Below are 144,179 nucleotides of genomic sequence, written 5' to 3' on the forward strand. Positions count from 1 at the left end.
GAGGGAGTGATTTTATGCGCGCGCTTCACAATCGCTACAAAGTATCTCTGATACGGTTAGTGTGAAATATTTCGTCATTACGCACAATTTACAGCCAGCATAAAACCTATCTTAGACGGGTATTTCGATAAATAAATAAATAAAAAAAATAAATAAATAAATTGATGAATATGTAGATAACAGTTAAATGAAGGGTCTCAAAACCAACTCCTCGTAACCACCCCTTTATTTCTAGGAATGCTTATGTACAGCCGTTGCCCCTTATGTTGGAAACCCTTTGGCAATACCGACGTTGTATCGCGGAGATCGACTTCGAGACCACCTTTGTCGCCATTCTGCAGCCCTGCAAAGAATGTGTAAAGGCTTTCAGTTAGAACAAAACGTGCAGTGAACAAGTGGACAATCGTTACAACATGGCGTGAATTCCTGAGCACTTCTTGCTGCGCACCAACGACTTCTTACGTCCGTGTTAGCATGATTGGCATCGTAGAATGAAAACTACTCCGGTGTTGTGCGGAGACAAAGATAGTGGGATACCCATACGCACTACCAGGCATGCTGTAGTGCGCAAAGACTTATGGCTATACTGTAGAGCAGCAAATTAAGCGTGCAGCGAACCATATTCTTGCGTTCGTCATCGTGACTGGCCACAGCATCAATATGTCAATTTGTAAGAAAAATTCAAAGAGGTCCTCCACCTTGTTGGTGTTTTCTAAAGGGCAGTATTGAATGAGGCTACAAGCACGCAGAGCAGCCTGTTATTTTCTGCGACCCTTGCTGACTCCCGCGGGCAGTGCGCTTTACTGTCGAGTACGCTGAATTTAAGTAATGTGAAGAGCAGCATGTGTCTGTGTAAGCGTGCACAAGTAATAAGTGACCAGAGAAGCAAACTAGTCGTACGTGAGCAGTAAATAAACCAGGAACAGCAACGTGCACGGCCAGACCACGTAAAGGCAGAGTGAAAATAAGTGTGGCTTCAAATTGCAAAAAAAAAAGTTTATAAAGATTCACTCGGGTAGAGAAAAAATGCCATTATTTTTCCTATTTTTTCACTCATGATACGCATCACAGAGGCGAGAATCGACCTAGTGACGTCAATCTCAAGACTGAGCATGCTCCAGCTGCTAGAGAAAGAGAAAGGAATTTTAATGAGAGGAAAAGGAGAGGTTGGGAAAGGGAGGGGGGGGGGGGGGAACTTGGCGCTGGCCTGCTACTCCACACTGGGGAAAGGGAAGAGAAGGAAAGGGCCAGTGCGAAACGGGCTGATTGGTGGTGCCTGAAGAAGGCCGTGCTCAAGTTTTTGTGTGAAAGAGGCCTGGATACTGGCCTGTGACCGCCTGTGCACTGCCTACACGGTTTACACAGTTTACACGGTTTACTCGGTTTACGGTCTGAAATGTGGGAGAGTGCACATTTGTGTTTTCATGGAGCCCCAATTCCAGTATGTGTTATTGACATGCGTCGGTGTGGGCGTTCAAGGCAAGGATTTCACGTGCGTCCAATCACCGCGATGCGAGTGCCAGCAAGAGTGCGTGTGTGGACATCACCCATGAAACTCCAGCTGCTAAAATTCTGCAGAACGCGCTTTGCACGCCTGCTCTGCACGTAGCTGCATTGGCAGTCAAACTAGTGATTGAGATATTGTTCTTTAACGGAACTCTGTGCGTTTCATCCCTAGTCGAATACATCATTTGAGAGCGCTCAAAATTATATCAAACACATATGAAGTCTTTAGTTATGCTATTTCACGTTGAAGGGATTTGTGTGTATGTGTGTGTGTGGGAGGGGTATCAAAAACAATGTCTTCGCAAGGTGTATACAGTAGAGCTACCAATATTTTTGCGGGAAAGTGAAGGTATAGAGGTATAGTGGCAGTGACGTGGGAAATCAGTGTTACAATTGGCCAGAATTATGTAACTTATTTCAACAAAGAAGCAATTCTTCGATGGCGCTTGTACTAAAATTTTGTGCACGATACCGTGTTTGTAGAGGCACGCCCCAAAAGCGACCCGTGTCGCAAATGATGTCCCGACGAAATACGTATTAGGAAAGCGCAGTGATGGAGCATACGGGAATCCTCCAGCGAAGGCGTGAGGACATCGGGAGAATACCACGGTAAGAAATTGCTAGAAATACTGGGGCGGGATCATTTCACGAGGAAATGGAAGGGGTCTCGAAATGCGGGCTCAAAATAAGATGTCTGGCGAAGCGAAGCGCTGCGTATACGTTTTAAACCACTCATGCCTTGTGTCCACGTATTGGCTTTCAGTGATACCTCTCTCGCGTGCATTAATTTCTGCACTTAGTGACCCAGCAGCCTAATATACAGGAAACTGTTCCCTAATATGCTTTCTGGTTTATCATATGCGAGAAACGGCAATATCAACAAGAGGGGACACATTTTATTTTAAGCAATGTACAGTCAGGTCGGAATGAAACGCGAACACGCATATGTCATACATTTCTGCCTTGCAGCGAGATATTTCTTTACAACCTATTTTCGATTATGCAGTTCAGTAGGCCCTTTACCCAGACACATGAATCAGGCTAGTTGTACACTTCAGCTGAAAGTAGGCAGGTAAAATATTTTGTTTTATTGACATGCTCTGTTCGCGTTTCATTCCGGCCTGACTGTACATGCCCGAAGCGACTTTATTTGCTTCTGGCTTCAGCAGGGCTATACGAGATGCTTTAATCGAACTTGGGCGAAGAAAGAGTATGCGCGGAAGCTCGTCACCAGCGCTTTAAGGACACGGTCATGACTGGATGACTGCTATTGCTAAGACATACTTAGAGGTCCTCGTTGGGCGAGTTCCTGTTCTGCACCCTGCAAGGAAGAAAGAAGTATTTAAAAAGTGAAACTTTGTAAACAGAGTTGAACTGAGGGCACATTTAGGTACAGCTCAGCGATATCTTGGGAACATTCTTGAACCGCATTCCTAGCGAAGCTGCTTTTTTTTGTTACACACATCAAAGGTGCGGTTCAAAATGTCACACTGCAACAAAAAATCGTGTTTGCAAATGGGGTCCCGAAATTGCACATTTCGTCCCACATGACGTACCACATGTGGCCCTAATTCTGTCGTAGTGAATTAAAAATGTCATCTTCCTGATTTTCATAAAGTTTGGCAGTAATAAAAGCTTTGGTTATGCGGTCGACTGAACAAAATTCTGCTTTTCTTTTCCGAAAAATAACAGATCTAAAGCGCCCCTTTTCAATTCGAGAAGAGGTTGAAATGGCTTAACAAGTGTTCCTTGAGCGATACAAATAAATGACGTGCCATAAATGGCGCTGCTTCTGTTGAAGAACTCCTAGCGCAATACATCTTCTACCAGAATTAAATTTTTCAACTGTTTGACCCTTGTTTGATGTCTGGTAAACTTCAATTTACACTTTGGTTTCGATTTCTACGAAATTATATCGCGTGACAGGAGCACTTTCTAACTGTTACTTTTCCGCTCGAATTCTCGCCAGTCTTTCCAGTGGTCTATCAGGAGTCTTCAAGCAATGAACGTCTTTGAATATCACTTAAAAATAGTAAAGTTGCGTCTCTTGATCAAGTGAATCTGCATTGAAATTATCTGAAAATTTTATTTTGGGAAGCGATTCTTAAGCGTAGTGTTTTATGCACAGAATGAGCGCCATACGTATACACGCATATATACAAGATGGCTTTTCGTTCTATTCGCTAGAAGAAAAAAAAAGACACAATGGAGCTAACGTCGCGTAAAAGCCCGAGGTAACGATTCTTACTTGCGTATGATCACGGCCGCTGTTCCAAGGCAGAGCATTATCAGCACGCCGAAAACGACACCAACCACTGTCAGCTTTCGTTGTGTATCTGCGATGATGAGGGAAAAAATAAGGTCGCTAAGCGTTAATGATGGTAATGAAAACATTTTAATTTGAACTAAAATTTGTGGTCGGTTCCTCTATTCCGGCAGTCCATTGCATCTTGCAGTAGCCCTTTCGCTGACTTCCTGCTGAACTTTCGGGTCTGAGCCTGACAGCACTTCCCTCCCACTGCTGAATCGTCGGTTCTTTAATCCTTCCTCGTTCTGTGTTGTTCTGATCGTCCTATACCTTGTGGTAAAGATACGTCTCTATGCTACAGTGTGCGCATCGTGGCTCATAGTCGTTTGGGTAAATTGCTTGAAGTCTTGACTTGATTACGTATTTGTATTCTGCTGGGTTTTATTTCTTGTTTCTTGCTAGTTCTTCATCCGGTGGCATGTATTCCCTTTTGTCTAGCCTATAGTACTCTAGGATTTCTGAGTATGTGGTCAGGGTGTTTGAGTAGTTTTGCTCGCCCGTGTGTTGGGGTGCCTGGGGTAGCAGTTCTCGGGCTGCGGCGTGTGCGCCTTCGTTCCTCTTTGTGGAGTGATGCGTTAGTGTCCTGCTTAATTTTCGGATTCCTTTATGTCCTTCAGGATGCTAACGGCTGCCTGTCCTAACCTGCCCCTGATGTAGCTCCTGCACGCGTTTCTCAAATCTTTTATAATATTCGCTTTTTCTTTGTGTGTGGTTATTGCGATCGCAATGGCTGCCTCATCCACTTAGATTGGGTCTCTGCACTAGACTGATTGGCATTTCTGGGGTTGCCATTAGTGTTCGTGACTGCTATCATCATGACGCCTCCAACCGGCGTTAATATGGTAGCACATGATGAAAAAAGTTGAGGTAGATCAAAAATGTAGTAAAGCAGGATGCGAAAGGCAAAAAGCAGCTGTAAGCACAATAAGCTTCCTTAAACAGAAAAAGCTATTTTCAGTCGCATTTGCAGTTTGAATGATCAATCGCTTCCAAAAAAATGGACCGGACGGTCCGACAGTCTGATGCCAGCGTGTGTAAGCACTTTTGATTTTGTCTGAATGCATCGTTCTCATTGGCGCTGCCGACCGACACGTTTTTATTCCGCTAGCCGAGCTCGCTTTGCTGCGTAATCTGGTGAAGGTCCTTCGATCTGTTTTGCGCTTTACGCTGTCAAGGCGAAGCACCCTAGAAACTCGAAGAGGGCGTCACTGCAATGAGAAGTTGGCCTAATCAAGAGGCAGGGGTTTTAAGAAGACTGACCAACTTTTGAACCTGTTGGATGCACTTACCTGAGTACTCTTCAAATTGCATCTCGCATGTTGGTCCAGTGAAGTATGGAGGACAGCTGTAAGAGACAGCCATATGATGGAAGTGACAATGAACTAAGTAACATGAACATGAAGTAATGGAGGAAGTAAGATTGGTGCGCTGAAAGAACTTTTAAATACGCATGCTTGTTGTCGTACTACGTTAGTTTCGACCCTCAACATCAAAATACTCTGCTTTAGCACTTTTACAGAACTTCACCGCTTATCGGCGTAACTTGTAGCTTTCTGAAGTGCATAACTTTCTGTCTTGATAAGGCAGCGAAACATTTATTTATACCTAAAAAGCTTTGTAATTGATAGTTATACGGTAATTTGTGTAAATATTAACTAGGACCTTGCTGCGGTGGACGTTAACCTTGATAAAACGCGCAGCGCATAATTCCTGTCATAGAATACTTGCCCTATTCATCCAAAAATGAAACCCGAGCTCAGGAGCCATTTATGTGAAGTGAAGAGTCCGGATAAGAAATAAAGGTCAAGCCTATAGGAAATTAAGCATGGGCACAATCACAAGAAAAAAGCGCAAAAGGACAGGCTTAGCATGCATCATGGCAGCAGGGCAGCCCACTCCCACGAAAATTGCATGCATGAACAGCAATGGCGTTTGTGTGTGCAGTCTTCAAGTTCTCGTCAGTTTCTACCGCGGCATTCTTCGCTTAGCGTGTCCCACCATTTCGCCCCAAACCTTTGTGCATCTTGATGAACAGGAAAGGCTGCAGTCGTTTTCTTTTCAGGTGGAGCCGTCATCTTTTAAACGATGTCTTTAGAACTCTTTACGCCTAGTATTATAAGGCGAACGTTGAGACAAGATGGCTGATACAAAAAATGTTAACCACAAAAAATAAAAGCTTACCTGCAGTAAAAGGATGTCTTCACTCCTGACTCGCAGGTTCCACCGTTCTTGCACGGCTTCCTGGAACATTGCGCTGAAGACAAATGTATTTCCGCTTAATTTTTGCTACAAAGCTTTCGTGTGGTTCTCAAGAGCTGCAACGCTCGATTGGTGACGAAAATATCAAGCAGAGCAATTTTCCTGCATTGATGACGTTCACCGTTTAACGCGTTTAAAAGGCAGGGAGCTCGACGCGAGATACCATAACGAGTGGTCGTGCATGAAGCTTTTTGAGGGATGTTGTTGAGCCGAATGTTTGTGAATAAAATCAGCTAGGCAAACGATTAGTCTCTCATTATCACACTTTCGGGTTCTATTTGGCTGCTGTAAAAATTATTTTCGAATACAAAAAAATACGAGTCAGGCAGGATGCCAAATTGATAGACTTCCATTCTCTGTTACTTGCAAGAAGTTCGTTCTGCCTTTTGCTTCGGGCTAATCTTAAGCAGAAACACGTGCGTTAAGCTCGCATTAAAAGTGTTTAGTTGCGATAACAGAAATATTATTTGCTCATTACATATATTTATATTTTTTTCAAAATTTTCCTAGATTATTGCGAATTTTGTGCACTTTTGATTTGTGCATGAAAGATTATCTGTCTAAATAAATTTAAAAAATGATTATAAATTCATAGATTTAAAGCCAAATTTAGACCAGTTTCACTATACACTTTACCCGCTATCATTATAATCATCATAAAGGAGACAAAGTTCACCGTAAGCTTTCTGCTTTGAGGCGTCGTTCCACCTTGGCTTCGGCTTTGGTTACGAAAAGCAATAATAGTGCAGCGTTTTGAGATTCACAAGTGTCTAATACAGATGTATATACATGAATTATTATCTGCTACGTGTTCGGGTGAATGGTTTTTGCAAATTTCTACTTTTGCGCACCTGGCCTAGAGTTGAAAAATATACCCTTCTGCTTTTTTCAATGACAAACTATCCTTCCGATTTTTTCAGGCGACTAAATAAAGAAAACACGCTTGGACGGATAATTAGTTTATGCCGTCTGTTGGTGCAACTGCAACCAAACTTTTTTGCCGAAACGTAGGAAAGTCTTCCATATTTCCTCACGTGATTGACTGCAGAAAGAAGAAAGTTACTTACGAACGCACATTCCCTCGGAGTTCGCGAAGTAGTTGTGATGACATACACATTTGCCCTCGGTGCACACACGCTCTGGTCCCGTGCAGTACACTTCACATTTTTCCTCTGAAAAGTGTGAAAGCATGTAATATTAGCCATTTTTGTTTTGCTTCTGTGAAAAGCATATGATAGCCTAGACCTCTCTTGCATGAAAACAAATTATGCTAGCTGTTCCTGTCAGCGGTCGCGTTTTTGTCGCACGAAAGCTTTCATGCTAGTGGCTGGGAATATGGCAGTTTTAGAAAGGCATTGGTTGCGTAGTAAACAAGGAAATCATGAAGAAAACGTACTGGAAAGAATACGGTTCAGCTCTGCGAAGCCATCACGATATCTTTATTTCATACCTATTTCTTTCCTTGTAGTCAAACCTGGAGAAATGGGGGACTTTTTGTGATGGAGCTAAAAGCATTGTCGACAAAGCATTGTCAGCTCATTGAACAATGTAGGAATGTTTTTTTTTCAGTTGTGGCGGTTTAAGAAATTGACAACATCGATTGCACCTCTTGTAAATCTGACACAAACACAGGAGCAGTAGATTGCCCACAGAAAACTGCTGATTATTAATGTCGCCACACAAATTTCTGTGTGAGGAGCATCGGCACCAAACGTATATGAACGCTTTCGTTCTAGCTATGCATGCTGTGTGCGCAGGCAGTACGCGAGAAACTTCGCTGCGTTGGAACTGGCATGCGACATTTATTGCCCCACTGTAATTCTTTAAAGGCTTTTCAAGGAAAAAGCGCCAGCATTTCTACAATGTTTGTACTTGGTAATATTGCGCCACATAAAGAAATTTTCAAAATAACCAGTTAGAAAATGCTGATTTTATACTCCATACTTTCAAAAACACTACCAGCGTATGCGGCGCGCTGGTTAATGAAAGAATGTCCCTGGAGTAACTACAGCTCGACGCCGATGATTGCCCGGCCACTGCAAGCAGTGTTGGACCAATCCTGGGGCTTCGAACGAAAATGCCTGACAGACGGCCTGACAGGAGTTAATAACGCTGAAACTTCTCACCTGTGCATATGTCGATGTCTACCATGCCTTGAGTGAAAGAGGCCACGGTTCTGTATGCTTCAGAGCACTGCAGGGCGTAGCGTCCATTGTTTACCTTTTTACACTTGTAGAGCCCTCCCAGAAAATGCAGGTTGTGGTTTAGGTACGTCTCGCAGAGGTCTTCTTCCGCCACCTCTACGAAAGCCAAGAAGCAAGGTGGAAAAAATAGACTGAATGTTATGGTATCAGTGGGGTCAGGCGAAAGATTTAAGGTAAAGTACAGATCGGAGAATAATTCGCGGACTCACCAGAGACGCTTTCTTTCACGATGTGCAAGCTAGGCGGGAAGAAACAGCCGTCGTCTCCTTCGGGGTATTCGCAAGAACGTATTTTGTCCAGTAGCACGCGGGGCGGCTCCTTCTTGAAGTTGAGTTCCACTTTGTACTCCTCGCTGAAAGAAAAGAACGTTGTGACAGCGCTGTGCTTGGCGAAATTATCACACACAACGAACCGAGATTTGGTGCAAGAATCTCAGCACATGGTTGGGTGATCATGGCGCTCAGCTGGCGTGCACAACGTGGCGGGAACGAGTCCCAGCCTCGGAGACAGTATTTCGACGGAGGCGAAACGCAAAAAAAGACCCGTGCGCAGCGCGATGTCAGTGTCTCATTATCGAGTGATGAGAACTAATCCGGAACCTTCCACTACGGTGTCTATTTGTTACTTCTTTCACTCCTGTCTTATCCATTCCTTCAGAGCCGGGACAGGTGTGCGCCGGGAGTGCGTGAATTACTGCGTCTTGCCTTTCCTAAAAAAACAATAATAAAATCAAATAAATGGTAACATTTACAGTCTTCTTCAAACTTCTTCAAGCCTTAACTCATTATAGAAACGCTAACTCTACAGGGTGTTCTGGATTGATGAAGCAATATATCAGAGGGGACTCGCTACTAGAAGAATAAGAACGCGCCTATATTCAAGGACTTGTTTTGCACGCCACTTTTTACTTTAGCCCACGTGTCCCACCCGGAGTTCCCAATATGAAGGCGGCATTATTGCGCTCGTAGCGCCCTACGCATCAGGCAAGCGTGCGCAGCACGGCGAGCGGTTTTAAACCAGACTGAACATGTCCTCCAGACTTGCTTTGCAAGTTAATGACAATTTCGGAAGTGAATAAGAATAAAATAATAACCAATGTACCGTAATTTTGGGAATGCATTCCACGAGCTAGACGTTCTGAAAAGTTAACATCTCGCGCTTTGCGTACCATACAATATTTTTCATTACTATAGAACGAAAGGCTCGACGAGATTCTGTCGTACAGTTTTGTGATCCTTGGGCTGTGCATCTTCTGCCATCACGCAGCTCGCTGGCTGCAGGCGTACATACTGGTACTGTAGCTGCTATCTCAATCTTCTAGACCGATAGCCTACGCAGATGCTAATTGTTAGTGGGAGGTGAATTCCTGGAAAGCGAGCCTTTCTGAAGTTATCGCCAATTGCCAAAGCCGCTTGTGGGCATCTACATACGATCAAGAGACTAACAGTTAAGACACCGACGATAATGACGAATGTTCTTTCAAAATAAAAACGACACAATTTTGCTGCGGCAGCTGCGATGAAACTGATCAGCCCCTGCACATACAGTAAAATTGAGTCCTGTGGAATATATACCAGGTGCGGACTGTATACCAGAATTTACAGTATTGTTAGCATGCATATTTGCTCGAATACATAACCTCATGCACTGCTGGCCGTTTAATGGCAATAATATTCAATCGATATTTACTTGCCCGGGAAGAACCTGTCTGTCTTGGTGCTGGCGGCACTGGACAGCCAAAATGCTGCCTCATTAAAAAATGCTAACCCAAAATGTTTGTAATCTGCCACGGCGAAGGTTTGACGCCGAGAACCGCAGCACCGCCCAACTCCCACTCCGGAATTAACGCCGGTGCTGGGCTGTACACAACTCAGGAATTTTCGGACACGGCAAACTACACGAAAAGTCCGTCGTGCTACTAAGAATGTGAAAAAAAAGGCTCGAGAATGCCTTCCACTTCATGATTGTGCAATTCTGAGGCAACACCCACCCCTTTTGGAGTTACGCGTCTAACCTGTCAGGGTAAATAATGTCTAATCATTTTAACCATCATAATACCAGTTTCCATGTTTTGTTTTACTCACGAGCACTTGAGAACCCGTATGCCTTTGAGTGGGGCTCCGTATGCCGTTTTAATCTGCAAAGGAATAAACAGAAGAGGATATACGCAATGCGTGTGGGGCTTCGCTACTCACTTCTCGCTCTTTCTCTGACTAGGCGTCCGTGGACGTAAAAAGAGTGGCAACAAAATTTAAACGAATGTTACATTACGCCTCAACTTGCTTAGGACCCGGCGGGAGCGCAGGACTGCCGTTTTACTTTGAGCCAGAGCTGCTAGATTACAAAATTAATGTAGAAAGCACAACTAATATTTAATAAAAACCTGGAGATAAAGAGAAAAGATTGGGATTTCATGCTTTCCCACTTCGCTCTTTTGTTTGTTTGTTTTTGACAGCACTCACGAACTCACCTCACATAAAGAGGAACACGGAAAGCGCCACTCGGCACAGTTTTTCGGATAAACGCCGTTTGGAAAGAGTTCTGATTTCTCACACGCAAGCTAGTTAACCGGGGCAATAATAATACTTGCCATCACAGTACATGCGCTTATTGTAACTGGGCTGAAGGCGATGTATGAGCGGTTGGCAGTGACAACAGACGTGCTACTCAGCTCACGTAGCACCAACTAGTATGTGAAAGAGTATTCTGCAGAAACATACTATTTTACTGGCTAAAGCCTCACTAGATGCCACCGCCGCCTAGTTACAACCTGAACTTGCCAAGAGGTTCGTGATTCCTGTCGTAGTCTAGGACGAAGCCGAATAAATCGAAAAACTGAGTTTAATGCACTTCAATAGATCTTTGGTGTTACCTGCTCCGATGTTTTCCTGTAATCTATTTACTAGCAGGCAATAATACTACAAAAGAGCTAGAACGTAGCAGCGTATGCTTTGGCCATTATCACGTCACCGTAAAGCTTGGTGCTGTTCACGTCACCCAGCTTTAGAAGCGTGAATGCTCCTCTTCTGCCCTTGCTGAACCCGATAGCCGAATCGCCGTCGATAGTTCCGGTGCACGCTGAGTCGCCTAAGTGAATTTAGTGCCCGTGATTAATTCGTGCTTGTGCGAACGGTTTAGACAACACCTGGGTAACCCCGATTGGCAGAGTGGCGCTGCAACCGGGGGGATTGCGTTCTTAAGATGTCCCACCTTCATTCGCATTGCGCGCTAGCTTTCTTAGAGGCAATTACATTCCGTGATGGTGCGAAGAACCGACGTACAGACTCATTCACACTTAGGGTGAACACGCAAGCGAGCGACCACGCTGCGCGGAGCGCCAGTGCATCCGACCCTGCCGCGCATCGAGGCGAAGTGGCATAGGCGCAGAGAGACGTGCCTGATTTCGTTTGCCACATCCTCCGATGAGCGGCCGGGTCGTGAATGCATTGACGATCCGCGCAGCGTACCCACGCGCTCGCTTGTTTCGCGTAAGAATGGACGACCCTGTACGTAACTGTTTTTGGCGTCGTATTCCATAATTTTCAAACAATGGTCGGTACAGTTACAAATGCAAAATAACTAGGTGAGTATCTTTTTCAGGCAATTTGTGTTTGTTTTTCGTTTTACTGTTGATTATTATAAATAAGAGCTTTAGTTTTCCTCTTTGGAGCATATTGAATGGAACACAAGTAAAAAGCAGCATAGAGAATAAGGCTCATTTCATACTGTAGTCTTCAAAGATGAGCGGTACCGTTTTTACATCGTATAAATTGATATAGCTTGCTTTCAATGTGAAAATAGACACCGTCACAGAGCAGGCGAACTGGCGGATCACGTACCGATTGTTCCACCATGTCGTGCTTGTCGGTGCACTCGTCGACAGTGTACTGCGCAGTCCTTGCCGTCGTCTCGTTCACTCGGAAACTGACTACGTACTTGTGCAGTTTATCTGCGCAGTAAAGCACATCACTAAGCAAACCGAAAACAGTGGTCGCGCGTTAGTTTCCATCATATAACCAACGTATCTACTTCTTGCAATACTAAATTCGCGCAAATGGCGTCATTTTAGATAGAAATAAGCCTGGAGATAATGCATGGTTTGGCGTGCTCTTCCCATCTTCAAAGTGGCGGTGAGATTGAACAATTCGAAACGTTCACGCGTGAAAAGCGGAGATGTATGTTTGGAGGCTTACTCTTTCACGTTAAGCAGAAACATGTTCTCTAAACGTGAGGCAGCTAAAGGAAGTGCTCTGAAACAATGCTGGCCCAACATATATTGAACTCGTTAGTGACACTACTCTTCAGGACTCTAGTTCTTAAAATGCTGAAGCAACTACAAGTTTTGTAGCTTTAACCTACTGTGGAGGGGGCTTCCATAATGGTCATTACCTTTTTTCACATCCTGCAAGCCTACACCAAAATGCGTAAGAATGGGCAAGCTACGACTGCTGTTCGCCAAAGGCGCCCCCTTCCAGAACGGAAGCACAAGGCAAGGTCTGGGCTAAACAAGCTTAGGCTTGAAACTGGAAATATTTTCTAGTTAAACTTTAAAATACCTCCGTGCTACTTTTTCCGGCTAAGGATAAACTCGATGGGCACACGCTGTCACCTTCAAAGTGACGTTCTTATCTAACACGGCACAGTTAGAGTGTAGCAACATTAAAATGTTTTAAATGCTGCTGTAAGAACATTGGCTACATGACACTGTTCTTACTCTGAATGATTTTTCCATGCTTTAAACGGAAGCTTCCTGAGTCACGCGACTCAGGTCCCTTAAGCATGCCATTTACGTTCATAAAAGTGTTCCGAATAGAGTAGCAAGCGTTTATAAACACGAAGAAACGCACGAGGATTGAAATATTGTCGGTCTTAATAGCATTGCAGTTTTCTATAATGACACGATGTAGGACGCATGTCATGCGTGTTGGTTAACAAAGTCGTATGTGCGTCTTTAATTTTAAAACTGATGATTTTAAAGGTACACTGAGGATAACTCTGTCAAGTGTTGGTTTTGGGCAGAAATCGTTTCTGTGGACCTTTCACGGTATCTTGATGCTTGCCCGGCAGCACAGGCGCATTTATTGCTGTGAAAATCTCGCGTAAATATATTCTCACCAGGCTATTAAAACCTGTGGGGTGTACCGAAAAGGACTCCGTGATCCCGATATTGAAATGAGTGAAGGTATGCCGGACCTCTGGGATCCGCGACAAAATTTGTCGATGCACATTTTTTGCTTGAGAAGTTGGCCGGTGGTGTCGACACCTCTATCCTTCGTTTTTGCATTTTCTGTCTTATAAAAGCTACATTTTCAGTAAAAGTAACGTCGTTGTCGTTAGAATGCGGTAACCTATTGATGAAGGACAACTTCAATTTGTCGTTATCATCCTCTGTAAGCATGTTTGCTGGTTGGTCCTTCGGCATCGTACGGATGGAGAGTATTGAAAAATTTCCAAAGAAATGTACTGCCGCGCTTGTACCGGGTAGGAGTAATACTTACCCAAGTAGCATCGCTTTTTTGTGCCATGCCAACGAAGAGGCGGGGGGCAACGACAGGTTTCTTGGTGGTTTCTGATCACGCATCTTCCGAAAAGGGAAGAACACTGGCTAGATATGGCGGAGACGCAAGTTTCTAGTAAGATGGACAAAAAAGTGAGCGGTAATCAGCTAGTCTGTTGTTTTAGACATTTATTTTTTGGGCAGATATACTCAATAGTTACTTTCAACCGAAAAATGCAGGTTAGCAAAAAACTGCGATGATAGTCGCACAACTTACCAGAACAAGTGCCATCAAGTTCAAGAGTGTTGTCAGGACAGCGACACACTGGCATCTTGTTTTTGTAGATGCACTCTTTGTTGTCCTCGCTGCACTTGACAATGTCCTCTTCGTTACACTTCGTTCTTTCTAAAGGCCAAAACATAGTATTTATTGAGCCCCACATCATATATATTGATGAGCAAAATGAAAAAGCGCGAAGGAACAGCACTGAAGGAAAGTACAGCAAAAATTCTCTAGAGAAAATTTTTTATATGGAAACATTTGCTGTGCGACTTTGTTATTTCGAGCTACCTGCAGATTGATTATTTTATTTACTTCCTCTTGGAGGGAAACAACATGCGCTTCCACGAGATAATAAAAAAACTTGGATTGTGCGAGACGGGCAAACGTTTTAGACGCGGTATTCACGTCATTTCTGACGCCTGATACAACAAAGAACACGAAGTTGAGTTAAAACCTGATGATGAAAGCTTGTCTTGGTGGTTGAGGTCTGAGAGGGCTCCTGTAGCACTGGAGCACTCGGTACAGTGCACAGGTTCAGTTCAGGGGTTTTCCGGAACTGCACTTCCCACACAGCCTTTCTTGTTGCGTTTGCCGATCGTTCCACACATTGCCGCTGTTTTCAGTTATGCTTATGTGCAAAACATTCAAGACGCGTTCACACCTGGCCCACACGACACCAACGGCAGCACGGCGCCGCCAACCGGCCACTTCAGCGGCAGCTTATATCAGTCAAAGAATATAAACCTTAATTATATTCTGTATATTGATGCATAAACCACAGCGGCAATCGTGTGCAAAGCATAAAGCTGAACAAGCTTTTCTGCTTCCGTTAAAACTTAAACGTTTCAAAGAAGGTGGTCTATTTAAAACTTCCGAGCCTCTTCAGGACCTAAAAATGCTGGACGCTTTCAAGTGCCTCATCTTCTAGAAGCAAGCTTGAGTGAATGGTTTTATTATAACAACCGAATACATACTCTTTACAAAGTACAGTTTGTTTTCTGTACGAAAATAATATTTGGTGTATTTACAGCATGTCTTTAAAATGTTCGTATATTTGTTGCCCATTTATGCGAAATTGAATTTGCAATGGTTGTGTCGTAAACGCTTAATTTTTACGCGCACACAGGGGCAGTCTTTAACGTGCGCTCGTCGATATCTGTCTCCCTGTTTCAGTGTCAAATTTTAGCACTTCTGAAATGACGTACAAGATCAAACTAGCCAATTCACTACTTTTATGAATTTGTAATGTGTGTGTTTAGTGCGAGGACGGCATAAAACTCTGCCAGCGAAATGGTCCTGGTATGTATTTATTTGTTAAGAAAACGCAAATCTTTGCAAGTTTTCTTACGATATGCTCCTAGTGCGCGTATATTTCTTTACGCTAAGCATGGTTATTAAACGTGCGCCTTAGTTTAAAGCACTCCGTGACTACACCTGCATATTCAACATGGGTTGCTTACCGACACACTGGACGCCGTCCGGCCCCAGCTGCTGTTCCGGTCCACAATTGCAGTAGTACTCCGCTGTGCCTTCGGCCAACTGGGTGCACCCCGCATCACACAAGTCACGTGCGTGCGTAGTGTTACATACGTCTGGAATAAAGGGTACGACAGCGCGCAGCTCTATAAAAGGACTCATGGAGCAAACACTACCGACAGGGTGCAGGAAGAGAAGAGATCCGACCCTTTTCCGGCAGCTTTCAGGCCCGCCAGCTGCAGGCCCTTTCCAGCCTGCAGAAGTGCGTGGGCCTTTAATTTGGTTTTCTTTTAGGAAATGAGATGGCGCAGTATATGTCTCACATATCGCGGTGGACACCTGAACCGCGCCGTAGGAAAAGGAGGAAGGTGGGAGTGAAAGAAGAAAGGGAGAAAGAAGTGCCGTAGTGGAGGTCTCCCGCGTGGCCTTTTCCAGCCACGCTCTTCTACAGAGGCTGGAACACACGAGCTAAGAGGGCGCAGGTTACAAATAAGGCACACACGCGACGTTTTGCAACACATGTGCGGCGTCAGCGATGAATCTGTGTCATGGAATGATGTAGGGAAGAGTTAGAGCAAAGGTCAGTGCCGTCCAATAGCTCCTTCGCCTAAGCTCTGCTCCATTCTTGCGCCATCCACCACCCACGGGCCACACTGTGCTTCCTACACGGCTTTCTTGCTGAGGCTTTTCGTGCGCGGAAATCACGCAGACAACAGTGAGCAGCTATATGCTATCGCCGGGGAAAAAATAAACATTCACTGCACTACTTGACAGGCTTTGTTCAGGTATGCCTGCCTTCACAATATGCCGCTCTGCTATGCAGTAGAACCAAAAAGTGGGCAAATTGGCGAAGGTTGAGCATTTTTGATGAGTGCGAAAAAACAAGGAAAAGGAAGAAACAGCGCTGCGTGTGTTTATTGCTTGTTTGGCCCCATTTTATGCGCTGTTAAAAAAGGCCATACAGCCTCTAAGTAGTTCTACGAGAGCATAAACCAGAATGACAGGAAAGCGTACGAAAGGAGAGACGTATACGGTGGAGCCGTAACTCCCCTTCCAGCGTCCACGTTCCTTTCGGGGTGATTTCTTCCTCGCTGAATTATGTACCAACTGGCCCAGCAAGAATTGCTTGCTCGAAGTATAATTTAGCGGAGGAAAGTTAGCCGTATGACAGCATCGCTGTATTAATGCCGATATTTGTTTTAGTCGGTGCAGCATCTTGGAAAAAATAGCGCAAAAAGACGACGGACGTGGCAAGATTTTTAGAAGGCCGTGCAACGCATTTTGTAGAAAACGGGAATTTGTTATCTACGCTTCTCAAAAGCACAAATTAGGTTGGAAGCTCGTGCTTGGAACTGGTTGCGCCTAATACAGAGCATTTCGGGATAAAAAATGTATTTCTCAACCACAACTGCCATCGGCACGTGTAAGAGTACCTTTCAGGGAAAAAACCATCTGGCATGTTAGAGTATATAGGTGCTTAAAAGACGTACTTATACACACACACAAGCGCCCACACATGCACGCACGCACGCACGCTCACTCACTCGCTCGTTGGCACGTTATTTAAATGTTGTTAAATATAAGCAGTTTTGCGCCATGCAAAATTCATATGAGGTGAAATAACTTCTGAAATCATGGTCAAAAGTTCAAGCTTTTCATGTTGAGCTATACTTACGCGTGCATTTAACATCCTGTGAACCGGCAATGAATCCAGGCGGACAAAATGATCCACTAGGTGGTGTTTCTGTGGATGAGAAAAATTGGGTTATGGCCGCTGCAATTAAGGAACGATGTTTAGTTTACTGGGAAACACGCGTTCCTGTTCTAAGAAATTGTCGCAGCAGTAGTCGGCAAGATTTTTGCATCGCCATGTTCGGTCGTGCGCTATGCCCACCGTGCTCAAACTAAAATAATTTAAAGAACTTTAAGGTTATTAATGAGAAGTTGGTTAGAAGGAATCTGTAGACAATATTTTGCTGCTTTAACAGACACTGAGGACGGATTTCATCTCGCCGGAAAAAGAGCTGAAAACGGGGATTCCGCAAGGTAGGAATGGCAAAAAAAATAACTTCCAGATACCGCACCCACCGGCCACTTTCACAAACAGTTGCGGATCTCTATGGCTAGGCTGCGCTCCCTTTCGCTTCCGCACGAAGAACATCAAGTACTTTTCATTACTGATGTCAGGAGTTTGAATGCATCAGATCAAAAAAAAATATACTTTCCTATTTTAAAACTTAATCTTTCCTAGCAATAAATGCGTTTCGGGTTGTGGTAAAGGTTCATACACGCAATTTCTAGTAGGAACAGGAACTGGATGGAGTGGGGCTCAGTGCCTCTTGAAAAGAGCATGCTCCTTTTTCACTTTTCGCAGGAGCTTCATGAGTTGCATGAAAACACTCATTTTTCTGGCTGCGTCCATGACGGAAGTTAAGCTCTCCCACTGATCTTCGCTTGGCCTTTATGTGTGCCATCCACGGCAACCCTAGGTTAGGAAATTTGAGGCCCATCTTCTTGATCTCGATGTTAATTCCGCATGCGACCTTGCCTACTCAGCTACCCAAGAAATATCAAAAGGAGAAAGATCTTAGATCAACCCGTAGGGAAGCCTGCCAGCCATCTTGAATACAGTGCTTCAACGTCAAGACGTTATAAATGGTATATAACCTCAGTTTATCATGTATTCTTTTTGCTCATGTAAATATGCCGAAGAAGCATCCGAGAGGCTAGCACCCATCATTGAAGTTTTCACTTTACGTCGCAAAGAATCATCATGAGGCACATGACGTGACAAGCAGACTGCTCGTCTCATAAACTAGCACTAGTGGCGGAATCGCGACATTTTGTTAGGATTGCGTGCCACCTGAGATTTTTTTTAAACTGTATTATTCATAATTGACACAAATTCACATGTTGCAATGGGAGTAACGAGTTCATACGAACAGCTGGATTGCAATTCTTAAAGGCACCGGTTTTCTACTTTCACTATTGCCTCGATTAATCAGAACTGGCGTGGGTGCATCGAGCAGCTAGTCCACAACGCCTCGTTTGTATCATCTGTAGCCGTTTCACTCAGGTAAACCGTCCTGTGAATGGGTGCAGCAGACGAAGTTCTACCCGGTGCCTTTGCCCGCAGATTCATGAGTGGTTGGTTTCGCAGATAAATATGTTCTTAATCAGAAAGCTGACTCCGATACACCAGCACGTGATAAATTATCCGCAAACGATCGTTCAACACATTTCAACGATACGTACTGTCGCAGTGGCTAGGATCCCAGTTTTGGCAACAGCGCTTGTCCCTTTGTCTCTCGGGAAGCAAACACACATCCCTGCACGTCAGGCTGGTGTTGAGGCATGCAATGGCTGCAACAAAAACTTAATTCAGGAAGAGCACCTTCGCAGCCCCCGGCAGGGCGAGCCCATATTTTAGTGTATTTCACAGCTGCATCGACAGGAGTGAAGCTGATAGAGCAGCAAGACGAGGACGGGCAAAGAGTATTGCACAGAATAAAAGTTCTGATTCCACACAGGACAAAGCCTACAAACCATGGCAGGACACTTTATTCTGCTGTTATCTATATATGTATTCCCGCGCCTTGTGCCCAATTGTTTACTTTCGTTTTGCTCTCGTCACCTCGTGCTCATATGTAATATGCGCTAAATGGCGCAAGCCCAAATTATATCTGTATCTGCTTCTACTAAAATAGCCCAAGTTACAAGGCGAGCTCATTTTCCTTCCTTACTGCTCAGCGAGACGCGAAAGCAAGATGTTTATAACCGCTTTCGTGACAAGGCGTTCTTTTTTTTTCTTTTTTACTGCAGTTCTGAGGCACCCAATAGAAGTGGAACAACTGAAGAAAAATCGTGCTGCAGCATAACCGCCGAAATATCGCGGCAGTTAAAGATCCGAAAGTTGGCTCGTAGACTTGCGATCTTCTAGCAGCTGCTGTTGAGAGGGTTAGCTATTAAATTGTCACTCAAGTTATGCACGCAGCGGCAACGTGAGTAATAATAAGTTTATAGTTATTCTGATGGTGTCTGCCGTGACCAACGCGAGAACGCTAGTCAGCACTCGCACTTCCACCGCTTACTCTGAGTTTGGCGTCGCAAGTTCATACGGTAAAAATGCGCGCTGCCTAACTTAAGAGTTACTCAAGGAAGAAATTTGCGGAGTCGTTCCAGTAAACGATGACCTTAGCCCAATGTCCCATTTGTATTCGATACTTTCGTGCTCCATGTTGAAAACAGTAAACCGTGCGCCGTAGAATGAGGAACTGCTGATTAAACGATGGCGCGCTAACCGAAATCATTTTCATGGCACAGTCTCTTCGTACATCGAGCGCCTTACCTGCCCCTATTCTGATTTGCCTTCGCAGTGCGCTTTGCTGATACTACGACGTCTGTTAGCGCTTTCGCACAAGGGGGTTGTTGGTTTCTATCTACGCGTAGCACCGCAATGCACTGATTTCCATGCCCCTCCGCGACGCATCAAACAGGCATGTACTCACGTTTGCAGGAACCGTCGATGAGCTTCGTGTTTAGTGGGCACACGCAGGTGACACTATTGTCGGGGTTTATTCTGGCAACCATACCCTTCTGCTCGCATCCTTTCCGCACGTCGTCCTTCACTTGGAAAGAAACAACCGGGTGGGAAGCAAGTTGAAGGATTGTTCTTGCAAGCAGAATAAAGCACTATACACACAGATAATTCAGTAGTGGTTGGTACTTAATTGATATTGCCTTTTGGATAGGGGTATGTATATGAGTATTTGTGGCTATATTCAGCAAGGCAAGGCAGCGGCAGAATTTTTCACTTTTTTAATCATGCGTGATTTTTACTGTTCATAATTTTGTGTGTGCATGCTTATGCACTGAACGGCAACAATTCCAGTACAATTTACTTAAACGTGTTATCAAAACAGTTACTATGCGACTTTGGGAATAGAGACATTAAGCATGTCCAAAATTCACCAAATACACCCAGTTTAAATGCTTAAATGTAACATCGAAAAAAAAAAACTCCTCCACGCCGCACTATTGGTAAGTAATCACACTTTGGAGTTTGTACTTTTGATATAAAATCTAATCTTCAAGCGCACATATTTACGGTGAACTTCTATAGCTAGGTGTATCCAGATGGCACGTAAGGAAGCCATGGAATGTTCTACGCTGTTTTAGTTAAAATGTTAGTCTAGAGCGAGACTTAAAAATTTCTTTTGAGATTTGACGTGAAAGTGAAAAAAAAATTGTTATTCCGGCTTGCCAGTAGACCGCTCCATTGATCTTAAAGCGCAAAACGTCGACCACCATCAAGGAATGCTGCTTCCTTCACTTCAGTGTTGAGTACATCCGGAATCCTCTCAATCCGGACTCAGATGCTGAATCAAGCCGTTTCGTTACGTGGAAATTACCGCGTAAGTCCTTGGCAGGGAGTTTGCACATGCTACGCGTTGTGCAAGTTTTGTTATTCTTTGAGCACAGCGAACTCTTCTTTCGGAGGGTGATGTCGCTGTCATTGCCCTGAATCCGCTTAGGAATGCTTACTAAGAGAGATGTGTGCTTGGCTGTATCACGCCTTCACAAAAAGCTGTCATGGCTTCCCAAGAGCGCCTAGGAGCATCCGTGTTGTTTCGGTATTCAAGTATTAAAGACAGAAGCTGTTATACGCTTTTTTTTTACGATATTATACACAATACGAGTTTGATAATGGGAAATAAAGGCCTCATCTCTTGCTTATAATAAAGGCCTCACCTCTTGCTTGCGAGAATAATTTGGCGAGCTGATTGTCATACTAACACGCACTAATGGTTTCCTCACCTTTGCAATTCAATGTCAGGGCGGGGTAGTCGTTGCACTGGCAGCTCGCCGGAAAGGTGCCGTTCTGGTCAACGCACAGTCCACGTTCACACTTGTGCACTTTGCACGACTTTATGTCTGCAATGGGGAACAGGGTGGATGTTTGTAGGCAGTGTAATAACTTGAATGTCGGCGCTTGTTAGCGTCGCAAATATGGCTCTTCTTTGAGCTTTTTTTCACGAAGATTTAAACTAGTGCGGGAGGTCAACTTACTGTAGCAGCGCTTCTCCGTGGCATTGAAAAAGAAATCGACGGCACATTTGCAGGTGAATCCGGAGTTATCACTGTTCGGTTCGCATGGAACGTTACCGCAAGCTTCGGCACCGACGGTGAGGCACGGATCTGAAAATGCACCAGAAATGACAGGCTTCATTTTCTTACAGCAGAAGCTGACATGCTCATTCTTCACCTCTTCCGCGTAGCGGCTAGAGCCGCCACAAGGTACGCCTTAAGGATGTATTTTTATTTTCATTGGAACAAATACTCGGGATAAAAAAGCGCTAAACATTGTGAAGGAATTGCACTAAACTTAGAAAGAAAATATGGCATTACATGTTCTGAAGTTGACGTGTGGCACTCTCATAAGTGCATCCAGACTAGATGACAGAATTTTGTCGATCTCTGGAGGTAATTGTGAGAACACTTTATGGGAGAGCGTCCCCAGAATGAAATAAAAACAGCGGAGAGAGTTTTTTCTTGCGTGCCGGCAATAATTAGTAAATTTATTTTGAGGAAATAACTTTCACTTACCGAGAACAGGAATTTCAGCCTCTGGATCAACTGAAAAGGAAAGCAGAAAAGAAAAGTCTTCATCTCTTAGGGCTTTATCTTAAGTGAAGCCTCAGTGACGTTGCTTATAAGGCACCTTTGCTCTACAGGCTTGCTATAGATGCCCGCTGCAAAACGCACTTACAAGCGGAAACTGCGTCAAATGATATTGCTTTAGCGTCACTTTCTGGCGCAATAGCATGCAACTAATAGGCGACTCCAGCAATTTTACTTCGTCTATACCGTAGGTTTTTTTTGTTTAATACATACAGATTTTTCATCGGAAAACCATGACATACAGTTGGGTATGATTTGCGCAGGTGGATTTTATGGTGAAGCAGGCGTTGTGTGCGCGATACAATACAATGAAAGAACGATCAATCTGCAAATAAAGTTCTTTACTTCTCCTCTTAAGATGCAAGATTATATTTCGAAATTCAAAGCTATTAACACCAAAGACGAGTACAGCTTTTATATTTCTCGCCATCTTGGTTCGAGGTATCCAATGTAAAAAAAAATGCTTTTTGATAGCTTTCTAAATTGTCTTTGCCACGTGGCATATTGATAAAATGACGTCGCAAGAATTTTTAATGCAGCAAATACAGATAATGGTGTGAAAGATGTTGACAGATTCTCGTGGCAATACCACGCCATAGGACGCCCTTTTATCAATGTGCAACGCGGGGGGGGGGGGGGGGGGGGGGGGGGGGGGGGGGTTGGCGAGATGCTAGTTTTACGTGAGGGAGATCAAGGGCTCTCATAAATTTTACGAAGATTTACCTATAGAGCATTCTCATCGCATTTTCATGGGTGGAGTTATGGGGCCGAGTGGAGAATACAACTCGTTACGATTGTATTCGCCAGCCGCAGAGCGTCTTTTGTGGGATGCCCGGCGGACCACGTGCTACGCAAGATGGATACCACTCTGCAGAAACTACGCAAGGTGGGGAACTAGTGAATAGGGCGCTCGGCTACTGATTCTCGAAATGTGAAACCCGGCCGCGGCGGCCGCGTTTCGATGGAGGCGAAACGGCGCCCGTGTCCTGTGTGATGTCAGTGCACGGCAAAGATCCCCACGTGGTCGAAATTATTCCGGAGCCCTTCACTACAGCGTCTATTTCTTCCTTCTTTCACGCCCAGCTTCCATCCTTCCCTTACGGCACGGTTCAGGTGTTCATCGAGAAGTGAGTCTTACTGTGCCATTTCATGTCCACAGAAAGCACTATTAGCGGATAAAATTTACCACGCCTACGGTAATTGTCGCTTTCTTCATTCTGCTTCGCTGCTTACGAAATTAGCGTCAGTTTTGAAAAGCTGTTCTTCATGTCGTACTGATTGCAAGTTAAGCATTACATGAGCAAGTGCCCTTTGTACGAGCTTCTATTACCTGCATGCAAGGTGAAACGGCAGCGATGTCTTTTCGCATCAGCCAACGGCGTGCGGTTTTGTAACTGCAGCTAAATGGCGTGGGTTCAGACCCAGTCAAATCTATAAATCATTCCACGTGCGTTTTATTTTCTCGAGTTATGGACGGACGTCCATAATCTAAGAGAAGTGAAAATCTAAGAAAGGTGGAAATGTTACCGTCAAATGCGCTCATGCATTAAAGTCCGATATTTGCAAGCAGGCGCACGTGGGAAAACCAATCATTTTCGTGACAGGCCTGCGAACATCAAGCGCAGCAGGACCGACGCGCTGAATGGACGCGGTTTCTTGTTAGTAGCTTTACGTGCGACTTTGTTTGCTTTTAAGCGAAGTGGCACTCTGCCCAGCAATCCTAAGGCGATCGGCCTAGCTTCATAAATACCCAGTTTACTGCCAGGAACAAGAATATAGGCATGTATTTGATAGGGGTGTGCTAATTGTACTTTTTTTCCTAACTGAATCAAATAAGAGCAGTGTGGGCTTGCTACTTAACAGGAAACGGCTACTTAGCTAAAAAACGAGTTGAAAATCAATCCAGCAGCGAGAAAACTTAATAAGACATGAAAACTTTTATGAATATTCGCTACATGTGCTAATATTCCTACGAAACGACCAACCGGACGAAACAGAAAAGGACTAGCGGCGGCACTGTAGTACTATTGACTACGGAGTTAAGCTTTTGCGAGTCTTGATTTTCTACCCTTACTTCTGCACGGCCACTCAGCTTCCCGCGATGTTTCTCCTCTTGGGTGGCTAAGCACTTTCGTTCGGCTACAGCTCAGCGCAGGCAGCACAATGACCTTTGCCTATTGGATCATTATGGTGGGATTTAGGAATTAACTCTTGCAGCCGCGCGCATTCATCCGAGCGGGCCCGGAAAGAGACTCCCCCCTGACCCCCCCTCCTCCGAGACATTAAGGTGCATGTGATACTGTCCGCCGGCCCCTGTCTGTTCCGACCAGTGCGTGCTCGAGCTTGCCAAAAACACGAGGTCATGTGACCTACAGGAGCTCGAACCTTTCTATCGGGGTCCAGGGACCCTCGATAGGCGTACTCTGTGCTGATTTCCCACTCGATCTCGCAAAACAACCCAGAGGCCAGCGCGAAGAAGGCCATAGCACTGCTGCGAGCACCTTGACTCCTGCAGCGGTGTGCAAACGGCGCCCATCATTCGTGCCGCTTGGTGTGTGCAGCGGAGGCTTGCTCTTCGCGCGTACCCGGCACGGAATGACTATTGTTGTGTGTCGCTGGAGGACGGCGTAAAAAACGGGACGTTAATGGACCGCGTTACGGCGGTTAACCCTCCATACCGCGGATGCCGATCGCGGCGGCGCCGCTCCATACCGGCGTTGGCGTGTTCCCTCTTTATGGGACAGTCATGGCAGGAAAATACGGCAGCCCTTCCAAACTTCGGGCCGAAAAGCATTCGAAAATTTAAGAACTTTTCTATTAGTATCTAATAATTTAGCACTTGCGCTATTTGATTCGTCCAACGAGTCGAATAGAATGATATTCGATTCAGTATTCAAAGTTTTGAAATATTCACACACCCCTGGTATTTAGTGTATGTTTTGCATCACCTCCTAAGTGTGTGGCAGCCACAGTGCTGCAGTTTTAAGCCGTGAAAAGCACGAAGATCACGCTCACCTTCGCACACGGAGCGTCGAAGGCGACCCTGCTCCATCTGGTCCACTTCGCGGTAGCCCGGCTTGCATCTGAACCAGAACTGGTCGCCTTCCTTGACGCACTCGTTCAGGCCGTTGTTAGCCTTTTCTTGCTCTTTCAAGAGTTCGTCGCACAGGTTCTCCTCTTCGATCTCTGCAGGAATATCGGTCATTCATAAACGCATTACACAGCAGTGAATCTAGATAGTAACCCGGCTTGCTCGTACAAGCCCAGAACTTAACACGTACCTACACAGGTAGAGTAGCTAGATGACAGATGACCTAAATAGCTAGATGACAGCTTTCTAGAGCCAAAGAAGCTACTTGCTCTGCCAACGCAGTTTTAAAGCTACAAATACTGAAAAAAAAAGAAATTCGGGTATTGCCGCTACCGGCTTTCACAAGATAACTGCGATGACATCATTACTTTTTTTCTCACTCACTCCAGGCCACTTTGCCATTCATTTCCAGAAAGCAACCTCGGAGTCCGTTTTGTTATTGATGTAAAAAGTTTATATAAAACGGCGGGGGAAAATATTCAATTTTAAATTCACTTTTTAGCATAAATTTCACTTTTGAGTGTGAACGAACAGCTTAGCTTCCAAAAGGCAATCAGCCCATTTTTACTAAAAAAACTTGATCAAGTTGTCACCGGTTTCCCTTTAAAGATTTACGGGTGGGCGTATTTACTGCGGCTGCTTCCTGTCAACGCATTGTTTTCTATGAAATAAGCTTACAATTGGTTTAAAAGTTTAACACGCGCCTAAAAAGACTATGTGCCTTCATGTAACAACTTATAAATAAATATAGCTTTTAATGTTAAGTAAATGTGAAATCAGCCGCAAGTCTGCTTTCTATGTTGTAACAAACGCATAAACTGCACACGCTTTTGTTACGCTGAATGTGATAGTCTTCAGCCCATGTTCAGCACTGAGCAGTTTTACTTTTCTATGCTGAGCGCTCATATTGAAGTCGCGTGGTGCGATTGTGTCTTAGTTATGATTTCGTTATTACAGGTCATTTGGCGTCCTTTCAGGTACAAGCAATGCTATATTAATCGTAAATGTGCTTTAAATTTGTATACAAGCTCAAATCGCTTAAGGGTAATTCTTGAAATGAAGTTAGTAAAACGGAGCAGTGTGCCTTTTTATTTAGTAGCGGCATGCTCTGCGGCAAGAACTTAGCGCTGACGCACGCATTATTTTTCGTATGCAATATACATACACCTGGGAGCTCTTGTTGGCGTCTGCTAATGTTAATGTCACGCATCTGTGAGGGTTACTTTTTTTTATTTCAAGTGCAACGATAGAATAGAAACATTCTCCTTTTGACAACTGCGACTTTTCTAGAAACTTTCATACTTCTTGCTTGCGAAGCAGTACATATCGACGTACGGTGGCGACGACACACACGTCACGAGCCATGCTTTAGGATTTTAAGAATATATTTTGAATTTATTAAAATTTAGGCAGGGTACAATTGTCTAGGGGAAGACGGCTAAAGGTTACACACGTGGTCACTTGACTAGGCCGACATGCTGCATTCATAAAATCACAGTTTGGGCATAATGCACATACAATATGAAACAAAAAAACACAACATATTACAGGAAGATTGCAAGATTGCGCGAATATCAGTAAACATAGGTATGCAGCTGTTGTCCGCATGCAAGCGAGACGGAGGAAATACTACAAAGGCCTAATTATCGCTTAAGTATTCAGTCCTCAGCGCTCACATTTTTGTAGTTTTGCACTGTGCAGTAATATTATGAGAGCAGGTTTTGCGCAACCTTTTTATTTATTTATTTATTTATTTATTTATTTATTTATTTATTTATTTATTTATTTATTTATTTATTTATTTATTTATTTATTTATTTATTTATTTATTTATTTATTTATTTATTTATTTATTTATTTATTTATTTATTTATTTATTTATTTATTTATTCAGTACTGCCAGCCGCCTTTTGGTGGCCAAGGCAGGAGTCGGGATAGAATTGCACAGTGCTTTGTCAACAGCAAACAACGAAAAAAAAAAGGAAAAAAAGAAGGCCTGCAGGTAGGCAACAAAATCTCTGCCGAACAACTCAAATAATAGACCTGTAACAAACACATTAGCGAAACCTTCTTCAAGCATTGGGGATGAAGGTGAATTGACGTAGGGTCAATAGCAGTAGCTACAGTGTAAACGTACCTGTTGCAGAGTCCATCTCAATTGGCAGCATCGGATAGAGCATGCATAGGGTCCCCTTCGGATACTCGCATGTCTGCAGTTTCCTCCGCAAAGGTTTCGCTAACGGTTCGTTCAGTATGAGCCGTGCTTTGATATGGTCACTGAAAATTGGAAAAAGAAAAGACGTGCTTTAGGCACCTAGTCGGTAAACAGGCCCCAAACGTGTATTGTCCGAAGGGGAGCTTGAACGATACAGAGCTGTCGATTACGTTTATTGACACCTCAGTGCATCGAGGTAACGACATGCCTTAGTTAAAAATCTCGTAGTTATCTATGGCATGTTTCTTTCTAAGCCTTTGTTTTGCTTGCATTACCGGCAGTAATGGTGCGCTTTACACAAGTGAACATATTATCTACTCTTCACACGCAAAAACAGATCCACTAATCTTCGTCCACAGCAGAACGCTCTGAGGCTAGTCGGTATTTGAGTGCTGTTTTGTCGCGATAACCACGAAAACGGATAATGTAAACAAAAAATAAATCGAAGTGCTGCCTCTGCTCCTTTTCTTTCCCGGCAGTGTTCTTCACTGCGCTTTATGATGTTTCGGCTAGGCATCTTTTCATGCTTTGAACAAGCAATGCAAGAATCAACAAACCCACGGACTAACCGACGAGCGAAATTGCTAATAAGTCTCAGTTACGTCCGAGTTTGCATTGAATGAATCGAAGGCCGGCATTATTCCACACCACAGTATCTTTTTTCAAATCCGATCCGTCGTTACACTTTTGGTCTTGCAACGGGTAACTTGAGTACTTACGTGCAGTTTGAAACTTCCACAGCGTGCACCGAAGAGCCGAGAGCTGTCTTCATCTAAGAAAAGTGAGAATCAACACGCAGGCACAAAATGATATTTTTTGAGGGGAGGCAACAGGTTTCCTTGAGGCTGCGTGTTTTAGCGTGCTTCTCGGACACCTGTGAAAACAAACTTCTGGCGCAAGTAAATGCATGCTAGTCAGTTCAAGGCTGCCAGTAGTCTCTGGTAAACCGCACACACATTCCCCGACCGAACCCAGGCAAACACCGGAACCCGTTAAAAGAAGCATGCCAGGTAATACATATGTACAGGGTGCATCAAAAGTCATCAGACCGCAGGGTCTGCTTTTCAGTAGTGCATTATGCCATTTAAGACGTTTATGAAGCTACCAAGGCTCTCAGGGATGAGAATCAGAGTTGTATCCCCTACAGATACTTTGAGATTTCGGGGGTGTGCGAAATGCTCCGCCACTCGGCTCAAAAACAGGCACTGTGACCTGGGAACTTTTGACGCACTCTGTAGATAAGCTTTGAGGTGCATTGGTCAATTTGCTTCTAAGGAATGTATTCAGGCCCTTGTAACTTATGTGGAGGTCCTAACTTTAGAAAACTGAGGACAAGAGTTCCGTATACCTCCAAGAGATTTCGAATGCTGCGTTGCATAAAGGAACCACACAGTATAGCCGAAAATGAAACCCGTTGAGCTATTTGCTTTTGGGGAAAGGTGTACGTTCACACCTGCGACGTGATAGTCCACAGCGTTTCTTTTAATTCATCAGTGTAATTCAGTATAGATTGGCACTGAGTTCCAATGCGTTAATAGCTAGAAGAAAAAATGTTGACGGGGAAATCATGACGACGCAATCAAATGAATACAGACGGCAGCACTGTTGCGGCGAAACCGAGGAGTTTGATTCGAGCTCGCAGCGTCTTAAAATATGGAAGCACCTGTGGCTGATTACCACCGCTAGCGCTAGAGCACATGACTATGAGGACGTTCCTGTGTTTCCCTCAAATGTTGAGGCACTGCACAGCTTAAATACGTTAACTTTTGGAAATCAGTGTAATTTTGGGAAAACCAAATATCATTTCTCCGTACAAGCAGCCCATGCCACCCTGATCAGATCACCCATTCTGTAAAAAAAGAACCAAGACGGCAGGTGTTTACTTACACACATGGCTCGGACTTTCCGACGTGGCGCACTTTAAAGAGTTTCTTTTATTTCTTCGAGACAAGCGGTCCGATTCAGTTTTGATTGCTTGCGCACAAAGATATCGGCGCTAGGTTACCAAAGCATGTTTTTCTGGCAGTGCTAAATTATTTTCAAAAGGCATCCATGCTGTACTCTAAAGCACCAATAAGCAGCATGTTGTAGCCGAAGTTTCATCAGTCGTCAAATAATGTTAATTGAATTGCATAGGAGATTTTTTTTACTGGCGCCGCGCTCACCATAGCTACCATACCATAATTCGTTGCATTAACGGGGGAGCTCGGGTACAAGGAGAACTACGTTCGCAGCGCCTATAGATGGCTTCCTCATATCGAAGTTCCTGTCATTGATAATAGAGATTGAACAGAAGGTGGTGACCGAGTTCTGGTAAATACGAGAACAGAAGTGGGCAAAGTATCGTTTGCACAGTTAAAAAAATAAGCGCAATTTTTTAGATGTGCTCTGGATTGAAACTGCCCTATAGCTGCTCCAGGCAAGGATCATATGCCTTAATCCATCGAAACCGAATTTTGCGTCGCTGAGTGATAAATACATGCATTCAGAATTAAACACTGGCTTGTTTGCGTTCAGGCTTCACAAAGATACAGAATTTTAGGATAGGGTTTCTTTAATCTGATTTTCGAGACAAGTGTTCACATAGCTGACGTAAAACAAAAGTGAAAACAAAGTACAACATTGTATATAACATTGCTAGAGCAAAGAAAAAATTTTCTATAACAGGAGCCATGTTTCCGCGTTTATTGAAGGTAAGCAATCTACTCAAACACTTATGGCGCAAGTTTCGCCTGTCAAACCACTAATGGCTTCAAAATTTTTTTCCAGTTCAGAAATTTGCTTTCTTTTTTGGTGAGGAAGCGCTGTAATACGCCGTACTCCGAAGGCGTCGTTATATGAAAAGACATTCACTGATACGCCTTACATAGAAATCAGTTACGTGTTGGAATTTTACGCTTGTACAAAATTACATTCGTTTATGCAGGGTATCAGAGCTTAAATTTCACTAGTTAAGGCAATTAAGTGCAGGTAAGAAATGAACAGAAGTTGTCACTGACCGCTGCCTCGACACGAGGCACATGCACACTGCAGTCTTGCGTTTCAAGAGAGATGTTCGGCTTGAAAGACACCATGTAGTAATACTGGCCTGCAATGAAGAATATAAAAAAAAAACTTTTGAAATGGCATGCTTTTCACTTTCTTTTTTATGAATTTTCTCTGCAGTGTTGAAAGTTTTGCAGGGTTACACGACGGTAGGCGTTGTTGGCTGCGGAGCCGACGCGTACATGTTGTGGCGGTTCTAAAGGCGACAACCGAGCTTCCAAAAAAAACATACTCCCGTAGAGCTTGAATAAAGAAATTAAATTGAGGGAGCAATGGTTTCGGGCAGTAAATTATAACATAAATCATCAATACTTGGACTACAACTACCAAGAATTGAAGTAATTTCTAGAGCGGTGAGTGACGGTGACGCTTCTGTGGCTAAAAAATGCATTTTTTTTTTGCGAAGAATGAGGAGAGTATTTTATTTTTTTATTACAGTTTCTTGGCTCCTCTATGCTTGCTAATGTTCCAGGACACAAGTTTATGCTCATAAAGTACGGATTATTAGGTGGTGAGCACTGCTTTCAATGCAATAGAAGCTTACTAATTAAAATAAGTTTTTTCGGAACAGACACCCGAGACGGACGCAAAAAAAAATGCATAAGAGATATAGTCGGTTCATTGTTAATAACACAAGCGCTACAAACACAGGCACAAAGGTGGAACACAGCGCTTACTAGCAACTCCCCCTTTGTGTCTGTGTTTGTAGCACTTGTGTTGTTCGCAATGAATGTTTATCAACTTGCTCAGTTATCTGCCTCAATATAGTCGATTATTATGCTGTGGTCCCGGGAGCTGATAATAACAGGAAATATTTTGCTTTTTTTTATTTTGTCCATTTTTTGCCGCACTTAAGCGCGCAGTGCTTGCAGGTGGGTATTCAGGTCGGCAGAAACCGACCTGGCAAACTCCTGTAGTACACGAAGATCGAAACAACGACAAGACCCTAAGCGGATACGAGACAAGATTTTGCTAGCATTTGTAACGAAGCAATAAACGTACCACAACTATATTTTATAGGAGTCATGAGTTTTAAAACAAACTTCTGTATAACTGCATACAGTGGATGATTCATTGCGCAAATAACGGAAGTGTGCAAATTCCTATCCGATATGCTTGGCCACTACCATTTATACATTTTGACATGGAACCTACACTGCATTTTATGGGAATCCCTCAAGGCAGAGTACATTTGTGAAATATTGAAGCTTCTGCTTTTTTTTTTCCTTAAAGTGCGAAGCTCTTGTGCGAGCTTTATAGCTTTTCTTTTAGCGGTATGGTTGCGCTTGGGTGGACCCTAATGGGTAATTGCTATACTGATGCAATCTCCAATTGCTCAGAAATCCGAAATGGCGTTCACTCCTCTCGTAGCTTCTTGACAGAAGTAAACTGAATAACAACAATGTAGTCTGAACGCCTGGCTTTATCAGCACTAGTCTCAGTTATAATCAGTACACTTACTTATTCCTTTATCTCCGGCCGGTGAGCAATGATTGATTACAATGAACTGAGCAGTGAACTGGATACAATGCACCGGTATCTACAGCGGGGCTGCAGCGGGCTGCACGAGTCTCGCACTTATAGATCAGGCATTAAATATGTGGACTTCTCTTTGTGTCTTACAGACGCTGTAATAAGCTCTCTATACTTTGTACTTGACATTCATGGAAGTTCGCATGAAACAAAGATGGGCTAAATATACGCTTATACCATATTTAATTGCCTCTTCCTTCATTACGCATTAAGCACCTCATCTAAGGAGCATCCTTTTCTGTGCCAAAGCAGGGGGACGAAATTGACGCACGAACGCGCGACACAAAAGCTGGACAGATGTGAAGGGGTAAGGAATTCGTCAGTGTTTGCTTACGCGATACGCTCGATACGCAATATCGCTACGTGTACTCTGAATGCGTCGCAGTCAGAATGACTGCAGCACTCTCTTCAGACGTGACGCACACACCTTTCTAGATAAGCAGCATGCGCCAGCGAGGGCAGCCTTAAGCGTCTTAGAAATACACGTGTGCAGTTGCTCGGTATCATTTCAGAACAATAGGGCACGCTTGGAGGGCACAAGATAGACGCAACTCGCCAGGACAAACGGAGCTGCGAACGATAACAGCTTGCCTATACGCTGGCTGAGGAATAAAACTGAACAAAAGATAAACATAACAAACTGCACGATAATATAAAAACTGTGTCCGCCGTGCGATGAAAGCCCAGTTTACTCACGCAGTGCGCATCTCTCTTCGTGGACGTCATGCTTCCGATGCTTCCACGGGCACACGCACTCCTGCTTTCCGTAGTTCAAGGTGCAGTCCAGGAACCTCTCGTGGCAGTCGTTCACGCTGCACTTGTCTGATCACACAAAGGAGGAGGCGATAAGAATGGCCTTCTGCTGTGGGTTTTTCCTTTGGTTGCACTAAAGAAGCGCCAACTTCAGGAGAAATTCAGCCGTGATTCTCAGCCGCCTGTGAGCGTCACATTGTCTGGCTGGCCTATGTTTCTATGCATTTGATTAATTTCGTGAAATTTTTTCGTACTGAACTAATTTGTACGAACAATAGATATTTAGCAATACATCATGTCATTACGTGGCATCTCAAGTGAATACGAAGTGACATTTGCGAAGAGAAGTTACAGACCGCCGCATACTCTCCGCCTTCCCAGAAACATGGAGCATGCTGTTCGTGTTCCCCTACCATAAAATGTAAAGAAGCTCACCCTCCTTATTTAGACCTTCAAGCTAGTGAAGGACAGAAGTGAAGTTAATTAACTTCACTTCTACCCCAATGCTACGTGTTCACATTACGAAGAATGTGCAAATTGATTTTTAATGCAGTGGAGAAACACGGTAGAGATTTATGATAGCAGTGAGCATTTTCATAGCAGTCACACGACAGCATATCTTGATAAGATAATCTTTTTTTATGCGTAGCATATTGCAATCACTCAGTTCAGCCCTTGGGCGCGGCCGGGCAGCCAAAAAGGACGGCTGAGAATGGTGGCGGTTGCCACCGCCCCGTTTCAAAGGGGGCGCTCCTATCCATCCATCCATCCATCCATCCATCCATCCATCCATCCACCCACCCACCCACCCACCCACCCACCCACCGACCCACCCACCCATCCACCCACCCACCCACCCACCCACCCATCCACCCACCCACGTGGTTTGGTGACGTCACCAAACCACGTAAAAAAAAGGAAAAAAGAGGAAAAAAAACAAAAAAGGACGGCTGAGAATGGTGGCGGTTGCCACCGCCCCGTTTTAAAGGGGGCGCTCCTATCCATCCATTCATCCATCCATCCATCCACCCACCCACCCACCCACCCACCCACCCACCCACCCACCCATCCACCCACCCATCCATCCGTCCATCCGTCCATCCGTCCATCCACCCATCCGTCTGTCCGTCCGTCCGTCCGTCCGTCCGTCCATCCGTCCATCCGTCCATCCGTCCATCCGTCCGTCCGTCCATCCATCCATCCATCCATCCATCCATCCATCCATCCATCCATCCATCCATCCATCCATCCATCCATCCATCCATCCATCCATCCATCCATCCATCCATCCATACGTCACGGAGGAAAAGCTGGTGAGAAAATCGAGTGCCGCCAAGCAATACCTCGCGCAAAAAGACCGCGCAATATGCAACGCATTCTTGGCTTGACCAAGCTAAGCTTGGGCAACATTTTTTTTCGAGGCTCGATAGGCTTTAGGGCTTCAGTACAGGGTATAAACAGTTCGATACAGGGCTACATAAATGAATCTACTGAGCATGAGTTCGTTGGGATTTCTTCTTCCCGATAAGGCGAGAACATGGCGACTGTGTCAGAGCGGTGGCTCTCTATCCGAGAACTGTTCACAACGTGGCAAAGACGTGTTTTATGCTCCATACTAGAGATTTTGAACATTAAGACCAAAGCTGATAGCCACGTCATTAGCTCTTGCCATCGTTGTGAAAGAGGCGCCTGTGCTTGAAATGCAGCTGAATGTGATGGGCTGAAAGTGCTGACCAAATTAACTGTGACATAATTATGCAGGCTGTCCGTCTAAGGTTGTCACAGGTTTGCCTTTGGTGCACTTGGTCTGACAAGTGTATTGCTTTCTTTTGTAATAAAAAAGAAAAAAAAACAACTTTCATCAATCCGAACAGCAGCATCTTCAGCCATCTTTAATTCTGTGGCTAAAAATCACTACAGCTGAAGTGTGAAATAAAAGCTTACTTGTGCACACTCCGTCGACAATATGTTGGTGTTCTGTGCATTTGCACGTTACGTGTTTGTCCTGCACGGTACAGGTTTGGTCTGGCCGGCATATTTTTTTCTCAATTTCGTCACAGGGGCGGACTTTCTTGACCTCTGCAAAGCAAGTCAGGCAGTAGGGGTCATGAGAAGAGCAGCATGTACGCTACAGAAGTCGACAGGAGCTGAGCTCGGAAAATCAGACTGAAAACACATGCTGCAATTTAGTGTTTTTTGTCAAAGGACGCCATCCTCTAGAAGTCACTTTACCGTAAATACGAGACATTTTCGTCGACTGTATTGTTCTACATAGTCTACACATGTTTATTCGAAAAATAATCTGTCAGAAACCTTCCATGTTCAAAGTATAAAACTATTGCGTGAGTCGGCTGAAAACGTTGCATACAGAACAAACACAAGACATGCGAACAGACAAATAGAGAAACGACACATACCAGCATCAAGGCGCGCGTTGGTGCGGGTTTCACGAGGGTAAGAGGGGCTTCCAACATTAACCACCTACTCCGTGCATATATCATGAAAAGCGCACTTCTGATATAATTTAAGGGTGTAGACCTCACCACAACTCCTTCGTATTAGCAAGGGTAGCTCCATTATGCCGCTACAGAGACATCTGGCGCCGCCACGCAAATGTTGACAACTATATCAGGTTTTTGACGCAACCGAGCTGATCGCACATATTTGGGCGAAGAAGAGCAAAAGTGAGAGCACTGCGGTTTTTACTCATGTCAGTGCATTGCGACAACCGATCAGGCTAACACCCGCTAGCGTTCCTCTTTCCCTGAACATAGCAGCAGAATAATAAATAACAAAAATTGTTTATTTGAAAAATTACGTCGTACAAATACGAGCCTGCCCAAGCCAACAATGGGCTTGTGGGGCCGTGCTCGGCAGAATGGAGCAAGCCAGAGAACGGCACAGTCAATCAATACTGCACAAATTTAGAATAAAACTAAGGAAAGGCAGTGAGAAAGGACGGGGGAAAAAAGGAAAAAAACAAACAAAATTACACATACAAATCAAAGATAGCAGATTTCACTTCTTTCCGAGTGCTGAAAGATAAAACATTATCTGGCAGGTCGTTCAACACATCTGGTACATAAAAGGCACGGACACGTTTACCATATCTTGTCCGTGCTCTGGGCAAGGTAAAGCGGTCGCGTGGACGTAATGCTCTGGCGGGGACATCCGGGAGGCAGAACTCATTGTTCCATATATACATAAGGATTACAGTTTCTTTGAATAACAGCCTGAACGAAGGCATGTGCGAGCATGAAAAAAGATTGGAATTGTTAGTAATGTGCACACCATACATCACACCCCGAATTATAGATTTTAGTAAAGACTGCACATTGTTGCGCCTAAACACTGAACAGAAATAAAGAGAACAGATTCCATATCGCAGCACACTGTACGCCAATGCATGTGCTATTGTTTTCCTTATGTAAATTGGGCATAGTGCTTTAATAGAATATAGCAGGCAGGCCAATTTGCGCAGCCTTTCACAAACGTTAGCCAAATGAGTGTTCCAGGACATGTTAGAATCGAAGTGGACACCGAGATAAATGACACTTGAGAGGTATGGAATAGGAGAGCAAGAGCAATTGTTACACAGAGGTGAATGAAGAAACACTGGAGTGATGACAGAAACAGATTTCAGCGGATCGTGAAAACAGACTAATTTAGTTTTATTTTGGTTAATAGAAAATAAGTTGTTATGGTACCAACTGATAACATTTACAGTGTCAGTTTGTAATTCAGCCATGGCTTGATGGTAATTAGTATGACGAGATACTAAAAGCGTCTCATCTGCGTATTGAAACACCTGACAGTGAAAAATTGCTTTACTGAGAACGTTAACGTACAAGTTGAATAAAAAGGGGAGCTAAAATCGACCCCTGGGGAACTCCAGCGGTCAAGTGTCTAGGTTTGCTTTTAATATTTCCGAAAACTACTACTTGGAGTCGACCGTGCAAATAATTCTCAAGAAAAGTTAGGAAGGGCCCTCGGAAGCCATAGATATGAAGTCTACGAAGTAATATTTTATGGTTTACGGAGTCAAAAGCTTTTGATACATCTAGAAATAATGCACAAGCGAATGCACTACTTTCGAGAGTACTATTAAGGAAATCGGTTAATTCATCTAATGCTAACCTAGTGCCACGCCCGCAAGTAAATCCGTATTGATTAGGCGACATTATGTTGTGCGCATCAATGCGCATCAAGAAGTAGTTAATTGAAGTGGGCTAAATGAAGTATTGAAGCAAATGCACTTTTTGCGGCGCGAAGAACGAAAACATATTTTATTAATGATAGCTGATGGTGTCTCCGGCCTCACTGCACCGTTTCGTGCGTAAAATTTAATGTTATGTTTACTGAATGTATGAAAGCCCATTACCAACAGGGAAGGAAGAAAGCAACACAGGGATGGCATGTAAAGATACTAAGCGCTCGTGTTGTTCGTGTCTTCGTGTGTCCTCGTCCCCTGCTGCGCTACAGACTCGCTATGAATACGCACCAGGAAGCCCAAAAAGCCACGCTATTCATACTAAAAACCCAGTAAAAGTGCTGAACTGGAAACCGAGCGCTCATTGTCGGTCCAATGCGTTTTGTGCTGTTCTTTCCTTGCTGTCATGCGCGAACTGGTCAAATTAAAAAAAAAAAAAACTCCTTCTACTGAAAAAAAAGAAACCTATATTTTACAACTTATCCCTTTTCCATCTTCTTTGCGAGCTCTAGCGAAAGAACGGAATTTGTCACCTTTGCACGTGACTCCATCTTCAGAGACTGCGCTTCCCTCTTTGCAACTGCATTCGTACGGCCTATTTGGCTCATGCACTTCTCTGCATCCGTGGGGACAGAGCAGCCTCGCTTCTTGTGCGGAACACGCATCTGAAGAATAGAAAGAACAGTATGCCCAGTCAGGTGAACCAATTGCTTTGTGAAATCTTTGCGCCGTTGTTAGCAAGTACAAAGCAGCGACAAACAGATCATGAGGAGAGCCGGGGGACAAACCTACATGCACTTCTACGTTCGTCTCCCAGCATGCACGGTGTGGCGCGCTGTTTTATAACACTTCGAATCAGGCCATAGCCGGCCCTAATAAGCAAACTTGCAATGAAACGGCCAGTCTAGAACGCAAAACTAAATTTCAGACGGGAAAGAGCACGCGTTCCCACTGATTGTGTCACTAGCCGTGTAGAGCGACCTGAGCAGCATAACGAGGCGTGGCTGAAGTGTCACCTAATGGAAAAGACGGCGTGTTTTGATATATTGTATTTTCTTTTTTAACCTGCGCGTCTTTCTGCGTCCTATAATTGTTTAAGGTTCATTCAAATAAGAATACACTTACTTTGCCTGTACTTTTTGTGTGTGTGGATGGGCTTTCGCTAGAATTCATCTCTGCACCCGGTAGGTTTGTGACATGCTAGCAAGTGCTTGGGAGTCCGGTGGTTGGAACTTCGCTTTTACGAGAACTGCGCAGCTTTGAATGACAGGGACGCACTTAACAAAGACAAACAGGAACGGCTGTCTTTGTAAAGAGTGTACCTGTAATTCTAAGCAGCACTGATCTTGCAGAAAAAGAGGTGCCGTCTTTTTTCACCGGAGGCTTACTTTAAGTAGAGCCAGCATTAACACTGATCAAATTTCTTACAAAACTAGGTGTATTATGCTTGTTTCTACACCCTGTTTGCTTCTTTGTTAGCTCTGCTGTCTCTCATCCTATGACATACAGTTCTACGCATTGACGCCTTTATGTCAGTGCCTGCTGTCTTTGCGCTCAGCCAGCAATGGCCTAGGTCATCTGCAGTTCAAGTAGAAAAAAAAATAGAAGCAGCAAAGGCGATGAACGTGCATCCCTATTAGACAGCCACCATGGCCCTATTAAGCAATTTCGGTTGTTTGCTAGGTTGTTTGCCTTTTAGAGACGCGTGATGTGTAAGACCTCTCCTACGTCGACGTCAGGCAGCAAAACGGCTCAGACCGCGAGAGCGAAAGCTCGGTAAAAGCTGGCGCTTTTATTCGCGTTTAGCAGCGTTTTTATTCCCATCAGTGCCTGTTACTACGGCACAACTAGGTTGCGACTTGTTCACTAAATCTGTCGTTACAGGTGTGATGCAGCTGGTATGCGGCCTACCGACTAAGCAATTACCACCATTGCGCACGAAGCGCTGGTGTGACCTCCACCCGCTCAGTGCATCTATCCGAGACTACGATATAATGATATAAGCTTAATGCTCCGATTTGCCTTTTCACATGTTAAACTATTTCCTTTTTCACGTCTTGCTCTTTCATGAGCAACACGGGATACCGAAAGACCTTGCGGTTATAGGAACGCAATTACGCGTTCTTTTTTCTTTGCCAAATATCATTCAACCTTCTGTGAGAAGTGATGGCAGTGTGACAAAAGGAAGCGTGGATGTGAAAATAGTCCAAAAGCAAATCTGGCATCGCTGACGTTCCTTGAAAGCATGGATTTTCCGCACAGCTTCTCATATATCAATATGCAAATCGCTTTTCTTTGCATATACCTTTCACTCAGTTTGTAACTTTTATTCAACTTTAAGGAAGGTCCGCCGCATTGAGTTGTTAAAACATGAGTACAACCATTTTACCAACAAAAAAAAGAAAAGTGTAGCGAGGTCGGCTTAGTAGATATAGCGGGTTTTTGCCTTCCACTAAAGTAACCATCCGGGACACCTGAAGCCGAGGAACGCAATTATCTTAGAGAAAGCAATGGTAGTAAAGACAGTAAGGTGAGAAATATTAAACGTCAGATAATTGAGGCCTAGGTGATATCCCGTCCAAGATTGTGATCAGAAATGTGCTAAAAAATGGTGGCTCAGCTCGGCTGAGCCAGGTTATACGGAGCGAAAGACAACCGAATCAGTGGCCGATGTCGACGCAGGAGACGTTCGTAGCATCCGCTGCCCTTTTCCGCTTGAGATACTCTGGTTGCCTATGCCGCTGTTTCTCCAGACATACCTATGCCGTTCTTCATCGGCTTCATCAACTAAGTGAGCCCACCTTCGCGGCTTATCTCTAGAAACGCGGCTTCGTGACGCTCTCTGTCGTTGGGATCGCTAGGAGCAGACCGGCGCCTGCAATGCTCAGTTGAACAAATCGTCCCGGTGACCATTTCTGGCTCCATTTCTCTGCGGTGTCTAGGAGGCGAGCGCTGGCCTTTATTCAGCAAGAGAGAATCACGTGGTTAGTCACATGACAAAACTGGTGAGAATGAGCGGTCGGAGCGGCAGTCCGCGCAGCGGCGGAACGAGCGGTAACAGCTGCGAGAAGTCACGTGGTATGACGTCACAGCCACACCCGCGGCGAGCCTCCAGTTAGAGGTGGAATCCAAGCGTCGTTTGACTTTCAGCTTTAAGTGCGATAAGTGGAGCTTTTCGCTCCAAAAGATGCCCTATTTACGTATGATGGACAACATTAATGGTCTAGGGCACGGGCTCCGCGAGGGATATACGAGGCACATTATCTGTTTCGTTCAGAACGCTTGAAATACTGAAAGGAGAAGGAAGCCCCTGTGCGAAAAGAGGCAGCGTTTGATGAAGGCTTCCAGCTAGGAGTTTGCGAATATTCGGAAATTTTGAATGCCGAATCAGGTATCCTCCTATTCGTTTATTCGAAAGAATCAAATAGTGTATGCTCAAAATCATTTGAAACGAATCAGATATGTCCTCAAGTTTTCAATTACTTTTCGAATAATTGGCGCGAAGCTTCGATGTCTATTCCAAAGAAAACGACCATAAACTCCGCGTATCATGCTGCTCCAATGGTATGCGCTGAATGGGGAGTTCAACGCCGCGGTGTCTCCCATTCACGTGGCGGCGTTCATAATCCTCCCACATGGCATCAGAGATCGGACGACGCTGACGGGCCCAGGCAAGTTGCAGCAAACCCAGACTTTGTGCCTGACATCGGAAGCCATACCACAAACGTAGCTCTCGCCCGTCTCATGCACTGAAATGCGGTGGTATTTTATTATCTTCCGACAGCAAGAGCAAAGGGTACTTTTCCTATGGACATAACCCAAAAATGATAAAGTTAATACTCTGATGTTAAATACAATTCAGCGCAAAAAAAGAGACAAGGGACAAATTGACAGAGAAGTTCACGAGCGCTAACTACCAACTGTTTATTCATGCTGAAGTACAGGGGATATATAGGAAGGGAATGAAGAGCATGCGCGTAGAGAGGTACAGATAATGCACATCCGTCAAGCAAACGAGTTAATCAAACAACGAATCTAAAAAAGCTAATTCAGATGAGTATATGTGTACCGTCGTGTCACTGACACAACGTTCGGACAGCTTTCTGATATAATAAGCTTCTAAAACGAGCCTTGCCTTATCATTACCGCTCCTGCCAAGAATCGTGGTCTTCTCTAATCCCGCCCTACATTTACACGAAGCAAGGTTCCGCACAAGATTCACACTCTGACATTGTGTTGCGACACCCAAAATGGATGCCAGTTGCGCTCCTATTAGCAGATGCAGATATAACCACGAACCAGCGCTTCGATGCTCCTCACAATTGCTTATTGAATATTCGCACAAATGGTGAATAGTCGTAAAAATTTTCGATTTGTATTAAATTCAGATTTGAGCCAAACAGTTCGTTCTGGATTCGGTAGCAAAGCTTCATTATTCGTATTCGATTTGGTTCGGAGAAAGTACTCTTCGCAAACCCCAACTTTCAACGCGCGTTCTAAGGATTGTCCACAGTCGACGGCGTGCTTTAGCAGAAGAAGCTGTCGGACGAGGATGTCTTTGAGAGCAAGCGCAAGCTTACCGAGGTGCGGAGGCAGCGACGTCCGGACAGGACTCTGTAAGGGCGTTAGCTGTGTTTGCTCAGAAGCGAAACGCAGCTAGGCGGCTCGCGAAACTGACTGGCCGATGGAGCTTCACCTTCAATGCCACTGAGACCCCACATGAGCGAGGCAGTTAACTTTCGCGGCAATGAGCGAACAGCAGCTGACACGAATCTACGAAGGGTGCCGAAGTACTTTTTAGAGCACTTTTTGAATGATCTGTTAGGCGGGGCATGCAGTGAATGCGACCACTTGTGATTGTAACCGTAGATTGGCATTGTGAACGATAGTATTCGCGTGTTTCTCACAGAATATCATTATCGTCGTCCGTTAAGCGCTGGTTAAGTGTCGATTTAGTGCTTAATCACCCGGCGCTGGGTTGATCTCCTGGTATTGTTTTTATTTGGCCTTCATTACTTGTGATAAGTTCAAATTTCAAATAATGGGCGTCACGCTGTGCGATAATATTTAATGCCTAATTGAATAGGCTGATTTTTAGTGTGTGCAGGAGAGAAAAGGAGGAGAAAGACGTTGCATGCGCTAGATCGAGGCGGCCAGGGATGATGGGAGCAACGTCGTACGGCGAGTGTTACTTATATAGGTTCAGGACTTATTTCATGAAATCTTTTTACAAAGGCAGCTTGTGCGCCTATGCAAGGGAAAAAAAAGCAAGCTCAGTAAACGTGTCTCACCTTGACAATCCCCATCATCATCTCTAAGGGTACCAGGGGAGCAGTACGTGCCGTTTGGCGGCTCCTCTGAAATGATAATGAAAAGAAGGGATGCAACAGAAGCAGCCTTCAAGCACAGGATTTTCATGAAATTCGTGCGCTTCGAAGAAGATGAAACCATGGCAGCAGGAAAATGCATATGAGCATTAATGAAGTTTACAAACTGATCTGAAGTGAAACCTCTTCACAGATGTCGATTGCTAATAAGCGAGGGCCTCAGGAACTTCTAAAAGCCTGATTGGTGGTTGCCGCTCCCTGTTCCAGTTCTCGCTTTCAAGACCATTTCTAATTTTGGCGGTCCACGCTGGTGGTAGTTGATCCGCTCTAGAAGTGCTCACGCACGGCGTTGGACACTTTGGCGTTCTTCTAAGATTAAAAAGTAAACGGTGAATTTTCCCCAAGGTGTTCACGGTTGTACTAGAATGACTGAGATTCGCCTGCCTACATGAGGGACGAGATAGGAAGGTCCGTCGTAATGCCGGACTTACAGATTAATTACGAACCGAGTGCGACGTGTCGACTGCTTTGTGAGGCCGGAATGTTACTCAAGAATAGGTGATTGTTGGCCACGTTTGTTCTTGTATGCTTGAATCAAAACGTATTTTCTGCCGGAGGTCACTGCATTCGACGTAAGGACAGAAATTTCTAGGACACTTTGGCAGCTAAAGTGTTGAGGGGCGAAAGCCGAGGACACTATGCCGTGACGACTTCCAGTGAATGTGACGTCACACCGTTCCCGTGGCTATATCGATACCCATATTATACATCTTTCAGAGATTTTAAGTGTTAACTACGCATAATTACTCATTTTTACATCTAATTTGATACAAATTCGAAGTGTTTCCGACAAGTCTAGGACAATTTTGCCTATGCCATGACGACTTCCAGTGGATGTGACGTCACACCGTTGCGGTGGCTATACGACGTTCGCGCTATTTCGACAAAATTTCGACATTTTTCCTATAATTAATTAACTAATTACTCTACAGTCATCAAACTTGGCTTCTAGGTTCATTTTTTCCTCGTCTATCTGAAGCAACCATTCGGTTCTTTTATCTTCTTTAGTTCTCGAGTTAAACGCGTGTGACACGCTTTGTTAACGGACGGACGACAGTATGAGCCATTAAAGGCTTCCGCCTTAAAATGTGAAATGTTGTTTTCTCAAAACTGATGCTGTGCTGAACTATTTTTTTTCTTCCGTCTTTATTTGCAGCGTTATTTTTGTTTTATTGTAGAGTTATGTTTCGGACTGCAGCTTTAGCTGTAGCTTCCACTGGAGAAGACTAATTTGTTCGCGCTGCGTTTGCGCACGGAAAGTTGTGTGGAATATAATTCATCAACGATGCAATAGCACTTGATTCTTTTAGCAGTCATATACATTTACCCACTACACTTCACTGCGGTGATTACTTAAGCAGGCTGTAATAATGTTCCTTAGTTACTGAATGCTCTTCATGTATGCAGTAATTGTTTCGTTCTTTAACTGAAGGACTTTATTCAACGTTTTCTTTGCGGCTTCGTTTCCAATGTAGAACAGTGTTCGTAAATTTTCGCTTCCTGGTTAGCAATTAGGCTTATTACAAACGCTTAGCGCGTTGCAAGGGATGCAACATACTTGCGCAGTCATGAACGTCCCAGCTTTCGCAGCAACGCTGGTCTCTGCCGAGCAGGCCTTTCTGGCAGAGCTCTGTGCAGGTAATGGTGGGATGCAAACAGGTAGTGGCTGCAAAATGAAGCAAATTAAAAGCTTACTACTCTACGCCGTATGCCCTATTTCGAGAAGTAACGCAAGCCCGATAACCTCCATGAGTTCCATGGTATGTTGAGAGCCTTTCGTACAGCTGATACAGCTGATCGCATTCCTTAGGTTGTAACACAAAACAAGGCCTATCGTCAAACGAACGACATTTTATCGTTATTGTTAGGTATCTGCAGTGTACCGCGTTCTTTTTGTTTTTTTTTTCCAACTTTGGCACAAGTTGCACCAAACACCCTATATATAGTCCGCGCATAACAGCAAGCCTTGTCGTCGATTCTCTGAGACTTGTGCAACAGGGCTGACCACTAACCACGTTGTCATCTCAGAAGTCTTGCAGCTTCAGGGGGGTGTTTATAGGCTCAAGCTTGCCTGAGCTTGTCGATGCGTCAGCGAAGATAAGATATCAGTTTGTTGCAGATAAAAGCACAAAGGCAATCTTTAGCGAAAGCGTACTCACGAACACATTTTTGTTTTACGTCGTCCATTGTCGCCCAGTCTCCACAGTCACATTGAGCTCCGTCATTCCACTTATCGGGAATAACAGCCTGGCCTCCCCTCTTCTTGCATTCACTTTGGAAGCCACTATCCACTGCAATAAAAGTCAAAGTTCACATCACAGTCCGTAGTGGCAGCGCTGAGTGTTGCATTGAATTAATTATCTGAAACACAAATCTGCTGCTTCTGCATGCCGTTATTTAGTTAAAAGGGGATGATTCTATTCCACAAAATTTGACGCTGCTCTCCGACATCAACACTGTGCAGTGTTTTGGGACCGAATTCCATGGCGATATGGTATATTTATTGTGTAGTCACTGACGTGCGCATTAGAGTTATAATGTTGTCACTAAAGCTTCATAATAGCGACTGTTACAAGAACTTTTAAGATTGCATGAGTTGTAAAAAGTGCAAAATGATGCATTATATTTGAGGTGGTATTCGAACAAGCACTTAGCGCAAAAGCGCTGAGGAGCAGCTATGTGTGTCCTTAACTAATATCAGTGCACGTTAAAGAAGCCCAGGTGGTAGAAATCTCCAGAGCCTTCACTACGGCGTCTCTCATAGCCTGAGTCGCTTAGGGACGTTAAACCCCATAAACCAAAACAAACCAAACGTAACTAATGTTTTAAATTTTCAAAATTCTGAATACTACAGAACATTGCGATTGGTTTACTGAAAAATCTGATGCGCACATTTGCCCTAGTCAGTTTTCAAATTCAGAAACTACTCGCGCGTCTCACTGCAACGCCTCTGACATTACCTATATGTTACTCCTGTACGGAGTGCATTTAAAGATAGGGCAAGCGTAGCAGGTGGAGTCAGAGAGTAACGTGGGCGGATGAGATTGGGATTCTTGCGGGTGTAAGGCGGCTGCAGCTGACACTGGACATCATTACTTGAGAGATATGGGAGAGACTTTTGTTCTCCAGTGTACGTAGTGTGACTGCTGCTGATGATAATGGAGATGACTCTTGAGCTCTTAGTTATTCCTGGATTTTGCATAGGCTAGCTGAAACAGCAAAGTGAACAACGTGTGGTGCACCACATCTCATTGCTTCTGCGGCATTCGCGTGTGGTTTTTGTTGGGATAAGCCGAACAAAATTTAAAGCATTCTCCTTTATCACCTGCACAGCAGTTCTGCCGAAACGTCAACGCGGCATAACATTCAACGGGCTCCTTTACTACAGCTCTTGGGTTATCAGTTATGTGCAGCATTCCCCATTAGTGTGCCTAGGCTGTTAAAACATGCTGAATTCTGCTCGAACAACCGAAGAGAGGAAGACGAAGAAGTAACGCAGCAGAAGACGCAATATCGTGGCCACTCTCCTGCACTGATATGCGCCATTTCAGCAGAGGACAATAACAACAACCACTTGAAATCCACTGTTGCCCAAAGAGACCATTGGCAGTGCTAGGTTATGTGATGCGGAGAAGAGGTAATTTATCTCTTCTCAGAATCACATAACCCGGCAAAAACCATCTCGTCTTTATTTCCGCTGGGGTATCGTTTGCACGATTTTGTTCTCTAATTCACGCGGCCCTCCTCTCTCTCAAAACACCACGTCATAACAGTACCTATAACCAACACCGAGTTTACAAATAAGGCGGGGGGATCGCCGCAGGCGGATCCGACTGGCAGTGAAAAGTAGGCTTAGCGGTGGTTAAATACATGGAAGCAAAAGTTTCCAAAGTAGTTTGCTAATTTTGCCGTGCCCCTATGATGTTTTCCATTCGTAAACAACAACCAAATTCATCCTAGGGCAGATTCTGAAAATATGAGGCGTCATTTCGGAGGCGATGAATTTTGAAAACACCTACGCCTGGGAGTGACTGCCACCGCATCTTGCTTACGTCACAGATCGCTGTTGGTCTATACCTTAGTATCAACCGCTGCCGCGCCCACTACAGACACGAAGGCTGGTGTGTTTCCGCCGATTCCCACGGGTCATGACTACAAAAAAGCAGGCCGAAGCTCAGTCGCGCGAACGAAGAGCTACTCATGTCTCTCAAAACAACGTCCATTAAAAAATGCAAGAGTTGTTGTGGTTGTTAGTGGCTATTCATTAGTGATAAAAATAAAAATTGAAGAAAAGGTTTTGCTACCCGCGGGATCCGCCATCAAAACCTGAAGCACCTGAGCTGCAACTAACGGGAATGAAAGGATAGGGAGAGGAAGGAGAGAGAAAGAAAGCGGGAGCGATAGAGGAAAAGGTAGGGGTTGTGCGGCAATATACACTATGTACAAATACAGGATATTGCAACAGTTACGCGCATGTCTCTTTTTCCCGCGGCGGGCTGCACCGGTTCACCAGTTACAACACTGTGCAAATATCACGGGCCTCGAGGGACCGAGGTGCAATTTGAGCTCATCACGCTGCCTCTCCCAAGCTACCTCATTGAATTCTGCTCTTCAGCTTCCCCTGAAACTTTACTACTGGCATAGAACTCGAGCTTCTAATGAATACGAGACGAACGGCTTGATGTCCATTTGTGAGGGCGCTCTACTAAAGACATAGGAGTTCCATTCCGTTCAAGGCCTCAGGAGAAACTTTCTCTTTAACTTATACTGGACGTATTTAGTAGTGCTCGCCAGTCTAGGTCCTCTCCTTGAAACTGATACTCTTCCTCTAGGCAAGCAAATGTTGCCGAGTTTAAGCTTAAACTAAGCCGCTCCTGTAGACAAAAATCAACAAATGTGCTTTGCAGACAAAGTGGGATTAAAGTTTCTGGGGTGTTATCCTGCTGCTTGCGCTCTAAAAACAACCTGCGTGTGCTGTTTGTATTCATCCCACTTGTATACACAGTAAAATAAATATCGCCAATAGAGACTGCTTCTCGAATTCCGTGCAGTAGCTTTGCTGTGTACCATGCACTGCGAGAAATATGTATTCTCCTTTCGAATTTGTTCAGGGAGCCACATCGTCTTCATTTCCTATTCCTAGTACACCCACCATTAACACTACAATATAACCAACTCATTACGCCGCAACTATCACTAACACTTTGATAACGCTGATATAGATTAAAAGGATATCACTGTTACCCCAGGAAAGTTTATGAGGGGTTAACCTGGTTGAGACAGCCCCTTATCATTCGTCTTGCGCGAGCCTTACCTTTGCAAGACTCGGTGAGGTTTTGAGCGCCTTTACAGGAGCAAGCAATCTCGTTGGGGAGTTTTGACTCGCAGTTACCTATAGCACACTGGGTGGTCTTGCAGGACGTCTTGTCTAAAATGCAGAAGAGGGAGAAAGAAATTCCAAATGAATGCAAGGTTATGAAGAAGTCGTTTGAAAAAGATGTCACTTAGTATATGGCATAGTTACTAGAACTGATTGAAATATACGAGCTGCTTAAGAGACAAGAAATAAATGCACAAAATGACGCTAACCACATGAGTTACTCCTAAGTAGCACGTATATTTTAATCATGATCAACCAACTGAAGCTGTGTTAGCCTTAATGCCTAAAACACTGATTCCCAACCCTGAGATTCATATGTCGTACAAAAATCACCATACAAGTGTTCCATAAGCACAGACATATCAGCGCATTTATGCGTTGCCAAATGAGACGAATTGTACTGTATGTGGCTGCAAGCGATCACTGATGCACACAGTATTTAGGCCAAGAACATCGTTCCATGTCCACTTAGCAGAGGCAGCAGATTGCTTCTGAAAGATTCCCTAACGTGAACGTGTTGATTTTATGTATCTCACAAGTACAGCGCGCGAAAGTCCTAGGTGTTGCATAATGTGTTCCATAAAGAGTTGCCATAATCTCGATTTTATTTGATATTTGTGACTGACCACTGTTGTATATACGTAACTTATGACAACTGAAAACTTAAGTCCGTAAGTTACTCAAAACTACCAAATAGAAGGCGAATGAGAACACACCCTTAATAATAAGCTTGCTGTGTTTAAATTAAGACGCTATTGATTTCTCACACTAGAGTCTAATGAAGACCAGTTCATTATTAAATGACTGTTTCAATTTAGTTTACAGAAAAAATCGGCCACCACGTTCAAGTTGAAATTCGATTCAAACAACTTACTATATCCTGGTGCGAAAACGTTTACAAGGCTGAAAAGTAATTAAGAAATTTTATGTCCATATTCTAAGCTTTCCTAAACATCACGCATAAGCTCCCAGTACCCACGAAACCAACAACGTATGCGACACTTTAAGAAACATTGAAATGCAATTGTATTACTGTGTCTAACACATGAAAAATCAAATATCCTCTGCCAGCACTCTGGAAGGAATAAATAACAATGTCGAGAAGAAATTTTAACGTAGCATAAACATGCTGCACCCGTACGTTCATCTACCTAATACCTCCATGCTCATGCATATTTACTGGTTATGAAGGGAGTACAGTACATTATTATATGTGAATTGTTAGTAAGCACAGATTTGAAAAACAATTTCAGCGTCATTGACGTATCTGGTGGTTGACAGAAACCTAGAGGCGTTAACTAGATCGTTTTGTTAATTGAAGCAAGTCCTCACTAAACAAACAGCGCTTGAAGTCGGTTTTTCATGTAGACTCCTGCTTGCCTGCAACGTTTTTTCGAGTTTAACAGCTGTTTTAATGCTTCAAATCAATGTTTTCATAAACACTGCTGGAACATTCCTCCTCTAACAATAATCAACTTTGATTGAGCATTCCATAAGATTTAAGCTGTATGAAAATTTATGATGCTTAGTTTTTTTTTCGTGCAAGGCCGTCTAAGGCCAAAGAACGCCCTGTATGAGCATTATTGGCAAGCGACATTAACTGGGATTCAATTCACTAGTAGGCAACAGGCCTCCTGTTGACGAAATTCCAGTAAAACTGAATTTAATTGTCGGGAATTTGCTTCCTATGGACTCATATTGAGATTATACTCAATTGACGTGCAGGCAATTTACCTTCTGTTAACTCGTATCGGTACCAAAAATTTTGTGATTTAACGAACGAGCTCAATAAAATTTGAGTTTATATTAACCGATTATAGACTCTGCAAGGAATGAATTAGCGATCAATTGGAACTCAATGCGCATTTTTGTAAGGGTTGCAGCAATGCTCACTAACAGAAATTTCTCTGAGCAGCGCTACATTTCTCTAGTAGATATCTTTCTGCATCTGAGTGTTTTCGGGTGAACAGAATGCATTACTTTTAAAGCGTGGCTCCTGCACTGGCTGCATAAAAATTCGAGGGGAAAAAAAAGGAAGAAGGTTCTGTTTGGTGCGTACGTTCGGATGGCAACCCCTAACATGTATTAGATCTCGCTAAAAAGGCTTAGTGTTGAGAGCAAGAGGGAAGCTAGACATTCCATGCTGATAGCAAACCTACTGCAGATGCATTTGCGTGGTAATCCTATAAATGCTATTAGTGTCAGTTTCCTTCCTCGCTGACAGTAATGTCTTCCCAGCCAATGAAAGGATTTCCAGTTTCATGTCGCTACATTAAAATACGGCAACCAGCAACAGTAGCTTAAAAAAAACATGCAGTAGATAAGCGCAACTTACACTGGCAGCTCTTCTCTGCTGCGTCGAAGTACATGCTGTCTTCCGGGCACTGGCAGGTGAAGGTGTCGTTCATGTCGGGGTGCACTACGCATTTGACGCTGCAGAAGGAGTTACCGAAGGATTCGCAAACATCTGTAAGACATGAAGGTCAGGTAAACCGAAGTGATGTACCGGTGCTTGTACTGGGCTTAATAACGTACTTTAGCACGTCATTCCCGAACTGAAGTTGACTAATGCTCATTTGTTACTACATGAACACAACTTTTCATTAGTCCACCAGATTTTTCATTACCACCTAGGACTCATGTTATTTAACCTATTAAATGACACCTCGCATTTTCAGTTTATGAATTCCTTCCTGCTGACCAACCACACCTTTAACAATTTTGCAGCAAGTAGCAATTTTCTACCCCCTAATGTACATACCAATTATGGAAAAATGTGTGTTTTCAGCCATTTCATTTTGGAACACATTGCGCACTAAAAACCTGAATTCTGTTGCCTGGTTTAGAGAATAAGCTGAAGGTATTTTTGTGAGAACGCTGATGTTTTATTATTTTTATTTGTCTATTACCTGTGTTATTGTGATGTTAGATTTTCTTTTCTGTCGAAGTACTGATATGTTATTCGCTGTGTCTTATACCCATCCGCTTACTATGCTGTTTTTTTCTTTTCTTGTAAGGACCTATCAGGCTCCCGGTACAGTATTGTGACTATGGAACCCTCGTCTGCATCCTTCTGACCTTTCTAAAAGGTTGGGACTAATAAATCTTGACTTTGAAAAAATGACAGATATAGGGACAGGCAGATAAAAGGAAAGGCAGTGTGGTTAGCAAGGCACTTCCGGATAGGCACCCTAGTCGTGGGGAGAGGGATGAAAGGAGTGAAAGAGAAGAGAAAATGAGTGTTGTCATTGAATGTGTCAGTTCCCTAAAGAAAGAAGTGTCACACTAGCGGTAGAGTGCTCTGTTGTTAACAGAACACGTCGATGCCGGCCGTTCTTACCAGCGCGACAAAAGGAGGCAAGAGAGGGCAGTTTGCGTTAACACTATGCCGTACAACAAGTTAAATTATTTCGCTCGTACTCCTCAGCGTGTTTTTTTTTTCCTTGAGCTGCGGACGGCTCTGCAACGAAGAAACAAAGTGCGCAAGCTGCAGCCGGCGCCAGCAATTTAGGCGCCAAACTCTCAAAGCTGTTCGCATGCGACCCGGCTTGAGACTCGCTCTGGCTTACGACATCGATATGCTAGATCGGCGTATTACAGAATACAAGAATACAGAATATAGAACGCAAGAATAATCTTTAGAATGAACACATTGGTGTACTAAGGCGACTTGTAGCCTCTGCGACCGCCGCTTAGTGAGATTACAGTCTGCTGGTGACTGACCACGCATATTGGCCCGCCGTTAACCTAATGGTGGTTGTCGCCGCACCAGCATGACACCTTCATGCACCAATACAAAGCATTACGTTGAGGTTGCTGCTAGATACTGACAGGATTACAGCGTCATTATATCACCGGCTGTCGATATGCAGTTGCGACACTTCACATACATGTCGACTTTAAGCGAGGGGCAGCCCCCTCGTTAGCCAACACCGTGGCCTGCTTCAGCTAAGCAGGCACATGAAAACAGTGCCCGAGTTTCATTCTTCGGCGCTTTAAAACTGCGGCAGAAAAACGCCCTTTTTTTTCTTCCCTTTAATAATCTAGAATGTAGACATCTCCCCAGTGCTTTCATTTGCTTGTGATAAAATGTTTTTTTTTTTTTTAGTTTCTGGGGTGCAGTTGTTGCAGTTTTAGATTTATGCCTTTGCTGCACGCGCCCTGTTAATTATTTGCGCTGTCTTTTTTTTTACAGTGACAAACCTGTTTTAGGGATCTCACCCACGGCGGAAGTTGTGTTACGTCACAGGTGTGCTTACCCTGTCGTTCTGCGCGTCTAAGAAAGAGGATGGGTGGCGCAGTAACCGACACAAGCTTTCGCCAAACATTAATTAGACGCAGTCGTGGCATTGGCCTGGCCGGCTAGTCTACGTATATGCGATTCGAGCATACCTCCCTCCCCTCCCGCTCCCCGTTCTCACCCCGCAGGAAGCTAGGAGGCTCGCATGTTTCATTCATGCTTTGGTATCGGAGCACTCCCCATTTCCTTCCTGTCCAGAACACCCGAAACTCGGGAGGAAAAAACAGCCTCAGCGAGCAAGAGGAAACACCGCGTGTAGTTTAGCGGCTGCTACTGGCTCATGAATCCGGGCTGGCTTTCTACGAATCCGGCCGCTGCCGGCCGGATTCAAAGAAGACGTGCAGAAGCGAGTCCAGTAGGATGTGGGGTGATAATCCAGAGCGGCTAACTGCGCTAAGTGTGCCAACTGCGCAAATTTTTTTTCTGACACGGTGTGTTGAAGTTAGTCCAGTTAAAACTCTGTTAATGCGTTACTACTTGAATTGTGGTTAGAGAGAAGGCAGGAAGATAGGAAAAAACAAAACAAAGTGAATAAGGGAACGGGGGTTTTTGTCTACTAGTCAACGTTTCGACAAGAAACGTTATCTTTGATAGGGCAAGTGCGGTCATCATTGGCAGAGGTTAAACTGGGCCTTCACTCTGAAGAGACACAACCGGTGAGGGGATGTGGGCGTGGAAAGGAGAGGAGGGCTGGGGGGCGGACGTGAATAATAGAAATGTAGCCTTTTTTATTAATTATAGATTTTTTAATCTTGAAGGGCGGCAGGAATAGAGCGCTGAGAATGTATCTTGTGCTTTTTTTTTCGTTGCGATGCTTCAAGATTTTTTTTTTTCTTTCGAACCCGGGCTTTGTTAAGTCCTTTGATTGGGTTTATACTTACTCAGTTTTCAATTTTCATAGCTTGGCGAACTTATCATTTGACTTATTAGTTCTCATTAGAATCATGCTAGCTTCATGTGATTAGTCTGCCCAGCCGCGTACACAAACCATTGGGTTCGTTCTGACTAACTTATCTAGAGGTTAAACCACTCCATGATAAGTAACCCAATTGTTATTCGTATTGTTGTACTCGGGCGTGAAAGAGACACTGACGTCAGGACTAGCTGATACGATGCACAAAGGTTGCAATTCAACCACTCCCTCAGATGCCTCTTTTGACTATTGAGAGTTGGTCAGATCTCCAGCAACAGAGTCCATGACTATTCTCCGAAACATCCTGTCAGAGCGTTACGGTTTACGGCGACTACGACGCTTCAACTCATAGTCATTATTCACAGTTTTGATCGGAAACCATTTTAATCTTCAATCAAACATGAGAGAGACATTTGTGGCGACAAGTCTCCTGATACGTTTCGCCTGTATACAGCGTCACACCATGGGTTGATAAATTTACGCGCCTTACGAAAGAAGCGCTTTTTTGTGTCTCGTAATGAATAGCTGGATGCGATACAGTCGTCTGCACTCAATAAGGCTTTGCCCTGTACACGGCGTAAATTTCCGATGCAATGTCGTTAACGACTGCGGGGAACGCAATCAGCGCGATTGGATACCTGAGCTGCACGCGGGAGCTTTGTGAACATGCGAAGTGCGAAGTGCACAGCCCTGAGAAGTGTACAGGAAATTGACGTGCCTTTAAAAAATATAGAAATTCATGATTGTTTTAGTATTAGCGCAATCAGGATACACGACAACTGAAAGCACTGCGCGTTGTACAGCAAAAAATATCGGGACCTGTATTTGGTACATTATTGAGGGGTGACTATTCTATCATGCTGCTGATTTTTTTTCCCATAAAGACTCCGTCACCTCCATGAAACCGTTCACTGATGACCCCAACTCTAGTGTTCGTAATTGTTTGCTAACTCATAAGTACGGGGTAGGTCCGGTATTGATATCGCGCGAAAGATTGATTGGATTGAGGTCTGGGTATGATATGACTTGCGGTGAGTTTCGAAACCGATGATTTCAACGCATTGCCATTGAGAATTTCTGGCAGCTAAAGACCAGCGACGCAGGCAAAAAAAGACTGAAAGTCAGTCTCGAAAGTGATAGGGACGAGAAACCTAAAATGCCTATACTATAATACGGCACATGGACATTAGATGGACCGTCGCGGTGAATTAGATTACGTTACCAGTGGCCATGTCATTCAGTTTCTAAAGCCATTCTGAGTGTAGTTTTAACATTTTTATGCATGTGAGTCAACATATAATTTGATGCCGCACAAAGGATTAAACAAAACGAAGTAACACACTAAAAACAATGGCGCTTTTGTGTTCAAACACCTTAGTTCTTACTCTTAAACCTCTTTCCTTCTAACATGAGCCAGTTATTTTAATGTGAAATCATTCAATGCATTTGAGGCTCTCTGACCTCCTTGCATTTAAAATTGTCCTTCGATCCCGAATTAAAAAAAACACGCAAGAAAAGTGTCTGCCGAGGTATTTTCTTTGTTTTGGTGCCGGGATGTACCAATTTTCTGGTCAAATGATGCTAACTATCACAATTTTTTCTCAGTGCTATTAACCAGGCCTATAATTCCGTTCATTAGGAGAGGGCCCTATGTGCAGTTCACTACATCCTTGTGGCAGCTGCCAATTATGACTAAGGAATGATCAGAGGGGCCAATTGTCCGCATGTCATATGACTTAAAGTTGTTTTAGACATGAAGGGACCATAATTTGACTAAAACTACAAAAAAAAAACCGGACTGGGGTCTGTTTCATCGATTCCAAAGTTGAAAATGTGTATGACCTATTGGGCTGACGATTTCTGCCCAGCAGCGTCCTGCAAACCAACTGTGCTGCAGCATGTAAAGCCTTGAGACTATTGGTACCTTTAGATGAATGAACTGCTCCGACTGATTAATCAGAATTGTACCTTTTTATGTGAGAGGCACGTATGACTTTTTATTCATAAATCATTATAATCACCAAATGCCTAGCTATCTCTACGCCAGGACAAAGGCATCTCGCATTATTTATAACTACCCCCTCCTATTACAGCTGCGGTCGCCCTTGTACCAGCGAAATTCTTAACCTCTTCTGCCGACATGACTCTAAGTTACCCCGCACTACGTTTTTCTGGTCTTTAAACCCACAGCGCTACCCCCAAAGGTCGTCAGCTGTTTTGAGCATTGTTTGCCTCGTCCATTTCCTAGCCATTAGAAGCGTGGATTGACTCAACGTTCGCAGGTCTTAATTTTTCTCCTAACCTCAATTGTTAAGTGAAATGACTAATATTGGGCTTTACAGTAAGAGTCAATATTACGTTTCAGCATTTAATATCCCATTAGGAGGTGCAGGTAGCACAGCTTATTTAGCGCCGTCGTAGGAAGACCAATTACGTAACCTGATTTACAGAACGCGGATGAGCGTAACTTTCCAGCAAATGCAGATAAGATGTAAGCTATTGATAAGAATCGAAGCAACAAGCGCATCTTGTCAACGTAAAGTGTTGCGCGCCATCGTCGCAGTCCTGTCACCTCGAGTGAGAAAATTGCAGTTGCCTCAAGAACTAGTCCTTCTCGCTTTCTCTTTGGAGATTAAGTGTAGAACGGGCAGATTTCAAAGAAAAATGGCGAAAAGCTTTGAAACACGAATTTTTGACTGCACTTGAACGCTACCTGCTGCTAAAATTTAAGGCTTGGGTAGTGGTTTATTCTGAGAATTGTTTAACCGTAAATATAAAATCTGGTAGTCAATAAAATCCTAAATCCGGAACGCGGTTCTATCCGACCTCTGCGGTGTGCGACAAAAGCAACTGAGGAAAGATATACTCCCGTTACGTTCTGATGATGAAATCGACATTTGATATTTTGATATTTCTGATTAGCAAGGGGATTGATGCTAAACGCTGATATTTTCTCACTTTTGTGTTCCCTGGTTATGATCAGCAAGAAAGGATAGCACGCGAACAGTGCTCAGAGCTCACTTCTAAAAGTAAGTTTCCCTACATCTTCCCATCGTGGCGTGCGTACGACAGCCTCGAGCTCTTCATCAAGTTAGCAGTGCCGAGCCCACAGTAATGCGTTCCTGCAAGTTTGTTCAACGTACAAACCTCGTAACCTCTGCCTGCTTTTTTCTCGCATTTGTAATTTCGAACTGTATCTTTGAGAAAGCAATACTGGTGCATTCCGTCCAATAACTTCCAACATCACAGAATGTCAAGCCTACATATATCCGAAAGACCCCGCGGGCTCCGTTCTTCCTCTCATTGCTCTTCAAACAACGTTATGCGTTTGAACAAGCATGCTACGGTTTACTCCAGCAATCTTAGGAGGACCTCGAGCATGTTTACGTGCTGATACGCAACAACCCTGCTCTATATTCGCAGCTCACCTTGAGGACGTCCATCTCTCTTCAAGGTGTCCGGATCGCTGTTGGCTGAAACCCCCGCAATCAAGCAAACGCTAGCGGTGAATGCAACAAGCCGGAGCATTTTTCGTCGCAGCACCGATGGGGCGCAGGCTTTTCCGTTCGTTTCACAGCAAAGCAGTCCTCCCGTAAATACGCATTCCACCCAGCGCTACTGATCGCAGTACTTACCGGCGATTGCGACCAGGTTTATTGTTCGCTACCATGCCTCTTTTTCTGGCTATCAGCGCCGTCCAGACGCTTGTGCGATACTCTCTTGCTTGGCCTCGATAAGATGAAGCGCGCATTGTGCTTATACGTCGTCATTAGTGCCCAGTGTGCAAATCTAGGCCATCGGTTAATGCTCCCAAAAGTGTCGCACGCGCCATCGTATTGGGTGTTACGCCCCGACTCCCACTTATCTGATATCACAAATTTTCTCGCACGTGTTTTGCCCGATGTGGCGCTGAAACACAGTTTGACTGGTGCTGCTACCGTCCTGTAAGGAACTGCAGCTGAGCGAGTCGGGTCGTCGTGATCTAAATCCCCAGAGTGCGCAGTTTTTAGTGCTCGCTGAGCCGCTTTATCTAGGTCAAGGTTGATCCAAGCGCAGTTTCTGACGTAGCGTGGGGCTCCTGAATTGCCGCTTTAAAAGAAGCTGGATACAGCACACATATTGAGAGGCCTTGTAAAAACGTATCTGGCGATTCTGGTTCATTTTAAGGCGGTAGCCTTTAATGCCTCGTCGTTGTAAGCAGGAGCTGTCGACAGAAATGTCACGCTTTTCAGTTGGTCGAAACGGTCGTGACGTCACAGTGCGCGAATTTCAAACGGGGCTAATTGTACTTTGGCTAGTAATTATGCAACCAATTAAAGGCATGGTATAGTGATGCTCCAAGTAAGTTTGACTGATGTTAATTGCTTACTTAACCAATTAGTCCAATTAACCTTTCTATTCAGACCAGATAAATAAATAAAACCGAGTAAGAAATTGGCCGAGCTTGGGAATCGAACCCCGGTCTCCGGAGTGGGAGTCGAGCACGCTACCACTCCGCCATGCCAGCTCGACGGTTCGGAATGAACAAAGGTGCGTCTAGTGAATACGGTGTCTTCGTTCACTCCCATTTTCCTCCCTTACGTTACGGCGAGGTTTGGGTGTCCACCGAGATATGAGAGACAGATACGTTTCCTTTCCTCAAAAACCAATTTACCGACGAGCAAGGCGTATTTGTCCGCGTTTCAGATTAGTCCAAATTGTCGTGGCGTCACCACGCGCGAATTTTGACGGGTGTCCACCGAAATATGTGAGACAGTTACTGCGCAACTTCCTTACAATTTTCGACTAGTGTCTACTGAGATATGTGAGACAGTTAATGCGTAATTTCCTTTCCTCAAATACAATTTTAATTTTCTTCACTAAGGCCCCTCTTTCTTCTTTCACTCACACTTCCTCCCTTCCTGTACCGTGCGGCTCAGGTGTCCACCGAGACGACAGAGAATTACAGCCCCATTTCCTTTCCTTAAAAAGCGTTGCATTCAAATGGCAACGCATCGCGCAGAACGGGTGGTGGCATTCCGTGGACTCCCTGGCAGCGCTACAACACGTTGTCGCATTCGACTCCTAAAGGCGAAGCTTAAGCGTCATTAATTGGCAGTTCATTAATGCACCAACAAAATGTGAAGTGAACAATCGCGTAGCAGGATGCAGCACTCAGGCTTTCGCCTTTCACCACTTTAGCCGCTAAAGTTCCTCGTAATTTTTTATACGTCGATTGGTTCGCTCTTTGAGCCCTAAAAACCAGCATGCCATATCATGCCGCTTAAGGCTGTGAAAGACGGAGTAAACAGGACGATGCTCGAAACACAACTGAATTTTACTCAGTTAAAGTCCATTGGTTGAAGTCAGGGTAGATTTCACAAATAAAATAGCGCTCGTTAACAAATGGCTGCATTCTAAACGGACGCCATTCGTTTTAACCAATAGACACAGCCATTGCCAAAAGTAACCAGGCAACAATGCCTGTATCTTAGCCGTGTGGCGAGCACTTGTGTCGCCCCTAAAGCTTTAAATCGGTGCAAGGTAAGAGAACACTAGTCCCCGCCTTTTTGTACCTTTTGGTTTTCACAGGGGCCACAAAGCTCAATTACACGGCTCAGAAGCAAACCTCATTGCCTGGTTAATTTTGCCAAAGACGGTACGTACTGCACAGACCGCTAAGTTTTATACCGCCAGTCGGGGTGCTCTGCAGCGTCCCATAGTTCTCGAAAATTGTCAATAAAAGTGGCTCCAAAATGAAAGACAAGAAAAAAACAGACTCCTTTCTCTCCAGTGGAAATCAGGCGTTGTCCTTTCTTCTTCAAGACTGGCGTGCCTTTGATTATTCGCGGCAGAATTTCGCGTAAGAATTTATTAGCGTGAGCAAGCTTAGAAGTACGTGGTACAGGCTCTGCGGCTTTCTAACAATGCAGACAGGTTGTGTAGCGCAACAGCTGTGGCTTACTGGTTGAAAAAAAAAAAAACTGGAAGCACCTGACTGCCTAGGAATGCGAGAAATTGAAAGAGAACGTATTTTATTTATTCCTACCGCAATCCAAGAAAGGCATTTTTGCTGGGTGGGCATACAGAAATCAAGATAGAAGTGCAGTATTCAGGAAAGAAAACAAAAGCCACAAATGATTAATACACAAACAAGACGAATGAGCAATAAAGAAGAAATCAATTGTCAGTAGAACAAAACAGTACTCTTATGCAAATTAACTACAACACATCAAATCTGGAACGAACAATTTTATACTGATTACGGAGAGAATAAAATCGATAATAGTAATAAATTAAGAACAAGGAGGGAGTCAGGAGCGCAATAGAGCATAAAAGTAGTAATTAATTAACACTCAGGCTTGATCATCTGCTTTTGATTGGCCGTGATCTGATTGACCGCGACTGGTTGCTCGGGAGGAGCAACGTGGGTCTCTCAAACTCCACCGGCGGCTGTGTTTGAAACAGCCACTGGCAGGTGCAATGGCAACTGCTCAACCACTGCACCACTGCCCCAGGAGTGGTGTGAAGACTTCCCACGCCACGATCTAGAAACGTAAAGTAGAGAATGAACAATTCCGCATACCTGGGCATGTAGGCAGAACGTAGGTGACAAAGAAAGAGTACTTGTTCTGGAGATATCTCTAATGTTATCGCATTCTACTCTTAAGGCTTGGTTAAGCGTTACCTGATGGTGCAAGAGAGAACAACGCCCGCGTCTGCGATGCGATACGCAAAGAGGACCTCAGGCCGCTTCAGGCACCTATTAACAATATCGCGGCATGCCCTTAAGGCAAACGCAGAATAAGTGCACCCTGAAGTTTTTTCTTGAGATTATCTTGCAGCAACTAGCGTATATGCAATCGCTCTAATGCGCTGTTCGCATTTTTTTTGCTGACCGTGATGCACTGAATCTGTGAAGTTCATGCCCTATTGCCGCCGGTTGCAGCTTAAACGTCACGCTTATTGGTGCAGCGCGCTATTTTGTGGCGTATCCTGTCATGACGCCTAATGCATACAATGCAGTGCATAAGTGCAGAAGCAAGAACCTTCTGCGTAAGTCGCTAGCATTGTGTGCAGATTCGCCTGAGCTGACGAGCTGGAAGTGTGATTTGGCGAGAATGCGCTGGCGTAACGTGCGGCCTTGTTCCGGACACCACCTTTCCTGATATAAGGGGCTGGTTAGTGCAGGTGAGCAATACACGTACAGTCTCCACACTGAATGCAGTGCCACTCAAGAGCAAACTTCGGTCCGTTTGCACTGAGCGGCCCAGGAGCTGCTGCTAAACTTTAGTGTCGGAGTACGCTGTGGGGTCATTGAAAATTATTCTTCGCTTACGCTCACAGACCAAAAAGAAGAAGAAAGGTAGCCTTTAAATGACAGCGTATATATGCCAGATGGGTAGGTTAAAGTGCCTTCATAAAATCCTGAGCAGCACCTGCTGAGAGATCGTTTCGGGGACGCCAGAGGTTAATGTGGCAGATTGGACTTTTTTTACGATATGACGTGAAAGTACATATCGCCCCAAAAAACGAGGCCACGGAAGAAATACAGCAAGCATAGAAGCGATTGTGTGTATCCTGTCTTTCTTGGCTACCTTCGTCTTGTGGTCAGCTGTGTAATTTTATACCAAATGCTGTTTCCCAGAGGTTATAAGCTCATTCGTCAACTCACTCCTTGCAACTTTCACAGGGTTTCAATTTAAGATCACCGATGACGTAAATCTGTGATCAAACTGCAGGTGGGCAGAAATGAAGAGCTGTTTGAAGGTGATGAATTTGTATCCTAAGGTGTGTAGACAATGCACGAACTTTCGTTGAAGGCCGTAAAAAATGAGAGATCCAATCCAAAATTGTTGATTATTCGCCGAATGTCGTAGAATGCAGTTGCCTACGTGTTCAATTTCTTTCATACCGGTTTTACCTCGCAGCGTATTTTCCTCATACCACTCAATTCTTTCGCGTTTAACACTTCCATAGAATTTCGAGACTTGTTACGTTTAGCAGCGCATTCTTACACTCGCCTGGCTTGTGCGCTAGAAACAGAAAACGCCGCATTCTAGAAGAAAGAGCAGATGTGAAGCATGTTCGATGCCCTGACTGACCACCAGTAATGAAAGACTCATATCCCTGGAGCACCTTCTTGCCCTCTCAAGCCACGGAATGTCAACCCACAAGCACTGTCTCCTACAGGTTTTCGTTATCTTTTGCCATCCTGCATGCCTTTCGTCGCGAAAAACCCTCCCCGTCACTCAGACCGGACTCTCGCTCCAGTGGCAATAAAATAACATGTGCAGATAAGCGGATAGAGAGTCGCTGTCTTGCGGGGAAAAGAAGAACTTGGAAGACCCAGTGATGATTCTATTTTCCACCAGGTACCACTACCGATTAACTTCACTTTCTCAATTCGCTGTTTTGAGAGTGCTTGTGGTCCCCTCGCACGAATCAGGCATGCTAGCAGTTCGAGCGAAACAGAAAACGTCACAGTCCAGCACGAGTAGATCGGTATGTGCCATTCTACTTGAGGCCAACCAACCAACCAAGATCGGCGTTTCGAAGTAAGGCGCTCGATTAAAGCAATTAAATCCGGAAGAAAATGTTTCGATAGACAATTTGAATCTGTTTAAGCCGACCAGATAGAACAGAAATTGCACGGTAATATACTTGACGCCATTTATCTTGGCAAGATTGCCGCAGCGGCGACTGCCTTCTCTCGAATACCGGTCATAGGTTTTTGACGAGCGTGATTTTACTTTGTCTTAGACTGGGGATAAGATGGACCTGCAATACTAAATGGAGGCTACTGCGGCTCGGGTAGTGTGACCAGTTGTTTCGCCTCTCTGGGGGCTCGTTCGGGATGAGGGAAGACTGAAGCTTCGGAGTTGGGAAACGAAAAACAAGCGGGTTTAATGGCACTTTTTATACACTTATTTACACAATGAAGAATTAGAAGAGCAAAGAATCAAAAATTAAAGGTCATAGCGTCGAGCGTCTGGATGAGCCTTTTCGACAAGGCCCAGAGCGTTCGTTCTCACTTAGGGCGCTGGATAAATACCCCAAGGCTCCGCCCCTTCACCAGGCGGCAATTCAACACGACACACAGATCGGCACAGCACAGCACAGAGGCACCTGGTGCCGAGTCCACGCGTGGTAATTGGCGAGGAGGAAACGCAAGTCTGCACCTATTTCCCACTGCGGTGCAACATTACTGCAAGCAGCACGTGTCCATCGAACACAGGTGTGGCGTAGGCGTGCTGGCGCCGCGGCCCGCATCTGCGCCGGCTTCCTCCGATTCGTTCCGGTTCCTCTCAGACGTGCTGAATCCCTTCTTCCTTGTCGTCTGGCCATCGACGGTCGCTTCTTGGGGGGTACCGAAGGGAAGGTAGTTCGCACCGAGCAGAGCGTGGGAAGAACTCCACAAGCAACTTCCCAGCCAGTCAGCCTTTTTTTTTTTGGTGGGGTCATCTTGGGGTCAAACGACCTTTCGAGCACCAAATCTCATTTTCCTGATGTCTCCCTATCGAAGCAACAGCATCCCTATTTCGGGTTGCACAATCAATCTCGTCTGTACTAAACTAAAAAACTAAGTTTTGCCAAGCTAAGTTTTCTGTGAGCATTAAAAAACCAGTTGAAAGAGCGTCTTCAAACCCCCCAAAACCCCTTCCTTTGCTGATTGTTCACGACCAACAAGCGAGATGGCGCCACCGGTGCGATACCTGACAGAGCAGCTTAATTTCCTTCGTCGTCGCCGCAGACGATGTGAATATCCGACTTATTCTGTTCGAATCAGGTAAGTACCCCAAGCAAACGTGGTATTAAACAATTCTGCCGACCAAATGCCATTTCTATGCGAAATTTGAGCTCGAACAATGAGCCCGTTTAGCTGAAAGAAGCATTTTACGGGGCGCGTCTATTTCCGCAACACGCGATATGTGCTTAGACCGAAGCGGCGAGCACCGCTGATCGGGCGAACCGCATCAGCTATCGTGAAAGATTCAGGTGAACGGGGGGGGGGGGGGGGGGGGGGGGGGTGGATCCTGGAAAAAAGTTGAGGAGAAGGACGCCCCCGCCCCCCCCCCCCCCCCCCCCCTCCCCTCGGTTCCAGAGTCCCTGCAGTTGTTACTCCTACCAGCAACTCGGTGTTGTTCAGCGATCCTCAAAAATGACACAATTTTTCACGTTTCTCTATCCCTATGGTTTATTATTTACGCCAAGAACAGTCTTTAGCTCATTTTTATGACGCAGGAGGACAGTACCCAGGCGGGCCGGCCGGCCGGCAGGCTCGACGCACTTCACGTTCACACAAGAAATGACAAAACAGCCATACTACCAGAAAGGCTGCCTCCTATATTCGAGAAACGACAGCATGTCTGCGCAAGAGCTGAGCTTTCCGCAACGACACCGCCTGCGGGAACTCCAGTCGACAATCTTACTCACTGGCTGCCCTGGTTGTCGCTAAGCCTATCTGGTTTTGCATCGATGACGCAGCTGAGGGCGCTTTGTAACTGGCCAGCGGTCAAGGAAAGGCCGATACTTGAACGCCGAGCTCATGAGAGCCTCGTCCAACGGTAATGACCCTATCGGGTAATGTACCTGTGGCCAGTTGTGAAAATGTCTTGGTCCCCATCCCTGAAAAACAGGTGACCTTAGCAAAATTGTACGCGCAATTAAATAGATACTTGAATCGTTTTAAATCGGGAAGGAGGACGATCGAGAACACTATTCCTCGCGCGTTATTATAAATGATTATAACAAACACTGATGATCTCACATGTGAGATGGGGTCAGCAAAATTGCCTTCATGTATTATTTTTGTGTTTTCTTCAGTCTAAGTGATTGCCGTAATGTAAAAAAAAAAAATGACGGTCGATTTGCGTTGTTAGGCCAAATGCGAACTATGTACGCTAGCAGTTCGGTTTTCCCTTCGGTTCCGGTGTTCAGCAACAGTGTTCACGGTGGTAGTTAATGGATAGCGATAATGGGTAAATGGCAATATATGCGGTATTAGTCATTCTCTCCATTCGTAGACGCCTGGCAGTCTTCCTAACACTCCTGGCGCAGTGATGCAGCGGTGAGACAGTGCAGTGCAAAAGTGCAGTGGTTCAAGGCGTTTACCGCCTACTCAAGGTGCGGTAAAAGCCCTATTTGTCAAGCAATTCACACTTAAGTGACCGAACACCAGGGCAGGGGAAGCCTTGAACACATTGTATCACTAGTGGGCACCCTGAGGCGCAAGGGAAAATCCGCACTCCTGCTTGCGAGACAGATGCTCAAACCACTGCGCCACTGCTGCAGTACCCCCCCCCCCCCCCCTCCCTCCATACATTAGGTTGAAACGGAGCTGCGTCGACAGCCAATGTGCCCAGTGACCGATTCTCTAGATAAGAATATGGGGAGGTAGGTAACACGCTAGATAGCGGAAAGAGCATGCATATGACCCGCTAAGTGCAGCAGGTACCTTTACCAGCTACGTACGCTAACACACTTTGGGATCTGGACACTCTAAAACCAGAGAAGCAGCGGGTGCTGAAAGAGACTTTTCGCAGTACACACGAACCTCGCTTGCTCAAGCGCGTAGTAAGGGCTCATAGGTCGGAGATATGGGAGGCGGCCGAAAAAAGAAAAAGAAGCTTACTCTGACTGCTATGAGGCCTTAGCCATATGCGGCGTCTGAAGAACTTCGCAGCGCAGCTGATGCATAACTCCCATTTGTGGTGATCTGTGCAACAAAGATGCGCCTCTTCTTGCTGTTCGCCGCTGTCCTTGCGCATACTGGAAAGGCCGCTGGAGTCGGAATTCTGCCAATGTTGATAGATGGGAGTGAGTATTGAGCAACTTGCCTAATTTGCTTGAGTTAGGAGCCACAAGCATGCACAGAGACAAAGAAAGTTGCGCCGGGAAAAGTTAGCAAAGCCGCTTAAAATGCGCAGGTAGAAAAGGGAAGCGAAAAAGGAAGTGCGTAGTCGCATAGTCAACAGGGTCCATGGCAGGTGTGCGGATCGACAACTTTGAATATGAAAATGATGAATTGCAGGCGAGAAAAAGAAAATGGTGACCCCTCTACGTGATAACATAGTAGGCGGTACACCGATAGCCCTGGGAACTCAATTGTGCGGTTTAACCTCCTGAAGCGACTCAGGCTATGAAGGGTGCCGTAGTGGAGGGGGTCGGGTTAATGTAGACCACCTGGCGTACTTAACATGCGCTGACATCGTACACCACATGGTTGTTTTCGCATTTCGTCTTCAGCGAGCTGAAGCGGGGTTCCAACCCGCTACCTGGGAATCGACCAAAACCAATGAGCCGCTGAGGCGGATGAGAACTCATTTTAAAAAGCCGCTCTTCGAATGTCGTTGGTCGCACACAGCAGCGCGTGTCGACGAGGCTGCTAGACGCACACTTCAAATCGGTCTCGGCCAAGGATTTTAGGACTTCTGCGCATGCATTTCTTCTGCAGCCTTACAGACGCGTTCAAACTTGTAAGAGGATCCGTGCGAACGCATTATGCGGCCTCTGCCTAGCAGTGCCGCGTTACTGTAACATAGAGCCCAGCCCGAGGAATGTGTGCGAGTCTGTAGACACCTGATGTCTGTCGAGTGACCCGGACCCACTTCGCGGTAACAGTACTACTTCCACCCAGCACATGGTAGTGGTTCTTGAAAAAAATGCCACCTAAACGTACCGTATCAATAGCGGCAGGACGTACCATCCTCTATCTCGCGACAATGGTCGAACAGTCTAAAGGCTCGACCAAGTACACTACTGGATCTGCCTCTGCGTGGCTCAGAATCACAGTTGGAGGGCATGCAGGTTGTCTGTGTTATATCAACGCGCGCATCTTCTTCTTTCATGCCTCTCTAAAGCATGTGGTTCCACCGTGGTGGCGTTGCCGGTTGATGCGCATTCTTAGTAGCCATTTTTGAAATGAAAAATCACACACTTTTGCTCGTCTTCTGGGTGTCTCTGCTTAGCTGTTTTGCGCCCCGGATTGAGTCTATTCGTTTCGAGTTCATGCGACCGGCATGCAAGCCAAGGATTGCTTAAGTGATCTAGTTATCGCTGTCATAATGCGTGACGATGAGTAAGGTTGAGATTAATTTGGCAACGAGCAGATACCTCTCTCAACAATAATACAGCTAATATGCTTGACTACCTTTTTACAATAGGTACAGAACATGAAGAAAGTGTGGTGAGGGAGGCGGGACAAAAGCTGCATAAAACTAGCTTGACTGGCCCTGCCTCTCCCTACAACACGGCAGCAAACAGAACAGTCAGGAAGCACGGTACATATACGTGAAACAAGAAAGGACGAAACAGAGCAACTAAATGGAAGAACCACGGAAAGGAAATACATGTACAAATGCGGAACTAACAACGAGCTGTTTAATCGAAAAAAAAAACAGCTAAATATATAAGCGCCACTGCACAAGCTCATGCCAGCTTCATAAACTAAACTAAAAACATTAAAATTATTACTTTAATGATGATTTGTAAACTCCTACAGGCGTCCATATCGTTCCAAAAGTCCTATCTCGTGCTTTTTCAAGGCCATGTAAGTGCTGCTTACACACGAGTCTGCTTCTTGGATGATGTGATACGCCTCTACTATTTCCCGCGCAAGTTGGTCTTTCTTGCGATACAACACACCAGTGTTGTCGAACTACGAAGTGCACTGAAAGGTTTTGCAATGTGTGACAAGTTTCGGCGAACCAGATCCTCCCAATAATTTTTCGTGTTCATCATACAGGCCTTAGTTGAGGCATCTGCCTGTTTGGCCCACGTAGAAGGGGCGACATGAGAACAGGATTCTGTACACATGCCAATCGTGCACTGCACGAATTGAAGGCCGTGAAGCCCACCACATGCTTCCATGTCGCTATCATTATCTTTCCTGCGTTTCAAGGAAGCCAAAATCTTCTTCAGTGTGTTTGGAGCGGAAAACAAACCTCGCCTATATAAGAAGGGAAGAATAACAACAGCAATAATTTTATATTGGAAGCAGTATACATAATCAAACAAACGATAAACGATGAACAATACTTTCGTGTGATTACAGGCAGACCGTACAGTATGCGTTAGTTAATAATTTCATGTGCTTTTCTTGTCATGAACGCGCAGCTCTTGTTCCATTAGCTATATTCGGCTAGTTCGCCTAGCTCCGTCTTTCCAGTACTAAACTGTAGAGTACAAACTTGGAAGCTAAAGAAAAAAGGATTTAAATTGAGCTGAATACCACGCGGTGAGTTAAGGGACGAAAAATGACAGGAGCAGTGGTAGGAGTCCAGATAAGAGCAGAGTAAGTCGGGGAGCAAACGCCAGTAAGTGATGTCCTAGCCGAAATCAAGAACAAGAAATGGGCGTGGGAAGGGCATGTAATGTGATTGGAAATAACCAGTGGTCCCTTAGGAGCGAGAATCAGAAGAGCGTGTGGGAGGTTAGGAGTTTTGCTAGGACAAGGTGGCTGAACCTGGCAAAGGGTATCGTAAATGGAAATTGATGGCAGAGGCCTTTGTCCCGCGTTGGAGGGTAGGTAGCCCGGTGACAAACACGATAACATCCATCAAAGAAATTTCTGGGGCAAAAGAGATCATTCTTTCCACCAGCTCCTTCAGTACGAACCTAAGTTTTTCAAGCTGTATGGAACAGCCCTGTGTCCAATGAGACTATGCAGGCTTTTGTACGGCAAATATCTGCTGTCGCTTCGCTGGCGTGTAATAAGGGAGTAATTACTCATTGACATCCACCCAAGCGCAGCCATACGGCTACAAAGGAAAGCTATACAGCTTTCTCAGAAACTTCGCAGTTAAAGAAAAATTTACCAGGACGAATTTTTCTTTAACTGCGATATTTCTGAGAAAGCTGTATAGCTTTACTTTGTAGCCGTATGGCTGCGCTTGGGTGGATGTCAATGAGTAATTACTCCCTTATTACAAATCTACTCCACCTAGAGGGATTCCCCTAAACATTTGGTCTTCGCTGGCGTGTCTCACTAACTAAGCGCATAGACTGGTCTGGTTTATTTGAAAGCGCCAAAAGCATTGTCAACTGCCCGTACCTCTTTTTTTTTATTTTTACAGATCCTTGCGAACTGTTCGGGAACGATTTCTGCACAGGAGCGTCATGCAAAGTATCGCCTAGGTATGGGGCTTTTACGTGCAAATGCAATTCTGAGGATGACTTCTTCAATGCTGTAACGAAGAGATGTGAGCGTAAGTATTTCCATCTTTTTTTTCTTTATTTTTCGAAAATTCGAGCTCAAACTACAGCTTAATATTCTGAGAGCTTAGATTCTCTTAAAAAATAATTTAAAGGCATGGTCTAGAACTTCTTTCATATTTGGATGAACATAGACACAAGTGACGCCTTCAGACTTATTCTTTCGTTTACGTTCACGGTACGGTTAAAGTGAACAAAATTCAGCCCACTCCCTCCAAAGAAAGAGAAAGGATTCTAGGAGAAAGAGACCTAAATAACGCGAAACAAAAGATATTTATAAGATCGTACCACAGGTTATTTCTACCAGGTAAAATTTCTATAGCTTTAACTCGATTGACGATCGCACATGCATATCACGAGTGATGTGGGCTCTGTACCATATGGAGAGGCTGTTTGCTGCGGGCTCTGTAGCCGGTGCTCACAAGCAGGACCCTCCTCCCATGATTGCCGCTTTCTGGGGCTCTATAATCGCTCAAACCTGCAATGAACTCAAATACCTGATCATCCCCATTAATGATCGAAGTAGTGTGGAATGCTACCAGTCTGCTTTCCCCTGTGTGGAGGCTCCTTCCTGGAAGCATGAGAAACAGAGAGAGGGAGAGGAGACAAGAAAAGGCAGGGAGATTATTTTTCAGAAGGCACTCACAGCACAAGGCACAGAGGGAAAGGAATGGGGCATATAAAATGGAAAGGGGAAAAGAGCTAAGTGTAGAGAGGAAGTTAAACACATTGCGTACTGCAGGTTCATAGCCTGAAGTATGCATGGCACCGTTAAGAAACGCGACTGTTTCTAAACTCCTTGTGCTGTTCCTATATTTCTCACGGCTTAATAAGTGCAACTTTTTGAGCTGGCGAGAAAAATGACGACAGACAAAAAACACGCGTTCATTCATAATTAACATTGTTTTCCAAGGTGATGGCTTTTCCCATAACTTACAAGCTCTGCCTTGTGCCAGCTGTGGCGGTTACCTGTACTGCCCCTGGTACAGGTAACGCTCTTTTTGTTGCGTTATAAACGTGTCGAGTTAGCATCATCTATCTCACCCCCTGTTTTGTGTTATGTCCGTGGGTTCCGTGGAAATATGTTTAAACAGAGTATATGAACAAACAAGACAATAAAAAAAGCACTAATCATTTCATTTGAACCTTGTCTGGGAGAAAGATATAAATGTTTTAAGATAGTATTGGCGACAAAGAGGTGTATATTCGAAAAGATAGTAGCTATATGCGAGTGCGTCAGTCATGGCGCTCTCAATGCGGAGCGCGTGTGATGTTTCGTTAACAGAAGAGACAAGCATAATCAACAATACAGAAGTATTAATAAATTTTCGATTTCATAGAACGCATGAAGTTCTTGGTTACGTAATGAATAAGGTTTGAAAAACTTTCTTTAGGAAAGCAATTTGTCACGGCAGCAGAATATTCTCCGAAAAGTCTTTCATCTTTCCATGCTAAATATCTAATCTGGTGATGAGCGGTCTTTGCGAAGACAATTTCAGCATTTTTCACCTTTCAGATGCTGTTGCATCTGAAAGGCATTCAAATGGTCTTGAAAATTATGTTCTTAGATGGTCTCATCACCGGTTCTAAGCTACAGGCGCACGTAGATTGATTTCAGTATATCACATATTGTGCGCAAACCACACCGCAGTGATTCTAACCGATTCTTATTATAATTTTCTCATTTTTCACAGATAAAACAAACTACAACACTACAGAATGCGCCTTGGGTCAGTGTAAAGAACCAAGCCAGAATATTTCGAAGTCTGTCTGCGAAAACAAGGATGGTTCAACAATTTCTTGCAAAGGTAAGTTTCCAAACAAATACTGTTGTGGTAGCCATGAACGTGCTCCTAAAAAAGGAACAGTGCTTCTGTACTCAGTTCGATGCCAAGGGCCTATGATTAACGAGGGACAAAAAGACCACCGAGCAGCTTCCGTCTGCTGCCAACATATGGCTAAATATGGCGTGATCAGTTATCTTCCTGCGTGGTGGGAAATGAAGTGGCGGAACGAGCTCAGTAATTTGCTTTTGTTTTTCGAAACTTAAGTTAACTGCCTGTTGGTCATATCATATTATGATACTCATTCATTAGTCGGGCACTTCAAGCATAAAGATAATACCTTCCAGCCACACAGTTTAAAGTACTACGGACAAATATGATACGCAGAAAAAATAAGGAAAACTTCTAAGGAAATGCATTTTCCTTCTAAAAGGCACTTAGAAGTAACTAGAGCGGCACTAATACTGTGTTCTCTTTCCCCACGCGCTTCAACTTAAGAAGCATACGAATTACGAACAAATGTTGTCGCTAAATTGCGCCGTTTAGGACGTTATACAGTATTTCAATGGGAAGACCAAGAAATTAAATTTGACACAACGAAACTTTAGAAAAATGTTCTTTTTATTGCTTACTAACCGAGGACCCAATAGAAAATGCGCCCTGTGAGTTACTCTCTTTAGCTAGCTTAGTTAGTCATCCCATTCTGTAAAATTTGATGGAGAAGATAGAGCTGTATCTACAATAACTAGTCGGGCTGAACCAATTCCATGCTATCGACGAATCTCGGTCGGTCTATCGACGTTTCTCGGTCTCAACTAAACCTAAGTAGTCTATACTGCTTTTTTAGTAAATTTGCTTCATGATCGCAGCAGCATGAAAGAGAGGCTGAAATGCAGAGGAAGACAGACTCAAGGCCTGTCCTTTTATTTGGCAGTTTTAAAAGACGCAGTCTGTGGTCCGCATGCGGCCCGCGAAACCTTGTGGGGCCCGCTGGCTCTAACCCTGCGGCCAATCAGGGCCAGTGACAAGAGCACTTTTGGAAAAGTGGGCTAGCGGAACGAGGGTTATTTGCCACGTTCTTCTTTAGGTGCTAACACTGACCACAAGGTGGCACTAACAAACAAAACCAGCGACAGCACCAGACGTGTCAAGTTTACCAAATTTCATGCAGCCAACGATAAACGTTAGTGAAGACTATCAAAAGAATGCCGCTTATAGCGCAAAAATTAGCTCATTCATTCTTATTGCAGGTGCGCTTGGTTATCTTCTAGATTGCAGAAATGCGAAATTGGCAGGGTATCTTGATCAATGGTGAGCCATGACTTCGTTGTTCATGGCCGTTAATCGGTAGCAGCTGACCTTTCAGCCATCGCGGCTATTTTTCACGGACGTTAGATTTGTTTCTTTCACTCGTTTAGAAAATCTTCGTTCCACGTCACCGGCAAGCTCAGAGTGGGTTAAAATTTTCACGAAAAAAAATTTCCCAAATTTAAAGTTTCATATTCTTCCCGTTTTATGAAAGCGCTCCATCTTTAAATTTCTTTGACTTTAGAAAAACGAAGCCTTAAAGTTGTTGGCTCTCGGCTCATAAGGTACAAGTGAAGTCAGAGTTCCATGGTTTGGCTTGAACATTTCAATGCAACCGGTTCTGCAATGTGTGTCTTTCAAATCGCAATTAAATATTGTTCTGAACTCAACTGTATTTCAGTCGTCATGTTTCATTTGGAGTAACAACAGTAAATTCTCTACTAGCTGCTGATTCAGCAGTGCATGTTGTTGGCCAAGTAGGTCGTACATCGTTGAGCAACAGACTGCACACTATAAACTTAGACCAAGACACTTAAAAAAAATTAGGAGGACGCTTAAGCTTAGCATTGAGAGTATACGCGATGAGGCCTTTTGCTTCTTTTTTCTTCATTAATTACTGTAACATCAATACACATCCCCATCACACTTTACTGTCATACACACCACAACGTCATTCGCTTGGAGCCCCTCTAACACGCTTGAACCAACGACCCTTTGTGGCATGTGGCTGTCTGTTTTGCCATGATGCCATGTTTTTTTTTGTTTTTTTAGGGGGGGGGGGGACATCCTTCAACGGACTTTCAAAAAGTACATGGAAATTACGCCCTATACATAACATTTTTGCTTGCTGTGGAAGATTCTAAGGTTCCATGTGAACTTTTAGCGCCCATGAGACTGTTTCACTTGCATAAGAACCGCATGGTAGAACACCACGCAGAGCCGCCACGTTCTTGGAAGTGTCTGTTCAGACAGCAGTGTGCTATGTGTGTCTCTCATGCATGTGTGTCTCTCCCAGAATTTTGATGTGCGGGCAAAGTGAGAGCAGGGAGCTGCTGTGACAGTGAATGACTGGTTGCGGGATGCGACCTGGTTAAGTCGGGCTTGAAACCTGTCAGGTATGGTGTACTTCCATGCAATAAAAGGACAAAACACCTTTTGTGGCTTATGCGTTGCGTGACCGCCTGACACGCAGAGGGCCTAGGTCCGAACCCCAATGCCGCCCAATTTCTTTCTTTAATTGAACCTTGTGGGAATATTTCCGGCACGTTTCTGAGGCCTTCCTGTCAATCCTAGGTCACGACGCCGGCTTTTCGAGCGAATGAGCAGTATATGCTACTGCGTAAGTAAGTATCGAACTCAGGCTTGGAGCGCGGCACTAAGACAGCACCGGAAGTTCAGGATTCTGCGGTGTTTGGTAGGCTGCGCAGCACAAAAGTCCACGACGGTGGGCTTCGCCCCACCTATCCGAACAGATGGGAGGGATCCATGCATGACGAACAGTAGATGGCATGGTTCGCGACGCTCGCGGGGCTACTTTCGGGCTCGAAACTGACATGACTTGAACAGGAAGAGCATTCCACGCCGTGGTGGTCCGTCCTTGTGTTGGACTCGCTCTCTGGAAGGGTCCAGCTATGGCCTACACCGTGAATGGCCGGGGGGTACTGCTTGGCGGGCTGTATACTTCTTGTGTGCCTGTTCAAGTTCTTTTTACTCCCATGTTAGTATTGTGCAGTCCCTTAACGATCTACGATGACTCGGCTAACAACATGCACTCTTCAACTATGTTTGCTCTGCAATGGGCCCTTTCTTTATTGTTTCTCCAACAAAATGCCATGTTTCCACAGCGAAAAACAAAATTTTACGACTTTTCATGTTTGCACTCGCAGCCTCTTTCTTAGCAACGGACTCCTTGAACTCCTAAATACTCACCGAGAACTGCGCAAATGAAGTGGCACTGCTGTGGTGCTCAAGGATTGAAAAACGAGACGAACGTGCGAGTGCGGAGAATGGTCGGTCATGAACAGCACACAAAAGTGTGTTCAGAAATAGACAGTTCCTGTAGTCATCACTTACGTGCATCATAGACGTGGGCAGGCTGCCATTTTCTGAAAGGTCACTACAGCCTACTATAGATCAATCTTATGCTCTTGCAATACAACTGGGACATTATCTTCGACTGCAGTTTAGTTTGCGTTTTAAAAGTTTTTTTTTTAAGATGTTCAAGCTTCGAATTGAGGCAAAATCAGCGATGCAAAATGCTGCATAATACGCCGAAGTTCACTCCATTGATGGTCTTTAGGCGAGTACGCATTGCCCCAAGCAACCTCACTTTTTTGCTGCAATATAGGCTTTGTACTTTAATAAAACGGAGAGTTGAGCTAGTTGGTACATGTTTCTTGGAAAAAACAGCGCTAAACGAAAGGACAACGAAAAAGAGTACAACAAGACCGGCGCTGTACTTTAAACACAAGGCAGAGAAAAAGAAAGAAGGCGTTCTTAAGGAGACCAGCCTTGATCATATATATAAAACTGACCATAATATCATGGTATTCATGACCAGCTATAAAATTGATTATCCTTGTGGTACGAAATCACACGTGGGCATCAATGATATCGGCAAAGTACACTGCACAGAAACTCATGTCACTTCATGCGTGTTTTTGTTTACTTGTAGATCCAAACTTTGCACCTTCTCATATTCATAGTGGCATTTTTCGGCTTAACTGTGCCGTAAATTTTTCTGTTCCTTAGATAACAACGTGTCTCTAGTTTCAGCTGCTGAAACAAAGCTTTGCCTTGAACCTAACTCCGCCGCTTCTACACTCTAAACACAGTAACCTATAAAGTAACTTTTGGACGTGAGTAACTTTTGTCACAAAGGTTACAATTGATGTTTTTTTGGTGTTCTCATTACGTTTTCTTTATTTTTGTGCAGCCCAAAGGTTACAACGGCCAGAAGTCAACCGTTTCAAAGGTTACGATGAAAAAATTGCCAAGTAACCTTTGCGCAGTAACTTTTGGTCAGCACGGTAACCTATATGCGTCGTCAAGCCAGGAGATATGCACATATAGAGGACGTATGCTGCTTTAGGTGCGGGAATGTGCTTTTCGGATGCAATGGGGCTGCGGTTTCGACCGCAAGGGAGATGCTTTAATATGCCGGAGACATCAACGTAAGCTATCGAATGAGCCCGATACTGCTGTTTTGGGTCGCAGCCACATTGACTCGCGTGTTATCAGATATCTGTCTTCACATTTACCAAAGGAGGCTGCGAATGCAATGCAAATGCAGTATTTTGCGGCTGAATATATATCAGAACACATCTTGAATGTTCGATTCCTATCGATGAGCTTTGCAAAGAAACCCGACGTGCTACTTCTCTAAGCATGGTCTGTACCGATTTTATTGCGCGAATAAACGTTAAAAAACAAATATTTAAAATTACATGTAATTTCTCGATCACTCTCATTGAACCTATTTCTCATCTTTCTCGAACCGATACGCGATAACAACGGTCGCAATTAATAGTAAAAAGCAGACATATGGAAGGGCAGCACCTGGGAAGGCGACAGCGGACGTAACCGCATTTGCAGGCCGCCGAATGCGCGATTCGACTTCTCTTCATGTGGCTCTCTACATACGCCTCCAATGTATCATTTCAGGTGGCAAATATATATCACAAATCAAAACGTAATGCGCCCACGGTACGAACGGCGGCGCCTGTAAGAAACGAGTAATTGGCAAAGAACTACTCAAAACATGGCATGACGGCCGCTCCAGTATGCGTGAGACGCGCATGCGCAGACGGCCAGCGCTTCACCCAATGAAAAGCGGCGCTTCTGTTTCAAAACGCTTGGCATCGTTGCATGCCGGCAGGCACGTCAGCAAGTCAGGACGGCGGGAAGGCTCGGACGTTGCAGCGTTGTGGAGGCTGCTTTGTTCTTGGAACCGAGAGTTGGAACCGTTCGTGAACCACGCCGTCTTTTGATGGCGTTTCTGCAGTGGTTTGTTTGGGGTAATGTCGCTAAGCAGCAGGGACCTGTGGGGTACGCTGCGCGGCAGATGCAACGAACCTCAATGTGACAGCTCCGCGCCCAGCGCTATTCGTTGCGACTACTGCAATCACGTTCCAGGGGTTCATGGAAGAATAACGGACTTGGGTGAGTGTCCTTTTTTTTTATGATATGCACAGTAATGACCTGCGAAGTCATTTATTTCATGCTTTTTGCCAAAGCAGCTTCATTTCTAAGCCTCGTTGAGTGCACTTCGAAGCGAAATCAGGTTCAGTAGTTTGACTGCCTCATTCACCTATTGCGCGGGGTTTCGTGCCAATAAGTTTGATTATCCGGAGTATTGGTTTTAGACTATTGTTGCCGTATGTCATTTGGAGTCAGCGATAATACGGGGCAATCCAGCGCTAATCCTTTATCGTTTGCATGCGTGCGCGCTCGTTTTTTTTTTTTTTTGCATGCGTACAAGAGAGCATGCTTAAAACGCACGGCGGTACTTTTTTAATTAAGGATGCGATTTGGGCAAGTTGGTATTGTAAGCAATCTTATGACGCAATTCCACATCGGCGCTGGACTCCCGCCGATGCGGCGGCAGTCGTCTCCTCGACTCAAGTGGCGATCACGTGAATCTGGCTCGGTGCGCCGGTCGGTCCCAGTGCCTGCCTATCTCTTTCCTCTCTTCCCGGCGCCGTCTGGATGCCGTTTGGGTTTGTGATGGTTGTTTTTCGCGAGTGCGGCGCGTCGACAAATCAGCGTTGGCGGCGGGAAGTGTAGCGCAGGGTGTGTGGTGCACGGGCGATCTAAGCGGACGTGTGTAAGACAGTGCGAGCCCTATTGAAGTGCGCTGGCAAGAAATAAGTTGTAACTGCAATATATCCGTTGTTTATTCTCACAATTTGCGTGTGCGTCGCGTGTCCTTACTCGCTCCCCCTCCCGTTTTGGTTATCTCTAAAAGTATTGATTCATAGTGAAAACAGCGCGGGTAAACGAGACGAGCAAAGAAAGACACAACACATCGTCTCGTTTTCTCGCGCGGTTTTCACTAAGACGCGGTACTTTTGATTGAATCTGAATTCTGGAACTTTGCACGTCGTTTCATTGATTATCAATTGATTGGTGCGCCATACGATTTTGGCAATACAACTGGGGCCATTCAAAAAATTGGATCTGGTTTGACCAATGACCATCCCGAGTAGAAATGTGGAAGCAACAGCGCAGCAATCGCAACAGCGGCGCTGCGATGCGGTAGGCACTGCGATGTTCTTTGTATACCATGTTTCACTCTGGTGAGAATATCAACCATGCTTTAAGTATGAATGTTTGCTCACTGGCTCTAATTTAACATTCCACAGATCCCAGTGCCTGAAGAGTTGCAAGTGGCTGCACCTCATGTATATACCTGTGCTGAGTGTTTACGCTGGAAGTAGTAAAGAAGTGATCTCCATCAGCAACGGCAACCTAGAGCGTGCCCCCATCTTCTGCCTGGTGACGTATTACATAAAAAAAACCTCAACTATCCACCGGCATTTTCCGCCATACTCATCCTGCTGCAGAAGATTGCCCTGACAGACACTTCAGTGCCACGTGGACTACTGACAAACCGACTTAAGAGCTTGTTCATGCTCTTGAAAAAGAATAATTTGTTCTAATTTTCTGGAAAGATATGTGTTCAAGTATATTTATATATACTTTCAAGTATATATAAATAATAATATGTTCAAGTATATTTTCAAGTATATTTTCTACAGCTAAATTGAGCAAGTTTTTTTTTTAACTGCAGTACACAAGTTGATCTACTTATGCGAGTGTTGTCAGGCTATAGCACTGTTAATGTCACAAGTTATTGGTCACGTCATTGTGCATCTTTGTTAATGAAGTGACTGGAGGAGTCACAAAGGGCTTTTGTTTATATAATCTAGGCAAGTTGTGCTGAATTTGCCGATGTTATGTACCTCTGAAAGCTGTTAGGTACATGTATATCTCTGGTTGCTGTTTAGCCAAGATGTTTAGATCGATTGGTTGTTGCTTACGTTTGTATGCGGCCGCAAGTTTTAAAAAAAACTCGTGTTATCTGCACTGCTTGGATCACTTTTCTTGATCTCTAATTGTATAGTCATTTTAATCTTGTGATAATTAGAAGTGTGATTGTCTGATTAGAAGTGTGATAATTAAGATATGTGAACAAAATATTGCCTTCACTGATATTTTTGCCGTTTATATTTTGTGTCTGTTGTATCCCTTACACAATGACAAGTTGACTTGGCACTTGGTCTTGAATAATAGAGATTTTGTTCTTTTTGGTAGTGCCATTACAGTGCCTATTTTTTTATTTACATTGCAATAAGAGTGATACGCTGTAGCCAAACTCTACTCTAAGCGAGACTTCATCTGAGCATGCTTAATTGAGTTGCTTGTTCAACGTGGTTCTGTTTGTCATGCCAACAGTAATACTGTAATATGGGCCCATATTTCAGTGCCTTGCATGCCCTTTTATTGTGATATATTTTTTTTTGCAAAAAGATTGCAAAATTGGTTTCTTGAACATACCTGCATCTGTTACATTCCTTAGTTTTTCTTTAATGTAGACAATATTTGGGAAGTTTTGTTGTTTTGTGTTTTCTGCAGTCTTGAAGATGTTGGAGTCAATGAAACATTTGTCTATCATATGCCGGTGTTTGTCATTTTTCTCCTTTTCTAAACCATTCTCTTCTTTGGCCAATTTTTGTTCCATTCAAATTGAACGGAAGTGTGTTTAAATGGAAGTGTGTTTAATTGAGTATGTTTAAATCGGCTTTAACTAACTTGATGGTAACATAGTACATATAATTCTTGCGCCCTGCCGTTTATTCTTTTCAGCTTATGTGGTAGTTCAAACAAACCTGGTCTTCCCCCCCCCCCCTCCCCACCCCCCCTTCCCAAATTCTGCTGTTTAAGGGCATGGCAGAATGTGTGCACCAGTGTTTTCCTGCCATTTTCAACAACTTCCTCGTGTTTTTTTTTGTTGTTGTTTGCGCGGTATGCTTACTTTTATTCTTTGCTCATAATTTCGTGTTAAATGACTGTTAATTTGTTTGATTGTATTTGCTGTAACCTACTGATTTGCGCGAGCCATATTTTTGTTCACATTTTGTGTTACTTGTGACTGCTGTTCTTTTGCCATTTTGTCTATTGTACCCCACTCCCTTCTTTAATGCCCTCGGGCCATGAGGGTACTGAAATAAATAAATAAATAAATAAATAAATTCAGCAGAGCTCTGTATTTCATCACCTTCAGCAAGTTGCAACGACATTTTTGCCATTTTTAGGCCAGCCATTGTGGCGCACAAAGGTTACACATTTTGGAGCACGTAACCTATGGCTAGCTCAATGAAGTATACCTTTGTAAAGGTTACAGCGCTAAAAAAGTTGCGTAACCTATGCGTAAAACGAAGTAACCTTTATCATTTGTAACTTTCGCAAAGGTTAAAAGTGGAAAGGTTACATTGTGTAACCTTTAAATTATAGGTATACTTCAATGTGAAAATGTGCACCTTTACAAAGGTTACCTAAAGGTTACCGTGTTTAGAGTGTACGCCAAATGGAAGGAACCGCGGCGATCCCCTGCCTATGCAATCTCAGCACCGTTTGTAAAAATATTCCGCATTAAAGGGGCTCTAGCACATCAACTCCCTCAGTCACTACACTGTGTTGTCATAAAGACTTCAGCCAAATATTACACTTCTACACGCAGCAGAGGACCCACAATCGCGAAAGTCTGCGAGCCCTTCCAGGCGACTTTTTATGCTTGCACCCTCCTCCGTCGCTCGCACCTGCGTATACAAGTTGACAGATGGCTGTTGGTTACGTCCTTTAAGAGGTCAGTGACAAGAGGAGAGGGAAAAGCGCGAAGGCACTGAAATTCAAGTTTTGACTACAGATAACTCAGCTTCTAAAAAGCACACCAAAAAAAATTCTTGCGGGGCAATATTCGTGGAGCGGCGGGATCTAACAACGCAGGCACACCGAATCTTTATTAGAGCCACCTTCAGTGGCCTTTTAACGGAAAAACAGAACTTCTAGACAGGTCACGGAAAAAAATTCGACAGGTATTCTATGTTTGTTAAAAAAGCCAAAAAAAAATTCATGCCACCAACTCTTCACCCAGATGATGATTACAGTTCTGTATTTCTAGAAACAACTCACATGCACAAATTTTGTATGCATAATACGTGTGCTAGTACGTTTAATGTCACCTGGAGTTGCTAAGTTCCAGGCTTGAAGCCCGGCTATGCGATTTATTAAGGAGTCCGCGTTATGCCCACAAGAGTTGTGGTGTTGGCTGGTTCGTTGCCCTGCATAGCTTCAAGAATGTTGCGGCAACGCACGTGCAGAAATACACAAACTCCGCTTTGTTCGCCAGTTTTTGTGCGACTTCTCCATTGACCCTGTTAAAGCTGTGCAAGCTTTTCTCAGATTACCAAGCTCGGAGCCAAATCTTATTTCATTTTTCTGAAACAGAAACTTTCAACCTCATAGCCTCAAAACATTTATTCACTTTACTTTCGTTGTGGAGAATTAAAGCTCAGACGTGTGAAGTGTATGATATTAATTGCGAATCTCCTGGTATTCGACAATTGTTTATAAAGGCTGTGGTATTAAAGGATGTTCAAACACGGTGAAATATACTGCAGTAACTCAACTTTCGGAGAAAAATGATTTTATTGAACTAGCAGTCAAGCCCATATTCAAAGAAAAGGCCATTTGTTGTTCTGGTCCTCCGGTTAACAGGTTGTTGCCGCCTGCCATGGTGGGCAGGTTGTGATGAAGGCACAAAGTCAAGTGACATAGATAGCAGGTGGGCAATATGCTTTTCCGCACGCCATCGACAACACCAGACTTTGTGCAGAACGGAAGCTACGACTGATAAGAATACATGAGACGACTGTTATAAATTTTGTGCTATTTATCGAGTGTCCTTCACCCATGCCATGCAAACACACACACAACACAAATAATACACCGAAAATACCACTTTAATCGCGTAGCAAAACTAAGATACACGATGCAAAACAATGGCCACATAGTGCTAGCACACCTAATTCATATTTGGTCTAAGCGAATCGACCGTCATTGTTATGATACCATGTGTGACGTTATTTCTTATTTCAGTATGGTGGCGTTAAAGATTCGCTGTCACCTTCCTTTAATGTTTTGCGAAGTAGTCTTACGCGTGATAAGTTGCATTTAAGGCGCCATATCCTTAATTCCATGTGTGCAAGATATTTGTCGTTTATTAGGCAGCTTGCTTGTCCGTCAGGATACGCATAGCGTAGCAAAGAAAATGAAAAAGTTGTGAAGTTAGTCCTTCGATGCTCGAAATCAATGCGCGTATTCTCTTCGAGCGAATTTCAGGGCAACAGGAATGCGGGGTAACAATGAAGGTTAACAATGTTGCAGGAAATTTTTTCGCTTTTCTTCCTTTACTGCGCCCACAGTAGTCGTTGGTTTCGACTGGCGCCCTCCAGTGTTCCCCACTTAAGGGCGATAGGCACTCGAAACCAACTCAGAGCTACAGGCCCGGTAAAAAGAAAGTGCGTTAAAAAAATGAATGAAATGGTGTTTGAGTGGGAACTGAGTTTGATTATTTTCCAGATCACGTTTCAGATGTTCCAAATGCGCGTGACTGCAAATACGAGGAGAGAAAGCAATGCCGCGCCGACCAAGTCTGCGAATTTGGAGAACAAGGCGTCGCCTGCAAATGTGCCGAACATGAGCAGGAAGTGGACGGAGCTTGCACAGGCAAAATTCTTCCCTTATTGCCCAGCGCTGGAATGTATGAGACAAGCGTGTATTATAATCGTAATTGCTAAAGGGAATCAGAAGGGGCTGAAGTACATTAAAGAAACAATAAAAGGGTAAGATCACGTTTCGCAGGTAAGGAGTCTAAATACCTACATGTAATGATGAGCAGGTGACAAGTGGTGCATCATTCCTCATATATATATATATATATATATATATATATATATATATATATATATATATATATATATATATATATCCCACCGGCGGCATGTGGTTGTTTTTTCTCCTGCTTTTCTAATCAATTAGCTTTAAGCGATAACATATTCAGTAATATTATAAATTGATCAACACCACAAAATAAATTAATTAATTAAAAGTCCCCTGTGCCCCTTGGTGTCTGTGGCTGTTGGCTTCTCTCATATTTATAACGAGCCCCTCATTCCCCTTTCCTTGTCTGCTTAATTGCTTAACGAGGGCTTCGGTTCTGGCAGCCTTGACGCCATAGGAAACATAAGAGGGTTCTCACACAGCTTCCACCCTCGCCGTTCGATGAGGTTCTACGTCACATCAGGGGTACCTCAGGACGTGCTACGTCCGCCGCTTAAGAACGTGGATGGCGCTGGTGAACACTCTCAAGGTTAGGCTATTTTTAAACATAAATACCCCCGAAAGCAGAAGATTTGACAGCCGTCGCCGTAGCTCAGCGATAGAGCACCGGACGCGTAATTCGGAGGTCGTGGGTTCGGATCCCACCGGCGGCATGTGGTTGTTTTTTCTCCTGTTTTTCTAATCAATTAGCTTTAAGCGATAACATATTCAGTAATATTCTAAATTGATCAACAACACAAAATAAATAAATAAATTAAAAAAAATCTCCTGTGCCCCTTGGTGTCTGTGGCTGTTGGCTTCTCTCATATATATATATATATATATATATATATATATATATATATATATATATATATATATATATATATATATATATATATATACTACGATGAAAAAACTTGCTCGACTGCTGATAACATAAGGAAAGAGTTGAAGTACACTTCTTAGAGAAACATTTATTTACCGACGGTTTCGGACGGTGGACCGTTCTTCATCAGGGTAAGGTTGTTGATGAAGAACGGTCCACCGTCCGAAACCGTCGGTAAATAAATGTTTCTCTAAGAAGTGTACTTCAACTCTTTCCTTATATATATATATATATATATATATATATATATATATATATATATATATATATATATATATATATATATATATATATATATATATATATTTATATATATATATATATATATTGTAACGGCCTTTATTGACAGTTCTGAAGGCCGGTTATAGCGGGCAAGGCCACGGCCGGTCCCAGAACAGTTCACGCTCTCGTCTCGCGCTTCGCGTCGGCTCTGCTGCTTCAGCTGCCGATCGTCGTCTTCTTGTCTTGCGCCTCGCGTCGGTTCTGCTGCTCGGACTGCTGATCATCTTCCTCTTTACAATATACACAAGCTGCTGCAAAGTCAGCTGTTAGGTTTTGTCACGTGGGCTGAAGACGGCAGCTGTCACAAAAAAAAATCGAACTTCTCTGGACATAGCTGCGCACCTTGGAATTCAGTTTTCGGCGGCAGTGACCGCTAATATAAAAAAAGATGAAATATCCTATTTCTGCCAGAGTGCTTACATTATGCGTCTTTTTCATGCCCCCCCCCCCCCCCCCCCCTTTTGGTCGACTTCTGTAGTCAGCTTTACAATGTACACTTCGTTCGTATTTTTTCGAAAACATCACGACAGCACAAAATGCTCGTAATTTTCGCTGCAGAACTGGCGTCACCTGCGCCCAACCTGTCCTCTCACCGTGGCTCATGATGGTCCAAACGGCCTGCACATTTGTCGCCAATACTTCGTGTGTATATGAGACGCTTGAGATTTACACAATGTATTGCTGCCGCAGGGGTCTGTGCGGAAAACGATTGCCACGAGGGTTTCAAAGACTGCATAGTCCACTACGGTGAACAGCAGTGTTCTTGCCCGTGGAAAAGCCGGAAGCCGATCGGGAGATCTGACAGCTGCGTGCTGAGTGAGTAAAGCAATGGCAAAGAGTTCCGATTTTGAAGCTTCTTTTCAAATAAAACTGAAAACAATGCCTAAATTTCTGAAATGGACGCCTCATTTATTTGCCTGATTCATAACCTTGGGTGAGACTTTGGGGAGAAAGAATTAGATTTAAGGAGATACATACTTCTCTTCAGCAACTGGACACTCAGCATTGTGATCAAAAAATTTATTTTAGTGCCATCAAGCAAGCTAATTGTCTAAAACGACTGCAGGTCTGAAGGGGATAGCTTACTCCACCCTCTGGTATCGGTACCAGGAGATTGACGGTAAAGTAATCTTTTTTCTAAAGGCACGCTTCCTGCGAACTTTTGCTACATACCCTACATAGTTCTCCCGGAATGAATATTGATAAAAAAAAATGGCGTAGGAGGACGACGATAATGCTGGCTCGGTTAGTCTGCAATCGCTTTTATTAATTAATAGCTGAAGCCAGTCACTCACCTTTCCCTCGAAAAATGGATGGTTAAGAAATGTTACGATGTCTCCGCTGGTGCCCACTTCCCGTGTGTTTATTGTATGAATATTCTGTTACCGGGAAAACTCAGACGCTTTGAGCATGGGCTGCTTTTAGCTCCTATTGTGGATCGGGAAACTGTTGGGAACATCACCCGAAAACCGCTGCGAACTTAAGCCCGGGCATACAGCCGAACATGAGGTCGAAAATAAAGCCGAATAGTTCTAAAATCTCCTTGAACTTTTTTTCCGAATATACAGAAGGAAAGAAACTTTACAATACCACAACCGTGAGCAAGATTCAAAAGAACGCCGACGCTGAATGAATAACTTCGTTTTTCGATGTTTTCAGCAATTTATGCATTACCTCGGTATTTCGCGCTGCCTGTCCTAATCGGTAGCCTCTCACATTTCTTGTCCTAAAGCACATTCTTCGTCATCCTTTCTGTATGGGCTTCGGAATCCTCAGCAGCAGTAGCGCCAAGCCCTTGCTGGAGGCTAAACTATCGTCGCCGTCATTGGCCTTTCATAAGTTCGTTCTGCGCTTCGAAATAGCGTCGGTGGCGCCTGCCGCCATGCCTGTACATTGGAGTCGGTTGAGTCAAGAAATAGAATGGATCCCCCGTACGGCGACTGCTACATACAGGTGCCAACGGCAGCTAACTGTAGCACTTTCATGTGCGGCTATACAAAGCTTCCGGGAGCTGAAGAAGAATGCGCTTTAGAACACGAAATGTGGGAGTCTACCAATTAGAAGAAGTAGTCCGAAAGTCTGCGGAGATGGACAAGGAAAGGAAGTTGTTCCGTTTTTATCGTCGTTACTTCGAATCCCCCTTTGTACTAAGGCATAGCACTTTTTTTTTACTGCTGGGAGCTATTCGGAAGGACACTTCCAGACAGATTTGCCTTCATAGTTGGCTTTAGGACCCGCCTCAGGTTCGCCGCAGTTTAGGGGCGATGTTCGCCTGAGTTCCCCCCCCCCCCCCCCCACACACACACACACACGAACTTAACAGTGATTAAGTCGGTTAAGCGTGAGCTAGCTCTATGGTGCGTCAAACAGCGAAAGCAGAGAGGGAAGCTAAGTGGTGACCCGAGCCCCAGAAAGAAAAATGGATGAACGCAGTGGCTCGTCAAGCATCGAAATGCCGACGGAAGCCGAGTGCACTATCCAGCTAAAATAAAAACTGCTGATGACGGTGGCTCCTCACAGGCGAAAACTGATAGAAAGACCAGGCGTGCTACCTAACTTTATTAGCAGAAGCGGGCAAAAGCTGGTGCCCACACACCAGCAAAAGGAACAGGCCAGTATCCTAGTTCGGCTGCCGCAATCTATGAGCAGCTTTAGAATCCGCCACGCCCTTCTCACGATGCATTTCATGGTTTCGCACTCTCGACAACGAAATAGGCTGCATATTTTTTTTTTATTCAACTTCAGTGTTTCTTAGGAAAGACGCAGGAGAGCAAAAATACGAACATGGACGCAGTAAGGGAACGGGACGAGTGCTCCATGTTTCTACCTTTGCGCTCCTATGCATTCCCTAAATATGCACCATCAAGCCCAGCTGCAAGTACGTGGAGTATTTCTTCTTAGAATTTTGTAGATTATATCTTTTATTTTTGTAGATTTTATGTTGCTATAAGACCGTAGCAGTAACGGTACTCTCAATGTAGACTGACGGTTGAGAAAGCCGGCCGTGATGCTGAAACGACGTTTTGTTTCTCTCTTACAGGTAATGAGAGAGTAATTAGCTGTCTCGCTCCTCTTAATATCACGAGAGGCTCCTCAGGTCATTCGTAAACCTTCCCATTTCATGTTTTGGGCATCCGGTGGGGTTTGGGGAAATTTACGGCGGCATTTTACGGAACCGATAGGTCTAACTAATAGCGCAGGCAAACGAGAAACATTAAGAAAAGGCTGCTGAGAATGTTTTTCACTTTTTCTGCCTCTTTCCAGCCCCTAGCATCTGTAGCTCATAAAGTTAAAGTATTTAGCAACAGCCAGAACTAGGACTCACTGCGAATGCTCTGTTTCATCTAACCTGTTTCAGACGAAAATTACTACACTGTTTCTTTTAAGACGAATATATCGCTTGGAGCAAAAGACTGCGCGTCACATGAGGGACAAGTGATGGATGCAGTAAGTAGGTCTGGTGGAGTTTTTTTTACGACCATTCAGGAAATTTGACCTTGTTTTAACGGTCTCTCAACCTATCTTTCACTCAAAAAATTTGTCGTTCCTTTATCTCGGAGGTTCTGTTTCTCATTTCAGCGTTTCTAAATTTCTGGAAGGTAGACACGCATGTAAAACACTCTTGACGCTCAACCAGTTATGTCCCAATATTTTTTTTTACTACACCCCCAAGAGGCTCGGTTTGTCCTTTTGCGCTGAAATGAAGAGGCCGCTTATGGTATTCAATGGTCAGTGACTCCTAGTGCTGTGTTTAAACATGATGGATATTCAGATTTGATAAATGGAGGATAAAGGGGGCGTTGTTGTAGCTGAATCTTTTTACAGCTGGTATTTGTGGTTTTCTACGATCTTGCCATTCATTCCAACCACTCACTCAGGGCCTCCCAATTTGGCTTCTTATTATCTCCATAGGTTGGCATGAGGAGGAAGGGCGAAAAATTCGAAATAACATTTGTTTGTGCCCTACTTCTCCAAATGGTTTCTGGCACGAAGCTCTTAAGGAGGCGCCTCTTTATTCTTTTAATTAGGACAATACACCTTGTTAAAGTTAAATGCCTGTTGTCTCAGGAAGAGGTGGTTCACTAATCTTTGGTTTCAAAAATAGACTGAAGCTTTCATCGCGAAATTCACTAGATTGATACTTACAGCGCCTTATTTCGAATGATCATCATGCTCCTCGATTAACTTGTTCGAGCTTATAAAAAGAGTGGAATAGGTTGCGGAAATAAGACTGAAACAGCGAAGCTGTTGTCAACCTAGACCAAACAGCCATAGGTTTTACTTCTGTTTTGTGTCTTGGCTTCAAACAAGGAGTTTGCAGACACGAGTTAATCTTTTATTTACATGCGAGCGGTGCACACTGGCGCTCGCTCATCGGCGCGGTCCAAAGTGATCTCCCCTGGCGGCCGGAGACAGGAATAGACAGGAAGAAAGCGTGGTCTCGTTAAATGTGTACTGATGACTATTTTGAGTTCTTCGTTTTATCGCAGGAACTCGATCTACGCGCTCTGAGAATTCTCAGAAACTTCGAATTGTTATCCTGTTTAATTTTTTCGATTATTTAATTTACACTTAATTTATATATCGGGAAAAACGTCACAGCTTCCCTCCCCTTATTTCTGTTTTTTTTTTAACTCCGCGGAGAGTAGGAGGAGTCGATCAACATGGTTGCATGGAGAAAGATTACACGCCGAGTGCCTTTCCATCAGTCGCTTGGAGGCTTGCCGCTCTGCCGCTGATGGAGTAATACGCGGAGTGATCTTTAAAAATCTGCGAGTGCTAGTCGGATTCTGTTCTGCCAGAGCAGACGGTCGGGCGCAACCCCTCTGGGGCAGCAGACGAGGAAAAAACGTAGTCAGCTTGTTTCGGGCATGTCATTTCGTTGATATGTTCTCTGAGCCGCAAATATGGCGTGGTTTTATCAAACAATTATTTCAATCATGTAAAAAAAAGAGTAATGAAAATACCTTGGGTGTCTTCGCGGGTTACGATATGTTCATTGGCCATTGCAGAGGAAGGAGGTCGAGTCTCGTGCAAGTTGTCCACGCGTTTTTGTTGCGAAAGCAACACTACGCGAGTCACCGCGCCATTTCGCGGAGCTGAGCAAAGGCCATACTGCGCATGCGCGAGGAGCAGTGACGTCACATGGCGCACACCTGGCGCGCCGCCGCCGTCGCTGCGCGGGTGACTCAGAGGTGCCGCCGCCGCGCTCACCAGTTGCGCATGCGCAGTAGCGGCGCATAGCTAGCGTGCCGGGACCGCCGCAGCTGCCGCGCGCTCTCCATCGCCTCTCTCTCTCTCCTCGTTGCTTTCGCAATCCTCCAGGCTTAACCAGAGCTAAACCACTGCCATTTTTTTTTATTTCCACAATCCTAATTTGTGGTTGTGTTGTCTGCAAATGAAATTATTTAGTCACGGACGTGGCAGTCGGGCGTGTGCACTGTGCTCATTGTTTCATTGTGTACAACTGTATCCGTTCGGAAATACTTATGAACAGAAGATTACTGTTTTAACTAATATTTACTGCGTTTGTGCAAAGGGCATCAGCTAGAAAGTTGTAAATCTGGCATACTAAAATTTCATTCACGAAAAAAAAGCAGTTTTCTTATAAAAGTTTTTTTCAGTTTCAAATGAAGAGTGAAATTCATCCCCCCATCCACTTTGCATGGGGATATTCTCGCGAGCGGTGATAGTAACAGCCTCTATGGAGACTTCAACACGCTTTGCTATAAGCCAGTGAAAAGGGCTGATAGGAGCGGAAAGTTGGAAACAAAGGCTCTAGATGTGGCAATTTCGTATTCACACGCTTTCTATAGAGAGAGAGAGAGAAAGTCTCTCAATAAAACAAGTGCGATGAAAATCTGGCCGTCCGCAGTTTCTCTCTGTCCTTCAAACCTTTTGCCTTCATCAAGAAGACGCATGCGTTAAAAAGTTAAGCTTATGCTGTAAATCAGCCAGAGATATAAAAAATTCCAGCCGACTGTACAACTGACAGCCAATAATCCTGCTCCAATTTACCTTCGAGTACTTGCACGAGATGTTTCTTCAATTCTTGCAGGATGATAGATGAACTTTCCCTTCCACAACCTACCTGCTTTGAATAAGATCTCCATTTTCAGGGCACCACTTTGTTCCCTTGACTGTTCGATTCTCTATCTTTGTTTTGCCTTGTTAAAAGTACATTTTTTTTTCTTTCAATGTGCTGTGCATTATGCAGCCCCTGTCTGTCCCTTCGTCGCTGAATTTATGTATTATTCACTTGATTGCTTTCACGGCCAAAGCTTAGGTACAGTTGCGTCAACAAGCGGAAAATAATAATATAATGCTCATTTTATTAGGGGATAATAATTACTCAGTGGCTATATGCTTCAGCTATATAAAGTTGCAACTGTGTTTTAAACGCCGGAATCGCGCTAGTATAAGTCAAAAGCTGTAATTTGAAGGTGTTTTTTATGCTGTGGAACGGCTTCACAACGTTAGGAACAAAATTTTACGTACACATTGCATCAACTGTGCATTACACCTTGGCGCTAAGTGGGTTGCCTCTACGGCGTCTTGATTTGACGCGGAATATTTGGGCTGACTGACGGAGCCCGTCCATGCATTCTTCAATTGTGCTCAATTCGCGTTCATTTTTTTCCCCCGAAGATTCGAGCGACGCTAGGCCCTGAGGTTTACAAGGTTGAAGTGCTAAACTGCAAGTGAGTACGACTCTTGTTTGTATCTATCTTTGGAACAGTTACACAATCAGTTACTTAGAAGCAATCTATGCCTTAATTCTACTATGAGTGTTGTATTGCAGTAGCGGCTCGTTGCACTGCTGTCTAGGGAGTTCACCTAATCACCATGGGCTCATTTGCACAACCGTATCGATTAATATCCTTGGTCAAAAACGATACAGGTTAGTATAACACATATCGCAGCATTCAAACAATCGAGCGAGAGATGCTTGCTCCTTAGAATTGTTGTCAGGTTTCCTTGTTCCCACTTTTAACCCACCCGTCTGCTCCGAACTTACAACTGTGTAGAAATGCGGCGACCTTCGTACGGCGGTCGGAAGGGGCGCACCTCCCGGCAAGTCTATCGCGCTTGTCGGCCTCCCGGGCGAGAGCGAGGCGCTGCTCAAGAGCTCATTTTAAACATTAGGCATGCTAGTATATGCTTCAAGGCATTCTAGCACGTCGTGGGAGTGGCCCCTTCTTGAACAATTTCTTTTGAATATTCACAATCCCCAACTACGGGGTGCCTGGTGGCCTCAAATTGCCTTGGCACAAAACAGCCTAAAGTTCTTGATCTTCTTAATTATCATGGGTTTGTTTTCTGTCTACTCGTAGTAGGACAACTCATTTGTTCTCGGTAACAATGGCTGAAGCTCTCCGTGGTTGTATGCCGCTTCATACAGTTTTCCAAGCGTGTAGTGGTGTAGCGCTGTGCGGAACTGACATTTTAGACTGTCTCATTTCTATTTGGTCTTAAGGTACCCTCTAGTTACTATGATATCTTATGTGACCCAGACTTTGTTTTTGATGAATACGGCACTACTTTCCAGACTCTATTTGAGATCGGCGAACTCGATCCCTTTCTTCGACGTAGATATTTGGAAGTCGTCTTCCTCGGTGTTTTTGTCGTCTCGCGCAACTCAACTCTTTTTAATTCTGCTTCTATGGTGCCTGATGACAGGCCTTATCTGTGCGTGCATTAAGAGCAAGTGTTACTAAATGGCGTTAAATGTATGCTCAGTCTCTTTATGCAAGCAATCGAATAAATAGCTTCGTAGAACGTAGTTAAGGCGAGACTTCAGTGCTATTAAGTTTTTTGCACTAGGGCTATTCCTGCTTAAAGCCGAAAAAAAACAAACGTTTTACTTCCAGCGTCGGTGAGCCCACGGAGTACACGGAGTAGCATTTCTTCGCCGAGAAAAGGTCGAAAAAATCTCATCACGCTACCTGTCATGCAAGTGCCTCGAGCGATGCTTATAAAAGCGGTTACCATTACTGACAGCGTCATCAGTGGCGATGCGACCCACGTGCTTACGCTGTGTTTCCATCATGGGGTGCTATAGAATACGGGGCAGTGAATTGCGACCTCCCTTCCCACTCTTCACTTACTTCTCATCGCGTAGGTCTAATGCTGGCGTAGTGTACTCAGCAGATTCGATATCTCTCTGGCTACTGCAGAGAAAACATCACGGCGAGACTCATCACCGAAAAGCCACTGTCTAAATATCTGACCAAGATGCTGAAAACATGCGAGTACTCCGACGGAAGCTTTTGCATCTTTTATCCGCTGCTGCCGATCGAAAAGGGCTCCGCCACAGGTAAGAAATCTCGAATGCATGTTTTAATGGCTGTATGCTTGCAGAGTGCGTTTTAGTCTGGCTGCTTACTTGACCGTATGGCAGAGTGACTAGCCACATTGCCTGCGTCTTTAGCCATAGGCGTCTTCCTGCGGTGACTGCGGTTCATTTCAGGCATTTCAGGCTATGAACCGTTGGCGCTAGCGAGTCATCTGCGTATAAACCGAGGCTCACTTGTTACTACCTGCTTCCGCAGCGTCGCCGATGGCCGAATAGGACGGGCACGAGTTATCCCACGAGTCCTTTGCTGTGCAGGTATCTGATGCGTTACGGCGTCGCTTTGTTAATGGCCGAGAGCATGGTTTGGGCTTGGTTAAGTATCTTGGGAACCGTCTGAATATTCTATAGGAATGGTGCGAGGCTTCAGCATGGGCAGCTCACGTTCGCCATTCCGAACGACGTCGTGGGATCGAATCGTTTCTCAAAAACACTCACGTTCAGCGAATTGAAACAGAAGCCACCAATTTCTTTTCGTGCAATGGCGCGTCTCTACTTCTCTTGTAGTTCATCGTCAGGCAGTAAACGAAAAAGGGACACCTATTCGTTGTTGCTCTGTAGCCGGAGCAGCAGCCCGTAGGTGAAGGCATCGTTCAGACAGCCGTCGCTTGTCCACAGAACCACAGGTGTTGCGTGCTTCCACACAGCGTCTGATACAATATCAAAACAAGAAAGCAGCACACCGCAAGATTCCGTCGACGACGCTTTCTACGCAGTTAGGCGGTCTCCCACTTCGCCACTTTCCAGAGTTATGGAGAAGTTTCATGACCGTAAAGCGGTATTGAAGGACTCTGCTCCTACATCCACCGATATCCACTTCCCTATGACGGTGTCATTTAATTAAGCCACCAGGATCAGGACCCTGTTGGTTCGGGTCACATGGTTTTAAGTTCACATATGGGCCTAGTGCTGCTCCTATTTTCTGGTACTGTATCTTCTTTCCGCTGGTTCTTACCTTGTCAGCCGTAGACCAACGGGCATGGCGGTCAACGTTGCTGTGTGACCGCGCTTTGTGTAGGAGTAAAGAACTGATCGTAATGTAACTCCCGAGCAGCACATTTCAAGCTTATCAATTGTTGCGAGTATCTGCGGAAAATAGCCTACACGAAAATTAAGGTGAAACTTGAACGTGGAGATAACAGAACAACGGCGGTGTGTTGATTTTGGTAAGGCGGCGGACGCCCGTCATTTTCGCCCTCAAAAATGAGGCACTAAATGAGATATGCGCTTTCTTTGGTGGCATTGTATAAACACCATGTCAGTCAAATGCAGAATCAACTGCTTTCTTGTAAACAATGTAAAATTAATTCACTATCCGGGAGACAAATATAGAAAAATAATACAGGAAACTATCCCCGAAGAAAACAGTTACACCCCGCAAGAAGCAGGCATGAAACAAATAAAATACCGGACACCGTTGGTTCATAACCATTAGTAGGGTGTAGAAAAGATTATGGCCGGAAAATACGTCCCCGGAAATTCCCATGAGGAAGCGCTCACTAGGAAGAAAAAGTGCCGAAGTAAAAAATTGCCGACATAGTTAATTATTCGGGAACGCACTGGCCAGAAAATTGTCCTCTTTATTAGACTCTTCCTTGACTTTAAGAATAGATGCAAACATGAAATATTTTGCAGTACCAGATCGCACTGCGATCACGCAGTGCAGAGCAGTGCAGGACATGCCAAGAAAAGTGACAGCACGAAGCCCTTCCTCCGGTGACTTCGCTGAAACGGCGGACCATCCAGAGACGCACTTCCCCTCGGCCACTCATTGTCCACCGACACCACTTTTTTTTATAGACGCGACGCGGTGCCTGGGTGGTGGTGGTGTGAATGTACTGGCGGGGTAGACTTACAGCGGCGCAATTGCTCCGCCTGAGTGATTGATTTAAATGATTAATGCTCTACGCTGTTTCAGAAGGCCAGCGTCCTCTAAAAATTTCAAGAGTGATTGTGACACTGATTGCCGCTCAGTTCGGGAGCCCTCAGGGTACAGGATAACAGCCATTACGTTTGGGACAGCACCAGTGGGGGTTTGAATGCCCGGAATTTGTTCGTTGTTTAGTCACTTCCGTGTCGAAGGATGGAATCGCTGTAGAGTAAGGGTTGCATGATTGTTGGTCGTGTGCCCTCCATCAAAAGTGGCCGAGCGGACGCACGAGTCCACATCGCAGGGGGATAAGTGGAAGGCGTTCGCCGGAAAGTTACCATGCTTTAGCTCTGTTTACCCGCCCGTAGGTACCGGAAACGTATCATGTATGAAAGCAGTCTAGTATTTCCCTGGCAGCTTCTGGTATTAGGCTCTTGGAAACGGTCCCCGATTGAAGCCCCTGTGCAGTGAACACGTTTAGCACCGCCAGCGGGGGAAACTATCCAGTTTATAGCGCACTGCATACAGGTATTGCACGCAACGTAAGGTAAGGCGAGCACCAGGCCAGCGGAAAGCTTGTACCCGTTAGAAAGCCGGTGGACACAGGGCAGCACTGGCTATCGAGCCCCCTACCTTTCGCATGCGAGGCGGATAATCAAATCACAGGTGGTTACGGGGCGTTTGGTGGCACCCGTTTGAGAACATAGTTGTCTACTTCGAAAATGGGGGCGTTTCTTAGGTGGAAACTTTATCCGGGGGCACCCCTGAGTCATATGCAGAGATATAAATATTTGCTAATATCTGCTGCGCAAAAACCATAACGCCGTTCCGAAATCTCATGTTTCCACGAATCTTTGTACTGTTTGTCCTTGCTCAAGCCTCAAGCACTCGGCTTTATCATTTTGTTGGTGAAGCGAGATGCGACCAGACTTATCTGGAATGATCCTAGCCAGGCGCAACTGCTTCCGCATTGTTCCATATTGTTGTAGTAGCTTTGGCGCCTTATCTCGATGGTTGGGACATATTCAGAGAAGAACAGACCAACAGCTGCAGGCCAAGGAAGGCACACAGAAGAAAAGAAGGGCGGAAAAAGTTTGTCAGCTTTAAACTAAGTGTGGCGGTGTGCTGCAGCCTTTCTGTTCGACAACCGCCGAGCACGCTTGTTACTGTTGCCGCCACCGAAGCCTCTTGGTTGTCTTCCAGACTGCCGGGCAGCCGTCACCACTACGTGACATCTGGCACGCAACCGTGGAGATACTGCGCCAGAGCAACTACTACACTCTGGAACAATGTGGAAGCAGTTGCACGTGGCTGCGATCATGCGAGATTAGTCTGGCCGCATCTCGCGTCACAAAGTGATAAACCCGAGGGCAGGCGGCTTCGAGTGTGAACAAACACTACAAAGATTGGTGGCCATATATGAAGTCAAAATTCATAATGCAAGCCAAGGCAAAGAGAAGGAGGCACCAGACGAGCGCCGACTGGAAAATTAAGAGTTTATTTGAGCAATAATCATGCATGTCCAGCCACACCCGTAAACAGGCAAATGAAGTTAATTACGCTCACAAAGGAAGAAATAGTTACTTATCACTGTAAGAACTACGAAAACAAAGAGTACTGAGGCATCGTAACTGCAGTAAAGATGGCACGGTACGGGAAAGATGGAACGAAAGATAGAACCAAATAAAACAAATCAAATAACTTTATGCAACAATTTCAATGTTTTTCTCTAGTCCCTGAATAAATAGCCGGACTTTTCGGAATGTGTGTGCGTTTGACCTTGAGCCGGCGGAGCGAAGGTGCGGCAGGTGACGTCATACCACGTGACTCGCTATGGAGTGGTAACGCAGCAGCGCCCGCTCGGAGGCTAGCTGCTGCTGTACCACTTGACTAGCTGAGGGTATAACAGCTGCTTCGCTGGCGCTCGGTCGCTAAGTCTCGCCATGGATGAGGCGCGCGCCGCACCGACTCCGGCGTCAAACCATGCTTACCCATACTTAGCAGAGCTTTCGCTCGTATCATTAGGTTTAATAAGCGCCATACCTCTGCTACTTTTATTTTTAATATTTACAGCAGATACTATGTTTCAACTTTTGTGTTTCGTAGTTTTTCCAGTGATATCAACTTTCAGCATCTTCAGACTAAATCACAAGTCATTGCGATTGCCTGCTCACTGGTGCTGCTTGGCAAGCGCGGTTGTTTCCGCGAGCATGTTTACCGAATATAACCTTCAGTTGTCAGTGACCTCTCGTCCCAAGTTTCGGCGGCACGCCTCTCGACTAGCCCTAGTTTGTTCTGAGAAGGACTTGTTACCTTGAACCATATAATGTGTGTGAAGGAATCACCAAACTCTTGATGGTGTCGGGCATGTTTTCGGCATTACAAAAGGCGGGTCTACTGATTCTCCAAACCTATATGTAATCTCCCCCGTCCCACTAGTGCTTCCGATTTTATTTGAAAGCTGTTCGCGAAAAGGCAAACGGAGAGTCGTATCTCTTGCAGAAATCGAGGAGGAGAATCTCTGCGAAACTCTGCTGAAGAAGCAAGAAAGCGCATACAAAGGTGCCAACAAGTGCGTCAAGGAAGACGACCTGTTCTGGTTCAAGTGCGCGTCCGGCTACCGCGAAGTGAACCAGAAGACTCTTGGTCGCCTGCGCCGGTCCGTATGCGAGCGTGAGTGGCTTCTTCGCTCCTTCTGCAGCTGGAAGAGAAAACTGTAGCCGTTGAGGTTCAGTCAATTAGCTGCCTGTTACAAATCCTGCCGAGGCAGGAATTAAAGATCATAGAAAGCAACAGTCGGGTGTTAGTTGGAAAGTGAAAACACAACTCGTATCAAGGGAGAAAGCTACCCGCAAGCTGCCTACGTAGCCAGTAGTTTTCATGCTGCATATATTCTGTATAAGTCATTGTTGTGCTCGCATCTAAATTACTGTCACTTGGTATGGGGAAATACATCTTTCACAAACGTCCGAAAATTACTCACCCAACAAAAAAGAATTCTTCGAATAGTATATAATGTAGCATATGACCACCCATCCAAACCACCCTTTGAGAAAGGGAACATAATGCCAATTAATGATTTATATGCATACTGCTTGCTCTTAAATACAAAACCGAAAATAAAAACAATACTCCTTTCATTGCCACACTGGCTTCATTATGCAAAAAACAGGCATCGTACAAAACAAGAAACAACGAAATATGCCACATGTATTCATACAGAACAGGTTATGGCAAACAGATGCTTAGGTATAGTCTATCGCACTATCTCAACCTCTGTCATAGCCACAACATGACTGTTGAGCACTCGAAAAAAAAAAGAGTTGCAAAACTTTGTTTCAAGTATATGTAACCCGGTGTAACTTTGAAGTGTAATTTCTATAATTTTGTATAATTTTTTTGTGGTTGTGATTTTGTAACTTCTGAGTTGTAATTCCTGTAATTGTGTTTAAATTTATGATTCCAATTTTGCAATTTGTAATTTTTATGTAATTTTGCCTTTACGTTTGATTTTTACGCGTTACAAAGTGTTAAAGTTGTGTCAAAAAATAGGTTCTGTTCATGCTTCCTTTTTTCTTTAGTATTACTGCTAGGTTTTTCTTTTTTTTTAAGCTTTGCTGGTATGCCGTTATGCTGTCTGCATATTTTTCCTGTACAACTTATATCTATTTTTGGGGAGGCGAGAGCTCGTCAAGCTACACCCCTAGCTTTTCTCTCTGCCTCCCTCATCCTTGTGATGAAAAATAAAGGCATTATTATTATTATATGGTGTCGCAGCTTAAGGTAACCAAGCGTTTAAAATATACGCAGTCTCCCAGCGCCATGAAACTAACTGAGGGCTGTTGAGAGTCGCGTGGTCTAGTCTGCGGTATTTTTTTGTTCTCCGGAGTCAATTAGGTACAAAAAAATTAACTAGCAGTTTATTTTAAATATTGGCCTGAGGAACAAAGTGTATATTAACAAGTTGTTGATCGTCGTGAAAAATAGCTGGCTGAAATATCTCCACCAAGGTAACATTTAAGAACCTTTATTTGGTGGCTTTAAAAGAAATCTACTATGGGACAACTGCTGGCGGATATCTTTCGCCCTGTGCGCACGAAAAGCGCTGTCGTGGAGAGCACTCCAGAAAAACGCAGATGTTGTTCTCTGACACGCGTCTTGAGAAGTTGAAGCAACACCGCTGCCACGCGGAACATTTCGCACTTTGCGAGCTTCTTATAAGGCCGGTAATAAAGAGCCACTTTTAGTAAATGGCACCTTCGTGCAAATATTTCAGCTAGCTGCTTTTAAAGACCATCCATAACTTGAGAATGGACGCTTTAATTCCTGAAACCAATATTCAAAAACATAGCGAATAAATATTTAGTAAATAATTAACTCTGGAGAAAAAAAATGTGCTGCACACTAGGCCACGTGACTGTCAACAAAGCCCAGTGGTGTTCAGTGGGCTTGAACCTTCCGTTTCTTTTTTAAAGCTTGATGGTGTCTAACTACGAAACCTGGTACACACCAAGAATACCACATCAAAAAGATAGATAACTTGAAAAATCATATTTAACGTATAAAAAACAGTTCTAGTTATCGGTGCATCACAAAAAGTAATGATGCAGCACAGCAACAGGTAACGGAAAGGACCCAATCATTCAAAATATGGTTAGGCATACGCAGAGAAAAAAACACGCTTCAGCTGATGTTGAAATGGGCTCAAGAGATAATATTTAATTGCGTGAAGTCACCCCTCCCTTATTTTCATCGCAGTAAATGAGAATTGCACTTTTACAAGCTTCCAGTGAGATGAAAAAATTTATTCGCTGTGAGCCTATTTTTCTACAAGGTCTGTTTTCTTCTCATCCCCTGCTTATACCGAGCAGTATCAGTTGTAAGCAGGTTACCTGAGCATTCCATCTCATGTGGCCGCATAGTGGCTCAGTGGTTATGGCGCTATGCTGACCCGAAAGACGCGGCTTCGATACCAGCCGCGGCGGTCGAACTTTGAGGGAGGGGAGACTCTAGACGCCCGTGTACTGTGCGATATCAGCGCGCGTTAAAGAACCCCAGGTGATCGAAATTTTTGGAGTGCTTCACTACGGTGTCCCTCATAGCCTGAGTCGCTTTGGGTCGTTAGACCACCATAAACCATAAACCATTTTATCTCACTTAGTCTGTGAAAGGTGCGCATGTGCTGTGCCAGTCAGGAACGATACTTAGGGATCGAAAGATTTTCGGAATACGGCAATGAATTTCTGGGGTAAATACGTGCCGCAGCAAAACGACATGGATGATCGCGAAAGCCTTCCCTCGTTAGCGAAAACATGCCTAGTGCATCACCAGTGAATTCCGACAAGCAGTCGAAAACCACATTCCATGCATTCATTACGCATATTTATGTTCACTGTTATCAAGGAGTTGCCTGTGAAACGAAAAGAACTTTGCCACTAGAAATACTTGAGCTTTAATACACAAACATAGGTGACAACAACTGAAAATCCTTAATTTTACGATGCCATTCATTGGGACATTGTTTTTTATGCGCAGCCAAACTATCCTGCCCCCCAGAACAAGAGCTGCAGTGCCACAAAGATGGACATATATGCGTCTACAAAAACGACAAAGCAGAGTGCAAGTGTCCCAAAGGCACGATTGAAGGCAACGGGGAATGTACTGGTGAGTGAAAGAACTGTGAATATGTTCAGTTTTTCACTCTTTCGTGACCCAAACCATGTTTGAACCCTCTTTGTGCAAGCCTTCTTTTTTTTAATGGGCATTAAGCGACTCCACACCTCACAATGACGTTGGTCTGTGAAGTAATTTTCAAAGAAAATCTAAATTTTAAGAGCATGAACAGATACAGCTCTGAAGGAAGAATGTTAAAATTAAAAAATGCCCGTTTTTAAACATTGTTAATACGCTGCTAAGTGTGCACTATTTGCCGATGTTCAGGTCGTACGAAATGTAATCCTACGGAGGTTCAAGAATGCCAAGGCAAGGGACGCGAATGTGTCTACAGAGAACGCACAGCGCAATGCTTGTGCCCTATAGGCACGGTGGAAGTCGGTGACCGTTGTACTGGTGAGTGCACTTCACGAATCGACTCACAGTTCTCAGTTTCAGTTGACAAATCCTTGCACATTGGAGGAGCCCGCTATGCTCGTGTTGGGAAAGGAATTTGTTATAGCTCGAGCATTACGAGAGAAGCGCTGATATCATTAGTGGTGTATGTGGCTACAATCAGTGCGAATGTCTCAAGGCTTTTCGACATGACTGCGCCACCTGAAAGGTGTGCGTTTCGATATGAACGATAATTAAGTGCAGCTTAACTTGGCGCTTTGCTTTCTTAGAAAAAATCTCCTGCTGACTGTGAGATGTTTCCAGCATTAAACGGGAGGAAAGCAGTTTTCAGACCGAACTTGCTTATTTGTGTGCAGCAAGAGAGAAAAAAACACACACAAAGTCATCCGAACGCACTAGTGGACTAATACGAGTACTCTGCTTGCAGGAAAGAACAAAACAGTCTTTTTCACTAAAACGCCACACTAAATTGCTGCGTCCCAACTTTAATTTTACGAGATTTCCTTGAAGTTTTGTTGAAAAGCGGTGGAGTCAGAAAACCTGAATTTATTGGTGCAAAAGCACTACTGCGTTGGGTAAACCACCAGAAAGATCTTCCGGTGTTTTTGTGTTTGAGATGTTAGTGGGTTTGTGAAGTAAATAAGTAAATGAAAATAGACGAAATATCTGCGACTGAGATTTGAATTCGCTGTGGCGCAAACAGATCAGTGTCGCCGGCCACTGCGCGAGAGCAGCGCATGCAGCACGGCACTAAAGCAATACGCATTGACGTTGACAACATTGCTATAGACACTCCGCACGGGAGCGTAGGCCGCTGGCGTACAATGGTCAGTTGCAATTTACGGTGAAAAAGTTTAAAACGCGTGTAGCTGGCTCCCTGGGTCAGTGGACACCTCAATTGCGCTTTCAGGTAACGTGGCGGTGGAGTCCACCTGCAGCAAACTATGCTTTCACACAATATTTCGTGCTTGGCAATGATAATCGTCAAGCCATTTTTCTCTGCAGTACCTCCAAAAGCATGTGCACAGGAAAATAGCGAAGAATGTGAGAAGAAAGGGAAAGAATGTTTTGTTGAAAACGGCACGGTGGTTTGCAAACAGAAAGAAGTGTCAGCCACAACAACTGCAGCTTCAACTGGTATGTAAGCAAAGCTAAATGTTGTTATTAGGCTTTGAAAATAAAAGCCATTGCAACAGTTCGGTTGCCTGGGCTGTTCACTGTGAGTAGTGATATCCTGAAAACCTAACCCAGGAAGTTGATCTCGTCGTACCTTCAGGTACTTCCGAGCTGATTGCTCGCAGCGCTGAAGGTGTTCCGAAATCCAGAGATACAGAATAATAATTACGATCAACTAATGATTAATTGATAATTAACCAAGACCATCAACAGGACTAGGCAGAACCTAGAAACTTAGAAAGGTTTAGAAACCTACACAGCTGAGCTCTCTGGCTGCTCATGCCTGCGGAATAATATTTGCATGCTAAATATTACTCTGCACAGCCATAGCAGCACATAGGAAAGATTTGAAGATTTGTAAATTTTTCTCCCTCAAGAGAAATTCTGCCAAGTCATGGACTCTAATCTATTAGCACCACCACTCTAGCCAGCCCATAAAATAGCTAATTCTGATAGCTGTTGATTGACCCAGTGACGCTTAACAGATCAACGAAAAAGGAAGATTTGTGTTATCCGGCTTTGTTCACCAGAAAATCCTCACGTGCAGTACAGTTCAAAAAAAGGGCATAATTCCTGTTGCCACAAGCGCTAGCACAGCAAAGAAAAGAAACAGTCAAAGTTCATCTTAGGCCTAATCACAACACTTTCACTGTGAATACCAATATTAAACCACGGCTTGACTGCTGCAACTCGAGGAAGTGGTAGCTTTATGCATACTATATTTTTTTTCTGCTGCATAGCTTCATCGAATTGCACAAAGGAAAAGATGCAAGAATGCGGGCTGAGAGATGAAGAGTGTATTGTTGAAAAAAACGAGGCTGTTTGCCAAAAGAAAGAGGACTCAGGTACTGCAACGAAAGCATCGCCTGGTGCTGAATTCATTACGGCAACAAAGGCTTCACCGGGTGCGTACGAAAACTTAGGTGTGGTTAATGTGGTTCAATAAAAAGCCTTTACAGTCGTGGGAATGCCTAGGCGGTTAAAACTGGCTTCTTAAAGGTAAAAAGCTGGACACATAAAACTGGTTTTGCAGCAATGGTAAACGAACAGTCGACAACATTTCTGAAAAAGAAAGCATGACGTTTCAGGCCCTTCATCACATAGAGATCGCCTAAAACTACTTTTACAGTGCACTCCGGCATATCTTAATTCCTTGTTTAAGTAATAGAATAGCCTTTACCTCTAGAGAATCATATTGCCAACGTTTATATCATGGTGAATCGAATGCACAAATTAAACCCAGAAAACACCTCTTTGGAGCGGCTGCGAGGAACTTTTTATGGGCGTATGAGCAGTGTCACGTCTAAACATCTTAGAAGAGATCGCGGTTCTCTTTTCTAAGGGAGAATGAACGAGGAACTGTAACACCAAGCGATAACATTCTAAGTATTCTAAATATTTAAGTGAGGGGAATTTCTGGCGATGCGAAACCAGTGAAACACTAATTGTGTATACCTTGTGTATCCTTTTTCCTTAACCTTCTGTTATTACTTTTCACTCCATTAAAGTGTACAGGGGGAGCTACTGCCGACAGGCCCACCGTAAGTCGACACTATAACTGAAACTTGTGGTATGTGTAAGTGTGTCTGAAGGCGGCGGATAAGTACCGTTGACGCTGTTCGTTACTTTGGAAGGCAATGGGAGGGTACTGAACTCTTTCTCAGGTCGCAAAGTGCCTTCACGGTACCGCGGCCAGCACTTCTGTCATTGCCCGCGAATTTTTTTTTGTCAAATAAGTGCTTGTCATTTAGACTATTGCTGCAGTTAATTCCTGCTAAGTTGCTGCCAAACCGCAATTAAAAATATGGCCTTCGAAGAACTTCAAGCGTTTTCTTGTTTCCTGTTGTTACTTACTCGGCGCTGTTTGAAAACACGACTCACAAACCAGGCGACTTCGTTCGCCTGTATTTCTCATATGCTTCTCGGCGTTCTTGTGTTTTCGTAATCAAGTATCTAACATATTTGTTTTCATTGAGTGCGTTGATATAGGCCGCTTGATGTCTTGAAGATAATTCGAGATTTATGAACAGCGAAAACCTATTGCTCACATTAAATAACAAAAGAGGTCTAGTAGTGGAGAAATCAATACTTTGTTAACGATCTTTATTATTTCGGCACTGACTTCGATTCACTGCTTCACTCTACCCGATTGGTTATGCTTTAGGACAGCGACTTAATCCCGATTCATATTTCAAGATCTGTGTTCGCGTTTTGGAAGTCAACATTTTTTGCACTAATACTTTGCCAGTGGCTGCAAAATAAAGTGTAAATTTTGCCCCTCTTTGCAGATCCTCAGGGCTCCAGGTCAAGCACCATCTCTGTCAGCGCCGTTGCTTTATTGAGCATGTTAATTTTTGCTCTCCTAGCTTAGCGGTAAGCACTCTTCTCCTCGACTGCGGAAAATAGCAGCCGTTACGCCAATGGCTTCAGTTTAGCAATTAGATGGGAGTGGTTCTTCAGGTTTCGGAACCCGGTGTCAAACGGCAGCGATGGCTCTAAACTAAGTTGGACGTACGAATGCTGCGTGCTTATTCAAGATCAGGAGTAACCATATTATCAATCAGCTGCCAGCGGTGTCGCATCGTGCGCTTTATTTCCAGCTGCATAAATGTATCCGTGGTTCACTTTGTCACGCTCTTCATAGAGTTCACAGTTTACAACATTGTCTCTTTCAGCATTTGCGCTACATTTTTATCCTGCCATCTGGCAAAAGTTCGAATGGACCTTATCTACAAAAGCCGGAGTCTTTTCGTTGTTCCCGAAAGAGGCTCTAATCATAAAAGGTGATATGGTAGTGAAAGACGTACTGCTCTTAGGGTTCGTAAACGTAGTTTGCCCCGTTGTGCTCTTCTGTAATTGGGAACTGCTGGTATTCGCCATCCGGCTTGTCGAGATGTGAGCGTTTGCGACGCTGCATTCGCGGCGTTACATAAACGCGTCTATTCCACGCGTCCACCTTTGAAATGATATGAGCTCCGCTACTAGCACAATCGCGCGGCCTCATTTTAAACAGAGCGATCGCAGCGATTTCTCTTTGCAATGGCGAGGGCGGGTGCTGCAGTATTAGATGTAATGGCGCTTGCTTGCTAAGAGAATAAGGATCGGCTGCCTGAATTGGCAACTGTTTCTTCAACTTCCAAGCAGCAGCTGGTGCAAGAGACACAGGCACACAGTGTGCATGTCTGTTTACCTCAAACTGCATAAGCCCGAAGGAGTATTTTGGAAGATAGAGTGAAGCTATGCACGACATGTATACGTCAGTGAATGGGGTCAAATATGCCCATGCCTGAGGTCCCGCACACATCATGTATTGACTTCCTTACTGCGCTACCCTGGTTAGGGAGCAACGAAGTACAGAAAAAAAACCGCACACAGCGTCACTTCTTGTTTCGCAACCAGAGTAGCGCAGAAAGTCAAGCACAGAAAACCAACTGGGCCCACTAACAGCTTTACTGATATTATGCCATGCAATTCCAAAGCTAGAAACGTGCGCCTCCGAAACAGACGCGCAAGCATCTTTCAACCGGTCAGCCTTTCTTTAGTTGAGAGCAAGTGCGCGTATCTGTAAGCCTCTCCATGTCATCTTAATTATTAGGAAGGTTTTATGGCATTCACAGATACGGATACCGGCCAGTGTTTGCCTTGCTTTTCTGGAGGACGAGGAGCGTTCATTTATAATGGCTTCCAAACAAAAAGCGAAAAAGAGACACCGCCTAATGATTTATAAGTGGTTCGACACACTACAGCACCTTTCAGTTCAAGGAGAGGAAGAAATGGCAGTTTAGACAAACGGTGATCTTAAGACCGCGAAGTTTCGGAAAAACATGTAATGCGTTGCAACGCACGCTAATCGTCGTCAGCACTTTGCTAAACCGTTTGTTTTATCGCGAATGAGCTTAAAGGTCAGTCAATAAAGTTGCTCTGTATTCTGTGCTACGTGTATGTGAACATTTCATGGTGTTTTATAAGCTGCCCTCAATTGTGTTAATTTTTTCCTCTTACAACGCATCCTGTTCTCTCTTCCATGTTTTCAAGGCAAACATTCAAGCGGAGACCGAATCCATTCTGCCAGTAGTCGATGTACAACTGCCTTCTCTGCTGGTGTTACGGACAGATAAAATTTCAAGTTGACTGTTACAACTTTGCTCCATTTTTGCCGCTATAGCCTGAACTTATTTAAAGGTTTGTTTTCACTGTGCACTATGAAATCGTAACTTTCAGAGCAACAAAATAAATATTCTTTGCAGCGAACAGATTTATTCATGTATATTGAATGCGATGCATAACTTGAGCAATCTAGAAAGTTCTGCACTGCTCATAATTCTACAAAAAAAGGCGGGTGAGTTTTATAGGTGTCAAATAGTCATAAAGTTCCTGTCGAGTGATAATTTGTTCAGCATGCCATATGCTGTGTCTGGAGATTATGGAAACGATTAGAGCTCAAGGGCATGAAGAGGCAAAGGAAGACTGCACAAGTTTTCACCAGTATGTTCGCTCGCTGCATGCCTCACCAAAAAAGAAAATTGCGAATAACGTTTTGCCACGACTTATGTTCATTTACATAAACATCGCACTTACAACTGATGCATCGTTTGGTTGAATGCATCGTTTGGACACCTGTATATACAAGGTTTGCAGGCCGTTGAGAACAAGTTTTCGATTTTGGATCAATAAGGACATGGCTGGCGACGGAGAGGAATTCTATAGCACTGACAAAAGGGTAGCCGTGGTCGAAATTAAGCTTAATGAGAGTTACTATTAGCAACAAATAAAACACAAAGACCATTCAAGCTCGAACAGAAAATAAAATCTTCGCCAGGGAAATGATTGATTGATTGATTGTGATTGATTGATTGATTGACTGACTGACTGACTGATTGATTGATTGATTGATTGATTGATTGATTGATTGATTGATTGATTGATTGATTGATTGATTGATTGATTGATTGAAATCGTCGGCTGCAATGCTGACCCTCTAAACCCGCCGTTACTGTATCTCAGGGTTGGAGCTAGGCAGCGCCGCTTCTCAGTCCGTTCGGTTTCTCATTATTTTTGGTAAGTAGAGCATAAAAATTGGTAATTTGGTTTTTGAGGAAAGGAAATGGCATGTTTCTGTCTCACATATCTCGGTGGACACCTGAACCGCGCCGTAAGAGAAGGGAGGAAGGTGGGAGTGAAAGAATAAAGAGAGGCAGAGATGCCGTAGTGGACGTCTCCGGAATAATTTCGACCACCTGAGGATCTTTAACGTGCACTGAGATCGCACAGCACACGGGCGCCTTTTGCGTTCCGCCCCGATCGAAACGCGGCCGCCGTGGTCGGCTTCGAACCTGGTTCAGGCTCGATACTAAATTGAAAATTGTGATGTTTAACACTGCGAAGCGGCAAATGGGCCACATGGAACTCGGCAGTGGAGCGCTCCAGATTAAATTAAAACACCTTCAGTTTTTAACTTCCGCTGCCATCGCACAGCGCACGGGTGTTTTTGTATTTCGCCTGCGTCGAAATACGGCTGTTGCGGAAAGTTGTGTACTAGTGCAGGTTATTTACTTTGGAAGATGAAAGGCTCTGTTTTATTACAAGAGTAATAAATCTAGCTTACATTTCCTTTCCAAGAGCTAGTGTTTTTTTGTCAATGTGGCCATTTCAGTTCTTTTGTTAAAGTTTCGTTTATTGCTAATATACGCTGTGGGTTCAACAGCTGTGGGTTCCACAGGCCTACACCGTTACATCCAGTCATGATGGCAAAATAGTCGAAAGCTTCTATGAAGACCCAGAATCTGCAGTGAGTGCAGTAAAAACGCAGCGCACTGTGAGAGTTGCAGCGGTGGTCCAGTGGGTTCGTCATTCTGCTGTTGACCCCATGGTGGCATATTCGAACTCGGCCGCAGCGACAGCATTTTGATGGAGGCAAAATACAAAACCGCCTGCGTGCTGTTTGATGTTAACGCGCGTTGAAAAAGCGACAGGTGATTTAATTTTATTTGGATCACTCCACTACGGGTTCCACATAGCCCATTTGTAGCTGCGAGACGTAAACCCCCCCCCCCCCCCCCCCCCCAGCTTTCTGTTTAGTATACAATGCTGATGGGTCCCGCACACTGTATTGCCAGGAAGATAGTAAAATGGGTCAGCGAACAAATGCAGTTGATTATTTCCTAGTCGAAATCAAGGAGGAGACATGACCATAGGTAGGACTTGTAATGTGAAGGCAAGATAACCGAGGGTCCCTTAAGGTAACGCACTGGAAATCAAGATAGGGCAAGCATAGCAGGGGAGACAGAGTGCAGTAGGTGGATGAGATTAGGAAGCTCCCGGGAATATTGCGGCCGCAGCTAGCAGAGGGCAGGGTTAGCTGAAGGAATATTCCAGGGGTATTTGTCCTCGAGTCGAACTAATCAGGCTGAGAATGCTGACGAATTTGGTAGGCACTCTCAGGACACGGGTAGCACGTTAGTAGGATCCCGCAAGAAAAAAAAAATTCAGGGGGCACTTTGTTGACCTAAAGTGCGGTAAGGCGAAAGCCGTAAGCGTGGTTTTGCTGCTTGTGTCACTGATGTGTGGTTAAGATGTTAAGGTTCGCCTCTAACCGTGGAACGCGACTGCGTTTTGCAACGCTGCCAGGGGGTCCACAAAACTCCATCGCCCGTTCGGCTCTACGCCTTGCTCGACGGTAAATTGGTTTTTGGCGAAAGGAAGTGCATCTGTCTCGCATATCTCGGTGGACACCTGAACCTCACCGTAAGGGAGCGGAGGAAGTTGGGGGTGAACGAAGACACCGTATTCACTAGACGCGCCTTTGTTCATTCCAAACCATCGAGCTGGCATGGCGGAGTGGTTTGCGTGATCGTCTCTCACTCTGGAGGCCCTGGTTCGATTCCCCAACTCGACCAATTTTCTGCTCGGTTTTATTTATTTATGTGGTCCTGCCAAAAATGTTGATTAGACTAATTGGTTAATTAACTAATTAACCAAACTCAGTCCCACTTACTTCGAGCATCAGTATACCATCCCTTTAATTGGTAGCATGGTTACTAGCCAAAGTACAATTGGCCCCGTTTGAAATTCGCGCGCAGTTACGTCACGACCATTTCGTCTAATCTCAATAGCGGACACATTTGCTAACACGTCTTCGTCACGACAGTATGAGGCATTAAAGGCTTTCGCCTTAAAATTTCAAAGTTGCATACTGCCAGTGCTCACCTACACTATAGAAACTTAAATAGGCTAACGAAAACGCTTGATATTTAATTAAGATTAGCCCAGGGAACTACGGAAAGGGTAATGATAAGTGTAAAAGGGTCACAAACAGACGTGTGTTGATTATATTTTAATACTAATAATATGCTATCCTAAGGCATATCTATTTGCTGTAATGTATCGTCTGGCTGATGGTAGCATTGTTACCTTTTTCACCAGTCTCGAGCAAATCCTAAAATATGCAAATCAGTTGGGCTTAGCATTACTTTTAGGGAGAGATTTCAATGTCGATATTCTATATCCATTTACTACACAACGTCGCAGTGAAACAATCTCATCAATAATAGTTCCAGTAATGTAATAAAGAGGGCTACTCGCATCACAACGAACACGCAGGCATTGACAGGCCTTTTTGTCCTGAACTTATGTAACAATTAAATTATACAGGCGTGATTTAGAAAACACGTCTACCGAGCGTGCTCTCCGTGCCCAGAAGGAATACATTTTAATAGCCTTTGAAGAAAAACTATCAGTTCCAAGCATACACAGAGACTTCTCAGAAGCAATTGACAGGTTAAATCCTTTAACATTACGTACGAAAGCTTTATTATGTGGCATAAAAGGCATTGAACTAAATTTAGCAACTTCATACCTAGATAACCGTAACAAGCCGCCGGCATACAAGAAAATTTGTCATTGTTTAATCGGATACATGTAGGAGCGCAGGAGTTCCGCAAAGGAGCACTTCGGACCCTCTCTATTTGAATTCCTACCATAATGACATAATAATATCAGCCCTTTTCTAGAATACATCTAATATGCAGATTACACAACGCTTTTCTTCCGCTGTTCAACTGCCAAGATAAAGCTAATGATATTAATCAAACTTCGTTTCACATTCATGCTTGGAGTGTGACGAATTCGTTAGCAATTAATGCTAACGAGACAGATGCATGATGCCCATTACCTGCTACCTTTTACGGGACGAGCCCAGAAGAAAGGAAGAACACTGCCAGGACGGAGCTTCACGCAAACCATCATGCACAACCAACTAGGCCCCGTCCTCACCTTCTAAGTCAAATGCAATTCTTTTTGCTCCCAAGAACTCAAGTGCAGTGCTAAGTACAGATATTATTCTTCTTAATAAGATCATAGAGTTAACGTACACAATAAAAACACTTGGTATATGTTTTCATAAAAATATGACCTGGAGTAAACATGTAAATTGTATAATTCAACTGGTTGTGTTCCTAGTTCCCCAAGCGGGCTTTCTGGCCCGAACGTTAATCAAGGTACGCACAAACCCTGCATTGAAAGTAAAGTATAGGTCATCCTTTGAAGGTTTCGCGCCGGCTCAGGGAAAGCCAGTCCACGCACTTCTTTTGCATTAGCCCTGAGAGCACGTACGATGTGAAAGGTCATCAGGTCTATTTGGTTCAGTGGCCGCCGGCCACTCTCGAAACCCTCGAAGATGCGTCACATTCCTTCGTTCTTATCCCAAAGGGAACATAGGTTGATCCTTTTTTGCGCCACAATGTTATCTGCAGATATCACGGCAAGCATTTCCTGCGTACCGGCGATGCAAAAGGTCACCGTGTTAAGCACTTTCTGGAATAGACCGTCCTCATGAAGGGTCCATCTCTTCTGTTGTAGCATATACCATGATGCAACTGCAGGGGTTGAGCTAGAGTTGCAGTGATGCCCTGTACAGCTATAGGAATACAGCATACGTGGCCCCGCAGCGGTGGCTCAGTGGTTACGGCGCTCGGCTGCTGACCCGAAAGACGCGGGTTCGATCCCGGCCGCGGCGGCCGAATTTCGATGGAGGCGAAATTCTAGATGCCCGTGTGCTGTGCGATGTCAGTGCACGCTAAAGAACCCCAGGTGGTCGAAATTTCCGGAGCCCTTCACTACGGCGTTTCTCATAGCCTTAGTGGCTTTGGGACGTTAAACCCCAATAAACTAAACCAAACGAAACCAAACTGCATACATGGCGCGCATATGTGCGTTGCGGATCAGTTCTTTATTTCTAGGCAACGGCGCGTTTTGCACGCTTTTTGCCGCTTGGTAGAGATGCAGGATGACTCCTTCGCTGCTTCCGTGGACAGCTGGACGCTTTAGAGCCAGAGCTCAAGACTATTGCCACGGCTTCCTCAAATGAGCGAAAATGAGCGAAGTTACAGTGGACGATGTGCGACTCCTGAAAATGGCATATTTCACAAAGGTCACGAGAGTGAACGGAAGCGGAGAAGAGAAAAGAAACGGCTGACAGTTTAGTTTTGCTAACCACGAAATATTGTGTGAAATAACGGTTTTATAGATGGACACCAATGCCAGGTACCTGAAAGCACGATTGAAATCGTGTTTCCTTTTCTAACGTGACTTCGCACGATGAAACTTGATGAAGACGACGACGTGGAATGCGCAGCGCAAGTGGGTTGCCAATCCCCCGTCGTGGGTATGTGCCATGCCACCAAGGCAACAACAACAACAAGTGTGTTGCAGTCTAACACGAGGCGTGATCGGCTACGGTGATAGCCTAGTGTTCTCGTGCATAGTGTTCTCGTTGCACGAAACAAGTTTTACTTGTTGGAGACTTCAACTCGCATCATGTTTCGTGGGGGTTTCGAACAGATCGCTGCGTTACACTCTTATGGGACTGGGCTTGTGTAAATAACCTTATCTGTTTCAATTCGGGTCCCCCAACACTTGTCCGTGGTCAGTCTCGCTCAGCGTTAGACCTATCTTTTTCCTCCCCCGGAATAACTGTGTCCTCTTTGGCGCCAGTTGACCATGCCTCCAACAGTGATCACCTTCCGATCAGTTTCCAAGGTATGTGCCAGTTGACCTCTCCTAACAGCACACGGTGCACATTAATAAAATTACGACATTTTTAAAAATGTCCTCAGAGCAGACCTTTAAGAATTATCTCATTCCAACAGTGGAGATAATGCTGTCCGCATTAGTTCAACTTTAGATGGAGCTCGTAAAAAACCGGAGTTCTTGGTCCACGCAAATGAGGCCATTTTTCAATGAAACTTGCTCTCGTTTCCATACCCCACAGATTTGTTTTGCGCAATCCCTTCATGACCTCTTAAACGACCGCATTTCGGACATCGTTCTGGTATGCGCCAATTCTTCATATATTCAGATTGGCTTTGATGACATCTTCCCAAATCATGCAAAGTTAATGCCTTTCCATTTGCTAAACGGTTTATTACATAATTACTTGCTGTGCTTTAATTCTCATGTGCTCATAGCGACAGACGGCCCACACTGTGAAGAAAAGGCCGGTGTTGGCATTTTCTCCATCTCCCTTGACTGGTCATTCTCACTCCGCCTTCACGATTACACCCCTATTTATTTGGCCGAATTTCTAGCAGTAGTCCTGGCGTTGCATAAATTAAACAGCTTTTTGTCTTCTGTCATAATTCTCACGGATTCATTATTCTTGTGTTCATCTCTCGCCGCGTCTATAGCATCTCAGGCACTCCGCTTGCTAAAATGCTGGATTCCACCCCACGTGTATTCGTTACCGTTGGTCTGAGTGGCAGGGCACAGACGAATCCATTTGAATGAGGCTGATGATACCCTGTCGAAAGCACCTCTCTAAGGCCTAGTCATATCTCTGCTTCCGCCCAGCGCATTTATTATTGCGGCCAGGTTTCGCAGGTATCTGCTCTTGAAAGAATTCGCAGCATCAGCACTGACCTCTTCTCCCGAATATTCTGGCATCTCCTTTACCCGTGGTGCAGTAAAGGATGGCGATCACGCAAGTTTGAGGTTTCCTTTACGCGTCTACGTTGTCGCGTGCCCCACTTAAACTTGTACCTTTATAGATCTGGTCTGACGGTCCCCCCATTGTGCCCGTTCTGCGGCGAACTCGAAACGATACATCCCTTCTTGTTGACCTGCCTCCGTTTCTCCTCTTTACGGACGCGCCTGCTAGAGCATCCGTTACGACAGCTAGGTCTCAGTTTGTCAGCTGGGGTAGTTCTCTCTCTTGGTGCGTCCTCCCTTGGGCACACTAACTGGAATGTGCTCTTCGCCATTAAAACTTTCCTTTCAGACACTAAACTGCCGCCGTCCTAAGCTCTTTCTCATAATCAATTTTTCTATGCCACGAAAGCTATCCTAAACATGGCACGTTTACCCCCGTTCCCTCTATCAGTCACCGATCTCACATTATTTGTTTAGTTTACTTCAATTTACAAATCTTAATTCCTTTCATTTATTTCCTAATTATTATTATTATCATGATTACAAACAACCCGGAGACCTTCACTACATCCGGCTTAGAGGTGGTTCGCATGAAACCGGCTCCAACCTGTGTTGCCAACTTGACAATAGTCTATACACTTTGCTCCCCAAAATGCATATTATTTTGCCCCTTTGTTCTTGTGTTGGTTGCCAGCGTTGAGCCGCCGCTTTCAGGGAGAGGGTGATGCCCCGCACTAGTGGGCGAGCAGCCTACGAGAACAAAGTGCGTGGGTTTGCGCGAGAGCCATTTTGTCGGAGCACAGCGTCTTCTGTGCTTGATCAGTGCAACTTTGCCTACGGTTCATTATAATCATATTATACAAAGAAAGCCAACGAGCCGAACAGCGGGGGACAAGCGACGCTAAGCACGAGCAAACCACTTCGTGTTCCGTGCTCTTCGTGCGCGCCTATACGGTGATGACACTGCAATGAATATGAGTACTCTGCTATAGTTCATCCATTCTCTGCGTCGCTGACATGCTGTATTCATTGCTACGATGTTAGCCACGACTAATGCTGGGGCTTGAGGAACTGGTGTTAAGTTAGTTTCCATAGAAGGCATTACAACTATAGCACAATGCCTTCCACACAAAGACGACTCGCATGCTCTCGACTAAGGAAAAAGCCCGTACTCGTAGCAAGGGTTTGCTGTCCCCTCTAAAGCGCTGCACAGTGCAGCAGGTTAACATTGAAAATAACAACGCGATCAGGTTTTGAATACTTCTTGAGTGAATAGGAAGACGCAAAACTGTTACAGTTAGGAATCTGTGGCTCGATATATTCGCACGGCATGTTTCACCTGACGAGCTGAATGCGACGCCGACTACAAGCAGTGGGTATTAAAGTTCGCTCTTGTAGATCAAGTTGGTGCATTCTGAACGGAGGAAACACAGCGGACGTACAGGCAGAAGCCCTATAAAAGGGAACACGGGAGCGCTACGCGAAGCGCTGCCGTCCACAGCCAGTGAGAACGGGTGGCACCAGGCGCATGGGCGGAAGCAGCAGCCGTCCATACGTATTGGCCATACGCCTTTGCTGCCGATTCTCGCCGGCTTTCGGTGGCAGCGTGTCGCGAAGCGCGGAGGCCGCGCGCTCCCGTGTGCCGTTTCATATTGCTTCCCCGTGTACGTGCCGTTCTCTCCTATCGTCCGTGTTTTCGTGCCGTAGATAATATTCCCGTAGGTTTAGCAGACAATCACAGACAAGAGATCTTTAGATTGTTTTGTTTTAATGCGTAAGCACTGTATGGCTGTGTAGGCGGTTTAGGCATGGACTAGATAATCTCGGTTCTATAACGGATGAACTGGTTGTTATATCGCAACAAAATGGTATCGTCGGATAGAGCATCAAAAGAGGATGTGCAAGTTTGGTTTGGTTTATTGGGGTTTAACGTCCCAAAGCGACTAAGGCTATGAGAGACGCCGTAGTGGAGGGCTCCGGAAATTTCGACCACCTGGGGTTCCTTAACGTGCACTGACATCGCACAGTACACGGGCCTCTAGAATTTCTCCTCCAAAGAAATTCTAGCCGCCGCGGCCGGGATCGAACCCGCGTCTTTCGGGTCAGAGGATGTGCAAGTGACAAAATGATTAAGGTGAGCTAATTACGTAATTAATTACAGCCAATTTAATCGAAACAACGCTGTGGAACGGGAACTTGTCTGCACTGTAAAAGTGCAATAGAGCATCAAAAAACTTGAACCAGTACCAAAATGGTCGATGTGGTTTAATTAGGTACTTAATTAGAGCCAACTAAGTGGGTAATTGTTGTTCAAGATAGCCGCCAGCCGACTTCTGGTTTCGGTTTGAGACTTCCGGTCCTGTGATTTGTGGACGTGAAATGAAAAAATGAAAAAGAGCGTTATGTCGACGTGGTGTGACGTCACAAAGTGTGACGTGACGTCATGAAAAATTCCGGGGGGGGGGGGGGGGTGCATAGGCGCTTACACATTTCTCCAATGCGGGTGCCGCAGTGATCTCAAACGTTTCTTAAACCTGCACTTATGGGCAGCTGCACAAAACCTTTAGTTGCGTACTGCTGGTTGTACTGTACGCGGTCCGAGCATGTCAGCACTCAACTGAAGGTACTGCGTCGTCGACAGGGAATGCGCCCACGAAAAAGCAGCAGAATAAAATGCGCTGAGATGATAAGCAACAGTATCGAAAAAGCACTGCCTGTGAGCTACAACTAGCCCTTTGCCCGATGACCTAAACCCACGTAGCAATAAAGCCCTGTGCAATCGATTCGCAGGTCCCGTTATCTGCGGAGTGGGGCGGCGACGGTGCACGCGTGCATTTCCCCGGAGCAAGCGCAATGTGCTCTATGACGCGCGTTGATACGACCCGTATGAGAACGATATCGGAGATAACAAAAGCGATATGTTCCTGACGCACTCGATGATTACGCCAGTGCGTGTCACATGCGGAGAGACAAAACGGGCTCTCTAAGCAGTCGACAAGGGCGTGCTATTCGCTGCGGATCTCTGCCTCGGAGATGGGGCTTCCCTTCGTCGTGTTTGTCGTGGGCGCTTTGCTCATTGGGAAAACCGCAGGAGATGAAACTACAACGGAGATAGCGCCACAAGAAGGTGAGTTGGGAGGAACTGCGAGGACTGGCTCTTTTCGGGAACAAGAAAGCACTAAACTGCACCGCAATATATATGAGATATTTCGAAATTTTGACGTAAAAAAAAAGAAGCGACGCACCAAAGGAGGGCAACAACTAAGCACGATTTGGCACGATCGTCAGCATTGCAACAGGAACGTTAAACAGTGTTTTCAGCGGCAGGTTATAAAAGACCCGCAGACCGTGCTCTGCAAGCTCATTCGGCTGAATACCTGGTGATTTGCCGATGTAGCGGTCAGTGGTCTGTGGGGAACGATGGAAGCAAAACTTCATTGTGCATGCTTCGAAAGGAAGCAATTTTATGAACGCCTTAGTATGTCACTGTCTGAACGTTTAGCTAGTCGAAACTTCAGCTAACCTTAATTAGACATTTAGACTTTTCCTAGGGGCCTCGTAACAAGTGACCTCATACCAAAGCGAGCATTGCGCGTGGCACAGGTACCCTTCGAACCACAAATGAAATTTCCTCGTTCTGCGTGCCCTTAATTGTTCATTGGGACAGCCGTACATATGGGCACAATGATTAACGAAAGAAGAAATAAGCAAAGTTGTCTTATAAAACTGGCCTAAAATGGCGGTGTGCTGGCAAATCAAACCCCCTTGAAAAACAAGATCAAGCGGACCTTAGAAAACTGGAAATCGCTGAAACCTCACTGTGCTCAGGATGTCTTGGCTTCGAAGGAAAGTTCGCTGAAAGATTTTTTTTTTATTCACTTTCTGTGAATGCTGCACAGTACGTATCAGAAAACATTCCGTCTCTCTGACTGCATAGCTCTTCTCAGCTTGGTCCAGTGAAGTCCCATTTTGTTGTTGGACTCGTGCCTGGTACGGGAAAGAACTGGCAATTTTACAAGCAACCTTTTGGAGGCATCAAATGGGAGTGCACCGAGGGAGTTATGAGACGCTGAGAGTTCGCGTAGAACTCCTAGAGAAAGCTACTGCTTACGCCAAAAAATAGCCTGGAATTTCTCACGACCACCTGAAAAATTTAGGCACAATGCTGAGCTTCGGAAACCCAAGTCTAGGGCGATTTGAGCCGTGGCCAGCTGCGCCAAATTACGTTGCGCAACGGGGGAGGGGAGAGGGAGAGTGTAGCACACATTGTACGGTCTTGCCACCCGGGCTCAGGAGAGGACGCTCCCGTCTAATGGTGCCTATATTCAGGACCCTAGGACTATTTTGCCGCATTATCGTCTGGTTCATTACGGATATGAAGTTATGCTTCTGTTGGGGTGTTTCTCAGGGAAAAATAGCACCCAAATCGCGTTATTATGCAGCAAACGTAAGCTACTGCGTTCACTAGCTGGTCAGTCAGGATGTTACCGGGATGGGCCGGAAATAAGCAGTGTTGTTGGTTTGGTTTATGGTTTAAGGGGTTTAACGTCCCAAACGACTAAGGCTATGAGGGACGCCGTAGTGGAGGCTCCGCATAAATTCTACCACCAGGAGGACAAGGTTTATTGGAGAGTCACGGGAGAGGCCTTTGCTCTGCAGTGGGCGTAGTCAGGCTGATGATAATGGGGGCTGATCACGGGCCTGTCGCATTTCGCCTTGATCGAATTGCGACCGCAACGGCCGGGATCGCACTCGTGTTTTTTGGGTAAGCCGCCGAGAGCTATAGAAGGGTTCGCTTCAGAACTGGCTGGTGGAAATAATCTTCTGAAGAATGATGAAAAGGAAGATGAGCAAGCCACCTGCTACGCATTTCCTATCTTTGTCGTAACGTATTCCTGCCTCTGTCGTCACATTTATTTCATAGGTTCTCATCAGAAATGTGCCCTCCGGAAGAAATGGGATATTGCGTTACTCACATGAACTTGCAGAGTGAACCTTGTCACTGGGAATGGCAAAGTAGTGTGATAGGCCTACCACTGTGAATTACACCCGGAAGGACATAACCATGTTAACAAAAGAGTAATAGTTACGTTTATACTCACTAACAAGTGAAGAGAAGTTTGCAGAAATTTTTGCAATGTAGAAAGCATTTGTTCGTTGGCTGCTTCTCATAGTTTCATCCCCATGTTTTTCAAACAGAATTTTTTTTTATCGGAGTTCGCATTAGAATCTTCATAACGAATGGAACTAATGCAAACAATGTACATAGGAACCCTCAAATTGTATTTCGGGGAAGATATATCTCATACTATCGATTAATATTTTGTAAGCTGCTTATTAACCATTGTATTAATTAATATAAATTCTTATTACTAATTTAATTGCGCTAAATAAAAATGTAATAGATAGATGTACTGCGTACAGCCTTTATAACAAACACTCCGCCCACAGGGTTTGTTTATGACACACAAAGTTTGGCTCGTTTTACCTTATAAGCGTCCCAAATTTTCTGAAGCTGAGAGACACCTCACGCCTCTAAATGTTAGGACTGCTACGGCTGCTGCCAGAGACCTACCATATAGCTTTGAAGCAAATCCCTTCGGCTAGGCTTTTTTTGCTAAGGTTATATGTGCTATACAAAAACACCGTAGGAAGAAATCATCAAACGGTATTTCGTTCATAGAATGCGCCCCTCATTAATTCAAGTCTTTGTTTGTAACCGTCAAGTGGAATGCGGTCAGGAATAATTTATAAGAAAAATTTTGAACAAAAAGCTAAATTTGGTCTTGAAACAAAGACATGCGTTAAATTCCTAAGAAATATGTTCGTGCTTATTAAGGCTGAATGACAGCCTTCCTCCTTACCATCAAAACAGAGCTGTGACAACTACCTTTGAAGAATTATGCGGTAACTTGGGCCCTCAGGCAAGAACTGTATTTCAAAGAGGTCTGGCTACAACACAGCAGCAGCGTTGAAGATTGCGAAACAGATGTAGACTTTAAATTAAGATTATTTTTGAGAAGCACTTAAATTGTGGGTTCTATGAAACTCTTCTTTTTTGCAGTTTCTAAATGGGGACCAACGGGTATCAGCACAGTTGTGCGGTAGTTTTGTCCAATGGGATAAAAAAGTGTTTGTAGACAAATTGTTTCTCTGAATTTGCAGGCTCCTTCTTTTATTCTAATGCACCTAATTTCATCCCATTAATTCACGCCTCACTAACTGTCTGCTATTCCATATTCTTAAAGATATTTGCAGTCGGTTCGGAGACGAATTTTGCAAGGGTGCAAAATGCAACGCTTCGCTGGACGTGAATGGAACGTTCACCTGCAAATGCGAGCGGGACAACATGTACTTCGATGCCACCCAAAAGATGTGCCAATGTAAGTTCCTTTTCCTCCGTTGTTCTCTTACATACTAATTTCAAGGCTCTAAAAGGGATCAGAATTCAGCATGCACAGAGAAAATTACTGCTAAAATTTTGCTGTCTACAGTCGTACCTTCTAGCGAAAAAGAAAGAACATGCCATGTTGACAAAAATGCTACAGAATACAATCGATAAAAAGTAGCTTCGTTTTTTTTATAAAAAAAAACAAAGTCGCTGCAGTTCGATTCCAATCGTAAATCTGAGGGCTACTTTAACTGAATAATTTGCATCTAGGAACTGACAATCAATACAGGCCTGTTTCAAGCTTCAGAAACGTGTGCAACATTTGGACCAAGCGAATCCGTGGACACCTGGTCACCCATTGAAGCTCTATGATCAGGTGCTATCTATAGTACGTTCCAGTGGCGAGAATGGTACTTTTTGCAATATGAAGTTGACTATACTCGTAAAATATAACGTTTGACGACATCTCGTCTGCTGAGGACGTAAATTCATGCCAAAAAGGAAAACAGGAACGCTGCCTAAATGTTGTTGTTAGAAAGGGTTTAGACATTCCGGCGTCCACAACATTTAGTCAGCGTCCCTGTTTTTCTTTCTGTCATGAGTTCACTATACCCTGCCTGCTCAGACTCATCTGAACAGCGTGTCGTACACAGTGATATGAAGCCTGCCTTAAGCAGTCGATGTTTCTTCGCCTCTCTTGGAAAAGAAAGATGCATTAGCCTTGCGAGGCGCTACCTGTAGGCCTGATTTTCTGGAAGCTTACGTCATTATAAAGTCATTTCCTTTATAAATTCTCACACCTTCATTTGTGACACTTTCCCACAGGCGGTTGAAGTGTCGTGGCGGAGTGGCAGCGTCCCCGTCTGGCACGCCGGCAGCCCGGGTTCTATTAATAATATTAATAATAATAATAATTTATTTCCGTCACCGTGCGTTGATGAGGGTGTGAGAATAAAAGCGATTAACGCTTGATAAGGTTCTCACCTCCTTTACAGCAAGTGAGCATTGGCATGCAACGCACTTCTATCACGATAGTAAGCAAATAAGTGTGAAAAAAAAAACCAGGCGAAGTTCACTTAAACATAAGTCTCAGAAAGAAATACATGAAGAACCTGCTTTCGAGGACAATTCCACGAGTATCTCGGCAAGAATCGCTCTTATGTGTCTATAGATGTTGAAAGCCTTTGGCGCCAAGCAAGAGTTTGTTCCAAAGAAAGTGCGTAAAATTACGAAGGAACTCGTCCAGTTTTGACGTCGGTAATTCGTAATACAAAAGCGCAGCCGTTAATTACTGCATTTTGTCAAAATGGCTAAGTACGCAATATGTGCCTTGAGTTATCTGTATTATGAAATAAAATTCTTTAAGAGCCCTTGTAGTGGGTTAAACTTCCTTGCGTTAATCTAAGTCAGCCTCTGCGCTGAAGGTTGTTCCTGCGCTGAAGGTTGTTCAAGAGGTATACTGTATGCAAAGCCGCTGTAGTTAATTCCATGCGTTTTCGGTGCGCCAGCCGGAGAAAAAGAACGAGAAGACGTTTCTCGAATGCAATCGACGGCGGGCGCACCTTCAGCGCGCCCCAGCGAATGGCCATCGCCCTCCTCTTCCAGTGACCTTAGCGATGTGGTGGCCACCGACAGAAGGTTCAAGCAAAATCGAGAAAAGCTTGGGAGAGGGCTGCATCCTCACGCGGGCGGAAATGGTTACTTTCGCTCTGAGCCCCACCGCGAAGTTCTAGAAATTTTGCGCCTGTTTCTATAACAGCCTACTGCTTTTGTATAATGCGATCCTTAATCGGGCTTCGTCAAGGCAGGCCCCGGCTCTCAGGAAGCCGTAAAGTGCTAGCAGTGAGCTCAAGAGCTACGTGCTGTGTCAGCTTCGGTACCTGAGTGTTAAATGTTGATACGGTTTTTATAGGAGCAAGTGAAATATCTGTAACTTGTGTGTGCATATATGCATTTATATCGCAGTTGGAATTTTAATGCAAAGTTGAGCTCCTCTGTTGCAACGTGTGTCGTTCGTCCGCTGCCTTCAAGTCTTACTGTCTGCTGCGCGTCCACCGCCATAACCAGTGTACCTCGAAGAACCGAGCTGAAGAAGATGCTGTACTTGCACTATTCCAAAAAAGAGTAACTTTCGACCTTTTCAACCTAGGCGTCACCATATTGCTCGCTGGAATGCTTTGTACACCTGGTGTTATACGAAGCTCTCCATAGGCGGCGCCCTATTTCTTGATGGGCTGCTGCGTGGGCCTGGCACAAGCGCGCTGATAGCGGCACCGTCTTCAGAACGCAACAGTCCACAGTCCAGAGAGCAGTACAGCAAATCCTGCTTGGAAAGTTATAAATACTCCGCAATAACGCATTTCCCTGGAGAAGGAACACGTTTAGCGAATAATCGTGATAAGCATTGTCAGCGCTACGTATTATTCACATTGGCCAATGATAGCACTTTTCTTATATTGTCAGCGTTCCTGGAAAGCATAAACCTGTTGCTCCCATGCCACGACACATTTAAAAATAAAAAAATATTTAGAATAAATTGTCAAGCACTGAAATATCCGGTAAATGATCATTGCTTCTGTCATACGCAGGTATTGTCTTTCCAGTATGCTTGCAGTGCCGGCCTGAACATCACTAAAACTTTACAGTGATTTTGTTTTCCTTCTAGGACCCATCCAATCGTCTGAAAATGCTGCGCAATTACTGGTGACTTAGTGGCTCCCTTCCCTAAATGAGAGGCGGCTTAACTCGGAAACTATGCCATGGTGTTTGTTTTTTCAATAATGGTTTCTTTATTTTCTGCAGATAAGAGGAGCTGCGTAACTACAGAATGCTCTGTAGGTCAATGCAAAGAAAACGGCGCTGACCAGGCGAGATGCGTCTGCGAAAATAAAATTGGCGTAACACTCCGTTGCACAGGTAAGCTTCCCAACCGTATCGTTGTAGAGGACACTCGAGTAATTCCGTAATAAAGCAGGTTTTACTTGAACCCTGCGCGATATCTGGGGTATGAGAGATTCTGCAGAAAGAATAGTCTTTTTATTTGCAGACTTGTGGTTGCGAGTGGGATTAGGAGCTTTTTTCCATTGACTGAAAGGATGTGTTTAAGCAGGATGTTTCATTTTTTCGTAAAGGTTCATCGCCACTCTGAGTGTCCTATGTTTTAAGACAATACGTAAAAATTTACATACAGTTCAGTTTTCTGCATTATTTGAGATGCCTCGAGAAAGATCGGTAGAAAGGACATAAATATATAGCGCGGTGTCGGGAGCAAAATAGATGTATACCATGTCCCTAAGCGTGATTCACTGCTCTTGCGACGTCTTTTGGCGCTCTCGCTAAGCAGGAGCGCTACAGATCTTACGAAGCAGACTGACATGCATCTAGATTAAAAACGGTGACCTCCTCGCCTGTCTAGACAGCAGGCGGTGCTGAAAAGTGGCGCGGCAATACTGTCGGCATCACTTTTGCTCCGACAATGGAATAGAATCTTTCTTGCATAAAACGCATGCAGCTTACCCATTCCGTCCCAATTTTGTCCTTGGCGACTGGAAAGTCACTTTTTCTGCATCCTTAACAAAATTGTACGATAATATATAATCGAGGCTGTCATGGAAAAAGCTTATTAAAGTGTATGTTTGCTGTTTGAATACTACCAGTGCTTCTGATAGTCAACCTTTACGGTTATCACCTTCACTTAGGTAATGATTATTTAGAGCATCCTGAATAACTGCGGCATTGCGGAAAGGTGTTTGTTTTGTTCAGAGCAGTAAAACTTTCACTTAATCAAATTCAAACTTCATGAAATAGAATTTCTCACCTAGGCTCTATCCTCCAAACGAAGTTGTGCCTACTGATTGCTTCCTAACTGAAAAGCAAGTACTGGTGTATAGACGCAACAGTATTACCTGCATACTGCTTTGAAGATAGAGAAAATAGTTGCATAGAACCCTTATGTTTTCACTCCCGTTCTCTGTTTTCTTGAAGCCGGTGCAGCAACCACGTCGCAGTTTCACGAAACAGAACACCACATTGGGAACACTGTTATTAAAATAATGCACTGCCTTAAAGATTTACATTGTTATCTCAGCGAAGTTAAATTGATTTTTTTTCAATGCAACCTTATCTACTCGGGTGTCATTTATTTCCTCTAAAAAGTCAAATATCGCTCTCCTAGAACGAGGCCAGTCGCGATTTTTTGTACGTTTTAGTTTATTGCAAGAAAATGGTTCAAGAGTGCTGCTCTAACTTTGGTTGGGCTTAACGCGCGTTGGAAAGAAGTTGTACCAAATTTCACGTCGAAAAATGGTAAATGAGTGTGTTGAGTTTGAGGGATGTTAGGCAAGTTATGAGTTCGCAGTGCAGTTATGGACACCTTTATCAACTCTTATCCTTTATAAACTTTAGCAACTTTTGTCAGCCGCGATCTTTTCCTCCACACACATCGGCTCGGAGGAAGAGACCCAGGGTCACTGACACTGGCAGGAAGTCGTCTATCGTCGAAGCATTGGAAGACATTCATTAGCGTAGGCACACGCTTGGTGGCCAGGTGCAGCCCTGCTTATCAAGGGTTAGAAGCTCCCCCTCCCCTCATACCTAAAAAAAGCCTAAGCTTATTCCAATGATTGGCTAAAAAATGTCGCTGTCTCATAATTATACTAGCTCCTGTAACTGCTAACTTGCAGCCCATTGTCCTTTACGGTACATCCCACTCGCTTCAATCCTTTCCCAATGTGCACAGTGGAGCCTTTTTATGTTTGTTCTGCCTGCGGTGGTTTCCTTTGTGGTTACCACAAGTTGTCATTGCCGTTAAGATAGACAAGTTGCCGTTAAGATATACTGACTGTGAATGATTAGTTATGAATTCTTCACTCCACTTAAGATTAATAGGACGTAGGTCCAGCCGCGCAAGTTTTAGTAGTAGACGGCGGTGAAGAATTGAGCCAAAAGCTTTCGCATAATATAAAAAAACGTGTCGGCCTGCATCGCATGGTCAAAATTAATGTGCAGGTCATTAAGGAAGAGTGCTAGTTGGGCTCCGCAAGAGAAGCCCTTACGAAACTCGCGTTGTGAAGAAAGAAAAAAATTCATTTAAGTCCAAAAAGTTAATGATTTGTGAGTAGATTACGTGTTCCATCATTTTGCAGGGCACAGTAGATAATGAAATTAGGCGCTAATTCAACGCTGTGTCTCTGTTACCCGAATTGTAGACTGGAACTACCTTTCCCGTTTTCCAGTCACCTGGAATGATTCCTGTACTACGTTTTTCAATCTGAACCGTATTTTAAGCCTCGTGTATATAGCGTCTTAAAATGTCAGCGTGTTACTTGTTTCTGCTGCCCATTTCAGTTGATGATTGGTACGCCGAGCAATGCCGGAAGAAAGGTGCCACTGCTGTGGTGAGCATGGATTCGTTGGATGGTGCACGCTGCAGCTGCGGGAAATGGGCGGTGATGAACAGCGATAATACCAAATGTATTCGTAAGTACACTTTCCCTGCAATCATCGCTTTGGGGATTGGTAGGCTTTAAATGCCAATTTCATACCACGTATAGCCAGGCAAAGTACCGGCTATGTTTTTTACTGAACTGCATCCAATTTTGATCAGAAAAAAAATCGTTGTATGTTCACTTCTGAATATTGCCGCGAATCCAGAAAAAGTCATGTCCACAAGTGGTCAAGTAGTGGTGACTGCAGTCGGCAGAGCGGGAAGATGGCGAGAATGGCTTCGTCAAAACAAAACTGAATGAGTCGGTGGCGGCGTAGCAACAAGCGTGCTCGGCGCTAATCAAGCCAAATGCCCGCCTCTCTCGGCCGTGCTGAACTTAGAGCCGATAGCGAACTTTCGAGACGATTCACGTGAAACTGTGATAGTGTTTGTCCTGCCGTGAAATAAGTCTTTATTCCTCAGAAATTCGGATTTGAATATTTTCTCGCCACTCGATTCCAACTAGCGTGACGTCTACACCAAAAGTCTACGTCATCGCCTTTTGAATGAATGGCGGTGCAGCCCAGCCTCTGAGATCCGCACAAAAAAAATCTGCTGACATACTTCCCAGTGATGCCAGGGGCTTGTCTCAGAGTTTGGCCTTTCTAGCTTGTAAAAGCCCCGTTTTCTTTGGAACTAATGTATTTGTCGTTACATTGCGATAACCTATGGACACAGGCCAGGTTCAGTGTTTACTCAGTGTCATTTTTAAGACCATTTCGCTAGCTGTAGTTAAACGGACACTGAAGACAACTACAGCAAACTTTTTTTTTGTCACAAACTTATTCGATGGCTCTTTCTCGCTTTATTTTTTTTTTTCTGGCAGTAAATACATTTGTTGCCAAGAAAATTCATTTCAAGCATTCTTCCGCTGCTCGACTTAACCTTCTCACGCCAAGACCAAACTGGACTCCATGATCACTGCTTTGAACTGAACGACGGTGAAGCATATAACCTCACGGATGCGAACGCGGAAAAACTTTCTTGGTGCACCGCAGCCTTCTTGCGAACAGAGCCGGTGAAAGCTGCTTTTTTGTTTCACTTTTTGACCTTTTGAAGATTATGGAAGCTCCATTTTCATTGCCAGTAGCATATTTGTGATTTAAACGGGGTATTCTATCGACACAGACCAACTTTAGTTCGCCATTATGGTCCCTTTTGGTTTGCGTGTGTGTTAGGAAGAGACTACTTTTAATAAGAGCCTAACTGAGGAACGCCGTGTCAAATTGAGTCGTGGTGCTTTTCATTGCACGACATTTTTGTTTACGTTCAGGGCGTTCACCACATTTGCGAAAAGGAAACGTTCTCTTACAGCCTGTCTTCCTTTTGCCTCAGAACATCAAGAAGTCCAAGTGACTTTTTCTTGCAGGTTGAAAAAAAAAGATCCCACCAAGTGAGAAATCAAGGGCTATAGAATAAAACTGATTATTCTTTTGATTGAAATTACTCGTTGGCTGCCATTATGCCAACAAGCCATACGAAAGTCTGGCTAACAGTGCCGTACACATGCTTCGGCTTCTGGCAGGCTCGAGTTCAGACAGCACGCAGTAAACCAAAAGAGTGGTGATTAGGGCATGTAAAGAGTTCATGATGATGATGAAAAAGCACAAAAGCAGGAGATCGAGGACAGGACAAGCGTTCGTTCTGTCCCCTTCTTCGCTGCCGTCCTTGGGCTTTTGCGCATTACCATCCTCAGCATAGTTACCGAAACTTATCTTCGTACATGACTTCCGCAACTACCCCAGAGTCCTACAAAGCAACCGACGTGCTGCGTTTTAGAGCTTAGAGAAACGCTGATTTTAAAATAATAGCAGTGTGTTTGTGTGGAATCGCATTTTTTTCTGTTCAAAATTACTCGAAACACTGAGACCTTCCCCTTATAAAAATGGTCAATGAAGAGTATATAGATTACTTAAAGACTCTATTGCCTTTCTGTAGATATTTTTTTCGGTCTATACATAGCCTATAGACATTCTATAGACAAACGATAACTAAAAGTGTATGTAGGCTGTAACTCTATAGACTGTCTTTAGGATGCAGTCTTAGAAAACAAATGCAGCGATATACATATGCATTTTGCAGCACACAGAAGTCAGCCCCCTGGTGGCTTTCGGAACTTCAATTAAAGTTTAGAGAGTACACAGGGAGCATAGCAATCGCCGGAAGTGTCACGATTTAAAATTTCACCACAGCTACTTAGCTCCTGGACAAGAACTCATGCTGAAATTTTCAAAATTATTCTTCTTAGGCGCGTCAAAGCATGAAGACTTCTCGTTCCAAAAGTGTCTGCCTAACGAAACAATGCACAAACTGCGAAAATTTTGCCAGGTCCTCTTCAATGTAATAACTACAAAGAACAAATTGAAGTTTTTCGTTGATGTTTATTTATTCTCTCGGAGACAAGTAGTGCTCAAAACTGTAATACAGAATTTGTAGGGGAGCCACACAGCCAAAGAAACGCAATACTACATTTTCAAAGCTGAAATATTTGTACCCCTTATTGCCAAAAAACGCCCTAAAATAAAAACAATATTTGCAAGCTATTACAGGACATGAACTTGCCCTTTGTTTTCCTGATTAAGCGGATGAAAAATAGAATGCTTTTTTCGTTTAGGGTGATATTCGTAGGAAGACTTAACCCGAATTTTTTATTAGCTGATTGAATGACCTAACCTACTTCACAAAGCCAATACGATCGTATAACGTGTCAGCTGAGCTCACTCAAGCCCCTTCTGGTTATATGTTCACACAAAGGCTACACTCTTGCAGTATATGAGACGCAAAGGTGCTCATAGTGATCTTATGCTGTTCTCGTGGAACAATTAACCTGTGTAGAAGACGTTCAGAGATCGCGCCAGAGAGCAGAGATAGCAACGAACAGCACAATCAAATATTCGTACCACGCTGAAATCAAAGCGTTTTTTTGGTAGTCTCAAGAACACCCGCCCCATACTTTTTCCTACGTGTTTGGGAGAGAAACCGACACTCGTATTTCGGCGAATGCAATCAAACGGGCTATTCTCTCTCCATTCGCTGTCTTTGGACGGTACGTCGGTTTATATTAGGAGTGATAGCCTGAATATAACAGATTTTTTTCGCACATGTCCAACTCAACCGCTAGTCGCTTGTTCGAGGAAGAACAGTTTTCAGTTTTCATGAAGAATATAGACGCCCATGCGCGGGAAGCAAAAGTAGCAGAATAAATTATTTGTAGGCTTATAATGTGGAGGCGCACGGAATGTCGTCATTTTCAGATTCATCTAAAAAGGGTGCAGTCATGGAGCCGCGTGTATGCTCGATGCTTGTACTCATAACATGAAGATGGAGGACAGAACAGAAACCTTGTCCTGGCACTGCTTCCGTTAGCTCAGCACTGCTCTGCGGGAAGAACGGGCGCCAAAAATAATGAAGACAGTGGTGCGCGCTCCATACTAGGCGGGATGCGTTATAGTGCGCACTGACTGGAAAAAGCTGGATCTTGGCTGTCAGAAGGTGGCTGGCACCTCTCGCGCCTAACTGGCTCTCATCGTGTCAAAGACCATGAGCGAGCTAGCAGAGAAGAAAAGGCTCAAGTGCACACATCGCAGGTTTTGGCACATGGCGCTGAGCAGCAAAATAGCTTTACAGTGTATACAGGCCATCGCTCGTGAGGTTCCACTGGGGCGCTCCGCAAGCAGTTTCCTGTGACAAAACGTGTTTCCAAGCACGACGTGCTTCTAGCTTACATTGTTGGCAAACTGTGCTTATGATCATCGAAGCGGACGGTCTCCAAGTGCAAACTTGATTCCGAATAGTATTCAGGAGTGAAGTAGCGATTGATCCTGCCTGAGGCACACTTAATCTGTTGACTTAGCACTATCACAAATCCTAAAATAGGCTACGCCAGTCTTGCAAAGCGCTTTATGCATGGCCCTAAATTTGGCAGAGTGATTGACTACAATATTTTTAGACGCAATGCTTTGGGTGCTTTACTCATCATACTATATTTACGCTAAAAACTGTTATTTATAAAGAAAGTCTAATCGTACCTTGCTTCTAATGTAAGCAACAATTTATTTTATTCTGTGCCAGGCTTCGAATTTTTCTGTTCTACCATTTATGTGCAATTTATTCACAAAGGTGCAGTATCTTTGGTCACTTTTTGTCTTTATTATTTGGCTTCTAGTGTGTATTTTGTTCCTCTACATGTGAGCTGACAATATTTGCCTGAATTTCTCTGTTCTTTTGTTCAAAAAAAACTTATATGTCTGTTCTAGCCACCACCTGCTTGTATCCGGCTCTCAGTTGCAAAGATCTTTGTGAAAAAAACCTTCTTGATAAAGATCCACGTTGCTGCGAGGGATGGGACCAAAAAGACTGTTCAAGTACGTAATGACACTTTTTCCGGACACCATACTACATCTTCCTTTGGCCTGCTCAATCCATGGACATATCCGCCGATGTAGAGAGCTTCTTGTAGACTGCCGTTACTCTGCTGAGGACTGCACGAGCTTTGCTAGAGAATTCGCGAACGCTGTGATGAACATTTCATTTTACTCATGTGTATGACTGCATGGCTGCATGATGCTAACTTTTCCCGGTTTATCTTGTACTTTACGATGTCTTTGTACCTCCCTTCCTTGTTCTCAACTTGTATTCCATTGTCACGGCTGACAGAACGTACCTAGAGTTCCCCGTAAGAAATAGTGCCTATTTCTACGCTAATGCTCATTGCTTCTCTCTTCATGTACTTTTTCAGAAGCTCCTCAGGATGGTACTTACTGCTCGCCTGGCACCATCATGAAGGACGGAAGCTGCCAAAGTATGCTCAGGTTCAATATGTGCACCCGCCGTAATGTTTGATATTTACATCCACACTCTGTCATTTTCACCAATGAAATTAGGCTCTCTACCTCTATTGCTAGATGCATGAAAAAGGCGACAATGAAATTCAATCTTAGCGCAAATGTTGCTTTCTATTAACATTTGACAGCGGCTGTACACAGGAGGCCACGTGTGCTGCACTGTCTGCTTCACTCGTAGCTTATAGACTCGTTTATGGTTAATGCTTTCTCAGGGTTTAACCTTCCAGAGCCTCTGAGGCTGTGAGGGACGCCGTAGTGAAGGGTTGCGGAAATTTCGACCATCTGGGGTTTTTTAGTGTGCACTGACATCGTACAGTACACAGGCGCCTAACATTTCGCTTCCACCTAATTCCGACCGCCTTAGCCGGATTCCAACCCGCGTTTTTCGGGCCACTGAGTGACCGTGGCGGCATTTATCGACTCGTGGTCAGCTAAAGATCGCTCATGAAGACGACAGACAAGGAAATGCAGTGGTGCACCGAATCTCGACTTTTTTTGTGTACAGAAAATGCGCATAAATGTCACGTGGCCGTAAAAAGCGCTGCCGTCAATGTCTTGTGCATGTGTAAATGTTTAATTGCGGTGTTATTGAGGCTTCCGGCTCAGGAAAAAAATTTGACTTTTCTGTAATAAAATTCCCAGATTCACCAATGGCTGTTTCGTCATCAGGGTCACGTGACCCCGATTTATCAATCACAGAGAACCTATAAATCTGGCATTCCTCACGGAAATTCCTTGATTGGTCGAGAGAGGTTACGTGATTTTGTGACGCCATCACAATCTGCCTACCGGGTTCTGAGCAAACTGCCCTCCGTTGAGAACTTTAACGCATTTCCAGCGTGGCGCTGCACATAAGCCCTATGGGAGCTCGGGAACAGCAGCCTGGGTCTCATAAGCCCCACTGGTAGCTGCACTTGAAACAGCCACCTGTTGTGGCAGCGGCGCATCACTTAATCGCTTGACCAATTCCGCCAATAGGGATATCATGATTCCCCGCGATCTATGAATGCGATTTAGAGGTGGTGACGTCATCAACACCACGTGACCTCCAGTGGATCAAACAGCGCACAGCCAAACAACAGGACCAAGAAATTTGGAAATTTGTTCCTAAATTGTATTGCATTTTATTCTTTTAAAATGTGGTTAAGAAAGCCCGCAGTTTTTGTATAATCATGTGGCGCATGTGTGGAACCCGCACCAAAACTGCTCAGTAAGCATACTAGGGTGATAAACGGTTCTCATAACAGCTCCCACCGTGAGTCTCAGTTATTGAAGTACTATCGCGATCAATTAGCAGGAGAGCTGACGGGCACGTATTTCATGCCGACTGCACAGTTGCACTGCGCTATGAAGCCATTTATGAAGCTCCTCTACAAGATAGTTATGTTTCCTTGCTGTTGATGAATTATCAAGAATTAAAGTTGTCAAGGTGACATGAACAAAACCACAATGCACACAAACAACAGAAGCGTATGCGTGGTGCATCTTTGGTGAATCAGCAATAGACTGCCCATGTTGATTTCTTCAGCGTTACCCTTTATAATGTTCGCTTTTTGTACTCTTCTGTAATGCAACTAATCTGCGGTGCATTCTTTTGCAGGCGCCTGCAAGGCAGGTGAAGGGAAGCTCCTTTGCAAGCACGGATGCAGGGCGTCCCAAGTCCCCGGTAGAGCTTACGAGTGCCAATGCAATTCGGGATATGTAGTTGCCGAAGACGGCATCGAGTGCATAGGTACAAACAAGACATTGTGGGATTGTGTCAAGCTTCTTTCTTTTTCCGGGTCACGAAGTGCTTCTTTGGCATTTCGAGCACAGCTTGTAAGGCGGAATACAGGAGCAGGAGACGCCATTTATGAGACGTGACGACAGAGTCGGTACTTGACAAAGGCGCAGGGACATGAAAACAAAAGTGGGAAGCAATTGTTTTCATTGTTCTGTGTTTTCTTGAAGTTAGCGCCATCATATCTCTTTATAGAAAATACATATAAACATGAACTTCAGGAGTTCGATAGGGCTGTTTGCATGGATTATAATGCACGATTACTGCCACTTTCTTATCGTTTTTGATTTAACGACCTGCAATCTAGATACAAAAACGTTATTTGTACGCCTTTTGGTAAATTAAAAAAAAAAAAAAACCAAAGCTTGATGGCACACAAAAATAACGGAGCAGAAATAAAAACCTCTATATATTTACTCAAACGATATTCAGGTACTTAACTTTAATGCATTTTATGTAATTCATGACTAAATTTGGCCAGAACAGCAGAGCACTTAAGCGCGGAACTCCCCTTCTCAGACATTAATAAAGGAATCTAGGGTCATTGGCTTTTAACCCTGGGAGTCATAACAAGATGAAAATTGGAAACTCGGGCTGGGCGTTTGCATATCGTCTGTGAGCAATATTTTGTTTAACAGTGAGACATACAAAGTTTCTCAAGGACCGCATACCCTTCTCAAACACTAATTCCTTAAACGCAGAGTGGCGCAATATATGCCTAATTTGTTTAATGTTTAATGTTTAGTTTTCACGAAAACTAAACGCTGACTTTTTCGGTTGCAACGTATCCTATTGGATGGGCTATGGTCAGGAAAAAATTCACTTTCTGCTTTCTTTTCTTCCGCACTACTTCTTTCAGTGAATTATAAAAGATTCGCCTGCACTCAAGAGGAGGAGCAGAAGTGCCTGCCTGGCCAGTATTGCACCAGGAGAAATAATACAGCCGTCTGTGAATGCCCACGCGATCAACATGTAGTGGATGGAAGATGCGCAGGTATGTCTCGAGCTGTAACCAGTGGTAAGGTATATAGTCAGGTAAGCGACATATTGCAGAAGTTAGAAGAGCACAGACTTCTTCCCCGCGCCCAGCGAGGCATTATTTTTATCTTTGTTATTTATAGCGCCTAACCCATATCGTGCGGCGACAGCCGACGGCAGACGGCGAGATCGCCGAGCACCATGCAATTTAAAGCATCTGCTGTGAAATACAAGGGATAGAGGTGCAGCGAAAGCAAATTATGTAGGCAGGACGGTGGCACGGCGAAACAATAAAATGGCATGACGAAAAACAAAATAAACACATATGTGGCAAAAGACCCTCTTTTATGGCCGATTACGGCTGTAAATTACGGCGTTGTGCCAGAGCTAGCGAAGTAAGCTGCGTTGACACCGTGCGAATGAAGGATCGATTGGAAATAATTTAAACTAACCAATATTTCATTAGTCGTGAACGTGGTTCATTAATTTGCTTCGCCAAATCATATAGAAGGGACTTTTCTTCGCTATTTGAATATATGTAGCACTCACACAGCTTTATTTCTAAATATGTTGTACTCAATTTGTGATGGCTTATGCGGTGCACTGCGTTTTTTATTAAAGGTGAATGTCCTGAAAATAAATGCCACGAGTATTTTTCTGATTGCGGCGTGTACTTCGGGAAGCAGGGGTGCTTCTGCCCATGGACGCATAGGAGGCGCCCCAAATCGCCTGTCTCTACGGGATGGGACTGCACTTTAAGTGAGTACATCAAGGAACCATGGCTGTGTCCTTGAAGGACCGTTGTAAATCAGCTGAGTTTTTTCCGACTGCCTTTTTCTGTGCCTTATATAAACAGTTATGTTCCGCATTGTGAAACTTGCAGAGTGAACCGTGAGTTTCTAGAGGAATTTACTCGATTAATTTATTGGGCTTTAAATCGGGCTCCGCACAAATAAAATCTTAAAAAGCTCTTTGCGATACATGAAAACATTCCTCAGAACATAGGTATACACCACTCAGGCTAATGTCCTGTCCCTGAACGACATTCATTAAGGTAATTTGAGATAAATTCACAAACATTTGAGACTTAAGTCAACCCAGGGAACAGGCTGGCTTTCGGAGAACCTGCTTGGGAATAGACCCCGTTCATCTCGACTGTAGAAAAATATGTTAGTTTTAACTACTGCTTTTATCGATGTCTTCAGAGAGTGCTAAAAAAGCATCTTGCAAGTTTGAAACATTAGCATTCATGCATGCATCATTGCGAAAGCTTCCGACAAGTATACCTATTAAAAGCATAACCTATCCTATCCCAACTTAACATATTCGACATTTTACTCTAAAAATTTCAAGCATGAGTTCTTTTGTTTCGACATTATATTTTGCTATTCAGCGTTGGCGGCTTTAACGTGGTCTCAAAAATTTTTCCGAGCGCATGAAAATGAAACGAGGACTGAAAGAAGACACACACCACAAAGCGCCGTACTGCAACTGATTTATTTTGCATGCGAAGCGCCCAAATTTATGCAATGCACCACTGGCACTCGTGGAAAAAGAACAAACATAAAACAAACACCACGGTGATACGTCTGGCTACTCCTTGATAGCGGTGAAGGCCGTTGAGCGGAAACCAGACCACGTCATAAACAAAAAAACCCAAGCATTATCGAGACGGAGTAAAACACGTGGAAGAGCTGCATTTAGCAACAGCCATTACTGGGGCATTAATTTTAAGAAATGACGCTCCTTTGCACTTAACTGCACAGAAGCAAAGCTGACACAGTTATCCTTAAGTTTATAGATTTCACAGGCTTCCATGATCTCTCTTGTGATTTTTTCCCCACACCTGCGCAGAACTGTGGTCTGCTCAAAGATAGGCCCGTTCCGCATGTGTGAAACGCATGTGTGGAGATAAACCGCATGTGTGGAGATAGGCCCGTTCCGCATGCGCGTTCTGCGCAGGTGTGGGGAAAAATTCACAAGAGAGATCATGGAAGCCTGTGAAATCTATAAACTTAAGGATAACTGTGTCAGCTTTGCTTCTGTGCAGTTAAGTGCAAAGGAGCGTCATTTCTTAAAATTAATGCCCCAGTAATGGCTGTTGCTAAATGTTGCTCTTCCACGTGTTTTACTCCGTCTCGATAATGTTTGGGTTTTTTTGTTTATGACGTGGCCTGGTTTCCGCTCGACGGCCTTCACCGCTATCAAGGAGTACCCAGACGTATCACCGTGGTGTTTGTTTTATGTTTGTTCTTTTCCCACGAGTGCCAGTGGTGCATTGCATAAATTTGGGCGCTTCGCATGCAAAATAAATCAGTTGCAGTACGGCGCTTTGTGGTGTGTGTCTTCTTTCAGTCCTCGTCTCATTCTCGTGCGCTCGGAAAAATTTTTGAGATGTGTAACCAACTAGCCCGCCAGTTCGTCCTGAGCAAATTCTTTAACGTAGTGAAATGACCGTATGTGTTGCCTCAAAATTCTAACTGCTAGTTTCAAGTGCAACTCTTCATTAAATAACAACCATGCTTTCTCTTCCCTCAGAAGTAACACAACCATAATCCTCGCCCACAGGAGGCTTATTCTGACCAAAATGTAAAGGATTGCTGATGTGATCTCTTCGAAAATAGACTTAGGTTCCTGTTCGCAGGAAAACACTATAAAACAATACGTAATTTTCATAGTCTAATGTATTTTGGCAAACCCTCCATCTGGAGCATCTTTCTCTTTGAGGATCATATTCGCTGCTATCCGTTTGAGTGCGCCAAGTAGTTATAAAGAAATACCACAATTTCCTAACTGAGGAGATATTCTTCGTGGTGAAGGCTGGAAACCGGTAAAGCAACCACTTCAGTGCATTCACTTTATGTGCGCACTTTATTTACGCCTCGGCGATGGCAGGCATCTACAACACGTCATATAATGCCGCTTGTTGTTAATCCATTAGGCCTCTCCCTGTCTTCTGCTAGCAATCTTCGCTAGCTTAGCCTAAATTCTGGAGCCACAGGTAACGTTTCCGTCTTTGTTCCCCGCCCAGAATTTTTAGGGCGAAAGCGCTACTTAACACTGTCGCAACAAAGAATCTTGTGGGAAGCCTCGGAGTAACTCGGGTAAGCTCGGGTTCGGAGCTGTGTCGCGCAAGCTACAGCCAATAGGAGGAAGGCAGGGCAAGCTGGGAGGAGCGTCGCTCCACCTGTAGCCAGTTGGATGATGATCTTGGACAAACCTAGCATAGCAGCAACCCAGGCAGAAATATAACCAATGCCCGTATTTCCGCGACTGGGTTTCGAACCCGCCGCAGCGCAAATAGATCATCTTCGCTGGCCACTGCACGAGAGCACTATGTTGTCGCCGAAGCCGATTGCGCTCCGTGTTAAACTGCAACACATTCTCCCCACTGTCCATTGTAGATCGTCGTCTTCATCAATTTCCATCTGCAGCGCGAACACAACACAACATTAAAACTCTTCTCTTCGTCTTGTTTGAGCTATAATCCCCTCTATATTAACCTGAGTTTAACCTTAGCTTAACCTGAGTTTATAGTCATCGTCAGACGTGCCGACGACAAGGGAGGCCAAAACCAGAGCAAACCAGGCTACACATATGCTTTCGCACGTCTCCATTTAACTACGTTAAAACCCTACCACTTTTTTTTTTCTCTTCAGATGCTGAGACTCTGAAAAAGCTACATGCAGCGCTTCTTTGTAGCTCCATGCATGTCGAAAGTTTGGGGCTGATAAATGCTCACATAACCATTCTTATTTTTTGTGTGCCCATGAAAAAAATTTTACGCCGTTATTACAAGTCTTCCATTTTCATTTCTAAATAGTTTCTAGGAATTTCTAGATTGTGGAACTCTATTTTCAATGAGCCTTTTTATGAGTGCACTCAGATCGTAAGGGACGAGACAGAACATCTTGCATGTTCTGCTTATTCTCATTCCTGTAGCGTCATTTGTGGATCATGTTCGCAATTTTCAATTACCAAAACTTTAAGCGTAAAGTCAGTAATTGCATTAATTTTTATCCGATCATTTCAGACGAGTACTATTATATGGTGTCCTTTAAACCCAATATCTCACTTCACAACCAAGACTGCAGCGTTCACGAAAAACGAGTTCTCCAGGCGGTAAGTCGGAAGACTGGCTACTTTTGCATATCGGTGAGGGGATCCTTTGCGAAATTAAAGCGCTTTAAGCTGTCTTCTTACTTAATTTTTTTGATTGCAAGTTGACAAGTAATGTCTGCATTCGGGCAAGAAAATTTTGCATTGCCTTAATGGTGTACCAATGTAAGTTGACAAAGAAAGTATCATGTGTTGGCTTCCTTTATATGTATGCCATAACGCGCCTATCAATACTTTACCCTTGTTTGTTCAATCTCGGATTCGACCAGTACATTATCAACGGCGGGTTGAAATCTTTTCAGACGAGCTTTGTTTGCCGTTTTATTGCTAGAGACAAGTAAAAAATGTATGCGCATAGTTTCTTCGTATAAGAAACTTTACACGGCAAAGGACCTGCCGACGAAACTGCAGTTGTAAGGCATTGGTCCAGTTTACTGCACTTGGCAGTTAAATTTTAAAGCTGTGAAGAAGCGTCATAAAACGGGGCTCTTATTGGCCGAAATCAATATCTAATTGATGGTTATCTTCAAAAGTCGACGTTATTCGCTATCGGCATGAAGTAATGAAAGTCTCTGGAAAAATTGAACCCATTGCCGTTCTTTCTTTGACATGCATCAAAATCGCAATCGTGTCGAGCCCACTTATGACGAATTTGATGGCCACTGGGATGCCATTCGTTGTATATATAATGCCCAGCAAGTGGACATCCCTTAGCGCATGCAAGAAAACAATTTCCGACAAAAGATTCATTTATTTCTTTAAAAAGTGAGTTTTGTGCATCTAGTACTTCATCAAAGGTGACACTATCGCGGCGCTTTGCAAGCCTTTCAGAGCGGTCATGTTCTCCTGGCCTACTCCTTTATAACTAACAATCTTCTTCAGGAAAGTGTTGTAACTTATAACTAATCTCAGATCAAGCGTTCACGATAGCTGGTGGCGGTTCGGTCGCCTTGAACATATTCCTGGCGGTCGGCGACATCGTTTAAAGCACGTCTCCGCGATGCCACCATCCGCACTAACAATGTCTTCCCGTGAGAAAACCGGGTAGTTATGTATCAACAACTCGTTCAGAGAAATCCACATGCGCCTGATCCCATTTGCTTTCGGCAGCGTCATCTGTCGTTCCTGTGCCCATGCACCTACGAAGGAAGCCCAGTGCATGTAGGCATAAACCGTATCAGCAGCACTGCTTGTTGTCTGGGGGCTGTCTGCGCGCGGTAACAGCAGAAAAGGCGGATAGCCGACTGGGCAGGTATCGCATACCACGTGGCCAGAGGTGACAGCAAGGCATTTCAACTTTTAAAACCGCTCCTGTTTGTTTATCCTCGACCGTGCTCAGTGTAGATTCGTTTTCGACATCGCCTCGATCTCGTATCCGTCGCGCTTCGCCTTCGACTTTACACGCCTTTCCCAACCGGGACGGATGCAACGCATACTTGGCCGGAGGTTTGTACAGTTTCAACGCCGCCTTTTTTATTGATTTTTTGTGTCGCTATATTGCTTCCATGGTGGTGTTACGAAGGACACTCTTAGGTCTCCGAGCTTGCTGAAAGTGCGAGTTTTTCGACTCCGGGACACGTTTTCGGCGCCTCCTCGTTTGCTGTAACTTAGTGACACGATCGCAATTGTTAGTTCTATCTGAGATGCATTGCCATTGTCGCAACAGATGCTTTGACTGTAGCGCCATCTTCGCTCCTAATAACCAAGCTTTCGTTAAATCTGCGGTCGTTATAAGTGTGCTCGACTGTGCACGGGTTTTTATTTCTCTCTCGACGCCTTTTTTGTTTTGATACCAATGCTTCTGCCGGTACAATTGCCCAACCCCCGAACTCGTTGTCTGAGTTATACGAAATAGGCACTGGTCCGACGGGGTGACTATCGTGCAGCAAAGCATTCGTGCAGCAAAGCATGGCGGAAGTCACAGGGTTCTGGATTCCATTTCCTCCCAATGCTCTTAGCAAAGCCCACAAATTGCATAATAGTTGCTGTGTCAGGAGCGTGTAGCGTCCCTACCAGCAAATCAAGACATAGGCAAACGAGAAAGGATATGTGATAGAATACGGAGAACTTGCGTGGACACTTTCTTTCCGGAATCCTCCGACGAGTTGCGCTGCGGTCTTAGCGACCGTATGGTGGGGTGCTCCTAGCATCTGAGTTGTGGTTTCTATGGCGGTGCAGCTGCACTTCCGGCTTCAAAAAAGTGCAACAGTCATCTATTTTCTTTTTTTCTTCCTCAGTGAAAAGCGTGAAAGTGAACCAGTGATGTATCTGCTTGGCTGATTTACCTTTCGTTAACTGGTTATAAATTGTGTTCCACACTTTTCCCCATGTCCACTATTTATACAGGACCGAATACAAAAATCGAGTTCTTCGCTGTCTCCATACTTGCCTTCCACAGGCGATAATGCGCTGCACTTTCATGTTACGGAGTTTCTCATTTCGTGCTCATTTCTCTTTTTTCAGATGCAAACCACCATCGGCCCTGAAATTTTTAAGGTCGAAATACTAGACTGCACGTGAGTACAGTTTTGTTCGCATTAGTATGAGAACCTAGGGTACGCATGAATGAAGCTCTCCGACCGGCTTATATGAACACTTGCCCATCAGGCACGATGTATTCATAGCCACACAGTCTGCTTCAGGTCATAGTGCCGCCCTGTGAGTGCATTGATTTCTTCTGCTGGCTTTCTTATCTCGCACATCTGCAAACCATCGGTTTTGTGCATGGGAGTTCGGTAGCTGTGATAGAGTAAAGTGATCACGGTTTGGAGCTACGGTTAGGAGCTAGCACATGCATCGTGCGTGACTCAATATCAAGAAACCACGCTCTTGGCAACCTGCGATGGCTCCCACTTTTTTTGTACCGCTTCAGACACGGGACGCCCTATCCGAGGTATTGTGAAGGTGACCTAGATATACACTAGCATCTTTAACTCTCGAATTTCCTTAATTTACTGGTCTCGTAATATTAGGAAACCTGTTATGAGTAACCAGATATGGATTGCATACTACCAAACTTGAGTCCGCAGTATTCGCGAAATCAATCATCCACGTCCTTGTCGGATTCTTAACGCACGGCACTCAGGTTTGAGGTGATCGTACTGGACCTGCGAGAAAAGCTTAGTTTGGGCTAGTTTGTTTGAGTTTCTTGGAAACATAGCGCAAAACAGACAAAGGCGACACAACAGACAGGACTGCGCCAGTCTCGTCTGTTATGTCGTCCTTGTCTTTTCTGCACCGTTTCCGAAGTAATGCACCTGAGCGCACATGCGGCCACGGAGCATGACAGACACAAGAGCCAGAGATAGCCAAAGAGCAAACTCTTTCTTTAATGCATCTCGTGCGTCTGTCCAGGCATGTAGGCAAGCAGCATGCAGATGGCAGACACCCAGCGCGAATCGTAGAACGGAAGGAAGGGAAGTAACGCTTATTAGACAACAGAAAAAGATGGCGAGGATATCTCGCCTCTCTTCGTGAAGGCAATGAGAGAAACACATCTTTGCATCAGCTGGGCCCGTCCACAGCTTTTTAGCCTCAATTCGTTACTTTTATTTCTGACCTGTACCGTGTAAAAAAATATAAACCAAGCCACCTTGTGAATATCGTGCTTGAACGTAATAATGCAGGAATGAATAATTCATTATATCGCTTTACTCGAAGTGAAATCATTCAGCATTCAACCACTCGACAATTTGTTAAGGATGAGTGAGCATTAGTGAAACCATTGAGCACGACTGTGTTCCGTCAGTGATGCTGGATATAATGCAGAGCGCTCAAGGCGCGCTCCCTCCACACTGCGCGAAACGGTGTGCTTTAGTGTGAAACACAAAATACCAAATACAAATACAAAAAACAGCTTAGTGTAAGATACAAAACAGGTTCCTACTGTATTTCCATTTCCTTAAAGACCGTAATACCGCTGAGCTTTCAGCAGTTAACCACATGGCTTATTTTCTTGCTGCTCTGGGGCTTCAAGTTGTACTCAAAATGGCTCCGTATGTGCTTTTAATTTTGCTTTGGATTCATCTATTGGGCAAGGTTGTCGAAATCGGTAAAAAACAGATAGGCATGCTTTGATTCTACTATTCCAGAGATGACATTACGGCAAGACTGATTACTGCCAAGCCACTGTCTCGATATCTGCTCAGGAAACTTCAGACGTGTGAACATCCTGAAGGGAACATTTGCAGGATTTATCCCACGCTTCCGATCGAAAAAGGCTCTGCAACAGGTATGATTTTCAGAACATTTCTATAATCGTGCGAGAATTTTGCAGCTCGCTAAAGTTCCTGGAGAGGCTTGAGGTGTGCGACTGGATATAAATTGCATGGATGATCACTCTGCCTTATTGTCCGTCAATGCTCAATGTATTCAATCAATAAACGCCTGTTGTACAACATGCTAACTTAAGCCTTCACATTCAAAAGAAGGACACCCATTCTTACCCAAGACTTCCTCAAGACTCATCTCTATCTATTAGGTGATTACATCGAACCAAACTATGCCGCACTGCATGTACACTCGAAAGGTAGTCAAAGACCGCATGTAGGAAAGCAAGTCTCGTCTCAGTCATAGTTTGTTTAACCCTATACAGATATTTTGTGGGCCACAACGATCTCTTAAGCCTGAGAATGGTACTTGTTTTCTATCCTCGAAGACAGCGGCCGCAGTAAACAATCTTTAATGAACAGCTGTTTAAGCACTATCAGAATTGCTGCATTTTTCTATTATACTCAGAAAGGCTATTGCGTTGTTTAGACCTTGCAATGAGGGATCTGTGCTGTGTTTAAACCTAGATGAAAGCTTTCAACCACTTCATTTGGAATGCGGGAATGTGTTATATGTAATAATCTAACCATGTTTTTTTTTCATGTTTCAGAAAAGCTCTTTCGTGGTAGCTGACACGCGTATATTCCTCCAAAAAAGGTCGAAAGTAATTTTCCTGCGAAGACAGCATAGTTACAAATAAGAACTACATAGAGTTGCATAAAGCTCAATGCAATCAGATACAGTGCCGCGGAAGACAGCATGCAACCTACAAGGACAACATATCATGTCGATGCTGCCCTGCAAGGAGCCCTGCAATGCACTATGTTTACGTATCCAAGGATGCGGGCGTTTGGTCGCATGGGCAACATCGTACTAGACACAGGGACCTGCAAAGAAAACCATACAAGCAAAAGTTTCAAATCGAGTGTAATTATCAGGCTGTGGCTGTTTATGTCCCCAGACTGTGAACGGCTCTCTGAAAGAAGATGTAGAAATCAACCTACAGAGATGCGGCCGTTATTTGCCCTCAAGTAAACCGCGTTGCGCAAGCAGAGGAAAACACAGATGGGCCACTGTGCAGAAGTGTGGAATAAAAGCGTCTGCAAAGGAACTAAATCCTCGTATTCAAGTGCTCAAATAGTTTCATACAGCCAAAGTGAAGCCATATTCACGCTGTTGTAGAATAATGCATGGGACTACGTGCATCTAGGTACCCAGGTGCGTAGGGTGGGAGCAGGTCTGACTTCAATATTTTGTACCGCCGTCGCATAGAATGCGGACAAATACTCTCGAGACAAGTTATGGAGGGCAGCGATGACTACTTATGTCCTTTAAATGCTAGGGCTTTTTTTTAATTTTTGCTCTTTTATTTGCTTTTCATTCTTTCCTTATTTTATTTTTTTCTCGTCCTTTCTAAAGACACACCGACTTATTAGACTACAGTCGTGAGACAATGCATGCTAGGTTCGTCTTTGTTCGCCAAGAAGCAACGTGGTTTTGTGGCCCATGAGATCCGTGCTCGCCTCGCCCCGTGAGAGTCTTGTGTTCAAATTTCCGCACTTTAAGAAGAAGTTTTACTTTTCCTGGACACCATGGTGACGTCATCTGGGATTTTTGGGACCATTGCTGGTGGTTAGCGCCGGCACCGTGTTTCGTTGCCGATTAACCACTTAATGCTTTTGCATGGACAGAAGCTGTGAAGCTGTCATATGAATGTTACGCCTGCGTCAGTGTATGCTCGGTTTCCCTTTCGAACCAAGACTTGAGCTCAAGGATGTGAATACTGCGCCGTCGGAGCTTTTAATCCCTATAAAGGTTCTTGTGCAGCGTCCTTCACGTACTATTCATACAAGGTAATTAAAATTCAGTTGGAGATCATCGCTTGCGTAGTCCCCCTATGAAGCCTTGTTTCAACTATGTATTAGCCGTTGCTTTGGGTATCTAACAATCCGGAGCTAACGTTCTATCGATAGCGCTCGGTATTTCAGTACCCCAAGAGACAACCTAACTCCGGGATCATCTTAATTCTTACAGAAATTCAGGAAGAGAATCTTTGCGACAGCCTGCTGAAAGCGCAGGAGAATGCCACCAAGGACACGAACGAGTGCGTCAGAGAGGGAGAATACTTCTGGTTCAAGTGCAAACCCGGATTACGCGAAGTGGACCTGAAGACGAGGGGGCGGCTGCGCCGCTCCATATGCGAGCGTGAGTTCTTGTTTATTTTCTTCCTCGTTCCTTGCAGGGGAAACCAGGTACGACCGCCGCATTCCTCTTTGGCTTGGGCAAGCGCAAATGCTACTCTACCGTTTGTTTCCCTCATCAAGATGGTGGGTGAAGGAACAGAGCCTCGACAGCTGCTTTCTTCATTTCATCCTAGTCAGAGCGTGCTTTGCAATAACCGATATAGCCAGGCCTCCCTGCATCACGCGGACGCGCAGGGCGTACTTTTTAGGTGTCGACTCAGGTGGAAAATGTGGATAGCCTGCCTTTGAATTAGCATACATGTTTGCACTAAACTGCGTCCGCCCCCTTTAGCTTGAAGTGAGACTCACTTGCAGCCTTTGTAATAAAAATGACAGATGATTTATGGCGGTTACAGCAAAAAGGTATTGAGTGCGAAAACACCTTGGTTTCCACTTCGGTTTCAGCTCGAGGCTTGGTTTTCAAGGTCAAGCAGGTTTCTGACTTAGGTCGGCGAAATCGGTGTGCGGATCTTAGGGCTAATGCAGTAAAGGTGGAGGGCACAATTACACTACTCCTTAAGGGTATGACGTGATAGCTTTAATGGGTTAAAGCCCATGTATGCGGAATTGTCATTCTCTACATTACATTCATTGATCGCTGGGATTCCTTTCCTCATTCGTACCACTCCTAGCGCAGTGGTGCAGCAGTTAAGAAATGCGCCACTGCCCTGCGTTGGCAGGTGCTGCCACCGATGGGGCTTGAGGAACCCAGGTTCCTCTTCCCGAGTGAACATTCGCGGCGAATAATGCATTCAACTGCTAGCTGCCACGGTGCTCTGTTTGCTCGCAATCCGAGGGGAAGGTTGCGATGACTTCACAAGGTCACGTGACCTAAGTGGCCCACCTAGATTGCTTCAAGGTCAAGCAGGCTTCAGACAAAGATCGGTGGACTCGCTGACTGCGGGCTTAAGTGCTAACGCATTAAACGAATTTTTTGCGAGCTCTTCACACGGTACTTATTCGCTTAGCAGTAGCTCACGATGATAGACGGCTCGTTCTGCGTTTGGTTACACAAGTCATAGCATTCTAACGAGAGACTACCTTGACCGATAGATCAGCAGTGTTTGCCGACTTAGTCTCTGCCAAAGTGACAGAACACTTTCGGCGCAGTCTTTTCCGCTCTTTCAGTATACTTAGGTGAAGGAAACACTTCGAAAACCTTTATTCAAGGTACTAAAACACTTCCTTTCTTGCAGCGGGTGTATCGTGTGACTTTAAACGTGTGCAAGAATGTCACAAAACAGGCCATATATGCGTCCTTGAGCAGGAGCAGCAGGTTTGCAAGTGCCCACGTGGCACGATTGAAGACCAGGGAAACTGTACAGGTAAGACAATCCTCTTAGGTGGGCACGTGACCGACACGCGCTCTGGATGGGCAGCCATGCAGCCGGCGTGCAGCTGCTAGCTTCAAAACCAGTATGCCTAAACTTTGTTTCTGAGAAATTATTGCTTGTCTTGTATGAAGAGTGCTGCGACATGTAAAGGGGCCGATCAAACACTTTGACGATTTGTTATTGGTTTACGGTTGGTTTGGTTGGTTTATGGGGTTTAACGTCCCAAAAGCGACTAAGGCTATGAGAGACGCCGTAGTGGAGGGCTCCGGAAATTTCGACCACCTGGGGTTCTTTAACGTGCACTGACATCGCACAGTGCACGGGCCTCGAATTGCTCCTCCAAAGAAATTCAGCCGCCGCGGCCGGGATCGAACCCGCGTCTTTCGGGCCAGCAGCCGAGCACCATAGCCACTGAGCCACCGCGGCGGCTTGTTATTGGTTTACGGTTAAGGGTTTTGGTATTATGGGGCTGAACATCCAAAAGTGAACAGGCTATGAGAGACGCCGTACGGGAGGGCTCTCAATAATTTGAACGATCTGGGGCTAATAATATGAATTAAACCATCCATATTTTAGCCATTGTGCTCCATTCAGGTTTAGTTATGTGCCTAAAAGAGCGGTCAGAATAATAACGTGCTTCATCCAACCTTAACTTACAATACTATCATCATCGTCAGCCCGACTCCGCCTGCTGAAAAACATAGGCCTCTCCGATATCTCTCCAATTACCCCTATTATGTGTCAGCCAGGGCCACTTCAACCGAGCAAACTTCTTAATCACATTCGCCCACCTAACTTTCTGCCCTCTCCTGCTACGCTTGCCTTCTCTTGGAATCCAGTTAGTCACCCTTAACCACCGAAATATTATACCACTACAAAGAACTTTTAGTTCAGAAAGCCCTGTTCCGACATTCTTGTTAAAGTATGAACCTGGACGAGACCGCAGGCTTTTTAATCAGTCGCTGCCGCGTGTGCTGTGACTGCTACCTCGAAGAGCTATGTTACACCGTCGTTTTTAGTGTTTCGTGACCGCTATTTCATAGGAAATCAGTTTCATGACCGTTATTTCACCGTACAGCTTTCAGTATTGAAATAAGGTGACAGAACATTACCGTTGCCATTTTGTTTCGAGATAAGAATTACGTTTAATGAAACGACATTGCAGCCAGTAGCATGTAGCCGTGACTTCTAAGTAAACAGTTACATCAAAAACGCCAGTTTTCCCATATTATGAAAGAGGAAAGCTCACGCAGGTATCTTCCCAAGCCATTTTGTCATGCCTTGAAGACATCACGAAACAGTCAACTACGCTCAACAAACCCGAAACTGCTTCTATTTAGCAAGACGTTCAACTGGGCTAGTTGATAAAGATTCATGGTGACACACGCACAAAAGACGAGGAACCAGAGTAAGAAAAACACAGGACAGAGTTGTGAGTCGGCTCTTGTCCTATGTCTTTCTTACTCTGGTTTCTCGTCGTTTGCGCTGTGTGTCACATGCTTCTGTTTCAACAGATTAAGACGAAATAAATTTATGTGTAGGTTGCGAGGCGGGCGCCTCAGAGGCCGCATCCGCTTACACCGGCAGCCTGGAGTGTTCTACAGAACGCGAGCGTGCCACCACCTCTTCTTCGTCTCCGCGAACCTCAGCGGTAGCTCTACAGTCTCACCCTGCACAACCAACGCTTTATTGTAGACACTCGTAAACCGCTCACTTCAGAGTGAAATCCCCTCACTTCACCGATAGCAATAACAAAGACAGCCAACTTTTGATGAATGCCTTGGTTAACATTTCATGAGTAGATATATTTCTAATTAGTCAAAATTTTAAGTGTTTTACTTTTTTCACGTCATTTACACTTGTAGCCATTCTTTTCTCTATTGCCTTTAATCCCGAGGGTATATGCAATATGCACATATATGCCTGACACGCATCATCACGAAGTCACGAAAACTTACTCGCGA

The 144,179-nt window shown here is 44.5% G+C and overlaps 4 protein-coding genes across 10 annotated transcripts in view; 3 read left to right on the plus strand and 1 right to left on the minus strand.

Annotated features, from left to right (window-relative positions):
- Window positions 1–208: 208 nt before the first annotated feature.
- Window positions 209–56,716, minus strand: LOC149339936 (uncharacterized). Of its 2 annotated transcripts, XM_089548638.1 has the most exons (32): window positions 56,470–56,715; window positions 50,164–50,295; window positions 47,763–47,876; window positions 44,608–44,739; window positions 44,007–44,114; window positions 42,353–42,418; window positions 37,595–37,726; window positions 34,796–34,930; window positions 32,795–32,920; window positions 30,520–30,608; window positions 28,240–28,292; window positions 27,443–27,582; window positions 25,230–25,400; window positions 22,140–22,169; window positions 21,603–21,731; window positions 21,351–21,467; window positions 20,042–20,161; window positions 18,789–18,896; window positions 17,209–17,277; window positions 15,518–15,649; window positions 14,052–14,180; window positions 13,776–13,907; window positions 12,117–12,226; window positions 10,362–10,414; window positions 8,487–8,629; window positions 8,200–8,373; window positions 7,141–7,245; window positions 5,996–6,068; window positions 5,104–5,159; window positions 3,755–3,842; window positions 2,791–2,827; window positions 209–343 (listed from the first exon to the last, which is right to left on the minus strand). In XM_089548638.1, the coding sequence occupies exons 1-31, from the start codon at window positions 56,567–56,569 to the stop codon at window positions 2,791–2,793; spliced, it is 3,303 nt and encodes a 1,100-aa protein (XP_089404764.1). In that variant the 5' UTR covers window positions 56,570–56,715; the 3' UTR covers window positions 209–343. The 2 variants fall into 2 exon arrangements, with proteins under 2 accessions (XP_089404764.1, XP_089404766.1); XM_089548640.1 differs by lacking the exons at window positions 209–343; window positions 13,776–13,907 and having other exon boundaries at window positions 2,636–2,827; window positions 56,470–56,716.
- A 7,966-nt stretch (window positions 56,717–64,682) lies between these two features.
- On the plus strand, window positions 64,683–77,103 carry LOC149339937 (uncharacterized). Its single transcript, XM_089551024.1, has 5 exons — window positions 64,683–64,840; window positions 68,098–68,229; window positions 69,931–70,118; window positions 75,416–75,489; window positions 76,692–77,103. Exons 1-5 carry the CDS (start codon window positions 64,753–64,755, stop codon window positions 76,903–76,905), a joined length of 696 nt encoding a protein of 231 aa, XP_089407150.1. The 5' UTR covers window positions 64,683–64,752; the 3' UTR covers window positions 76,906–77,103.
- Window positions 77,104–85,734: 8,631 nt separating this feature from the next.
- Window positions 85,735–103,997, plus strand: LOC149339938 (glycoprotein antigen BM86-like). Its single transcript, XM_089550609.1, has 10 exons — window positions 85,735–85,828; window positions 89,030–89,082; window positions 90,559–90,698; window positions 95,107–95,277; window positions 98,140–98,268; window positions 98,545–98,673; window positions 99,679–99,810; window positions 100,590–100,754; window positions 102,138–102,222; window positions 103,885–103,997. The coding sequence occupies exons 1-9, from the start codon at window positions 85,820–85,822 to the stop codon at window positions 102,218–102,220; spliced, it is 1,011 nt and encodes a 336-aa protein (XP_089406735.1). The 5' UTR covers window positions 85,735–85,819; the 3' UTR covers window positions 102,221–102,222; window positions 103,885–103,997.
- A 9,721-nt stretch (window positions 103,998–113,718) lies between these two features.
- The window catches only part of LOC149339939 (glycoprotein antigen BM86-like), a 161,290-nt gene continuing 130,829 nt past the window's right edge, over window positions 113,719–144,179 (plus strand). For 4 of the 6 annotated variants that reach the window (XR_016283574.1, XM_089548659.1, XM_089548658.1 and 1 more), the window contains exons 1-14: window positions 113,720–113,899; window positions 117,021–117,155; window positions 119,966–120,079; window positions 122,510–122,641; window positions 126,905–127,012; window positions 127,387–127,449; window positions 129,093–129,224; window positions 130,132–130,266; window positions 130,872–131,009; window positions 134,284–134,372; window positions 136,833–136,885; window positions 138,461–138,600; window positions 140,673–140,843; window positions 142,078–142,206. Coding sequence is in view for 5 of the 6 variants with exons in the window: in XM_089548659.1 (XP_089404785.1) it covers window positions 113,806–113,899; window positions 117,021–117,155; window positions 119,966–120,079; window positions 122,510–122,641; window positions 126,905–127,012; window positions 127,387–127,449; window positions 129,093–129,224; window positions 130,132–130,266; window positions 130,872–131,009; window positions 134,284–134,372; window positions 136,833–136,885; window positions 138,461–138,600; window positions 140,673–140,843; window positions 142,078–142,206 (1,633 nt within the window). In the remaining variant the exon portion in view is untranslated. Of the gene's footprint in view, window positions 113,900–117,020; window positions 117,156–119,965; window positions 120,080–122,509; window positions 122,642–126,904; window positions 127,013–127,386; window positions 127,450–129,092; window positions 129,225–130,131; window positions 130,267–130,871; window positions 131,010–134,283; window positions 134,373–136,832; window positions 136,886–138,460; window positions 138,601–140,672; window positions 140,844–142,077; window positions 142,207–144,179 lie in introns of all 6 variants that reach the window. The other 2 variants (XM_089548660.1, XM_089548662.1) reach the window with 1 other exon arrangement.

This window comes from Amblyomma mixtum, chromosome 6 (assembly GCF_055824585.1).
Source record: "Amblyomma mixtum isolate Tamu chromosome 6, ASM5582458v1, whole genome shotgun sequence".
Lineage (NCBI taxonomy): Eukaryota > Metazoa > Arthropoda > Arachnida > Ixodida > Ixodidae > Amblyomma > Amblyomma mixtum.

Bases quoted from the DNA above. Each gene is read 5' to 3' on its own strand.
- LOC149339938 (XM_089550609.1), top strand. The intron at 98,269-98,544 runs GTGAGTGAAAGA...GCCGATGTTCAG, and splicing joins AGGCAACGGGGAATGTACTG to GTCGTACGAAATGTAATCCT. The intron at 100,755-102,137 runs GTGCGTACGAAA...CCCTCTTTGCAG, and splicing joins GGCAACAAAGGCTTCACCGG to ATCCTCAGGGCTCCAGGTCA.
- LOC149339936 (XM_089548638.1), bottom strand. From the start codon at position 56,569: ATGCTCCGGCTTGTTGCATTCACCGCTAGCGTTTGCTTGATTGCGGGG. The intron at 10,415-12,116 runs GTACGTGATCCG...ATTCCTTTGCAG, and splicing joins ACGACATGGTGGAACAATCG to ATTAAAACGGCATACGGAGC. The intron at 3,843-5,103 runs GTAAGTGCATCC...TCATCATCGCAG, and splicing joins GCAATTTGAAGAGTACTCAG to ATACACAACGAAAGCTGACA.
- LOC149339937 (XM_089551024.1), top strand. From the start codon at position 64,753: ATGCGCCTCTTCTTGCTGTTCGCCGCTGTCCTTGCGCATACTGGAAAG. The intron at 64,841-68,097 runs GTGAGTATTGAG...TTATTTTTACAG, and splicing joins GCCAATGTTGATAGATGGGA to ATCCTTGCGAACTGTTCGGG. The intron at 75,490-76,691 runs GTGAGTGTCCTT...AACATTCCACAG, and splicing joins TGGAAGAATAACGGACTTGG to ATCCCAGTGCCTGAAGAGTT.